Source organism: Salminus brasiliensis, chromosome 1, assembly GCF_030463535.1.
Source record: "Salminus brasiliensis chromosome 1, fSalBra1.hap2, whole genome shotgun sequence".
Classification (NCBI taxonomy): Eukaryota; Metazoa; Chordata; class Actinopteri; order Characiformes; family Bryconidae; genus Salminus; species Salminus brasiliensis.
Genome location: NC_132878.1, coordinates 80008428 through 80152606, shown reverse-complemented (window position 1 = coordinate 80152606; position 144179 = coordinate 80008428). Strand labels below are relative to the sequence as shown.

Here is a 144179-nt window from a genome sequence, read left to right as displayed (position 1 = left end):
CACCCTACTATATAAACTGTCACCCAAGGGGTACTATGTAATGGTGTACACATAGTGAAAAGCAGGCAGGTGGTTAACCCCAAGTAGATCTCTGCCCTTTCTGGATTTCTGAATGGCAGAATTTAACTAAATCGCACCAAAAAAAACACCCATAATTCAGACCAGCAAGCTTTGTCAAATGAGGTTAGTTCATTTTTACTGGTAGTAGCTAAAGGTTGAGTAGCTAATGTTGTTCTGTAGGAGTGTTGAGGTTTAGTAGTCCGCTTACTTTAATGCAAACCCTTTCACTGTGTAGTGAGTGTTACCCTGCGTTCACATTAGCAGGTGAAGTCGCTTATGTCGCCCCAAGTTTCTCTCTTGTGGGTGTGTTCAATGCTGCTTTCCACAAGGCTTTGCTTTCCACAAGAAAATGTAATAACATAAAATTAATATTATAAATTTAACACCACACTGTTGAGCAGGGGACCTCGAACCCGGTGTATATGATTGGTCTGAAGACTTTGGAGCCAATGGTTTAGAATGTTGCTTCATAATTCATTTGCATAAGGTTGAGAAAATCTCAGCTTGATTTGCCGTTTGTTGCTTTGTGGTGATGTTGCTTGCCACTTGTTGCTAAACCATGGCTATAAATGGCATATTCCCACAGTTAGGCTGCTTGGAGTAATCATCTAGACTTGTAACTCTTACTTGTAGTAGGAAAGTATAAAATAGCTCCATTGTGGAGAATCTTCAGTAAATAAACGACTTTACACATAAATTTGTTTATTATAATTATTTGTGAAATTTTAGGATGTGACAAGACTAACATTAACTGAAGAGAAAAACAATATAAATAGCATTGACCTTTATGGCCCCACTGTTTGGCCATTCTTCTTTAGGGTCAGATGCTGTATTTAGCACCAGATAACTGGACAGTGGTGTTACTTTTGTTGACAACTTTTTCTTGATATTGCCAACAACCACTCTAAACCTGACATATATCACTTGACATATACATTTACTTTGCTAATATAATAATAATAATGCTATATTAAATATCATACACTAGTCACCAGAAGGTGTTTTGTAATGATAAATCATGTACTGGATCTATATTTGTGTACAGTAAGGATTACTATCTGAAAATATACACAGCATAAAAAAGTTGGCAAAGTTCAATTACCTGTGTATTTTTCCTTTACCTACACCTAATTGTTTTTCATTTATTATTTTAAACTAAAAGGATGAAACGTTTCTATAGTTTAAGGCAGTAACATAACTTCCAGCAGTGCAGACTCATCAGCATAACTCATCTCAAGCATAACATCTTTATTGGACTCATCAGTCTGCATATGATAACAATAACATGCAACAGTAAAGGCCAGTGCATTTGCGGAACATTGCTGTGAGGATTTAACTGTAGTTAGTCATAAAGACATTACTTCTCCATAGCCCATTGCTGGGGTGGGGGTGGGGGGGCGGGTTGTACCTCTTTAACCGATGCTTGGTATTGGGCATTTTTGGACAGACCAACATGAATAAGACTCCCATAAGATGCTAGCTATGCCACTGGCTTTAGGCCAACTTGACTTGTTTTCATATTAATTTTTGTTTAGCTCTTCCTAGCCTAAGCATCTCCTAAAAGATACCGGGCAGCTTTAGACCTCATTATCTTTTGGTTGTGTGGTAACCATGCAATTCTTTCTCGAACTTCCTCTTTTTCCTTTTTAACACTATGCCATAGACAATTAACCTGCTGTGGAATATATGATGCGAAGAGACTGAAATGTTATAAATTACTGAAGGAAAAAGCTTGTTTACTTCACATCTGGTCATTGGTCTTTATCTGTCTTGCTGTTATTGTGGGGGGTGATATCCTAAATTTATTGTAAAATATGTTTCATTCTTGGTTGGGTTTATGATAGATAGACAGACAGACAGAGATGTATTAGAGATAGTTAGAGATGAGGTGGGGTGGTGATCACACAATATCCTGACCACACTAACTCTCTTGTTACTGAATCCTCACAGCAATACTCCTATAAGTCTAGTAGAAGGTCTTCTCTGGACGGTAGAGACCTTAGAGTTACCCCCATAAAAGCAGGATCAGCTCTTTCATTATACCCTTTGATTTCAGAAGATCAATGAATGAGCAGGTTCCAGGATAGCAGCCCTTTGCTAGAGTACGGTGTATTGCCTGCTGTTTATTTTTGCGTAATTTCTTAACACAGCCGCTCATAATTAAACCAATCATCACATCCTTCATGCCTCTGATTCAGCTCTGCATCTTTACATTCCAAGCACAGAGTAAAATCCCTGGCTGCCTGCCCTCCTCCCTGCAAGACACGTACACATCTACACTAAGAAGAGCAGGGGAAATCATGGCTCACCACTCACTCCCCGGCCACTCCCAGGCAAGACTGCCGCTAGCTGACACCTGAAGCTTCTTTTCACAGGCCCGCAAACCTCCTAAATACAAACCCTTCCCACATCCTTCCGCTGTGATCGGTTGTACGTATCCTGTATCCTGTTGGACGGCTTCTAACCTGGATCCAAGATGGGATATGGTTAGACATGGAGACATACAGGTTCTGTATGGCATCCTGCTGCACAGTTGCCCACGGATGTTGCAGCTGGGCCTGTAGACCCTGCAGGTTCACAGCATAAATGCTAGATTGGTGATAAATCTGGTGACCAGGCATGGCCAAGGAAGTGACAGACATTTCTGGGACATTGCTCCATATTACTCAAATTTCTTTTAACACCTTATGCAGATGTATCTATTTTTTAAACTGGAATTATTTGCTCATTAACCAGTGCAGGTGTATAATCACAGGGAGGGTATTTAAATGATGGCTAGCATGCATAACATCTATTAAAAAAAATATATTTAAAGTTTCCACTTCCACCGAAACACTGGCTTCAATTTCAGATACACTACTTAGAACAATCTTCAGCTAGAGTTATTGACACTAAAGCTGAGCATGTAGATTAATTGTATTGGAGATATTTATGTTTATTTATAACATTTGTAACATATGTTAGGTATACAAGCGCAGTACGGGGGGACGGTAGTAAAATAGACAGTAGGATTTGGCAGATATTTTAAACTTTTATTAAATATCTTTATATCAATTTCTGTACATATTGATGGTGAACAGTATATCATACCCCATTGTGCTGCATTTATAATATAGTGATTAAAAATTATAAATTACATATTGTTCCAGGTGTGTTTTCTTTTTTTTTTGGGATGGGTAAATGCATGTTTTCTTAGTTTAAATACTGACAATGTTACAATGGCTAAATGGCACCCCAGTGATCCCAACAGGCCAATGTGCAGAAGTCCAGAAAGTCCATGAGTTTATATTTTCTGCACCGTTCTCTTGCAATCGCTCATTTTTCTTGTGATCCACAGAAATACCGAAAAATCTACTTGTTAACTTGAGATCTCAAGAAAAATAAGTTGTTTAACACGAGACACTGGCACAAAAAAATATAATTAGCTCATAGCCTTTTTGGACGTCTGTATATAGCTAGCTATGTACACGACATGTCAGACTCTCCCACAATCCCTACATCAGAGCATCCCTACAGGAGAGCCGTGAAAGTACAGGGTTATGAATTGCTAGAGGGTCGCTGGAGTCGTTCAGAATGTGTAAATACAGTTAAATAAAAGGTGGGGAAATTTACATTTGTGTTTACAGAATTTCGCCAAAAATAAGCCCCTGTCCTCCTCCTCCTCCTGCCTCCTCCTCCTGCCTCCACCTACGTAACGTTTATGTAACCAAGGGAACCGGTTCTCGGACGTCGCCGTGTTCTCGCGAGACTCGGGCAGCAGCGCCCCCTCCTTGTGCTAATGCAGAGAGGAAAAGGGAGGGGAGAAGTGCTACAGCCCCAGCAGCCTTTTCAAACACAAATACACCGCACATTTTACACATTTCCCCAGCAGAAACCCGGACCCCGAGAGTTGGATATAATCTACGTTCGCTTTTTAACCGGCTTCCCGCTTCGAGTGCGCCCCGAGGAGGCGGCGGAGCGGCAGGATACATCCCAAACAGGAGAGAAGCGGCCTGTTTTGTTCCTGATATCCCGGAGCCGAGTCTCACGCTCGCTGGCGACCGGTGGGGTAGCTTCTCGCCCAGTTTCTCGAGCTTTTTTCACCACTTTCTTCTCTTTTCGCTCTCCGTGTCAAGCCGTGTGCTTGTGGTTCGCTAGTTATGTCGCTGACGTGAGCGACCGAGCGACCGAACGGAAGCTATTTTCGGCGCTTCGGGAGAAAGTCGTAGGGAAAGCGGGCCTGTTTTGTTTTTGCAACGGACGGCACCGCCATGAAAAGCAGAGGGGGACAATAACACACGCACGCAAGCGAGCGAGCAAGCAAGCAAGCAAGCACACCGCGCTACGGCTTTTTTCCGCCTGCTCTCCGTATCCGCCGGGCGCTAACGACGGTTAGCCCGTCGTGAAGGAGAAAAGGCGATGTGAAAAAAGCGGCGCACGACGACGGCTTGAGTTCACGACGACAACGAGGGGCTGAAAACTGGCCGCGTTTGAATTCAGGAGCTCAAAGCTGCTCATTCTGGCCATTGGAGGCCAGCTAGCGTTGCGACTCCTCGGCGAAGAGCGCCACCACTGTTATTGTTGTTGCATTTGAAATCGGAAAAAAGGCGAGAGAGAGAAGCTGATATATATCCCCCCTCCTCCTCCTCCTCCTCCTCCTCCTCCTCCTCATCCACCACCACCACCACCACCTCCTCAAGAAACAGGCCCTCTTCACAGCAGGGATTTTTTTGAGGACGATTTACGGATTTAACGCAAGCTCATGATGATTATTCGGGCTTGTTTCCTGTCACGGATGAGAGAGAAGGCCGTTAAAAATGGAGCGGTTGTACTGATCGCGATGTGTGCCGTGCTTCTGTGGAAAGACATCTCCAGCGTTCGTGTGTGCTGATTAGCTGCCTGTGCTAGCTAACTGGCCGACATCACGGCGCGCGTGTGCGGATATTGACGGTCAGCCGTGGATTACATGGACACACGTTGCGCTCAAATCGCTGGAGACTGAACGTGCGGGAAGCCTGGTTGCATGGTTGGACCAACCCGTGAACGTTATCACGGTGGACGGTGTTGTTAGGAAGGTCCAGCAGCTCCCTAGCCGAAGCATTAATCTCACTGGGCGACATTGTGGAGAGCGTTAGCCGGCGGGACCTGCTGCGTGATCCTCCCTCTATCTCTCTCTCTCTCTTTCTCTCTCTCTCTCTCTCTTTCTTTCTCTCTCCCTGCTTCTTTCTCTCTGTCTGTCTCTGTCTCTCTCTCTTTCTGTTTTTTTTTCTCTCCGTGCTGCATCTGTCGAGCCCTGAGACTTGCTGAGGATGAACCCGGTGAATGCGACCGCTCTCTACGTGTCCGCTTGCCGTTCGGTGCTGCAGTGCGATCCCCGGGACCCCCAGGCTTTGGCCGAGCTCTATAAGCTATTACCCTTCTTCAGGCAGTCTCTCGCCTGCCTAGTGTGCGGTAAGCATCCTTCGAGTTTGTGTGTGTGTGTGTGTGTGTGTGTGTGTGTGTGTGTGTGTGTGTGTAGTCCTTGTGTAGCTCCTCCTCGGCCCTGTCGAGCACGACACACCCCCGTTGAGTCCCAATGCACTGGTTGCTGACTGCAAATAAGAGCAGGCCTGTCGCCCTCTTCTGAAGCATGTCTGTTCATTTAGCCCCTCTTTCCTGATAATGTGGCCCATGGGTGTTGTCATGCATGCATATGAAGGGTTGGATTAATTCACCATATTGGAGAAATACTATGTGTTTGTGTTAAAGGGGGTTCATTGCAGTTTGTGAAATACCACAAAGCATGCAAATCTGATCAGTTGCTTTTTTGCATTGTTTATTTTTTCATAATTGTGTGTGCATGCATCTGTTGATCTTAATATGTATATGGATGCATGTGTGTTTACCAGGTGACAGTCAAATCCATTGGAACACCCCCCCCCCCTCCAATGGGTGTGCAGGCATGGATTTGCATGTTGTGACGAATTTGCCATGTGCATTGTGCTTAAACGTGCTTACAAACAAGAGTCGTGTGAAAAATAAGGTTTTTGTCCCCTTTCGTGGCACACTGAGTAGCAGCCTCCAGCTTACGCCGAGGTGGTTGATTAAGAGCGCCATCTACTGACGTGATTGTCTGTATTGCATGCTCAGATGTTTTCAAATCAACCATGACGTCTTTCTAATCTCACATAATTGGTCTTTTTGTTTCTTTTTATAGGGAATTTGCTCCAAGATCCGATCGCCCCGACCAACTCATCATGCCAGCACTATGTCTGCAAAGCGTGTAAAGGCAAAAAGATGATGATGAAGCCGTCTTGCAGCTGGTGTAAGGACTATGACCAGTTTGAGGAGAATAAGCAGCTATGTATTTTAGTCGATTGCTACAGGAAGCTCTGTGAGTACATTGCAGAGTCTCCCCTTGCCTCACACATTTCAAGTGCTGTTGAGGGATCCCCAGACATATTGGCCCTGTTGAATGAGGGCCTTTCGTTGGACAGTAGTAAGCAGCAGGAGGAGGACTCTCTGTCGCTAAACTTGACTCATCACTCTCCTCCTCCCTCGACATCGGAGACCTCTCCTGAGGAGGACCAGTCGCCCCATTCGTCAGAGGTGAAGGAGCAGCCCCTGAGTCCGTTAGGGGTGAATGGCCTTCAGGACTGTAATGGGTTAAGTAATGTGGACGAGTTAACATCCAGCTTGCCCTCACCTCATGCTAATGTCCCTGTGACAGTGGAAGTGGAGGGCGAGGTTGTGAAACAAGAGAACTTTACTGATGAAATTCCTGTATGTGAGGCTGTGGCAACAGCTGGTGAGGAGCTGTGTGCCAGCAGCATGGACATATGCGGTTTCGGGGAGGATATAAAGCACGATGGGGGCACTCTTCTGTTGAGTATGGAAGAAGTGCTCAGGACTCTAGAGCCAGACCACGTTCCTCAGGATGAGTGCCCCGCTATCCTACAGTCAAGCCTGGAGGCTTCAGGGAACATAAACGGACCTTTTGGCTGTTCCACCACCTCTGCTGACTCTTCTCGGCAGATTTCCTCCCTTCCTCTTGACTCTGCAGGGGTCTTAGCCCCCCAGCATCCAGCCTCACAACAGAACCCTCTGCCCTCCCCTGGAATATCCTGTTCTGCTGTTACTCCCAGAGTGCCGCGGTCTAGCCGTAAACGCTCCCGCTCTGAGAGCGACAGTGAAAAGATTCAACCTCTCCCCATATCTACCATTATCAGGGGGCCCGCTCTTGGTGCCTCCGTGCCTGTTCCTGTGAAGTGTGAACCTAAAGCTCCAGCACAGGCTGCACCCCACATGGCGGCTGTCCCCAATGGTGGGGGATTGTCAAAAGTGGGAAAGGCCTTGTTGGTGCCCAATAAAAGTGTCAAAAAGCCCCTTGACCAGCATGGACCCAAAAAGGCGTACACAAAGGCAAAACAGAGTGCTCCCAAATCGAAAGATAAGACGAAAGAACGGATTGCGACCAATCCCCTTGTTCCAGGGAGCCCGACAAAAGTGGTGTACAAGAAGCCGCAGGAGAAAAAGGGCTGCAAGTGCGGCAGGGCCACCCAAAACCCAAGTGTTCTTACGTGTCGGGGCCAGCGATGCCCGTGTTACTCCAACCGCAAAGCCTGTCTGGACTGCATATGCAGAGGCTGCCAGAACTCCTACATGGCCAATGGTGAGAAGAAGCTGGAGGCGTTCGCTGTGCCAGAGAAAGCCCTAGAGCAGACCAGGCTAACTCTGGGCATCAATGTCACCAGCATAGCAGTGAGGAATGCAGGTGGCAGCGGCGCTGGGGGTGTGCTGAATGTCACCTCCACGTCAGGCCCACCTGTAACCTCGTTTTTAGCTGCCGGACCTCACGAAGACAAGGGGTTTGATGAGACTTTGGACATGAGGTTTGACTGTTGAGCCCCGCACAATGCTCTTACCATCGCACCCCCTTATTCCATCCTGGCTCACTCTCGGCAAGGTGCCGCTGAGACCTGAGGGGAGCCAGTGGAGTCAACAAAATAAGGCAGCTACTGTGATTCTGTTCCAGTTCATGTTATCAATTGAATTAGTCATTGCTGAAGCTTGTGCCTATAAATCACTTGTAACATTCTTTTTTTCGTTGTCTTACACACTATTGTGAATTAGAAAAGAGTCATGTTACTGTAAGTTGAGAGAATTCCATTGGCAGGTTTTTTTTTTTTGATTGTTTTTCTACAAGTGATCTATACGGCATGATCTTTGGCAAGAAATGCTTGACCTCGTTGTTGTGGGTCATGTTATGTGCATATGTGGATGACTTTGAGTTTGTAGGCTAGAAGACGAGACCTGTTCGATGAAATGGTACCTGCTATGTCAGTAGAGACTGGTTGTATTTATAAACATTTTTTGTACACAGACTTATGGAATTCAATTTCAAAGTACATTTTATGATATATTTTTTAAGTTACATTAACAACATTTGCAGTATTTATTGGGCATCACTTAACATAGATTGTGGTCCATCTAGGGCTTCATCAGGATACCATTTCTACAGATGCAAGTCACTGAGATGCAGTATGTTCGGTTTCTGTCTAAATTATGTTGCAGTCCTGTTTGTGCTAGTTTATGCTCTCTAAAACTTTTTTTTTTCCCTTGGGGCATTTAAATACCTGTAATATAAATGTAACATATTTCCACATAAAAAGAAAAAAAATCAAATCTGACTCCTGTCTTTTATTTCTCTAACTGAGTGCATGAAGTAAGTTGATGAAGTCAGTACTGGGGTGTTTTTAAGAAATTGGACTTTGTAGTGGCTTGAACTGTTAGATGCAGTTATCCTGTAGTACCACCAGTGGGCAGAAGAGAGGTCTAGAAATTCGAAAAGTCTGAAATTATGCATTTGAATCACGTTTAAAGTGTCCTATTTTATCCATGGGTTGACTTAATTCTGCATAAAAGAGGTGTACATATATACCTCTCGCATCCATATTGTTATCTAGTCGTGAGTTACGTAGTAATGTGTATTTACTCCTTTGTACACATTACATCATCTGCCTTGCAGATATAGTTATTTGTGTCTCCGGTGTAGAGCTCTGATTTCAGGAAGGGCAGCATTATCTTAGTCTTGTTTGTGCTGTAGACCAACTTGGTTGGTCTAAAAACCTTGACTGTGGTTAGATAAGTGCTTGTTCCCTGTATTATACCTTCTTATTTGTGTAGGGGGTAATTCCATGGTTGTTCTCAACCTCCGGCTGTAGTTGTGCTTCCTTTGTTTCCCCACTGCCTTCTTTTTGCAGAGCCCATGCACATTCCCCTTTGGATCCGGAGTATTAGCAATCTCAGATTTTATTTTATATGAAATTCATTCTCTAAACATTTTGTTCAAATCTTAACTTTGAATGTTTACCAACTTTGATGCTGTTAGCTGGTCTGACTCTGTTTTTACAAAATATGGGCTCCTGCCAAAGTTAGGCATGTTGGGGCACTGAGGGATCAGATGCCAAATGAAATGAATTGAGAAAATACCAGTAAGTCAAAAATAGGGCTGCTTTTTCTTTGTTTGGCTGCTATTATGGTCTAATGTGACTGATCCTCAGTATCCCTCTGAGCGTGCCCAGAGCGTCTCACCATGCCTCTTGAGGATGAATGATCCTGATGATAGTTTAGCAGCAACACTCCAGCAAACCACCTTCAATTTGTATGTTAGTGAAAGTCTGCAAATATACATATATAGTTTGAGCTATGCGTCACCTGACCTGCCATATGCTAGCTATGTGTCTTCTGACCCAAATGTTCATTTTTTCCCAAATATGCATATTCAGCCTTCATTTGTAAATATGATATAGAAAATATTGCCAGTGACTCTTAGCAATATGGTCTTTATTCAGTGTGCTTTTTAGTGTTGCATTGGAAAATGTAAGCATTCCTGTAGTTTCAGTGAAATACTGGTAAATTTACACAGCTGTGATATCTAGGTACTAGGTGTTTTTAACGGTTGTAAAATGTACAATGTCACAGTAATCTCTAAAAACAGATTTGCCTTGATCTCATACAAAGAGCTACTTCCATGTTTCCTTTTGGCATGATCTGCCCATTCAGAAACATGGACAACACAGTGAAGTAGTAAAGATGTAGGTAACATTCATTTTTCAGTGAAAACATTCATAAAAAAATAGTCAGAGAAGACAACTGTAAGAATCCAGAGCCTACCGCTGAGATACTCCTCTGCAATGGTGATGCTTATTATTAATACATCCACTGTTTTATGAACAGGAAACATTTCAAATGCTATACAATAACACTTCCAACAACGACAGAGCAAATACAGAAACCTTGTGGTACGTCTCAGTTTGATTATGGCATGCCATGTCAGTATTCCATGTTACGACGTAAGGACGCTGCCTCCACTTCACTGCACAGCACAGGAATCCCGATCTCCTATTTACCTGCACAGTGCTCTTTTTTTTTTCTTCTCACAAGGTCATACATTCAAGTTCCGCTGTGACCCAGTCGACTTGCTTCCAAGTGTCCGGGCAAGCCCTTTAGAGTTCCTGCCTCCTGAGCAGATGTTATGAGCTACACCCTTGATTTTCTCAGGGCCTTCGATCCACTCTGATCCTCTCTGGCTTTTCCCCAGATCCACTGAGCCGAATGCACCCGCCTTTCGACGACCCAATCGGTCCGGGTAAAGAGCACTGGCTAGAGACAGTGTATCGCAACACACATATACAGCTGGTTTTCAGATGCTTGGCAGCTTTTCAAAGGGAGCTCGGAAAACATACCAAGCAAGCTGAGTCCTGTCGCTTGCCTGACAGAGGAGAACCGTTGCAGTCTGAACGTTAAATAAAACCTTCCTGTGCCATCGCTGGGCCTAGCTGACAAGGAAAGCGCCGAAAAAGCTTGACTTCTCGTCCATGTCAATAGTGCTCACGTTACTGACAGTGACAAATAGCCTGTCGCCGCCTGCTAGCTGGAACAAGCCCGCCTGATAAATGGAGTACAGTCCGTACTCCGCATCCCTGGACCAGCAGGTGGTCCGAGCGTTTTTCATCAACAGAATTGGCACTGGGTAGGAGATTACTTTTTTATAGACATACTGCAGCATGGGCTTTCCCCTGGCTGTCTCTGTTGTGGTGCCATCATCATCTTCTCCTCGCTCCCCCTCATCCTCCTCCATGAGTGTGTGTCTGAAGTAAGTCTGGGAGTAGATGTAGTAAAGGCCAGCCTGAGGCACCACCAGCTCCCCGTCGTTCAGTTCCACATTCTGGAGAAAGGCCAGGCCCTTCTCGGACTCCCACGACTGGATCTTCTGGCCGTAGACCTTCCTGTTGGAGGGACCTGTAGCAGCGAGGCCAGAGAGAAGGATTATGGGGTTGGGTTTGTCAGAAAAGCACCATTGTTTCAATGTTTGGCAGCACAGAGGAAAGGGGATGCATATTTCAAAGACCAGGCTCAAGTTACACACCAGCCTTTTTGTTTTAGTCCAAATGAGCAGCGCAGTTTAATGGAATACAATGCATTTGTTTCTTAAGCGGAGCGTAGAGGCTTTCATATTACACACAAGTCCGTCAACAGCTTCACAAAAGCTGAAGAAAAACCCTTAAGCATTGGAATTTTCAATCGTTCTGAGCGCACACATCCACACAGATGTTGTTTGTAGAGAAATAAGGGCTGGTTTAATTTCTGCTGGCTAAGATGTTGTTGGACTGTCTGCTTGCAATAAAGACATATATTGTTTGGACTCTGCCCTCAGACAGTCAATACAAAGGTCCATAAAAGCAGACTGCACAGTCCAGTGATTAGAAATACTGGTTGGATTAGAAATGGAAGATTACACATTCATATCTGGCACTGTCTCATTCGCTCTTTAAGTGTGTGAGGACATGTGTAGCCATGCTATTTGGACAGGAATAAGGAAACTGGGTCTAGCTAAAAATTTCACCATTCCAGATCAAGTAAGCATAGAGTCTCTTACAAGGTCCTATTACATGTTTAATAACATCAGAAAGTATTTATACAAGACACACCTCCACCATCCTTGTCTGCATCTGGAATGTAGCTGCCTGTAACATGAGCAGCAACCTTGGGCCGAGGGGGGGCGTCCTGGTCTTGGATCACCAAGGAAGGGAGGACTCGGGAGACTTCATCTGGAAAGAGTCCAGTGGTTTAGGTTCTTGTGAATTTTGGTTTGAAACTTGCTACACTTGTAACAGAAGGAAAAAATATTTTCTTTCAAACATACCTTTTACAGCCGAGGAGATTTCTTTCTGGTAGCGGTTAGACATTGACTGTGAGGAACAACAACATTTATTGGGATTTAATGGTTCAAGCAACTTTGGATTATGAACTTAAATGCAACACATGGGTAAACTTATTGCCGCACGTTCAACAACTAAATGTAGTATGATGAGTAAAAACGCTGCAGAACATGTTCTAAGCAGATGTCTTTAACCCCAGACCTTGTCTATGGAATCATGGGTGGGCAATCAAGTGGCAGCGACAGCTCAGTTAAATACTGATGCTTTCAAAATCCAGGACTGGAAACTGGATTCAAGGTGCGGAGTTAAATGATTCGATTTTGACCAGTTGATCTAATATACTAAGATCTAATATACTAATAAAATTACATTTTTTTGGTAATTTTATTCACAACAATATGTGGATTGTTTAGTTGAAAAGGCAGTAGTTATGCCTGAACAACCCTTCCTTTAATCAATGGTTTGATCTAAATGACAATAAAAAATAAAAATAAAAAAAATGGCAAGTTAAAAGTGAGGCTCAGAGAATATCTGGACATTAATGGGTTAAAGATGGCAAAGTAAAGGTTTTCAGTCTAATGTAACCAGATATCTCCCCTCAGAAGCTCAATTAAATATCAATGGCTACAAAATCCAGGACTGAAAAAAAAATAAGTTCAAATTTGGATATCATTTATTTATTCCATGTAATTTTTGTACTTTTATTCACAATCAAATGTGGATGGTTCAGCTGTTTTCTTGAACAATAATCAGGAGTCACGACTGAACTGAATCAAGTAATAATTTTTTAGCTCCTTTTTAAAAAATCTAATCTGAGCTAATCTCAGAGAACATCTGGACAACATGTCAAATATGGACATCAATGGGTTAAAGCTGGCAAAGTAAAGGTTTTCGGTCTACTGTAACCAGATACCTCGGAAGCTTCATTAAATATCAATGGCTACAAAATAAAATAGTAAAATTAGTTCAAATAATTTTTGTCCTTTAATTCACACTCGAGTGTGGACTGTTCAAATCAGACCCAGGCTAATCTCAGAGAACATCTGGACAAAGGGGCAGCATTCCAGACTGGGACATTAGTGGGTTAAGGCTGGCAAGCCTAGTAAATTCCTTTAGTAATTAAAAAAGAGGAAAGGTATCTCAGCCATAAATGGGTTCATTGTATCTGCATCCTGTCCCCCCCTCTGAAGCCGATACCTTTTCTATCAGAAAGTGGAGCTGCTGCGTGACCTGCCAGCAGGGGTCGTCTTTTCCCTCCGCAGCGCCAACGTCCAAACCCTTGATGGACCTGAGGTTGGCGCGCATCAAACAAGAGACGCTGCTTTTGGAAAACGTCTCCTTCATCTGCGGAAGAGAAACACTGCGTTTAGCAGCATGTACTTACTGTATATGCTCGCCACCTCCACTGTACTGCGATTAAACCACTTCACGCGCTCACAGTTCAGAGTTAAAAGGGTAGCTAGATGTGGTTTGCGTAGCCTGAGGCGATGCATGAAAATGAATATTGCATGCATGAATATGTATTTTTTTTTAGGTTTATTTCAGATCTATATTTTCAAGAAGGAACGGAAAGATATTCTCAGGCAGAAATGAAAGCTAGATCATGTGCTAAGACTCCTTTTCTGCCTAGCAGAGCCTGCTGAGCTGAGCTGAGCCGAGTAGTGCTTTCGTTTAGTCTCAGGAAAAAATAATAATAGCCCAGACTCAAACCTAATAAACCTGACCAGCCTCGGCCTAATAACGCTGTCTTTCCCTCACCCTGCTGTACAAGCTGCTGATCACATGCGCCTGCATTTGCTGCACTTCTTCTGCAGGGCTCCACTGGGCGACCTGTTGGAGTGGGTCCAGTCAAGCTTTCGAGTCCAAACGATGAGCTCTACACACAAAGCAGACGCTTTCCCCTCGAAACACACACACCCTAAACTGCTTTCCCTACACGAACACACTCCTCCAGGAGCTCCAGAGCTAAACCTAACGCGCTAAGCCTTCTTTCCCCGTGTCTTCAGACCAGCAACACTGAAAAAAGCTCCCCCAAAAAGTTGCAACACGAGGCCTTACCGTCGTCAGAACGTTGCTGAAGTATATGAAGGTGACAGCCACGGCGATGGTTTGCAGCAGGATGGCAGCCAGCAGCAGGAGTCCGATGTACTGCATTGTGTGGGAGCTTGTCATGCTGAATCGTTGCGTGCAGTGCAGCAGCCCGAGACAAAAGCTGGAGCTGAATTCTTTCCCCTCAGTACATATGAAACACACACACACACACACACACACACACACAGCATGGAGGCGGAGCAGGGCTAGCTATCAAGGAAACTGTAAGAGGAACATGCAGGCTGCTTTTTGTCCTGAACCTCAAACAGGCCTCTTTCGTTTTCTAGCTTGAACCATTTGAACCGTTCATTTGCCAGAAAGACAGCTAAAGTTTTGCCTGGGCTTGACAGCTGGTGTGTTGCTGATTCATCTGGACCATCATATCTGTGTACACATAGCTGGACTGGTGGATGAAGTCAGACCAGTCCCTCCATATGAGGAAAAAAAAAAAAAAAAACCCAATCCCCAAACCCCAAGCCCTGTTTTTGATTCCTGCCCACAAACTCTACGACCACGGCCTCTCGCTGTTTTACTTGAGAGTGGCCCTGTTGGACCCAAAAGCAGTGCAGTGTGCTGTGTATATACAACCCAGCACTAACATGCTAACATGTGGTTGCAATCTAGGCTCCAAAGAGGTTTCTGGGGAGTATTCGGCTCATATTGTTCCTCAGCGTGGCATTCTGTAGGGGATGGAGCATTCGCTCATGATTTATGGAGCTTTATTCTCCCTCGTCAGCCTCGGATGGCGGGTCCTAGCGGGCCCCACTAAAACTCAGACCACCCGACCTTCCAGACTTTTCCACTCTTGGGACAGAGTGCAAACGCACAAACGCAGGTGATCATTTCAAGGTGTTTTATGCACTGCGAACAATCGCATGTTACCTTGCTATTCGATTACGAATGGCTTGCGGCCTGTGAAACCCGCTCAGCCTCATGGGGGGAACGCTTTCTAGGCACCCTCCCCTCCTCCTGTGACACTCTATTCAAACCATATGGCTTTATAAGGGCATCACCATGATTTGATTTGACACAGTGGACGGGGCTGCTTCTGCGCTGTTCCGACGAGCCTCTATTATACTTAAATACATAATGACCAATAGTGTGCTGCTCTAGAGAGAATAGGACTGATTCCAGCCAAACATATTGTATTGAAGTCACTGGGGTCACATTGCTTGCTGAACAGGGCTGAGCTTTGGTTTTTGTGTGTCCTGCAGGGGTGGACGATACAGCAAAACTGTATTGCGATACTTAAAGACTTCTTCACGATCACAGGGTTTCTTTTTTGGAGGCTTGGTGAGCAGAAACCAGCCGCACCAAAAACTGAGAAAGCAGCTCTTATACTCCAGGAGAGAAATTATACTCTCTTGGCCTTGTGGCATCATCAGGATTTGTGATATCCCGACAACAGTTGTGGCATGTTTGTGATCGAATATGCAGGTAGTGTGTGGGACGTGCTCACAGTCATGGCTGTAACAAGCTATCTAAAGGTATTTGTCCTCCACATTTAACCCATCTGTGGTAGTGAACACACACACTAGTGAACTAGGGGCAGTGAGTACACACACACACACACCCAGAGCAGTGGGCAGCCAACTCCAGCACCCAGGGAGCAGAGAGGGTAAAGGGCCTTGCTCAAGGGCCCAACAGTGGCAGCTTGCCGAACCCGGGAATCGAACCCACAACCCTGTTATCAATAACCCGGCGCTCTAACCGCTGAGCCACCACTGCCCCTTACACCTATGTCCAGACTTGTCCAGTAAATGTACAGTAAATCATGTTAAATTAGTTTACATTAAAGCAGCTTTATGCAAGAAAAGGCATTTTTTGCTTCTACAGTCGGAAGTGTAATTTGTACTTTGAGCACCACTAAAGCACATTCTGATACTGAACCACTGAATCACTAAAAGAAGCATCACTGAAATTGGACTGAGTTGGTAGTGTACAATTACCAGATTTTACCCAAATATGACACCCCTGGTCCACCAGAGTCACATGGCGTAGTTAGCAGTGTGTCAAGCCCAGAGCCCAGAGGATTTTAAAGCTGCTGTTTTAAGGTCAAAATGCCACATAGTGTTTCTATGTAAGTACATAAAGGCCTATGAGAAACCATCAGTTGATTTAGCATTTTGGCTTTAATACTGATTGAAAATAAATGTTCAATCAAATAGCTAAAAAAAAAAACCTAGAAAAGTGTTACTAGAACAGCAAGTGCTTTCAAGAAATCTGACAAAGAGGTGTCTTTAGCCCTGTTTCATATCATATATATCCTTACTCTGATATCGTTCGTTCTCTACATCTGTACATGTGTAAAAACACAACTGTATAATGTTACGTTTCCTTGGAAGCACTCATTTCTTTTTTCAGTGCTACAACTGTGGAATGGTGTCAGCTGGCCGAGTAGCAGTTCAGGGACTTTATGTTAATAATGAAACTGTGGCAATAGGTTTCACTTATTTATAACATGCCACACTTTGGGGAGTATATTATCAAGTTGCTAAGCAACAGTAAAGATGCAATTTTTCCTAATAATTGTTTTCTCATTACCATATAGCTGAGTGCCAAAGTCTGATTTGCTGCAGTTAATTATGCAGAATTGTGTTTGTGTTTGTTTATTATGCAGATTATTATGTGCATGTAATAGCAGTTTTTGGAAGACTGGAGGCAACAGGAATGAACAAATGAAATGAAAAAAGTAGATCAAAATATTCATTCATACACTAAAAATAAAGGGGCTTCAACTGGTTCTTTAAGTGACACCATAGAAGAGTCATGCTGGTAACAGAGATGTGAGGAATGTTCACTTGATGTAAAGGTTCTACCAGTTTCTCCACACTCCCTCACACCTCAATTACAAACATGGTTCTCCACCTGAGCTCCTCCATGGCATCACTCAAAGAACCGACTGAAGCACTTTTTGTAAGAGGTGAAAAAGGAGACTAGAAATTAGCACTGGGTACAGTACACATGCTTGGCAGTGTGGTTTCTTCACTGTGTGGTCCTGTTTATAGCCCTGCTCTCAATACCCACCATCACCACGCAGTTTCGTTCATCACAATAACAACTTTATACCATATCGCCCACCTCTAGTCTAGTAATGGTAACTTCTACAGATGCCTGTCACCAGGCTCCTGATGTGAGGTTTGAGTGGGTTTCGTTGTGGAGGCAAATGCCCCCCTCAGCGCCCTGGATCTGTCCTGTAAGCGGTAGAGCTTTTTGCTCACTAAGCTCTTTTCCCGCTCTTGTTTTCTACCACATGTGTCATGGCCAGATTAAATCAGCAACCCCTAATAAACAGCAGATGAGGAGAAATGACCATAGCTCTCTTGGGACGGTGGCTCGGGGACTTCCCGTAAAACACAGGTAGTCAGCACAAAACTGACAGAAGTGAAAAGGGGATTTATAACGTGCTGCAGACTAAAGTTCAGCTAGAGGACCGCTGCAGCCCAGAAGATCAGTGACAGCACAATTAAGAACACACCCTGCCTGTGAAGGGTATGAGGTCACACGTCGATAGAGTCTTAATACAAAAGCAACCTGTTGAATGAGTTGTTTGTTTAGAGTTAATATAATACAAATTCTGAAACAACATAAAGTAGACATACACTATATGGACAAAAGTATTGAGACACCTGCTCATTCATGATTTCTATTAAAAAGTCTGTACGGTCCAGGAAAGGCTTCTAATAGATTTTGGAGCATTGCTGTGAGGATTTGCATTGCATTCAGCAACAAGAGTGTTGGTCTGGTCAGGATGTTTGATAATCACCATCCATCCCACCTTACCCCCAAAACTCCCAAACCCTAAACCTAAACATATTGGGTGGAGTACCATCATTTCAGTTCCATTGAGCTGTGGGGCTTTATACCCCTCTAGCCCACACCTGGCATTAGGCATGGTGCCAAAAAGTCCTTGTTTATCTGCTCCAGAAAGTCCTATTCTATTGGCACCACTGGTCAACAGGGACTTGACTAGCTGTGAGTGTGCATTTGCAACTTAAAGTGGAAGGGGTGTCCACAAACATTCGGAATTTTACTGATTTAGAATTTTCAAATGATTATGTTTGAGATTTGGTCTTGTAGAATAATGATGGTGATCAAGACCACTTTCCCTGTGGCTGACTAGGGTTCGATTCCCCAGCTGGACAAGTATGCCACTCCACACCAATAAGAGTTGTCAGGCAAGACTTTTTATACTACATTCTCCTACCTGAGCAGCACGATTTCAATGTAAGTCTCTCTGGATCTGAGAGAGCATTATCCTGCAGTTTGATGCTCACTGTTAATTCATGTATCCAGCTGAAAATGGTGTGGTATATTAAAGAGAACAAAGTGCACTGGATGTTGGAGCATCCAGTCCTCAAAGGCAGAATAATGGCCTTAAAAGTCAGACTCGTGCTTTTCAGAGAGCACTTCTTCAAACGGACTTATTCTCTTTGTCTTTGCAGCCTCCCACCATTCTGACCACCCTCCCCTCCTTCATTCTCTCGTTCTATCTCAATCAGCCAGCTGTGTTTAACTGCAGGCTCTCTAGGCCACACTGTTGACATGACCCGCTCCGAACGGCAGGCAACCTAAACAATGCTGCAAACAGGCCGGCGCAGATCTGGCACACAGGCGCTGCTCAGGGAGGAGGAGTAATACAAAGAAAAGAGGGGAGGGGAAAAAAGGAAAAGAAAAACAGCCAGGCGACCAATGGCCGGGCCGGAAACTCTGGATTTTCCAGCCGTAGTGCAGTGGCGCAGGGTTAAGTTTTGGCTCGGGTTGATTTTGCTGACGCCAGGAAAAACTCTAGTAGAGGGAATCACAAACTGATCGCTTAAGGTGGCCTCATGTAGAAGTCAGCAGATTGATTTTAAGAGTTTTTGAAAGGTCAAAAAGGAACCAGACAAATTGTGAAGAAAAGAACAGCCTATGAAATGAAATTAAAAAAATATATAGATTTTAAAGGATTGGACTTCTAAACATTATTGTCATTCCTTTTGATCTTTTGAGAAAAATCTAATGTTGTTACTATGCTACAGTTAACTTACAGATCAGCCAAAACATTAGCACCAGTGAGAAGTGAGAAACATTGATTCTCTTCATCTACAGTAATATCTGTCATGGGGTGGGAAGTATTAGGCAGCAAGTGCACAGACAGTTCTTAAAGGTGGTGTGTTAAAAGCAGGAAAAATGGGCAAGTATAAGAATCTGAGCCCTTGTGACAAGAATCAAACTGTGATGGCTAGACGATTGGGTCAAAACATCCCCAAAACATCAGGCAGGTCTTGTCGAGTGTTCCCCAGATTGATTTGATGCATGGAGGCCCCACCTCACAACTTGGAGGTCTTTAAGCATCTGCTACTAACATCTTGGCGCCAGATACTACAGAATACCTTCAGAGGTCCAGTGGAGTCCTTGCCTCGAATGGTCCGGTATGTTGTGGTGGCACAAGGGGGACTTACTCGGTATAAGGCAGGTGGGGTTAATATTATGGCTGATCGGTGTAGACCCAGCTGCAGACAACAGTGCAAACAGACATAAATATAGACAGTAAACTATGTAAACACTATAGAATACACTCTATTGTACAGTATACAATAACTATACAACCAATAATCACAGGACAATAGAGACTAGACGTTGGACAAAGGGTAAGGGGAAACAGTCAGTCAACAGCAGCAGTGATTGTTGTGCAGATATTATTATGAGTCCAATGATAGGTAATTATAGTCCTTATCAGTATAACCACAAAGCTCAAATACACTGCAGACATGTCAGATATACAGATTAATGTGACTGGGAATAACCTGTAAGTGAGTGAAGCTTAATGTTCACAAGCAAAGTTAAGTAAAATAATAAAATAATAAAAGAAAATAATATTCTCCTGTGAGGAAAACGTTAGGACACCACATTTATTACTACTTCCAATGCCTAAAATTAGAATCAGGTGCAGCGCATCAGCTGCAGATGATTAGAACATCATTAGAGGGGATTTGGAGGAGCCTATCTTCTTAAACCTCAGGGCTAAACAGGTTTTTTTTTTCCTGAGAAGACCTAGACCTAGACCAGGGCATCTGAAATAATGCGATTTGGACAAATGAATCCAAAGTTGAATGATTTGGAGACAGTAACAGAGGACATGTTTGGCATAAATCAGACCCATCAATTGAACACAAGAACCCCTATCAACTGTGAAGCATGGAAGTGGAAATGTCATAGTTTGGGGCTGTTTTTCTGCTGTAGGGCCTGGAAAGTTCTCCAACATAGAATCCTCTAGTAATTCCTTATTGCATCAGAGGGCACTGGAGGAAAATCTGAGACCATCTGTCTAAAAACTAAAGCTAAAACATCACATAGCTGAAAGAATTCTGCATAGAGGAGTGGGAAACACATTCTCCCAGATGATGTCAGAGACTGGTAGATCATTATAGAAAATCTTAAACTGAAGTTATTTCAGCTATTAGGGCATATGGCATCCTAACTTTGTCCTCACAAGAAAATAGTTTATCAGTTTTATGTGTTTGAATGAAGATCAAATGTCCAAATATATTTAAACATAATAAAAAAGACAACATTTTTTATAGGGCGTCCTAACTTTGTACATGACTGTATACAATCCTACGCAAAAGTCATTGACACATTTGACACATTTTCTTTAATTAAGCAGTAGAAAACATGACCTCTGTAGTCAACCAAAGATATAATGCAATCTTTTCTGAAAATCTCAATGCGCAGATACTCTTTCATTTTCACAGTCTTTTATTGCATCAAAAATAACAATAGGCATGTGAAAATGTTCAGGCACCCTAAGTGTTGCTAAGGCTCAGGTTTTCTCAGATTGTCCCAGACTTTGATTAGCAAGTCCGGCCTAAGGCATGTTACCAACTGTAATTAGAAACTGTCAGCTCAAATGTCCAAGCCAATATAAAGTGTTTTGAAATCTTGTAATAACACTCGGCAACCACTGGCAACTGTCTTACATTTTAAAAACAAAGGTATTCAATGCCAACTAGGCAGAGACATAAACATTTTGGGATGGCACTTACTGTCTTCCAACCTAAATATAACATAAAACTGTGGGTTAACCTTAAACAAGGTGTGCACAAACAAGGATATCTCAGATATCTCAGAACTCGAGGCCTTCTGAAGAGAGGAGTGGACAAAAGTATAACAACTGGAAGACTTTCAGCTACAAAACGTGTTTACAAGCAGTGATTTGTGCCAAAGGGGGTTTTATTCATATATTCAAATATATATATACTATCGTTACAATTTTACAGGCATTTACACTTCGATAATGAACATGTGTCATAAGTACAACCCCATGTCCTGACACAGTCAGCAAACTTGGTGTGTGCCTGTTTGTGTGTGTGAGAGTATGTGTGTGTGGCTGAAGATAGGGGAGTGTCTTTAACACAGGAGACAGCTTGAGCCTAGCACTAAAATCGCTGGGCTTAATGGCTTGTGTCATAGAGTAGATACTCCCTTCCAGCTTTCTGTTTTTTTAGTTTTGATTTCTGGGCAATCTCATGTCCTTTCATGCTCTTTTGCACAAATCTGACAAAAACATGATCAGGATGTCTGACTTATGATGATGTACTACAAAATGCATTATCTAACCTTTAGGCATTGACTAAAGTCCATCTATCAAGGAAGTGTGTGTGTATGTGTGTGTGTTTCATTGTTTTCATACATTTTCTGATCTGGAATGACAAGACCACAACTAGGAAATACAGAAATAACAGGAGACCTTTCCTTGTGGAGGTACAATGCTTTTAGACAAAAGCAGGTTTTTTTCATAAGTGGGAAAGTACAAGCATTTCTTTCTGCTTACTGAGATTAGTATTAGACTAAAACACTCATCAGCTTAAATGTAGCTACACACACACACACACACACACACACACACACACACACTATCTACAGTACCATGGAAAAGGGAAAGGCCACTCTTCCTGAATTTGACTTCCAATCAATACGGTCATTAAGCTTTTCATTTTTCAGCAATTTTTCAGTTGTACGAAAAAAGTAAAAGTAAAAGAGGAAGAATGAAAAGCTATAGTTCAAGAAAAGACCCAATAACAACTGTGCAAGACCTGGCACACCACCAAAACTGTCTCCACAGATAAACAGCACCTACAGCTTTAATATTTGAGAAAAAGAGGAGAAAATCAAACTCCACTCTCGCTTTAGATCTGAAAAACATCCACAAGTAGAGCTGATCAAGAAGCTGAATGTTGAATGTGAATATTACTGAATGTGTTTGGTTTGACTTGGATGGTGAGAAGGAAACAAAAAGCCATAACTGCTGAAACTGAACTTTGAAGGTGTGGAGGAACTTCCTTGCAGGTTTCAGCAGAGGAACTGAAGGTGACTCAAGAGTAAACACTGAAACTCCTAATATTAGATTTAGGTGTTGAGACTTCTGTGTGGTTTTCTGTTAATGAAGGATCTTCCTGGTGTAGATTAATGAATAACTTGTACTTAATGCCTGTTTTGATGGGAAATTAAATAAATGAAGGCTGGTCACTGACTTTTGCACAGTACTGTGTAATACCGGGTATTGTAGTTCCATGCAATACATATGTATGTCCTGGCAAACACAAATGTGTAATTCTCTGTGCGTGTGTGTGTGTAGACAAGGTGCTCTGGGATCTGTACTTCATACTTGGAAACACGTGTCCTGACAGATTTTACAGTAAGCAGAGTGCGAGTTAAGAGAATTGATCTTTTGTCAGTTCAACAGTCTAAGCATTCATGTTGTAACGCTGAACCCTTAAAGGCAAGTTGATGGAGCTGATGTTGATGACTAAGTTATCATATCTCTTGCTGGGGAACATGGTGAGCGTATGGTGAGTTATGGAGTCCTGACTTGCCTCATTGCACTTGGGGAATCAAGAATTTGGCTGCAGAGGAGGCCCCCAACTTTGGGAGGCCCTGCTTTATAGCAAGGGAAGGAAGAAAGTCTATTGGTATCAAATGCCAGAAGGCTGAGAGGGAGAGAAAAGTGGGGGAGAGATGAAGTGGGAGGAGTGGAGGAAGAAAATAAAGCAATAATGAGTATGATGGAGGGACATGTAAAAGAGAAAGAGAAAGACTAAGAGTGAAACTTTGACCTGGGTTAGATATGAAGGCAGTATGTTGAGAGCATTATTAGTCAGGGTGGAAAGCCGTACTGCGCCCCAGTACACTGCCAGTGAAAAGTTTGGGGTCACGGTTTTCTTCTAAAATTCTTCATAACCCTGTAAACTCTGAGAATGTGGTGGAAGGTCCAGAATATCATATCTACGTACATATAAATAGTTTCATAGCAGTTACTGGATGAGAGTCAGAACCAGTACCATGCAGTTTAAATTACAAATTACAAATTACATATTTAACCCCTTAGCAAGGCTTATTACACACTAAGGTGTATTATTCAGTAACTACAGGGACTTCTGTACATTTACATTTACGGCATTTAGCAGATGCTCTCATCCAGAGCGACTTACAAAGTGCTTTGCTATTTACCCAAGACAAACCTTAGCTGGTTAGAATAGACTAATAATTCAAATGATACCTCTAAGCTTTAGACATTACTAAACACAAGACAATAAGGTGACCATAGTACTCTAATCGTACTCTAAAAGTACTCTCTGAAGAGGTGGGTCTTCAGTCTGTGGTACAAACTGTACAAACTGTACAAACTGGTGGGACTATATCTGGTAATAGACGTTTGTAAAAACACTTATGGCCCATCATATGTGTTTTAAGGGGGTAACCAAAATATACAATCTACTGAATGATCAGGTTATATGTGAAAATGTACACTGGCAAAAGACTAATAGCTGAATAATAAACCCAGAGTTTAAGCTAGTTTCCTGTTCACAAACCTTAATTGGTGTGTGCTGCAACAAGATCTCATTAAATTCATATATATTCCTCTAAAGTGCATCCCAAGAAATTGGTGACTTTTGCACAAACTCCTGTCCGATATTTTGTACACAATTTACGACCCACAAGGAGCTTCCGTCCATTGGTGAAGCTGTTTTGCCAAATACACAACGCAGCACAGCGTGTCATGTACTCGAAGAAGCCATGAGAAAACAGCAGAGCCACAGGATGCTGCTTTTCTCTGGTAAGGCCCTTTGACAAAAGGATATGGACAGATAATGGACAGAAACTCCTGCAGAAACAGTAAGGATTTCACATTCTATTATGGTTATTTTGGCATGTTACTGGTTGTTTTTGGCATATTCTCTGTTCAAATCATTTGATTCCTACTTGTCTGGGTCTATCAATCGGGGTATATTCTGGCACATTTAGCTTCATGTTTATTGGAGTCTTCATTAAGATCAAGAAGATAATTGGGCCTCATTCACCAACATCTTTCTAAGATGTTTTTTTTTACATTTGTACTTAAGAAAAGTTCTAACAAAAAGTCTAAGTCAGATTCATGTTATGTTTTTAACCAAAGAACTGTTAACAGCTCTGCTGTTATAATAATGGACAGATGAACAAATCCCAAATAAGGAAACTGGTGAATGTCAGAATCTTTGTGAAAAATGTACATGTGGGTTTCAGGAAGACATATCTTCTTAAGAAATGCTTGATGAATAAGGCCCAATGTTTGTTGAAATCTTGACACACCAGTTTTCTACGGTTTAAATCTCATATTGAAACTTTCTCTGTGCTAAAGCTGGTTTAGACAGGATGGAAAACTGTTGAGCGTTCACATCACAAAAAGAGAAGAAGTGGGAGGAGCTTAGAATTCTTCACTTTATTCAGTTAGTATTGTCGAATACACCGATCAGCCATAAAATTAGTACCACTGACAAGTGAAGTAAAAACTTTATCTTCATCTTCAGTGGCATCTATCATGGCAGTATGTGAACAGTCAGTTCTTGATGGCAATGAGTTAAAAGCAAGACTAATGGGCAAACATAAGAACCTGAGACACTTTGACAAGAGCCAGATTGTGATGGCTAGACGACTGGGTCAGAACATCTTCAAAACATCAGGCAGGTCTTGTGGGGCTTTTCTGGTATGCAGTGGTTAGTACCAAAAGTGGTCCAGGAAAGGCCAACCAGTGAACCGGTAACAAGGGTCATTGTGAAGAGCACGGAGATCATGAATCCCAGAAAGGGCCTCAGTGCTTTATGGTCAAGCGTCTACCAGTCTGGGAACATTAACAAAACTAAAGAAGCAAACGTCAGACATCAAACAGTGCATTCAGCTACTTTAGGTTGAACCCATTGCTGACATAGATGTGCAAGTGCACACAGAATGCTATTGCCAAAAAAGTAGGGTTTTTTCTGACTCAAGTATCATGAACCTATTGGCACCATGCCTAATGCCATGTGTAGATGGTTATGAAGCTTTAACATTTATAATCAAGAATACTCTTGATTTCAGAAAAAAAGAATGAGCAGGTGTCCCAATACTTTTGTCCATATAGTGTATGTACTTTACTGTGTACTTTTTCAGGCTGGCTAATAAGTCAAATCTGCAGAGAACATTGCTACAGCCAGTTCAAAACATTGTATCTTCAAAAAAGTAACTGTACAGATTTGAAGCAGTTCTGGACTCTTTCCGTTGGTCTATTCATCAGGAAAGAAATTGTAATAAATGTGCCAAGTAATAAGCGATAAAATTGGAGAGTTTTTGTATTAGAAGCATTTTGAAAAGCTAGACGTCTCTAAACTTTTGACAGGCAGTACATGATATCACTCGTGACTAGGAGCAGGATATGAAAGGGGAGATTCCAGCATCCCTCCTCAGGCCTGGACAAGCGGCTCCACATTGTCACTACACGGGTGGAAGGATTTCCTTGGGGACACTGAGGGGTTTTTCCATACTAACGATGTGGTGCTGCGATGACCCAATGCGGTAATGAATCTGTCTTTATATAGCAGTCCAGGGTACTGTGACCATTAGATCTCCACGAGAGATGGCAGACTGTGAACTGTGAAGGAGGGAAAACTCCCCGCCTTCTCGCTGATCTGTGTAGATAAAAATGTGCAGCAGATACAGAGGAGCTGTGGGTTTTTTTTAGGTTTGGCTATCTTTCCCTATTTGGGCGGAAAGACTGCGAAAAGCCAAGTGGTCATCCTGGGGTGGGGAGTGATTGATGGACCCAAACTCCAAGTTAGCAGCTCTGCCTCACAAATCACGGCGGTCGGAGAGGAGGCTTAACCGTGAACAAGACAAGATTTGTTTTGCCTGGAACCATCTCATCTGCTGGACTCTTTCAAGCTTTCCTCACACTGCCGTCCAGGAGTCAGAAAGCTGCACTGAGTTTGTACAAGTGAACATGACAGTTGAGCTTTTTCAGAAGTTAATACAGAGTAATGTGGTCATTAACATTAGAAAAAAAGAGGGTTGCCTAAGTGCTGTTCCTCCTGCAGAACTTCACTGCAGATACGCTCAGATGCTTCTGAAGGTTTGATAGAGGTGCAGTGAAACTGTGAAGACTACTATTTAAGAGTAGGAGGACCAACCAACCAACACTATATGTTCAAATGTTTGTGGACACCCCTTCTAATAATTGCATTCAGCTACTTTAAGATGTGTCCATTGCTGACAGATGTACAAATGCACACACAACTTGTCTAGTCCCTATTAAGAAGTATTGCCAATAGAATAGGACTTTCTGGAGCAAATTAACATGAACCTATTGGCACCATGCTTAATGCCAGCGGTGGGCTAAAGGGGTATTGGTTTCTAAGTTCAGCCATGTCTCTCCGCTGCTGCGTTCTCTTCACTGGCTTCCTGTAGCTGCTGCCTGCATCAGATCAAAACCCTGACGTTGGCCTACAAAGCCAAAAATGGATCTGCCCCTACATACTTGATGCCAGTGGTCAAAAGCCGATCTACATCAAGAGCCCTTCGAGCTTCAAGTATGGCTCGGCTTGACCCGCCATCCCTTAAGATCCACGGAAAACAAGTATCCAGGCTTTTTTCTGTCCTGGCACTGAAGTGGTGGAACAAACCTCCCCTGGGTATCCGAACGGCTGCTGTCTTCAAACACAGACAGAAGACCCACCTCTTCCAAGAGTCACTGGGCGAGTGCTATGGTCTCCATACTGACTTTTGTATTTAGTAATATCTACGTTTAGCGGTATATGTTGGACTCCAGTCCATACAAACTAGCTAGGGGTATTTACTGAGTAAACAGTAAAGCACTTTTGTAAGTCACTCTGGACAAGAACGTCTGCTAAATGCCTTACATGTAATTGGCATAAACCCCCCAGCATTGAGCTGTGGAGTAGTAGAACTGTGTTCTTTGGAATGATGCTGTTCCATCCAAAATGTGAGTTGAGGAGTTTGGGGATGAGAGGTGGTGGTGATCATCCAACATTGACCTCACTAACACTCTTGTTGCTGAATGCAAAATCAAATTCTCACAGCAATGCTCCAAAATCTAGTAGAAAGGCTTCCCTGGACAGTAGAGACAGTTGTGCCAACAAAAGCAGGGTAAACAACAGAAGAAACAGTGAATAAGCAATGTCCCAATACTTTTGTCAAGTTCAGTTGATGAAACTATTTGATGAAAATTAGTTTGATGCTTGACACTACATAATATACTATTTGAAAATGATATGTTTGGACATGGGGAAAAGTTCTCTGTAGAAAAGTGTTACATGCTCTTACACCGGCCTTTCCACAGACAGCTGAGATAGCAGTCATTTTGTTACATGCTTTGTTACAGCCACACTAACAGACCCCCAGACAGAGACACAGAACACATTCATGGTTGAAATAACTAGAACATGTGCATTCTATATAAAAGGCCTTCAGATAGGGCACTCACTTTTTAGTTTGTATATTTCATTTTAGACACTGTGCACAAAAGTATTGGGACACCATTCCTTATTTCTTCTGAAATCAGGGGTATTAAAAATGTATCCTGGTTTTGCTGGAGTAACTCTCTACTGTTCACAAAACGCTTTCTACTAGATTTTGGATCATTGCTGTGAGGATTTGATTGCATTTGATTGCAGAACCAAGAGCATTAGTGAGGTCAGTATGTTGACTGATCACCACCCTACCTCATCCCAAAAGTACTGGATGGTGCACTATCATTTCAGAGAACACAGTTCCACTGCTCAATGGTCTGGGGTCTTTATACCCCTCTAGTCCAGGCCTGGCATTAAGCATATAATGCCTGTATAGTGATATACATTTAATTTAATTTGTGCATTTAGTCCCATCATTTCCAACCAATCAGAAGTACAGTGGCCTGTGATAGAGGAATAGTTTGGTGAAACATGTTTGTACTACATTTCATTTAGTATTTCATATTTGAAATTTGCATCTTTGCCTTTTATGATTGGAGATTCTAGGCTAACATTGCTAACAAACACAGGACTTAGAATGTCACCAGTCTCATCTCTGTAAATATGCAGTTATAAACATGTCTCAGTGAGCTGCAATGCTCCAAACACATCCAGATCTTCCTCAGCTTTGCACTTACAAGTGAATGTGGAACACATTTAAACTGATCTTCTACTTTAGTCAATACAATCAAAAATATATCAAATCAAACTTCTCCATGTAGCTGAATTTTGGGGCAACCCTTTTATGTAACCGTTCCAATTTCAGCTCAAGTAAATAAATAATGATGTACTAATGGCTTGGCTTGTTTTACATATGTGGGATATCTGTTTTGTCCATGTCAGCAAGTGGGACAAATATGTATTTGTGTAACTACTACAAATTTTAGTACACCATTACTGTTAGTTTAGTAAATTTAACAAATTGAAAAAAATAAGAAATAAAATGTGTCATGAACAAAAGGTTTATGTTGAATTTAGCAGACAGCTAACAGATGTTGATAAAATAACTGATTGTTTCCTATAGAGGATTTGTTCAATTTCCACCTGGAAAATCAACAAAACATGGCTTTAGAACAGTTTTAATGTTCTATATTATTTCACCTATATCCATATATATTTGCATACAACAGTAAAGGAATAATAACTGTTTTGCAGACTTTTTTTCTTCCTAGAAGAAAAGAGTAAATAAAGAGTACATGTTGGTAAAGAGGTCCATGCTGAAGAAGTCTGAACGTGTTATAAAGATATGTCTTATAATCTCTCTGTAGACTGATGGAATATTCTACAGTGTCACTTCGTAGACTTCTCACACTGCCTTGTTTCTTACTCACTGTCTAGTGGATCCTATGCATCTCTCACCACAGAGACGCATTGTTTGGGGTTAAATGGCTGATTTGTAACAGGCCATTGAACAATAACCTGAAGGCTATAGCATGTTTTTGAAGAGCGGCGTTTCAAGAGAAATTTAAGTCAGTAAGTCTAAAATGATCTATTTTTTCTCCAGGAAACTCCCTAATGAACTGAGCATGAGGCACTTGAAGAAAAGCTGCGATTCAGCAGCGTGCATGAGTCAGTGTCTGCAGTGTCTAGCTGCACTGTGTCATCTGAAGAGTGTCTTTTAAAGGGTTCGTATCATGGAAAAAGATTTTCTTCCTTTTTTTAAAAAATATAAACCACTGTGAAAATGTACTAACCACTCCTTATCCCATACATTCCCATACATTCACTTTCCCTACGTTTTATCATGTTGTTCTGATGAATGGACCAACAGAACTGCTTAAAATCTGCTTACATTCATTTATTTATATATTTGTGTGTGTGTATATATATATATATATATATATATATATATATATATATATATATATATATATATAAATACAGCATCTTGGCTCCACCCATTCAGAAGTAGTTGACGTTATAAGGGCTGCTTTTCGAATGACACGTTATGTAGTGCAGCCAGTCAGAGTAGAGCAGAGCATAACAGTCCTAAGAGATAAAAAGGCGCCATAGCAAAGAACCAATACGTATTTTTGGTTCATAATCCCACAATTAAACCTCAGGGAACATCTAAAATAGGTAATGGGCTCTTTAATGATCTGCACAAACAAAGCCCTGTGTTTTTTTGCACAGGGCAAGAGAAACTTGGCTCTGAGTGAGCGGCTGCCCCTTAAAGTCAGGAAGTAATGAACAATGTGAACCTTAGTCGAAAGATAACATTCTTTGCCGAGCTAGGTATGTGAACTTTCGCATTCATACTGGGTTCCTTCGGTTCTGTTTTCCTTTGAAATAATGAGAGGGCCTCTTTTTTTCATTCAGGTTTTAATAATTAACTTTAGGTTTCGCTGCTGACCATAATAACCTGGGCGGGAATTGCATCTCAGATACTCTCTTTGGCATGACCAGGCTGTCCTGAGGGAAACTTACAGACTGACTGTTTGGGCTAGGGCAAGGCTAAGTATCAGGTTCTGTACCTGCTGAGAGAAGAAGACAACTTCTCATCCCCTTCCTTCTGCATTTTAAAGAGGGGATCAGGTTTGGTCATGTGACCCATTCAACATTTTGACATAAGCACAAATGACTTTCGCACAGGAGAGCTGTTTCCCTGTCGGGACATGAGAAGCAACAGGTTATTCTGGTTAGCAAGAATATGCTGATCTGAGCCTGCAGGCTAATTCTGGAGTCTCTTAAAGATGCTGATAAGAAAGGCACTCTTCAAAAAGATTATCTGTAGGAGATTATCTGCATGCAGAGCAAAAGGAAAGGAAAGAGAAACAGGAAAACAACAATTCATCTTTATCCATTCTGTTTTATGTGGGAATTTGTCTGAGGAGATACAAGATGGAGATGAACACAATAGTGACATCTTCTGTTGGACTGCCCAAAAAACAGAGTTACATTCAACAGTCAAGAAACTGAATACTTGTGCAATCAGAGGTTACTGCAATGATGTGCCAAAGAAAACAAGAGCATATATAGCCAAGAGTCAAAAGAATGAGGGACTTAAAAGAAGAAATGCAGCACATCTAATAAGGAATGTAACAACAAAAAAGACCTTTCCATAGACCTCCTATTTGCCATTCTTCATATGAAATGGAAATATTTTATTCTACAGGTTACAAATCTTTTGCCAAAGGAATTGTGGCATGTGTATGTTCACACTACATGCAATAAAATACATCAGCATGTGAATTCAGTGCTTTTTGTGCTGCACAAGGCTTTCATTCTTGTTGGATACACTATGTTTTTTTCCATGTGAGTTTGCAAGATTATTTAGAGCTCTGTAAGCACTCATATTCTTCATTCAGAGTAACAACACAAGCAATAAGTGACTAAAATATCCATATATACACCTATTTGTTTCTATTCACATGTGTCCTTGTTTAGAGTTTCTGACACTAAGAAAATGTAAACTTTAACAGTACTATAACTAAGTCCTCCTGAAGTATGCAATTAAAGAAGACCATATTCTCCTTTTCAAATTCAATAAGGTCTTTGGTAGAAGGTTCTTTTGGTAGTTTCAATGCACAGATAAATCAGAAACATACCATATATATATATATATATATATATATATATATATATATATATATATATATATATATATATATATAAATATGGTATATATATATATGTAGCATTTATATATATTACAATTCTATTTGTGTATTGTGCTGATATTCGCAGTTATACTTAGCGTTTAAAATAAATGGCCATACTTTTTTTAGCTAATAATAATAATTTTTTGGTTTTATGTATTTGTTCTCACAATTAACCCAGATCAGGGGTACGCTGTTACATTTGAACTGTTCCTGCTTTGGGTTGAACTGTTTATAGAGAACGGCAGGTTCTGGAAAGAAAGTTTCTTGTTTACAGTTTACATACTTTTTCACATATTGCTCAAATAGTTTTAAAATTATTTAGAAAAACCTTAATATGTGTTCTCTATAATGCAGGTTCAGATTCTACACTGCATACATTTTTTATAATGAAAAGTCTGAATATTAATGCATCCTTAATAATATGTTGTTTAAAAGGATTTACTGTTGCTCCCCAAGGCATTGCAACATACTTTGTCCCCATTTAACTGTGATATATATTGTATGTTAAGAAAATGTTTTCAAGTATCATGTTAGTTTTGTCTCACCCACCCCTAGTCAGCAACATGCATAGTGTAACCGCCTTGAAGTATTTTGTAGAGAGTCAGCCTACAGAAACTGGCAGCGGTTAAAGTCAAACAGACCAAAAACCGCATTTGACTTTGCAAATAATGTAGTTATTTATCCACAACTCTGCACTTTGTCCAACTGCTCTAAGCAGATTTCCTGTAATAAACACTGTATTCTGTCTGTTTCACTGTTTCTGCCTGCTGATTCCCCCTCCGATAAAGCAACACTAGTGGAGGTTGAAGGTTGTCTTGAGACCGCCGGTCCCACAGGTGAAGGTGAAGGGAGATTGAGCAAGCATTCCACAGCGCTGAGTCCATAGCCCTCGGCCTTTCCCATGCGCCAGAGGGCCAGGCTGCCTTCCCACAGCTACTCCCCCTCTCATGTTTCCTCTGAACCTCCATACTGCTCTCTATTTAGGAAATTCCCTTTTGTCATCCTTTCTTGCTGCCAACAGCGATGCTTACGAAATGCTCCCCGTCAGACTGTGGGCCTTCTCGCAGTTTGTAAAAAGAGAATGTTTAAAGAAATAAATATTTGCTAGTCAAAGCACACAAAACATTCATTAAATATATGAAAAAGAAACAATAACCCATTAAACTCCAACGTGTTTACCAAGGTTTAAAGCAGTACAAAAAATATGAACACATTTTTTTCACATTTGTATCTAATCTCACTCCGCCACTTCTGTATTTTACGGTTCATATGGCCGTACATAATTATAAATTTGTTATAAATAGTTCTGTGAGGTTGAAATACATTTATGATGCTTATTCACAGCAGAAGGGGAACATGGTAGAACGAGAAACACAGTTTTTAATTAGCAATCGAAAATTTTAGCAATTCATTTTTAAGAGCCCTTCATCTGGTAAGCCTTCACTCCCTGGAGTGTAGTAATGGAACAGCCCTTAAAGCAACCCTATGTAGCATTTTACCCTAAAATAACAGCTTTAAATCTGATGTTAGATTGATGCTCCACTGGCTTATAACAGGGAGAATAGTGCTGCTGTTGTTGCTCCTCCTGGTTCAGCATGCTGCTAACTGCAGTATATAACTTTGGTGAAGCAACAGAAAAACACTCGAGAGAACTGTTTAACGCTGCGTAACCTGTGTCATATTTGTGTAAAACCCAGTAACATTGCTCTACTGTCTCAGTTCACATTTCTTTCACTTTAAGAGATGTTTCTGTATCTTTTAGTTTGTCCAGAAAAATGTAGAAACTGTCCAGAAAAACTTCCTGAGCCCAGGAGCAAGAAATGCCAATTTTTTAAAGTGTTGCTTTAAGACTGTGTCGGCGATTCTTCTGAGGGCATGTGGTGAGGCCAAGTGGATGAGGGCTTGTTTGAACTGGTATTTGAACAGGTGGTGGGAAAATTGGGAGTTTTCGGTTATTTTTACGAGCACAGAAATGATTGTCCAGGGTAACTGACTGTATGCTGCAGATGTGGCAAATAGAGATTAGATTTATATTACTATAACCATAAGGTCCATCAATGCACCAACCACGTTTGTACAGCTTTGTATATATATTTAACATTTTTATACATTTACATTTGAGAATCTCCTAATATAGACTACCGTTTGGAATCACCATCCACAAATGTGGAAATGTGGAAAATCATATCAAAGCAATTTGGTTGCAGAAATAAATATTCTGTTAGTCCTGTGCACCTTTACAGACATGTATTGCCAGTGTGAAACTAATTAGGCTCATGTTTTTCAGTAAAAAGTTACATTTTGTAAAATTAAATGCAGATCACATTTTCCCACCAGCATAACGAGGAACCCCATTGGCTAAAGTTTTCTGTACAGTGGTATTATAATCAAATAATGTCATCATAAATCATATCAAATACACAGGTGTAAACCACTTCAATGTACATTGCTCTTTTCATTCAAGTATACACTATATTGCCAAATGTATTCACTCACGCAGAGGTCGCCAACTTTCTGTAGTCAATTGCTACAGACCTCCAAACTTCATGCGGCCTTCAGATTAGCTCAAAAACAGTGTGTAGAGAGTTCATGGAATGGGTTTCCATGGCCGAGCAGCTGCATTCAAGCCTTACATTATCAAGCGCAATGCAAAGCGTTGGATGCGGTGGTGTAAAGCACGCCGCCACTGGACTCTAGAGCAGTGAACACGTGTTTTTTTGGAGTGACGAATCATGCTTCTCCGTCTGGCAATTCGATGGGCAAGTCTGGATTTGGCGGTTTCCAGGTGAACGGTACTTGTCTGAATTGACCGTGCCAAGTGTAAAGTTTGGTGGAAGGGGCATTATGGTGTGGGGTTGTTTTTCAGGAGTTGGGTTCGGCCCCTTAGTTCCAGTGGAAGGAACTCTTAATGCTTTAGCATACCGAGACATTTTGGTCGATTTCATGCTCTCAATTTTGCAGGAACAGTTTGTGGATGGCCCCTTCCTGTTCCAACATGACTGCGCACCAGTGCCCAAAGCAAGTTCCATAAAAACATGGATGAGCGAGTTTGGTGTAGAAGAACTTGACTGGCCTGCACAGAGTCCTGACCTCAACCTTGACAGAACACCTTTGGGATAAATTAGAGTGGAGACTGTGAGCCAGGCCTTCTCGTCCAACATCAGTCCAACATCAAAGCCTTCCCAGAAGAGTTGAAGCTGTTGTAGCTGCAAAGGGTGGCCCGATATCATATTAAACCCCTGTGGATTAAGAATGGGATGTCACTCAAGTTCATATGCGTGCGAAGGCAGGCGAGTGAATACTTTTGGTAATATAGTGTATCTTTTTCTAAAACTACAGTGTCCCCACACATTGCACAAATATATCTTCATATTTCTGGAGTCATAAATAGCTCTGGAATATAACTGGAATACACAACAAAGGAATGTAAGTATATTATACAATTATATTAGCCTATATTTATATATAACTATATATTTTTATATATAAGCTTTCTGTAAACAGTGGCATCGACCTGTATTTCCTCAAGGCTGCAGGAGGTTTCCTGCTTTTGGACACCTGATTAACTCATTACCACCCTGACAAGATGATTTAAATGTGTAAAAGCAGGAAGAACACTAAAGCTTGTAGTGCTGTGGCCCTGTAGCAATGCAGTCCGCCACATGTGCTCTGTGGTACAGCTTTGGTAGCACCGGTCCTGCCAGTGCATATTTGAGTATAAACAGTGTGCAGTAAAAATCGTAGGGCATTTGCACTCTTCTGGGAGCTCTGTTGCTCTCTTGCATTGACGTGTTGCATTGCACCTTGAGGTAAGAGTAGAGACTGTTGGATTGGTCATCATAAAGTAGATGTGTTAGAGCATTTAAAATGTTGGGTACTTCAAAAGAGGTTTGAGACTACGGTTTTACAGGAGCTCTAGAATTATAGAGGATCTACAGGAACCCATACGTTCTAGAGGAGATTACAGGATCTAAGGGATACTACATACTTTACAGGAGGCCAGAGGTTTTACCGAAGCCTACAGGTTCTACAAGAGCCAACAGGTTCCAAAGGTGTCCTAAGTTTCTAGAAGTGCCTACAGGTTCCATAGGAGCCTACAGGTTCTAGAAAAATACAGAGGATATAGAAGAGTCCACCAGTTCAAGAAAAGCCCATAGAATGTAGAGAATCCTACAGATTCTAAAAGAGCTTACAAGTTCTACATGATACTACAGACTCAATAGCAGCACACATGATCTACAGGATTCACATTCTACAGAGCCCATGGGTTCTCGAAGTGCATATGGGTTGCACAGAAGCCCAAAGGATCTGCAGGAAACTATGTTCTATAGGCACCCATAGGTTCTACAGGGGCCCACAGGTTCCAGAAGAGCACATATGTTCTTGAGGAGTCCACAGGTTCTGCACAAAGCTGCATATTCTACATGTCCTCACATCTTCTGGAAGAGTCCACAGGTTCTACAGAAACCTTCCACAGGTTCCAAGGCTCTGTGAAAAACTAGAGGTTCTACAGGAAATTAGCAGTTCAACTGAAGCCCACAGGTTTTTAGACAAGCCCAAAGGTTCTAGAGGAGATTTGAGATCCTACAGGTTCTGCTCTAACCAGTGAATGTAGTTTTTCATACTACGTGTCCCCACAGAGAAGCGGGCAGGCCAGAAGCCAAAGACCATGCAACCATGAAAACCTTCTGCGTAATGGTCACTGGTGACAGTCACACCAGCCTCCTCCAGGCGGCGGGCATACATGAGACCATCATCCCGCAACACGTCATGCTCACAAGTCATGATATAGGCAGGCGGGACCAGCTTTAGCACCTCCCTCTCAGCCAGCAAAGGAGCTGCCCGGACATCCAGCAGGCCTGGCAGCTGTTCTAGGAGCCCAGGGGTGCCAAGACGAGGAACCACAGGCTTATAGTGCTTACTGAAGGCAGGTGCTAAAAGAGCTGTCCAGTTCGTCTTTGCCTTAGCTGCGGCCACTGCCTCCTGGCTCTGGTCTACAGCTGTGTGGTTGTTAGCCAGCAGGGAAGGAACCAGGTCCATATCTCCATTCAAGTACTCTAACCAAAAGCGGGCCATGAGGGGGCGGTAGAGGATGGGCACGTTGCCATTCTGCTGGTAAGATGGTGTGTTGAAGTCCAGGGCCTGGAGCACGGGGTAGACAAGGGCCTGTACCTTGAACCTGCTAGGGACGCTGTTGTCTAGGGCCAACTGTGTCAATAAACAAACCACATCGGGGTCATTAGCATTCTTTCACACACACCATTTGGATATAAGTACAGTGTCTGACATTTGCTCCTTTAGTAGTGCTATGAATGAGCTATTAAGCTAGCAAGTAATTGAGCTAGCAAGTAGTGGAGGCATATACTCAAATAAGTAGCATTTAATAAAATAATAATAAAAGGTATTAATAAAAATGGACAAAGTATGTGTGTGTACACTAATCAGCCATAACATTAGGTAAAGTGAAAAACATGCTGATTAACTTAATCTACATCTGTTTGGGGTAGAAATATTAGGCAGCAAGTGAACAATCAGTTCTTGAAGGTGGTGTGTTAAAAGCAGGAAAAGCTGGATACCATAAGAATCTAAGACACTTTGATAAGGGCCAAACTCTGATGTCTAGACAATGGTTCAGAGCATCTCCAAAGCATCAGGCAGGTCTTGTGAGGTTTTCCTGGTATGCAGCGGTCAGTGCCTACCATCATGGATTATGGGCACCTACGGCTCACTAATACAGTCTATGTAGACCCCAATTCAAAACTTATAGGACTAAAAGGACCTGCTGCTAACGTCTTGGTGCTGGATACCACAGGACAACTTCAGAGGTCGTGTGAAGTCCATGCCTCGAATGGTTGGACCTGTTGTTGCTGCACAAGGGGGAGCCTACTCAATATTATGCAGCTGGCGGTCATGTTATGGCTGATTGGTTTATATATATACAGCATATGCACGTATGCACTCTTTCCCCTTCCCCGTGTCTCGAGGGTAAATAGCTGCAAGGTTTCTTTTCTGATCTGATCTCAGTACCTGTTGAGCCACAGCAGCAGCCAGGTTCCCTCCGGCGCTGTCACCTGACACGGCCACCCTCTCTGGGTCCACGGAGTACAGTGCCAGCACCTCCGCTCTCAGGATGTGCCTGCAGGCCCTCAGAGCATCATTATATGGCTCTGGGAAATGAACTTCAGGGGCAAGCCTGTAACTGGAAATGAAGGAGTCACCAGTTTTTAACGTAAGTGCATGAGATTGATCAGATGTCAAGAATATATATATTTGTCTATCAAATAGTATATTTGAGAAATAACAGGGAAGATACACTATGGAATGACATCAAGAATTACAACAAGACCAAAAAGTTAATAAAGTAATGCAAAAAGTAGCTATGAAATACAGGGTCCAAAATTCGGAAAACCCTAATTAAAATACCCATATATTTTTGATAAGATAATATAATCCTTTATTAGTCCCACAGTGGGAAAATTCTCAGTGTCACAGCAGAAAGGGATAGCAAGACACTCAGTTACAAAAAATATAGATAAATAATTTACACTATATACACAATATAAATAATAAGTAAAAAGCAATAACAATATTATTTACAGATTATTGCAAATGACTATTAATTGCACATGTGGGGGGGGGGGTGGTATTGCACATAGTATTTTTACATTGAGGGAACTCTGTTCCCTGAACATGTGTGTGTAGTTTAAGTGTGTGTGTATGTGGTCCACTGGGAGCAGTGTTTAGCATTGTTTCTTATCCCTTCTTCTCATTTTCTTCTCATTTTAATAAAAATTTCCATTATTTTAAGAGAGTAACTCAGTAGTAGAATATTTTACATTTTAACATGCATTTCAGTACGTGGTACAATTGTACGTTCAGTACAATACAATATGTGCCCTTTTCTGTCCACAGGCTTGTGTAGAAGCTCAACCTCAGATCCGGCATCAATGGAAAGAATAAGACCAAAACAATCTTAACCTTAACCTAGGATCTATCACAGAAGTTAATTTGGTAGATTTTGTAGATTTGTACTGTTGTCTTTACTGTTCATGCCACAAATTTCTTTATCAAAAAATAAATATATATCTATATATACTAGAAATGCATCAAATGGAATTTAAGTCACAGCTTTTAAAGTTTATCTTTAAAGTGACAAATCAATAGGATTAGGATTTGAAAGGGCTAATAAAATTAAAACATCCATATTCCATAATGTATTAATTTAGTATTTTTTTATTAATTATAATTTTTATTATTATTTAACCCCTTAAATACTGAAGTCAAGTTTTAGGAGTGAAAGCGAAAATCTGGACCCACTTGCAGATCCTGGCATTTTGGGAGGTTAAAGAAACCCCCCATTATGTTTATGCAATACTTACTCTACTGATATAATCACTGCATCCAGCTCTTCAGCCATCGTCCTGCACAGCAGGTCATAGGATCGCATTCCTTTTTTGTGGAGGGGTGAGAGGTCAGGAGAAGCATGATAAAACAAACAAACAAAAAATGAAGAGAATTTACAAAGACTGGTAACTGGAGGTGATAATTATGCAAGCAGATTTCTCATGTGTATGCAAGCCACATTCACACCAGCGTCTTTACATAACAGCTTCATTAGATGATTTCACTGCTTTTTGATTCAGTGTCTCAAAGAAGTGTTTCTTGGACATTTCCAAGCCTGGCCGCTTGAGGGAGCTCATGAACAGCTGAGCATGAGGAATGCTGCCGTAAGCAAAAGCTGTAAACACTTCTGAACTTTCCCTCAGTTCCACATCACTCAACACCCGTGCCAAGTAGATCAAAGTTATATAGAGGTGTAAAATATCATCAGTGTAGCTTAATGAACTGATCTGAAATATATATTAGATATCATTATAAATTCACTGAAGTGTGTGGTCACATTTTATCTAAAATAAATTGTGTGAGCTATTTTAGGAAATATGCCCCAAAAACCTTGATATTTTCAGATCTGTAAACAGTTCATCCAGTCTTATTTCTTAAACTGTTATTTATTCTGAGTCATACCAAAATAATCAGAGCAAATAAAATAAGCAAATGATTTTGCGATGCACCAAACTGTTTCCTAAAGCTTCATAACTGAATCGTTGTGAATCATCAGAGAGTCACATAGTCATCACATCAAGTTCTAAACAAAAACCAACATGTCTACTTACTTCCACTGCCCAGAGCCCACCCCCCTCCATGGAAGTAGACCACTCCTCGTTTCAGGCGCCTTGAACCGGGTGTAACTGACTCAAACACGCGGGCCTGAACTCCATCGAAGGACGTATCAGTGACCCGCACAGACTCGCTGGACTGGGGCCCCCTAACCTCGACAAGCGACACCATGTAGTTGAGGACGTGGATGTGGTGGCCCAGGCCGAGATCCTCGACAACATGACCCTACAAGAAAGGAGGCATTTCAGAGAGGTCATGCTGAGGTCATTCAAAGAAATGACCTAGCCTTCAAATTCCTGGAGCAACTTCTCACACTGAAAAAAGAGCTGCACTGAATTCAAATGTGAACTGACTTTTAACAGGAGGAAAAGTAATTTATCCACTTAATTTGAGATATTTTCATCATGTGAAAATGACGCACACGTCATGCATGGCTTTTTTGAAGCCCACTAGTGTAAGTTTGCTCTTTCTCTTTTACTATGAACCGAAACAGAGAAGCCTTGGCTTCAGTAAACATGGGTGATTGGGGACACACAGAAGTAAGGCCTGCTGCTCATTAGAAAGGGTGGATCCCTGTGCAACAGGTTGGAAGAGATTCTACACAAAGCACAGACATTACCATAATAGTGCTACATGGCTTAAGCTCACACACCCTGACGAATCAAAGAGGAATTCTGCCATTTTGAGGGTTTTTTCCCCAGTATTTTTGCATAATTCAGTCGTTAATATGTAAATAGAGACATTCAGAGTAGTTTGGTGTGAAATGCTCCATTCTAGAGAAACTTACTGAGCCTCAGCAGTGCCTGGTGATAGTTTACAGATACTTTACAGAAAAGGGTTACATAAAATGCATAAAGGATAGTTTTCAGAGGGTTTGGCCTAAAGCATTTATTTACAAGACACTCATAGAAGAGGTAAATGCTAAGCATTGGACAGTAATGTGGTTTCTTTTTTTTCTTTTTTTTTTTAGATTTCCCAATATTTTACCATTGTCAACATTAACAGTGCTGACTGGTGGTTTAGGAGAGTAGATAAAATGGGTATATTTGCATTGTAGATGTAGTGACCGCTGGGTCCTATCACCAGCAGAAACCAGTCATCTTTTCTATAACATACCATTTCACCCAGATACTGTGAATTACTTTGAATAAACCTTGTTGGTTAAATAATGAAATTTTAAAGAGATGATGGACTTTCCCTTTAAATGTAAAAAAAAAAAACAAACAAACAAAAAAAAAAAAACAAGAAAAAAAACACTAAAAAGTCAAGAGATCACAAATATACAAGCATACAAAATAAATTAACTTCATTAAAAAAATAGAAATATGGTGGTACTATGTAATACTGTTGTAATAAACACGTTATTGCAATATCGGATCTACCATACACTTAAAAAAACACTGATGCACTAAAAGATCAGCTTTTTTCAGAGCATTTAGTTTAACGTCAGAGTCAAACGTGCCGTGAAGCTGCAGATGGACAAAGTGTGTTATATCAGCACGACGTTACCAAACGTCCTGGTGTGACGTAACACGTTTTCTTCAGGTGCAGCACACGGCATGTCTGAATGGTGTAAATCCAGAACCGAGCTCTTCTCCTTTCGGCGTATAAAAGTGAAACAGTACACCAGGTACCCCCCGCCACCAACTCACCACATGCATCATAGCCCTGAACACCCCGTCCAGCAGCATGAGCTTCCAGGGCTCGGCCACGGAGCTGGGCAGGGGCAGGTAGATGTAGTAGGACGCCGCCGCTGACAGCAGGACCGTGGCGACCACCGCTGACCTCATCATCGCCACCTCAGACGCAGGCAGCCTGAAACCGCAGAGTCATTCAGCGAGATCCCCCTCATTCACATCCACACTTTACTACCGCCTCGGTCCTCAAATGACAGGGATTATGAAATTGCGGGACATTTTCAAAATAAAAGTCCCATTGGCTAACGGGGAGCCGTCGTCCTGCGCTAAAAGCCCTCATCCTCAGACTGTATAATGAGTTTTGATGATTTATTGTGTATCAGATGTATGCTTTCAAAGTACACTGAGTTCATGACTTATAAAAATCATTTATTTTCATGAATAGTGTGTGTTAAAAGTACCAGGAGTAGTCGGCTACACATCCTATACTTTCTGGCATAGTTTCTAAGGTCTGGAAATCTGCTTATGTAACCTCTGTACATAAAGGAAGTGGATCATGTGGCCTATACAGTTACATGCCTATCTCTATTAAATCTCTATTAAATATGAACTCTTAAATAATGTATGTTGTGGTCCTGAGTTAACAGTCAAAAGGTCTTTTTTCTCAGCATTACACTTATAGATATTTGCGTGTGTGTAAATAGTATTAGTGTTTGTGCTTAAAGTACCATGACTAATTCAATTTGATTGTAATGACCAGACCTGTTCAAATGATCTTCTAGCAAGTGATATTACCATTCTACTGAACTTTGAAACATTTCATTAGCTCTTTCTTGACCATTTTTGTGATTCTTTTAACCCCTTAAACAGCGGGCCAAATTATTATTATTACAGACCAATGAATATCCCCATCAGTTTGTACAGAAGTACCTGTAGTCACTAAGTAATACACATTAGTGTGTAATAAGCCTTTCTGCATTAAGGGGTTAATTTAGTATTTGATATGCATGTACCACGGAAGAATATCCAATCCGAAGACAGACAGTTGGGGGTTCTGGTCACTGGCTTGCTTTTAGGCAGCTTAGAAACCAGTGTTTATCTACAGTAAAAATACATATATATTTTAAATGAGGAAATGATGAATGATGTGTGTTTAATATTAGAGGGTGTGTGTATGGTAATGCTGAGGCCCTCTCTCTCTCTCTCTCTCTCTCTCTCTCTCTCTGTATAAGGCATGATGACTCTGGATGTTATTTAGTAATAAGGCCATTACTGTTTTACCTCTTTACCCGACTTTGTTGTTGTCTTTTAATTTGGCCCTTACAGAACACGCTGTTATTGTCATGATTAACACATTTCAGGTGCTGTCTGTTTTCAGTGAGTTAGAAAAATCTATTTTTCAATAACCTGGAATAACATGCAGAATTTAAAGTTGACCTCATTTTAAAATGTTCAACTTATTAATTTCACTTCTGTTTGTTCATGTTTTAGTTCATTTTTCAGTAGTTTTCTTTACTTTTGAAGTTTTATTATAAGACATGTTTTTTTATTAATCATCACATTCAACTAAGTTGATTATTACTGCCTAGTTTTATTATATTTCTTTATTTTATTTTATTTTATTTTTACTGTGCTGCACTATACTGTAAATTGATGATGGTTTTTTAAAATATTAAATATTGCCAAAGTTTGTGGCCCTATTGACACTTACAGGAGATATTTTGGCACCATATATAACATTGTATCCCAATAAATTCCAACTGAATTTATTTTACTGGTAAAAATTTGTTTTTGAGTGAATGTTGAACTATTCATTTAAGTCAATCACAGACACGCTGTCCATCGTGTCATGCTGCATATTGCCTTTTTGGTTTTCTTTAAGTGCTGAACTTTATTCACAGAACAGCCAGTGTCCACTGGTCATATTGAAGAGCAATGCATTGATTTGAAATGTTAAGCAATAAAAGGAGATAAGGTTATGGAGACTAAGGTTAAGCTCTCGTCAGTGGTTTGATCCAAACAGGACGTTCATTGTCGTAGAGAAGTTCGCTTTAAAGCCTTTTTTACAGCACTTTGGGGAATGGGGTGCAGCTGTGAAACACTGTGACAATAAGGGGTAAGGAGATAAATGTGTCCCTTTGAAATGAGGGGGCATGACAAGACTGACAAGATCTTGCATTTCTAGGTCCAGCTGTAACACAGATATCCTTTCAGACTCTTTCATAAAATACAGCAACTACACCAGAGTGCAGCAGTACTGTCAGACAAAAACCAGTATCTCCAAAATGGCAATTTAATAAGAGAAATAAAAAAAAATCTTAATTTCCAATGGAAGTCAATGTCAAATCTCAAGTGTTTTTGAGCATTTTTATTGGTCCATTGATCATAAAATTGGGACATAAAAAAAACAACAACTGGCAGATTCAAATGGGAGATACAAGGTTTTTTTGTGACAGTTAAGATAATGTGATTTATATCTTGTTTTGTACTGTGTGTGTGTGTGTGTGTGTGCGTGTGTGTGTGTGTGTGTGTTTGTGTATATGTGACAGGGAAATATCTTGCAGTGCACTAAATCTTGGGAGGTTCGCACTGGGGCCCATGGTGCAGAAAAGCATTAGGCCTTTAATGTGACCCTCACACCGATACTGACACAACTGTACTGCCACGAGTCACAGAAAGATCTCATTTCTTAACGACATACTTCATCAGTTAACTCCCGTCAACACTTCACACACTGACGTCTATTGAGCCCCACCCATTCATGACGCACCTCATCCATGCATACGTTGTTCAATGGATCCTTTAAAACCTGCAACACTATATAGGGAAACACCCTTGATAAGCCCATAGACTCTATGTGGACAAAAGTATTGGGACACTGGCTCATTCATTGTATCTTCCAAAATCGAGAGCATCAAAAACGATGTATCCTGCTTTTGTTGGAGTAACTGTCTCTACTGTCCAGAGAAGACAGCTTTCTACTAGGTTTGGAGCATTGCTGTGAGGATTTGATTGCATTCAATGATAAAAGCGCTAGTGAGGTCAGAGTGATCACCACCCCACTTCATCCCCACCTCCCCAACTCATCCCAAAAGTGTTGGATGGAGCACATTCCATCATTTCAGAGAACACAGTTCTTCCACTGCTCCACAGCTGAATGCTGGGGGGTTTATACCCCTCTAGACCACACCGGGCCTTAGGCATGGTGTCAATAGTTTCATGTCTATCTGCTCCAAAGAGTCCTATTCTACTGGCAATACTTCTCTACAGGGACTCGATAAAATGTGTGTGTTTTTACATATCTGTGTCCGCAATGTGTATAACTTAAAGTAGCTGAATGCATTCATTAGAAGGGGTGTCCACAAACATTTGGACATGACGTGTACCACTTTTCAGAATTCTATAGCTGAATATGGCGAAGACTGCGATTCAGACAATTTGTCAACATTCAGGCTAATGTTAGATGCTAGCAGGTGGAATGACATGCTTATGAGCATTAGCTTGTTTGACATAGGAGGGTGGGAAGCCCCTGGGAGGAGAGGGGGAAGCCCTTGGGAAGGAGGAAATCCCTTTGTTGTTCTTGCTCTGGGGTTTGTAAGAGCCTACATACGTCACCAGTATTTTGAAACCTTCCTGTGAGAGAAACCATCCTGTGACACTAAGTGATGGGCGCTACAGGAATGCAACAGTACAGCGGATGGTGTGGTTTCACAGCCTATCATTTTGCATAGTATTGTATTATTGCATTGTGACTAACATGTTAGCTCATGGCTAAAGTGTAAGATTAGTTTAAAGCACCTACAGATTACTTTGATAAACTGAACATCTATACAGATAATTCACACTTTCTGATGAAAGGAATGATGAATTTTAAGACATGTATATACCCCTAACCAGAGAGAAGATGAGTAATTGTAGAAAGGTTTACAAATGATGGATTTGCACCAAATGAGGGTTTACAAATGAATGTGGAAATAGCCACATTATTATTTTCCCAAACCAACATGTTGGTAATGTTAAATTTAAAATAAGATAAGGTTAATGACCTGCATGTACCTCTCTGCCTTAAACATATATATATATATATATATATATATATATATATATATATATATATATATATATATATATACAGTCATGCCCGAAAGTATTCATACCCCTGGCAAAGTTTGACTTAAATTTACTTTTATTTAACCAGAAGTTATATTTTTGCCTTGAAACGACACAGGCATCTCCCAGGAGATAACACGATGATGTACAAGAGGCATCATTGTGGGAAAAAATATTTCTCAGCTTTTATACACATTTGAACAAAAAGTGGCATGTCCAAAATTATTCATACCCTTTGAAAACTGTCACAGTATATGGGAAAATCCAAAGTTCTATACCATTCCAAATAGTCCAAGCTGTTTTAAAGCATCCTAATTACCCTGATTCATTGGGAACAGCTGTTTTAATCAACTCAACAGGAGAAAAACAGCAGCTCTCTGCAGTTGGTTTGTGGACAGTCATGGCTAAGACAAAGGAGCTCACTAAGGACCTGCGGCTGTGCATTGTGGCCGCTCACAAGTCAGGAAAGGGCTATAAAGCCATATCAAAATGTTTTCAAGTTCCAGTGGCTACAGTGCAAAGTATTATTAAAAAATACAAGAAGTTCCGCACTGTGGAAAATCTCAGAAGATGTGGTCGGAAGCCAAAAGTGACACCTGTGCTGGCCAGGAGAATAGTGAGAGAGGTGAAGAAAAATCCAAGGATCACCACCAAGGCCATCCTGGTGAATCTGGACTCTGCTGGTGGCGACATCTCAAGGCAGACAGTTCAACGGACACTGCACACTGCTGGGTTCCACGGACGCAGGCCAAGGAGGACACCACTTCTCCAGAAAAGGCACACAAAAGCCCGCTTGACCTTTGCAAATGCTCATCTGGACAAAGAAGAAGACTTCTGGTGTTCTGTTTTATGGTCAGATGAAACAAAAATTGAATTGTTTGGCCACAATGATGTGTGCACCATTTGGCGTAAAAAAGGAGAAGCCTTCAACCCTAAGAACACCATCCCCACTGTCAAACATGGTGGTGGGAACCTAATGTTTTGGGGGTGTTTTTCAGCCAATGGACCAGGGAACTTGATCGCAGTAAATGGCACCATGAAAAAAGAGCAATACATCAAGATTCTCAACAAAAACATCAGGCAGTCTGCAGAGAAACTTGGCCTTGGGAACCGGTGGACATTTCAGCACGACAACGACCCAAAACACACAGCCAAAGTGGTGAAGAAATGGTTAGCAGACAAAAACATTAATGTTTTGCAGTGGCCCAGCCAGAGTCCTGACTTGAATCCAATTGAGAATCTGTGGAGGGAGCTAAAGATCAGGGTGATGGCAAGGAGACCCTCGAACCTCAAAGAGTTGGAGCTCATCATTAAAAAGGAATGGGCAAAAATACCAGTGGAGACATGCAAAAAGCTGGTCAGCAATTACAGGAAGCGTTTGATTGCTGTAATAGCCAATGAAGGCTTTTCTATTAATTATTGAGAAGAGTATGAATAATTTTGGACATGCCACTTTTTGTTCAAATGTGTATAAAAGCTGAGAAATATTTTTTCCCACAATGATGCCTCTTGTACATCATCGTGTTATCTCCTGGGAGATGCCTGTGTCATTTCCAGGCAAAAATATAATTTCTGGTTAAATAAAAGTAAATTTAAGTCAAACTTTGCCAGGGGTATGAATACTTTCGGGCATGACTGTATATATATATATCATTTGTAAACCTTTCTACAATTACTCATCTTCTCTCTGGTTAGGGGTATATACATGTCTTAAAATTCATCATTCCTTTCATCAGAAAGTGTGAATTATCTGTATAGATGTTCAGTTTATCAAAGTAATCTGTAGGTGCTTTAAACTAATCTTACACTTTAGCCATGAGCTAACATGTTAGTTATATATATAATGCAATAAGCTACAATCCCACCACAAAACTAATGGACAAAAGCATTGGGACATTCTGCTTTTGTTGGAGAAACTGTCCAGAAAAGAATTGCTTGATTTTGTAGAATTGCTCTGTGGTTTTCAGAGATCTGGTGAGCTCAGGATGTTGGATGATCACCACCCCACCTCGTCCCCTACTCATCCCAAGCGCTTTAGATGGCGCACAATCATCCCAGAGAACACAGTTCCACTGCTCCACACCCGAATACATTCATTAAACGGGGTGTCCACAAACATTTGGACATATAGTGTATCTCATGTTGTCATTATAGGGTGACACTCACTAGGGGTCGCTATTGCCCTTCATTCAGAATTCCCTCCTAATAGGACAGAAGTGGATGATAAAGGTAATTAGAGCATGAATCAGAATAGAATGAGGATTTATGATCTCAGGAACATGGCATGACAGCATTAGGCATCAATTCAGGATTTTAATTAAAGCGTTTAGGTAGTTTTAAAGAATAGTTTTGGTATACAGAGAATTACAGCTTATTTATGAACCCGCACACAGACACATATGTATATACATACAACATACATGAGGTAAGATCATTAACATAAGATTAATGAATTATTGTGATATTAAATATTGTCGCTGTCCAAAGAATACCATGTATCTCATCTCATCTATCAAACCTTCTAAACTTTCAGTGAAAGTCAATGTAAAATGATTTTATTCCAAGTCTATTTGGAGCATTTCTATTGGTCCATTCATCCAAAATTATTTACACAGGCTTCGGGGCAGCTGCAGGGTTCAAAGGGTGATGAAAACTAAAAATTGGACAAAAATGGAAATACATGTTTTTCGTTGGACAGCAGCAATATACAAATCAGCAAAAAAGTGTTCGGTTTTCCAACCTTTCTTTGTCCTTTAGATTTAAACAGACTGTTTTTGATATTTTACATTTAAGACCAACATGTATTGTGTTTCATTCAGAAAGCAGTCCAGCGAATAGGAAATATTATATGATATTCATTATTCATTTCTTTCATATTAATTTCATGTAGTATATTTTTTGGCTCTACAGTAATGATAACAATAATAATAATAATAATACAAATTATAGTAATAATATTTGTATTTTAGAGGCTTTTACACTGCAATGGCTATTCATGATTATTTATAGTAAGAGTTCCCGAAGTCGTTCCTGTGGGCCCCAAGCACAGTTCATTTTTGTATTTTTTCCTGCTTTAACACAGTGGTTTTCAAATCAGTCTCCCAGGGACCCCAGATGGCCTAGAGTTTTTTGCTCCAACACTGTCTGGGGGTCCCAGTGGACCAATTTGACAACCACTGCTCTAACACACCTGACTCAGCACATGAGGGTCTTGTTTAGTAGTTAATGAGTTGAATCAGGTGAGTTGAATATGCGTAATGTTGGGTCTCTAGGCCTGGAATTCAAAACCTCTGATTTATTACCCTAATGCACAAAGTTATGTGTTACACAAGTTCTTTTTAAAGGCTCATATCCTGCATGTGCCCTGCCTTTATGTTTCCCTCCTGCAGTTGACTAATAGCATTTGTTTGAATATTTGTAACGAAACTAGCCATCATTCATTTGTTAGATATCCATTTCTCCACTTCTCTGACCTTTTTACTGTTTAAAGACAGATGTGGCAGATGTGAATGGCATCTTTTCGGAGTGGCTGTCCTGTATTCAAAAAGCAGTCCAGGTAGAAACTCTATTTATCACTTTAGTGTAAATGGGAAGAGCTAAACCACTGCAGGTTAAATAGGCGGGTAAATGTGTATGAATTTTTGTGACATCACAAAAACAATAGATTCAAAGCAGGTTGTTTTTACTGGCTGTTCTCCATATATGGATTGGGGACTGAATGATACAGCATGAAATGTTAGCATTGTTTACATATTACATCTCAAAATGCAAGAAAAAATGTTTTCCACAAGATGGGCCCTTTAACATGTGCCATATTATTTTTAGGGCTGTATGTTTGTAAACAAATAATTGAGGTAAAAGCTGGATTAGATGTTTTTTTTCTCTCGCTGTGAGGCTTTAGGGGATCCTCCTTAAACTGTGGCTGTGCACATCTGTGTAGACATGACGCCTAAATGCAGCTGCATGGAAAGTAGGGCAGACACCACAAATGTTTGTGTGTGTATGTGTGTGTGTGTGTGAGGGTTTCCACTCAAGGCCTGGAGTGTGAGAGACGTGAGCTGTCTTGTCTGCTTTCGTCTCCAGCTGAATGAATTTGAACCTTCCTTTAAATTGACGCTGCTTTTCCATGTCGGATTTGACGGATCCGGCCAGAGAGAGGGAATTAATACCTAATGGCGGAAAACGTGAGCAATTAGACCACAGTGTTTCTTCATGGCAGTCATTAATCAAGTCGAAGGCCCTCAGTCAGAAGGCAATTGTGTATTAGAAGTTACCCGTAACATGTTTACCTTCAAATCTCACTGCATAATCATTGTCTGGCCTTCCCAAATCGTCTGCATGGGGTGATGTTAGCCAACATCTGTCCCTGTAGTCCGCCTCATTGATTCTAAATGGAAACTCTAAGGCTTTCAGTGCCAAAAATGACATATTAGGAGTGTGTTCTGGTAGAAACACCATGAACACACTCCACACACACACACACACCATACTGGGTTCAACATCTGTTTGCAGAAATGAGTTTATCTTGTACAGCTGGTAATGGTAGATTCCATTTTGTATGTTTAATGTTCTCCCTTACTTCTAATACTTTTGTGGGTTTATGTCGCAAAAATTCAAGCCATTATTGAAGCCATTATTCACCAACATAGTGAGGAGCCCTCACAGCTGCCTACAATCATTGGGAATGACAAATACATGTGTCATTTTTAGTTTATAATTTTGAAGTTGTCAAATGCTAAACAAAAAAGTGTCCAGTCAGAATCCCCCAGTAGTATGTAGGCTGAGGTATAACGTAAATTGGTGTCATGTAGTAAAGCATAGTTTTGATGTGCTGTGCCCGGTACAGATTCCTCCTTTAAGGCCTTCTGGAAGTCCTCTTACTGGGAAGAGGAGTAGCAGCGCAGTCTAACCAGGATTCAGTCAGTTCAAAGAAATGGCAGCAGTGGCAGCTGGAGGTTCTGAAATGCTGCCACCCTTTTTCTGGTACTCTATCATACCAGTTCTTTGCCCATGATGACCGTTTCGCACTGTGCCACAACTGACTGGTGGGCTTTCTTATTTATACATGCTGCAAAAGTTCATTCCAATAATTCCATAATATTCTGATATGACTGTGACAGTAGGTAAAGGGTGCATCTGGAAAACCACTAACTTTGTGGGATGTTCTAGAGCTGCCATAGTAAAGGTCTCCCAACGGCATACCAGTAGTGCCCCACAGGCCACTGATGCTAGAGGGGAACAATCTGGTACAAGACTGGTACAGAGCAATCAGCGCGCCACTGTGGAGCAGTAAACCTCTATAATGAACACCTTCAATCATCTAACGCAGTCCAGACCATGAGTAACAGATCAATAGTGACAGCTCTAATCTCCATCCTCCTCTTCCTCATCACAGTAAGCCACTTTTCGGCCTATACACACAGGGGTTAGTGTTAAAAGTGATTTTCATGTACTTGGAGTTCATGCCAAGAGAAACAGCGTCATGCCATGATCTGTGTCACAGCACTACAGTAAAATTAAATTAAGGAAAGGACACAGCCCCAATCAAATCATGAACACCCTTCTGTATGCATTCCCTTACGCATTCATGATAGAAGGAATGGGAGGTGTGCGTCTGTGCATGTCTATGTGTTGCCAAATCATATGAAATTCAGCTGTTCAGTTCAGTAAATTTTATTCAGACATCTGGAAATACCTGAAGACATCAAAGGTTTTCATCATTTATAACTTTTTATATCTATTCTGATGGACCTACAGGTCTGGACTGCATTCTATAGAGCCTAGAGGAAATACTTACTTATGTTTACTTTTCAACACAATTACTTACTGGCCACTATATTAGAAACCCTTAGGTTGTAGCTGCATATTGCTTATGCACAGCTTGCGTTAGCCATCCTCTAGCCTTATATCCTGACCATGGAGACACTGCCGGCTGGATATTTCTGGTGGTCCACTTTTAACCTTGCAGTGACACTGACGTGTAAAAACCCCAGGAACACAGCTGGACAAGATACACTTGTAACAACATCGCACACATTGCCATGTCAGTGTCACTGCTGTGCCCAGAACAATCCAGTACCTAAACCATGTCCAGTAAACAGTGAAACACTGATCACTGTAACTACCATAGACTGGTTACAGTCTGCAGTGTATTACACCTATAGTGGACCAATAAACAGTAAGGACCTCATAACATGACTGTGAAAGTACAAGGTAGACCTTCTAAGAAACGTCTAAGAAACCGAATGCTACATGCAGTCTAATGTTCTTTGACTATAATTAGGCTTAAAAGCCCTTAAATCATTAGCAATATTAGCATAGTGAAAAATAAAGTGTGTGTATATATATATATATATATATATACATATATACATTTTTTTTTTAAGCCAATAGCACAACATGGTCTGTATGTACTGGAGTATGAACAGGAGCTCACGTTTTTTAAATCTTTAATAATTTTAATAATATTTTTGTAATATTTTTTAATTGATTTTAATTGATTTGGGGAATTTCACTGGTCCCTATACAGCCTAAACAGACTAAGACCCTAATCACAACTACATATAAGCAATCAGGCAGCATATTAATAACCATTTCATGTAATAACCCTCTGCAATGTAAGTTTTAGAGCCATTAAATCATTAAGATGTGTGGGTTTTATCACCACCACTATGAATGAATGAGTCAACTTCTCAAAATGACATCCTAAATATTTAAATATGCTGATTGGTATTTTTAATCTCAAGGTTTTAGCAATCATTTGAGCAGCTCCTGGATGTTTTACGGTAGCGCTGATGAGACCTTCTGCCAATAGAGGTGCAGCTCCGCGGTGATTTACGGTAAAGCCCCCCCCCCCCTTATGCACTGCCACATAATTGACATGGCGGAATCCCACATTCCGCTCCACTGTGGACGTAGCAGCTCCGGGATGGCGAGTTTTTAAAATTTCAGGCACGGAGGACTTAAAACGTGGATTAGCAGGATTGACAGAATACCAACGTGAGTAAAACTTGTCTTTTTGCGTTCAGTCGGGGGGGACGTGTTGGTTTTACCTGAGGTTTTAGGGATGTGAGGAACATCTGGCCAAGTTAGAAAAGCTGCAGAGGATCTGAGTGGCGAGCAGACGCCGGCTGTCTGAGCTGATGGAAAAAAGGAAGTGTCGAATTGAATGAGGGAAAAACGAAACTCAAACTCTTTGACGAACGTAAAAAGCTGTTTTTCCCTGTTTTTCTAATAAAAGACGTCTTTGTCAGCTCGTGTGTTTCGTTTCGTGCAGCTTTTCCAGCGCTGCGCTTCACTTCGCTTGGGTCGTTTTTTCGGTTTGGACCTTTTTTTAAAACGAGCCTAATTTAAACTGAGCTTCTAACGCTCGGCCCTGAGGTTTTGTAACCGTCCGTTTGGCTAGCAAAGCATTTATTCCTCCAAAACAGACGTTTTACAGGTTAAACACAGTCCTGACGTCTAGTTAACTTACAGAAAACACCCCCTTTAGCACCTCTTCTCACTTTTATCCGTTAGAGAAAGTTCTGGAATTGGAGACTGGAGGGCTGTGTTCGCTCGAGCCGTCGTGGGCATTTTAACACTTTCAGCATCAGGCGTTTACAGAGCAGACCTTCACTGCAGTTTATGGAGGTAGCTAGTTAGTTAGTGCTAGCTTGAGGAAAAGGGTCTGTTAGGGCTTTAAGGGGGGAAGTGACACGTCAAATCACAGCAGCTGGTCGGCAGATAGCGGTGAAGTCATGCCAGCAAACGAGAAGAAGCTCAAGGAAAGGTTGGCCAATTAGCCGAAGCGCTAAAACTTAAGCCAAGCGGATTGGGCTCAGCTAGCCCTAGCTTAGTGCTGATGCTTCGGGGCAGACGCGTCGGGATCTGTCGATCTACCAGGCTTTTACTGACGTGGACCACCAGTGTGTGACACCCCCCCCCCACCCCCCCCCCCCGTTGCACACGTATGCCCAAGGGTTATCGTGGACGAATGATAAAAGCGAGGTGGACAGTCCTCTACTGAGTGTTTTGTAACTTTTTTTTTTATGTAGCCAAAAATTTTAATAGCCGAGGAAATCTGATCCCAAACACGTGACGTCACACGGCATTCCAGAGCCAACTGAGCTGAGGTGTAGAAAGCAGCACTTTCCTCTGGGTTCGTGTCCGTGGCCCTGCTGTTCAACACCCCTGCTCTATTCACTACCAAGTGATACAGCCAGTGATAACATTATGGGATGTGATTTGAAGATTTGGGTGATTTGGGTGATAGGGGGTTGTACCCGTGCCTCCTGTCTCTAGTCCTAGCCCCTCTTTCTCATAAGCCTGAATATCAGTCAATAGTGTTGTTGTCTTGCTGTCTGATTCTGTGTTGTCACACATCTAGGAAAGGTCCGAGAAGCCATACACTGCCATCCGCACCTAGGTCACCCTCCTCCCTCTGAATGCTTCTCTATCCCAAACTCAGCCTCAGCCTCAGCTTCAGCCCCCGGGCTCCTGTCCCGACCGCTGAAAGAATGTGAAGCCTGTGGCATTCTTCTGCTGTGCCGTTCTTGGCCTCCGGTGTCCGAATCTTCATAATAACGCGTCAGCCTTGCTGGGGTGTACCTCGGCGTGCTATTTTTAACTGAAGATTTGACTTGTGGTTATCAATTTTTCAAAACCACAGTATTTAGCCCAGCAACTGTATACAGATAAGCAAAATGCTTTTTTGTGGGGATGTTCAGTTCCTGTCTAGGAGGGTTGGAGTTTGGTGATTTCCCTATGCAAACGTACCTACAAAATCTGGTAACTTGCTGTGGAGTTAGTTTTTCATAGGGAATTCTCCAAACGGTGCTGGACTAATGCCCTCCAGGACCGCAGAGCTGGACACCACTGCCTGATTACACAATGTTTGTGTTTGGTGGAGCTCATAGCACTTACCCCAGGACAAACCTTGAATCCAGTGTGCCATAATATCACCCGATGATAATCATATAGCCACCGCTGTGGAATTGGTCCTCCTTGTTGAGGGAGGGCTGTACTTTCTTTACCTAGCAAATCACAGCTACAAACTTGTATCCTTAAAAAAACATGGGGGAATTCAAACGTTCACTTAGTAGTTCCTTAGTAGTGAAATAGAGGTGGGCAATACGACAATATTTTATCTTATTATCTAAGCATATCGAGGATAGTGTTAGTGCTTAATAAACACTGATCAACTGCAGGTTGATTAGACTGCAGTGTAATTAGACTGGTTTAATGAGATGAAGTGCAGCAGATGTTAATGAAAATTGGAAGTTTTTGAATAGTCGATTTTAAAAGTCTTCTGCTGATGAATGTAGTCTCTGATTACATGTATTATGATAAATATTGTGTATCATGACAAATGTCTTTAAATATCGTGATATAATATTTTTTTCCTATATCGCCCAGCCCTATGTTGAAACATGGCTTAGCTTGAACGTATACAGTCCCCTTACTGCCAAGTGGTTTACTTTTACCTTTGGAAATCCATTTAGTGCACTTTACTCTTGATATCCAGGCCCTGACAGTTAATCGCAATGTATATTGTTTTGATTGCTTTAGATGGTTTTAAAAGCACATTAAAATAAATAAAAATGAAATAATAAGTAAATTATCAAGAAACATTAAGAATTAAGTTTTATTCTGATATATTTGAGAAGTACTGTTAAATTAAATAGTGAAGTTTTTTTTCCTATTCCTTGACACCCCCCCTCAAAAAAAAGAAAAAAAAAACCCTGCAACCAATTCATTACAAACAGTGTAATTAGACTGGTATTAATGTGCAGCAGATATTAATGAAAATCACTGTATTCAGTAAGGGAGAGTTTTTGAATAGTCGATTTTAAAAGTGTTATGCTGCTGATGTATTTAGTCTCTGATTACACGTATTGTAATGTGATAAATATTGTGTATCCTGATACATGTCTTTAAACATTGTGATATAATATGTTTTTACCATATCGTCCAGCCCTATGTTGAAACGTGGCTTAGCTTGAACGTATCCAAGACCTTTGAGCACACATTCCTTACCTGGTTCCTATCACTATCACAGTCTCTTTACAGTCAACTCTCTCTAAATTACTTTGTTTACTCCTTAGCAACTGAACCGTGTAGAAATTTTGAAATATCAGGTGGCTTTCACCTTTGAGAAAGTGATGGGAGCCATTGGGTCTGAACACATTCCACTCTACTCAGTTTCAAAGTTAAAACTTCCTGTCCCCTCACGTCCTTACGGAACTCCAGGAGTCTTAAAACAGAGACAGAGGCTACTCTGGGACCTTCACCCATGCTGGTGGTGGACAGGCTTTGCTGTGTTCCTGTAGGCTGAATGGCTGTGAGTTTCCCCAGTCCTGGGACGTTGTATGTTTTGCACCTGGGTTGCTGCGGTCCCCTCCCTTCTCCACTCCCCCCCTGAGGCTAAAGTTTTACCTCAGAGATTCCTCTTTGAAAAGCACTGATGTTATCCGCAAACAGCGACCATAGAAATCCAAAGCTGTTTTTTTGCTGATGGCAAGGGAAGGTCAGGTGTTGCCCCCTATCTGTCTCCATCAATTCCTGAGCGAGATTTTGAGCGTCTGTTGAGCTACCATTGTTGCCTTCGTTGATATTGCTGGACGAGTTGTGCCAAGTTACTGCAAATGCCAGCTGCCCCGAAGGCACACTTCTGTGGCTTTAGAAGACTTTATCTTATGAAAACCTGATGGTACATTTGGAGAGAATTTAGGGAGGGCTTATGGATTTTGACCTGACTGGAATGGGGGGCTTTATCTAAATTAATGTCATCCTTACCTTCCTCTGAAAAGAGAGGAGGGAAGGTGGGAGTTGAGCGTTTGAAAGGTTGCAGGTTGCTGTGTCAATGCTGCTGTGATTTTGATGAGCATGGTCATTAACGAGATTCAGACCTAATTAACAGGATTCGGTAAACATGTCCTCATTATGTGCCTGTAAAACGGTGCTGCTGGAGCATGAACTACCCGTAAGCTCTTCAGGCGGTCAGACAAAGCCCCCTCGGATCAGCTTTAGCGTTCTGAAAGTGACCTGAGGCAGCTCACTTCCCACCTCTTAATGAGCCTTTTTAGAGAACACTAGCGTTAAGGTCCACATATAGTTTACAGGTAAATATGATCATACCTGTATGTTAATCTAATGCAGGTGAAATGCTTCTACACCTTTCATTTTTACAGAAGCCTTTCAAAGTGCCTAAAGGGGGCTCCTAGGAATGTTAGTGTTTTTTTCCACTTGCATAATATACCATTAATAAGGGGTCTAATGAGTGGAAAAACCTTTGTATAAACACTGAAACTGGTACAGTGGAGTCAGATTAAGGTCGATGTTCCATTCAACGTGGAGCATAATAGCTAAGTAAACAAGTAAACGAGACCGGTGCTCCATCAATCAGACAAGCTGCGGTTGTGAACAAAAAAAAGTAATTTCATTGGTAAACAACGACTTTTTTTCTGCTAGGAAAATGAGGCCAGCTTTCTTGTACTTGGACGCAGTATTAGAGGTATTTTGAGCAATTTACACATCTCTGTGGCTGAAGTTGCTCAACAGATGTATTGGAAAAATTGAATAAAAATCTGTAATAAAACATTTATGAGGAGACTCTTCCATTAATACAGCATTTATAAAGTATATGTAGGACAATCAACAGTGGGATCATTTAACATGTCAGAATCGCTTGTGGTCTGAAGTTCTGGGACATGTAAACAAGCCTGAATGGACCCTATAATTTATCACTTGCACCTTCCTTCACAGTCAGAATGGCGACATATATGATAGGTAATGCTGGCAGCTCGTTGATGTGCTCGAGTCAGCTGTATTGTGCTTTTTCCAGCTGCTAAAGCCAGGTGTGGAGCGTTGCTCTGAGACATCCTGGTTCGCATGAGAGACGTGTTTTTTAGACAATTAAAACTGATTATATACTTTATGAACATCATATTTCCTGAAATTCCCACCATCTCAGAATGTAAAAGCTAATGTACAAGAGTTAAACAGAACAATATGTACATGTGCCACCTAATATATAGATGTGAAAGCACAGGACAGAAATAGGTTTTACTCAGTGTAAGGTTGAGGTGCCAAGTTGGTATCACGTCTTCTTCTTCAAAGAAGACATTATTCTATTTTTTTTTTAAATAAAAAAACATCCAGTTTGCATTTCATTGTGTATATTATTGTTTTTGCTATTTAATTTGAACCCTTTCACAGGAGTTGGACACACCATTTATTTCTGTATGCCAGTCCTGTGGAGTTGCATGTCTACCAAATCATAGAATTCTACCAATCGTCTTTAATTATTGGTACCTTTAGTGTAGTTTAAGTATATTTGCCTGATTGTGACGGGTTTGACTGACTTTTCAGAATGTTATTAGAAGCAGTGCTTTGTATTATATCATTTGTACTATTAAAGGCAGTCCCCTCGTTGACAAGTGGTTTGCTTTTAACTTTGGAAATCCATTTAGTGCACTTTCTTCATAATATCCAGGCCCTGAAAGTTAATCGCAATGTATATTGTTCTGATTGCTTTAGATGGTTTTGAGAGCACATATAATTATAATATAATAATAGGTTATAATAAAATAATCAGTAAGTTATGAAGATACATTAAGAATTAAGTTTTATTCTGATATATTTGATAAGTTTTTTTGTCCTCTTCCTTGACACCCCCCCTGAAAAAAAAAACAAAAAACACCACTGTAACCACCCCTGGGGAAGAACTTCCCTTGTGTACACACCCACCCACCCACCCAAAGCCAGTTTACTGGTGTGTAAAATGTAGCTGAGGCCCGAATGAGGATAAGGAATTTGACCTGTTGACCTTTTAAGGAGAGAGAGGGGAGGAGCTGGAAAGGGGGGTTGCACTGTGTGCTCCTTTGCATTGCTTGTAGACGTGTCGCATGGCAGAGGTGTTTTTGCCCTCTCTGTGGAGAGCTGTAACCTGTGTGGTTAATTAGGAGTGAGGATTGCTGTTCTGGGGGACTGAACATAATTAAGGGCTGTTTTTTTGGCAGTTTTAGTTTTACAAAAGGAGAGTATTTGTTTAAATATGATATGAAAATTGGTGTTTTGTTCTGCTTAAGCGGCAAGGGTCTGTTTGTGGACCCACACTTGAATACGATGCATAGTTTTATTGTAGTTAGCAAATCAATAGAAGAGTGGCAATAGGGATGAGTGATATGCCACTATGTTGCTCTGTTTTCCAATGGTAATTTAAGTTTGTAAATGTCAATAAAATTGAAACGTTAAATAGTTCATATTTGTTTCCAGTGCTAAGATCAATAATTAATTAATCATGCCCTATAATGGGATAATAATAGGGTGTCTGTTTTGAACTTTCTCAGAAATGAGAAGTGATGTCATTGGTGGGTTCCCTGTTTTTCAGGCAAGCCCCCCCCCCCACTCGACACACCCCCCATTACCCCAAACTCCACCTGCTGGGTCCCCTCATTCCTCTCCCCACTACGCCTGAATGTACAAGTGATTGATTTTCTGCGGGGTAATCCCGATACACTCCTGCGTGTTTTGATAGGAGAGAATGATTCAGTCACAGGAACAGCTTGACCTGGTTTAGATGCTCTCGAGCTCCTCTCCTTCAAGACAGTATCATGTTGCGGTTTTGGGGGGTGTTGGTTACGCAATGCCAAAGCTCCATTCTGGGAATCCTTGTTCCTCCTCCTCCTCTTCTTCTTCAGTATTGTCCTGTGTTTAAGCTCTCTCACAAACTCATACTGTGTCACTGCTGCTGGGCAAAAGTGTGAGCTTACAGCCCATCACAAAGTGGCTCAGGTTTTAAGTAGGGCTGGGTGTGGGTATTAGTATACATACGGCTATACAGACTCCTAGTAGTATCTGTTTACTTAAATGGGCATTCAGTGAGGTCTGTGTGGTTTAAAAGAGTGAAATGTGTGTTTTGCTTGGAATAATCCTTAACTGTATCTTATGAAGAGTTTTAAGTAAATTTTAATGGAACCACCGCCGTTTTACTTTGAAGCACATTTTAAAGCATAAGGCCCAGTCCACTCATATCCAGATAATTTTAACTAGTGCGTGTTATTGTTTTTTATTTATGAAGCCTGAAGAGCTCTATCTGGAAAACAGCTGTTTGTTCCATGTGCTCAGCAATTTTGGGGGGGTGATAACATGTTTATAACTCAATTTAGCTTTGCTTTTCATCAGTGATGCAGTCCAGAGATGTCAGAATGTACTGATCTCAGTCCTTTTTTCTTTGAGGGGGGGGGGTGCACTTGATTAGAGATAATAGGAATTGTCTCAATGACTAGATATGTGTCCTGGTGGTCATTAACCAAAGTCAGGACTGTGTTTCAGAGAGAGTTGTATAGGCATGACTACATAAACAACCCTGCAACAGCAAGCATCTTTTTCAGCTTTTATTTTCTGGCAGAATATCTGACTTGAAAATATATGACTATAAAAAACGATTAAGCAATTTAGCCGACTAAAATCGATTACCAAATTAATTGACTATTAATTTAGTAGTCATTTAGTTGTTTGGTGTTACTTTTTACATTAATAATTCCCCTTAATCACAACACAGCACACATTTAAAACACAAAATCAAGTGAATGTTAAACATGGTGTGTAAAATGTCCACCCTCATGTTCAGTTCAGCTGGGTGGGATATTGCTGGAGCATGTGTCAGCAGGGAGGGCCTGGACTGAGCCCTAGCTCAGCTGGGTCATTATTTAAGCCCTTACATTATAACATAGCTTTAGGATGAGCCCAGATGTTCTTCCCTGGACCAAAGAGGCCGAGAGCATGTGTGTCGAGTGATGTGATGAATGCAGGACAGTGTAAATTCTGCCTGCCCTCCTTAATACACATTCACATAGACAGTTTGTCAGTGATGATACCCTTTGTATATCGACAGTTCTGTACACATATCTCAAAAAGCTAAACTTCCTGTGAGGCAGTGTTAGTAAGGCATGTGCTGTTACAGCCCTTATGTGCAGTTTCCTTGTATGGCTTGTGGGGTGGTAGTCTACACTGTGATTCTAGGAAGGCTTTCTATGGCTCTTAGGCCACGTGTAACAGTGCGGCCCAACAGCTAGTCTGTCAGTGCAGTGTTAACAGTCTGCATGGATTCACTCTCAATGGATTCATTGAGTAATCAGAGACTCCAAAATGCTTTATTGTGTCATGGACAGGAACCATTTAACCTGGAAAAGAATTGTTAAAATGATTATTTGAGATGTCATGGCTCTGTATAAAACCATTGCGTTTACTAAAGAACCCTTGAAGAACCCTTTATTAAAAGATGTAGGCAAAATACAACATCAGCCGTCTGCTATCTTATTTAAATAAAGTTTTGGAAGTGTTGAAATGTTGAGGATTGTTTTCCAAATTACAGTACAGTATTGAACTCTAAGTGCTAACATTTGCACAACATTTCAGCAACATTCCAGTGACATGTCCTCAGCCTACCGTCTGTCCCAGATCAGCCCCAGCTCTTATCGGGCCCCAGACTCGCGGCGGGAGAGGTGACTGCTGGAATGAGAAGGAGGAGGAGATATTTTTCGAGGATATTTTTAAAGACGTGATTTCATCTTGTTGTAAATGTTGATTGGAGTCGCAGACGTGACTCATGAGGAAGGCTGGAGGCTGTTGGAAACGGTGAATGTTCAGAGGTGAGATGGAGTTACACCGAAAAAAAAAAACAATCCAGAAGTAGGACACGCCACACACACACACACACACACACATGTACTCTCTGTCTCGTATGAATGTCTGAGTGTGGAGTTTTTCCTGAGACACAGGAGGAGGTGTGCATTTGTGTATATCCAGTTGTTAGAAGAAGAGGTTTTTAGCCAAGGGGTGAAGGTAGAGGGAGAAGATAGAGGGAAGGCGGGAGGGAAGAGGAGGAGAAGAAGGAGGGATGATTTTTTTGGTTTCTCTGAGTTTCCTCTGTGTTATTACATATCATTAGCTGGATTATAGGGCCTGCGCCAGACCGACTCCCCATCTGGGGCTGTAAAAGTGCCAGACGTGAAAGCAGATTTGAAAGAAATCTGTCTTTTCAGAGAAGTTGGGCTGGGTGGCGGGCAGCTAGACGTTGCAACTGCTCTGTTGCAGCTTTTCGTCGTTCATAATAGCATTGCATAATGTTATCCAACAGATGTTAGGTGTCAGGTGCCACTGTGTACAATGGAAGATTCCTTCTGGGTGCATGTCACGAATGCAGAAGGACATTGTAGGCCTGCTTGTGGTTGATATGTTATGTAGTACTCTGTAACTCCTCCGTAAGTCACTTGCAAAGCAGAAAGTGATTCTACGTGTGAAGGCTCTTCTGCTGTGTTGTGTACGTGCCTCCACAAAACCCACATTCAAGCCACCACTATCTGAAGTAACTGGATGGAAAAAGTGCTTTGTGGACTGCGGGTGATTTATGCTCCCTGTAATCTGCAGTGAGTCCGTATCCCCGGGTCTGCTGTAGATGCCGTTGTCAAGGCAACGTTTGTTTCCACGGCGTTTGTTTTGGTCCTGCGCAACACAGGATGTGAAGCAGATGGACTGTGTTTTGTGGGGGATTGTGGATAGAGTCGGGGGGCGTAATTGGGGGAATACCCTTAAAATGGGAGTCCATGGCTGTGTAGCAAAGTACCCTTCTATAATGTGGTAATAACAACATGACCTTTGAAGGTAGGAGGTCTCCCCTCTATCCAGTGTTGAATAGACCCTTGAATCATTTCCCTTGGGGGGGGGGGGGGGGGGGGTAGAGCAAGCTCCGAACTCTACCCCCCAGGCCAACACCACTCTGCCTAAGGAATGGCGAGAATGAAGAAAACATAAAAGGCAGAGAGAGAGGGGGAGCGGGAGATGGAGAATGAGTGAGTGTTCGTTTCTGAACCCTGGGGGCTTGGTGCGTTAAATTGCTGTGTTAATGATTTTAGATGCTGGTAATTACAGGCTGTGCTATCACGCCTGTAGTAAAGGAATTGGGCATGCCTGGAAAGGGTGAGAAAAATCACTCATGACTTGATGAAACACTTAAAAATTTGAGACTCAATGGGTCTGTTGTGACTACATTTTACATGGTGCATGATGGCCTTGCAGCAGGAACACTTGTTGCAGTCGAGGTGTTTATTACCTGAGAAAAGTCCTGAGAGTTAAATATCACCTTCAACTACTCAACAAGGGCCTTTATGTGTGAAGTGTTTAGGACGAAGGTGTGTGATTGCTTTATGAGGGTGAACATGATGAGCCAACAAGTTCACCTGTGGCACCTGTGACTTTTCTATGACCATGTACCTCATGGCAGTGGGCGGTTTATGGCAGTGGAAGTTCTTGTTGTTTTCCCTTGGCCTCTTGACTTTGATAGGGATCCACTGGAACAGGTGGAGAGGAGGACGTTGTCTCTGCTAGGAAGAAGAGAAATACGACGCCCCGTTCTTGTTGAACTCGAATGCTTTCTTTTTGGAAATCATCAGTATGCATGCTTGGCCTCAGTGCGGGGCAGATGAGCCTCACGTGTGCTACTCTGCAGGCTCAGAAAGTTTCTACCTAAGGCGTTTTGAATTACAGGAAGAAGGAAGAAGACAAAGCATGGAGTAGAATCTGCCACAGTGGCAGAATGAAAGGTTTCAGCACTTCTGAAGCCTATAGCAGAAGATGCTTGGCTGTGGCAGCTGAAGGTTCTGCAGATTCTTTGAGAGATTTTGAACTCCAGGTACCATCATGACTATGGATGTGCACAATGTTTTGCTAACAAGATAAACTACTCTAGCTGACCCAGAAACGATGAAAAGATATTTTTCTGACAAACTAACATGTTGGCACTTGTTACTGTAGGGAAAATACCTTAGGGTAGAAGGCGAAGTCCTCACCAGCATCCCGTGTACCAATTAGCTCTTTTAGCTCATTAGCTCATCAAATAAGGAAGGCTCCATTACTCATCTGACATGAAAACCTACTGTATTCTCTTGCATTGTGTCCCAGACATAGGCTTGGATCCCCGACACAAATATAACGATGACTATCCAAGTATGGTTTGACCCATTTTAGCAATAAAGTTTACATTTGACCTCTAAGCTCCATCGTTCTTGAGGAATTTGATAAAACTCTGCCATAGCAATGCTTTGCTTCTGTTTTTAAGATTTTGTGATTTATAAAATCATAAGTTTTATATTTATATCTAGGACACACTGTGTCATTGATGCAAAGCACCTCTTTTTCCCTGTGGTCATTTCCATGACCTAAAACTTCACTTTAGTTAAGTCCATTTAAGTTACCCAAGTATCAGAATTAAAAATGACACTAGCAACTGCCCAAAATGACACTAGCAAAGAGTACTGAAAGAAGCAGTATAATCTGGAGTAGCACCTTCAGCAGTGATGACTATTCAAAGCTGAAGCCCCTCTTCCAGCAGATATGGTTTTGCTATAGCAGCCAAAGGTGCTGTTGGAGGAGTCAGTTAGAGTTCACTTAGATCGAGCTGAACTTTGTGCCAAAATTTCATGTTAGCAAAAAACATTGGGAAATTCGCATCCCTTTTTTTGATGTAGTTAGTGGGGAGTATATCTGCCTTCCTCTGGTCCTCTGGTCTGCTCGTTATAAGTCCATCAAGGCCAAGAGTTCTGGCACAGGTAATTTTAACAGTTTGTGGCAGCGAAAACTTGACCCATGTCTTTCTTCTTATCCTGGCTGCTTGGTCTACCAGCTGTTGCACCAAATTAGTCGGCCCATAACTGCATTTATATATACCGATGACTTAATTCCTATACAGATTACATCATCACATAAATGCTGGTGACATCAGTTGCAGTGACTCTGATCCTAATGGTAACGTTCTATAAGACATGTGGGTGGGCGGGTGTGAATGGACAATTGGGCAGAGCTCTGTGGCACCCTTTGATCTTTTTAATGAGCCGTTCGTGGCTGATTTGCGTGGTCGCTAACTGATGTTAAAAGAGCGGTCCAGTTCAGTGTGGTGTGAATGTGTTTTTAATGGCGAGTGTGTTTTTGCTGTCCACAGCGGCTGTGCAGGGGAAGGCTCCATGAATGTACGTCACCATGATGATGACGGACCAGATGCTGGAGCTTCCGCCACTGCTGAACGGCGAGGTTCCCATGATGCACCACATGATTAATGGAGATGCCTCGCAACAGGTGAGATTGCTGCCCAAGCTGCTCTTTTCCTGAGGGCTCCCTAGAGGCAAAGTTGAAGTTACTATAACTAATGATGTTTTTGTTTGGTGATCTTGTCAGGTGATCTTGGTCCAGGTGAATCCTGGAGAAACGTTCACCATTCGGAGAGAGGATGGAACTCTGCAGTGCATCCAAGGTCTGTTGTCAGTAAATACGCTTCTATTGGCTGTTTTATTATGCTGGAGAAGCTGGAATAGTCTGTGTTGGAGTAATGGAGTATTTTTGGAATGTAATGAGTCAGATGGTTGTTGCATTGTAGTTTTGCGCACATGTTGGGTCAGATGTGTCCTCCTTAATGAATATGCAGTTTTACAGAAATAGCCACCCAACAGTGTTTCTAGGTAAACTGTAAGGTTTCACCTTCATAAAGCGTCTAGAAAGACTGTCCACCACCCCATCTCCCTGTTAGTGCCCTAAGCAAATTGCATTATTCCTGTCAACAAATAAACCTTGACCGACTGACAGACAGAGGAATGCACCGTATGCCGTTAGCCTTATCCCTCTGTGGGCTCCTGCCACTATTTGCACACCAAAGTGGTGCTGCAACTATAACCTAATTCACTTTGCCCAGTGTGAATACTAAGACCCTGTGGCACAGGGTCATTTGGGTTTCAGAGGAAGGAATGGTGAGGGCAGGTTGAGTGGGAAAAATAGAGAGAATGGGCTGCTTACAGCATGAGAAACTCTGTGCTTAGCATGTTTCCAGAGTGGTGTTAATCATTAGCAGAAAGGTTGTTCAGGCGCTCATTTTCTGTTTAAATTCCGGTGTTCTAGCGTTCATTTTTAGCCAGGTGTCACAACTGCTATCGGATAAGCAGCGGCTCTCGCTGTTGTTGTTCTTTTAGTGCTAACTTGGCGTTTCTGGGGAAAGTTGTTGATAAACGCTTTCCCAGCCCTTGGCAGAGCAGTGCCATTATCTCTTATTTTAAACATTTGTCTTAGCCGTGTTGAGGCTGGCATGTCTGAGTATGTGTGTGTGTGCGTGGCTTGAATGCCTTCAGCAGGCAGGAATGTCCATTCCTTACCTAATCGCCTGTGCCTGTGGCTCTGGGTTTGATGCAATGAATCGTGGCGATTGTCATTTTCCTGTCATTACATCTCCACAGCTTGGCAGTTGTAACTCAGTCTCCTGCTGGGCATGAAGGCTTGAGTAAGAGAGCCTGGCAGAGCTGTTGGCACTGGCCCAAACAGGGTTAGGACACCCACGGGCGTCTACCAGCTGCCTTCTAACTCCCTGGGTGCTGCTGTACCACCTCTGGACCTTTGGCCTTGAGCTCATGATGGGTGGCCTGAGGACTGGCAGGCAGTGCTAAGAGGAGAGCCTGTTCCTCCTCAGCTTTTCAGAGTAATAATTATGCCCCGCAATTACTCCTGCCAGACTGGTCATGAAGTCAGCGCAAAAGGACCCAGTGTTGTCACATTTCCTGAGATACTGTTTAGTATATACTGTTAATTAGGTCTGCACCTACGGATCATGTCTATATTCGATAATTCTCATTGAAAATTCAAACACCTAGTCTAAATCTCTAGTCCTCTTCAGATGAGAGGTCACACAGACTTACCACAGTTACCACAGTAACGGACCCTAGTGATTACAAAAAAAAAAATCATGCAAACAAGATATTAGTATTCTAAAACATGCAAAGTGTTTCTATATGCAGGATAAACTGATATCTGACATATTTATTAAATTTATTTATATGTGTTCTAGAAACATGGCTGTTGAGCTGCTCTGGTTGATTGTGATATCATGCTTGTACAGAAAGGCTTCTGAATTTAGAAATGCAGGATCAGGTTTCAGAAATCAGACTGTATGAGCAACATCATGTTGCACTTTGACAAAACTAGACTAGTTAACATTATCTGGTGTAATTGGAGTAGCTAACATCTAGCTAATATTCCCAAGAGTAGTTAAGAGTAGCTAACATCTAGTTAACGTTGTCTGGAGTAAGTAGAGTAGCTAACATCTAGCTATTATCAGCCGTGCTATCTCTGCCTTCTAAGTCACATCATTGACCGTGTCTCCTTGGCATCTCAGTCATGTTCGGGAACCTGTATTGTGGAGTGGAGGAATGTAAATGAGTGAACCTACTTGGAAATATGATCGAAACAGTCACAGTCGTGATGATGAAACAACGAATACCTGAACACTGAGCACTTAAGTACCAATGCACTTCCTTACTGTATGGTATACTTGACTAGACTTTGATGCAGTATTTTTAAACGAATTAGAAACAAACTTCAGTATTCACCGGAAAGCAAATGAACACACACACACCCCAACACACAAAACCACAAGTGTGAAATTTGGCATAAAGGTTTAATCTGGCAACCAGATTTTTTCCCTTTATGTTGCGGAAAAAAACAACAGACGCTTATATGACTCCCAACACTCCATGCAACCTATTGCAGTCTTACGCATACTCAAAGCAAACAGGGTTTGATGTAGCATTCATAAAGGGTTCTTTTACTTGTCACGGTTCTGTGCAGAACCCCCACATTATAAGAGTGTATCATGTGAACATTAAAGCATTCTAACATGGCAAGTTATTGTGGCAGCTCTCACACGTAGTGCACACAGTGCTGCTTGGTTTTATTTGTGTATGTGTGTTTATCTAAATATGCTCATAATTACATAAAGATCCTCATAAAGTGCTGTACACAAAAGCAGCCTCACACACAGAGGTGGACGTAAGACATAGAGCTTTGCTTTCTGACTTTTCTTATCATTTTGATGTCAGTTATTTTCCCCCCAGAGGGTTAAATGACTTCACCAGACTGAGAAAACTGAGAGAAGCTTTCTTCCCCTCCATTCCTCACTCCTCGCTGTCCGTCTTTAGGCTGCGCAAATATATTTCCTGCTGATGTGGCAGAGGCCTTCTCCCATCCCTCGCTCTTCTGCTCTCTATGCCCCTGCTTTTCTCTCTCTCTCTCTCTCTCTCTCTCTTCTCTTCAGTGGCTCATTACTGCAAACCTTCAGTGCCTTATATCACCCACTGTAGTCCCTCAAACCACTGTAGTGAAAAGGAGCCCTTAAACCTGACTGTCAGACGGCGTGAGTAAGGCCGTCAGACGGTGAGGATCTGGGGAGCGACTGGAGGAATGTGGCCATGTGGAGCTGCACAGCTGTTAACAGATCGCGCCTGGCCGCCGCTCTCGCTCTCTCCAGGTTATCTGTGCGGAGAGCAGCCGTTTTTGGACTCCAAAGAACAGCCACAATAGCTTCACATCCAGGCCAGATGTGGCCACAGCCTTGAGGAGAGAAAGAAGAGTGTGCCTTCCTTTGATGTGTAGGCCGGACATACACACACACACACGCACAGCCCACTCGTGATAGATGGCACAAAGTTGGCCTGGGATGAAAAAGCTCCTAAAGCGATAGTTCAGTGAACAGTCAAATATACATAGTTTACCCCTTACTGCAAATGCAGTTGATCAGCTAAGCTTGTTTTTTTTCTTTCTTAGGTTTGTGCTGGAGCTTTGAGGCTAATGCAGTTGATGAGTAATGGAAACGTATGTCCACCAGTTAGCACTGTGCAATTTTCATGACCACACCAGTTTCTGGTTCTGTATGACAATCCTATATTTTATCTGCTAGCTATATTATCCTTACTATATTATTTTAGTACAAAACTAAAGAATCTGAATTTGGTATGATATGAAATTGATATGCTATTGATATGAAAAATCTTTTTTTTGCCAAACTATTGCTTTAATAACCAGCTGGGGACTCTTTTTGCAAAGCTGACCCTTGGCAGCTTGGACTGCAACAGAACACAAAACACTGCTTTTGCTAGTTATGTAATTATTATGTAATTATGGATGGGTCAACATCGGCAGATACTGTATTGAAAGATACTGTAATGTACCCCCAAATGGTGAAAGACCTAAAAAAAAGACCAGTGTTCACTAGGCCTCAAGTCTACCAGTGGTTGGTCCCAGAGGTAGTGGGGGTGGCACATTCATAATCCCCACTGGAACATTTCTAAGTCCCCTGGTCTACCAGTGGTCACTAGACCTCTGGTCTACCAGTGGTTCGTCAGGGGTGATCTCAGAATAAATGAGGTGATAACTGTGATGGATCACAGTCAGATCAATTGGCCAATCACAATTAGGGGAGGTCTCCAAATAAACGAGTCTCATAATATAATAAACAGGGCTATAGATCAATCGCTGTCGAGGAAGGAGTTTTGGAACAAACAAATTGGTGATTACAACCAATCACAGTCAGGTTGAGGTCTCAGAGTAAACGATGTGATGATCAGGACTAATCACGGTTAAGTAGAAGTGAATAGTGGGAGGATTGGGGACCAATCACAATTAGGGGGAGGTGTCGCAGAACAAACATATTGGTAATTATGACTAATCATAATCAGGGGGAGGTCTTGGAACAAACAATAATAGATTCTTAAAACTCTTGTTAAAACTCTGTTGTTCCAATTTTTCTAAGGTACTTGGTAGTTCGGACTAGTTTGACTTGCGAGTACAAACCCCTGGTGGAGAGGCGGTGTACGGCAATTTTGCAGTTGGAACAGCAGCGTGGTGCGTAATGCATTCTGGGATATTTGTCTGGGCCAAATCCACACAAGTCATGTCCTGATGCATCCTCAATAACTTGTGGCTGTGCTTGGCTGAAGACTGTAGATGCGAACGTTTGAGTTGAACAACCTTAGGCTGCGACCGATGATGAAGTCCACAGAAAAGAACACAAATTGAGAATCGTCCAGTATGGTGATTAGGATCACCAACCAAAGCCAGGGGTGGCCTCAGAACAAGTGATGTGGTAATTAGCACCAGTCATGGTCAGGGGGAGGTCTCAGAACAAACGATGTGATGATGAGGACCAATCACAATCAGGGGGACATCCAGAACGAGCAAAGTTTCTGATTAGGGCCCATCACAGTCAGGGGGAGGTCTCTGAAGAAATTGTGTGATGATCAGGACCAATCACGGTCAGAGGGAGGTCTCTGATCAAAACAGCATTGTTTTGCTTCAGTGTGTCATCTTTGCTTCTGGTGTATTGCCTTCTTAAGCCAGCAGGTCACATTCATTTGCTAGCAGAACAAAGCTGGCACTGCACCATCATTAGCACATTAGCTAATCTGACGGTTTTGAGCCACCCTGCTACTTAATGCACTACCACAAACTGTTGAAAAGGTGTTTTACTTGCCCTCATAAGTGAGCAAAAGTACACATGATGTAGGAACATTTGTTTTGTTATGGTATGTAATTTTACTGGTATAGCTCTTTAACGGAAAAGCGCAGATTGTATTAGGAGCAGAGATTTAGCCGCTCCTCTCAGCTGGAGCAGAGGTAGGATCCAGCCCAGCGTTCTTTCTTTTTTTGCTGCTGGAAGTCGACGCCTCCTCCAGCCCTGAGGGAGGAATGGCAATGAGCAGGAGCTACGGGACTGGATGGTGTTCGCTCTTTCAGCCAGGTTCACTGCAAATGCTCAAGGAGGCACGTTCAAACTCCGCTGCTTGCTCCAGCTCTTTGCTTTGCCCCACTGCTTCTCTCAGGCGTTGTTGATTTTCTTTTTTCTTTCTTTCCTCCCCTTTTTTTTGCTCTTTTGCTCTTTAATGGCGCTGTGTTTTTGGGATTTTTGCGTCCGCTCTGCTCCCTTTCCTGCTGCGGAGGAAAGCCCCTGCGCTGTGCAGATGATCATAGCAGAGCCCTGATTCCATTGCTGTGAGTCACCCAGCTGTGGAACAGTGCATTTTTGTGTGCATCACGGAGAGGCACAGACGGAGAGAGAGAGAGAGAGAGACAGACAGACAGACAGACAGAGAGAGAGAGAGAGAGAGAGAGAGAGAGAGAGGGCTGAGGAAAAGGGCAACGTTGTGTCTCACCCACGTCCTTCCACGCCGCTGTGTGTGTGTGTGTGTTTGTTTTGTCTCACTCTTTACTCAGTCTGTTGGCACACACAGGTTTTGTGCAGAGCGTTTGAGGGAAAGGTCTTTCTGTTAGAAAACGCTCAACGTTTCTCGCCTGCTGGCACCAAACATTCTAGAACATTACACAGTGGAACATTCCAGAACTTCTTTTTTCTCTCCTCCTCCTCCCTCCTCCTCCTCCTCCCTCGCTCCACCACTCTTCATCTCTCTCTCTCTCTCTGTCACTGTTCCCTTTTTCATTCCTTCTATTCTTTCACTCTTTCTCCCATTTCTCTTTCTCTCTCCCTCCTGTCTCTCCCCTCTCTCTCCCTCCTCCTACTCTCCATTTCCGTCTCTCTCTCTCTCTCTCTCTCTCTCTCTCTTTCTTTCTTATTTATTTCTTCTTCCTTTCTTCTCTCTCCTTTCACTCTTTCTCCTAATTCTCTCTCTTTCTCCCTCCTTTCTCTCTCTTTCTCTCCCCTCTCTTTCTCTGTTCCCTTATTTCGTTCCTTTCTCGTTTTCTGTTCCTTTCTCTCCTTTCGCTCTTTCTCTTTTCTCCTTTCTCTCACTCTTTTTTTATTCATTTTACTCTGTGTATCTTTTATCTTCTTTCTGTTTCCATTCTTCTTTTCTTTCTCTTGCTCTTTCTCTCAGTCTCACTCTCTGCGCTGTCTTTCATTTTTCAGTTCTGCACTTCCTTCTCTTGCTCACTTAACCTCTCTCTCTCTCACTCTCACTTTTCTACTTTTCCCTCGTCCTCCTCTCTCTCTCTTATTCTCACCCACTTTTTAACTTCTTTTGCTCGCTCTCACTTTTTTTTCTTGCTTTCTCTGGTCCTCTCTTTCTCTCTCTTCTTCTCACTCTCTCTTGCTGTACCGCAATGTCGGGCCGCTGTCGTGTGTTGTGTGCCCAGCTCTTGATGTGTCTTTATGGGGCTGTGGCTTTAAGCTCCAGGATAACGAGGCCAAAAAAAATGCATTGGAGTGGGCACCTCCGGTCCAGCCGCCCTGCTGCTGCTCCTCGCCCCGGTCCTCTCTGGCCAGGCTAGACTTTGCAGAAAATAACATGAGTGTGCAGTTCACTGAAACGAACTCTATAACCTCCCAAGCAGGAAAGCTCATCTATAGAGCGGCACTTGGGCACAAGATGCACGGCTCCAGTGGAAAAAAGACCCACATACAGCTCCTTCCACTGCAGTTAGGTGGCTGATGTGTTGGTTATCTGTTTAAAGAGCAGTCTCAGGCCACATTTGTGTGAAATCTCAAAGCAGCGCTGATCGGATTCTCAGAGAGTGCAGTAACGTGAGCAGATCTTGAGGCTTTTTGGGGAGTTTTTCCTGTAGACAATGGTGCCATTTATGAACATGACAGACTAGACTTCACGACTTCACCCAGACAGGGCTGATCCAGAACACACACACACACATTTTCGTTCTCTCTCTCTCTCTCTCTCTCTCTCTCTCGTGCTATGAACACTCCTTCAGATCATGTTAGAGCAAAGGAAACTTCATTCTGAGCATAGAGCATGTCAGAGCAAGTCTCTCAAAAATCTCTCTGTCTCTCTCTCTCTCTCTCTCTCTCTCTCTCCCTCCCTTTCTCCCCTCTCACCTTCTGCCCTCTATCTCTGCCTTGCCTTTTCACCATCTCTCCCCTTCTTTGTTTCTCTCTCTCTCTCTGTCTATCTCTCTTTCCTGTTTCTCTCCCATCTGCCTTGCCTTTTCCCCTTCTCTCTCTCTCTCTCTCGTTTACCCTTCTCTGTTTCTTTCCATCTGCCTTGCCTTTTATCCACATTTCTCCCATTCCTTATCTTTTTCTTTTCTCGTTCTCTCTCTCTCTCTCTCTCACACACACACACCTTCTGCCCTCTGTCTCTGCCTTGCCTTTTCCCCATCTCTCCCCTTCTTTGTTTCTCTGTCTCTGTCTCTCTCCTCTGGTAGACAAGCAGTGATTTTAGGTAATCCCCTTTCCCTGCCCCAGCTGTGGTGGAAGTGGGTCAGTCGAGGAGCGCAGCAGAGGGCAGGAGGGTCAGCCACCCTTCCACCACATTTTTCCACCCGCCGCCTCCAGGGAGTCTCTCTCCACAACAGTCCCTTCACTGCAGTCACAGGGCTGCAGTGTAGACCAGTCCTGCACAATATATGGCCTGTTACGTTACTCTGATATTGCTTTTTGCAGTACTGATATCACAGAAGATTGCACTATAAAAATGAGCTTCTATTAAATTATGGTGTTGTAAAACCTTATATCCCAGTTTTGCCATGTTCAGCATTATTCATAACAGTGTGGGATATTTTACTTTTAATGGAGGCTCAACAATATTGTGTAAAAAAACAACAACAAAAGTCAAATTTTGTTGTTCTGTGACATAAAAATACAGAAAATCTTACCAGATTTTCAGGTGGGAAAAATGATGAATGTGCAGAGTATTCATCCCTGGCATTCATCTGCATGAATGTTATCACATGCCTCCTCCATTGCCTGGAGTAGTGCGACAGACTCTGGGGTCTGCGTTAATACACTTTATACACTATACGCAGCAGAAAATAATGCCTCAATTGGATTTAGAATTCCTGGATTTAGAAATGGGGAATAGAAATGGTACAGCACAACAAAATGTGCGTTGTTGGCGAAGCAGTCTAACGCCTGTATAGGTCACTTAAGGTCTCTTTTATACTCTGACAAATGATTGAAGAGTTTTTTCAATAGAGTTTGCACAGGTGCAACATAAGTGAGACTATTTGTTTATTAGGGAATTTTAGGAATTTCTAAGGCCAGTGTTCCTAGGTGACCAAACCGTGCTAAATGATGCAGTTTGTATTTAGAGATTTGCAAAACTATGTTCGATGTTGAATAATATCTTAGTGAGAAGAAATGGAATCATGCTTAGAGTTTAGCAGTTTGGAGGCATATTGTTGATGTTGATGAGCTTCAGGTCTTTAGAATTGTGTGCAAAGGGAAAACAGTAATAATTGCACGCTATATCTGTTTGTTAACAGTGCAGACATGGTTTATCAGTATTCTGAGTCACTGAGACTCCTGGAAACTGTGCTACACTGATCACAGAGCAGATCAGATATCTCACAGTCTCTGGCCGTGATTGGAAGGGGCTCGCCTTGTTTTCGGTTCGGAACGGAAGCTCTGGGAGGGACGAGAATGGGAGGCTTTGGCTCTGTCTGCTCGGGACAGAGGAAGGGGAAACAATGCCCAGACAGCAGCGGCAGTGGCCTGGCACGATAAAACGCTTCAGTGCTTCCATTCCACACAGCCTCACTTGCCCCTGACGGTACAGTAACACGGCCAGCGGTCACCCACGCGAAGACCAGGCTGTGAAAGGAGAGTTGACTGGGTTGGGTGATGTGAAGGGTGAAGCTGTGGCGAGAAATGGCAGTGAGTCTTTTCGTCTTCCGGCTGAGATGTTTTCACAACTGTCTGAAAACTGGAGTGCAAGGAGTCCGTCTGACTAGTCTGCTGTGCATCCCAAAAGCTAACACCCAAAAACATGCTGGGAATTCACAGCCAGGTCTAGAATCAGTAGCAGGAGCAGCACAGGAACAGAAGACATGGGAAGGGATGTTGAAACGGATATAAGGCTAAAATTGAAATAGTGGAAGAAAAGTGGATAGATGAACAATAACAAAGTATTGTTTATTTATTTGAGATGTCTTTATTTGGAATTTGATTTCTAAAATCATACAGTGTATGCCCACCTTTAGTGATTACCAAATCTTAACTAGGGCTTTGCTAGGTCACCTGCTAGGTCAAGTAATGTTATTCCAGGTACCATCAATGTGACTATAATCAATAGTGTTATTCTGTCTTCATCATTATCAGGTAATGAAATTCTGGCTGTCATCAAGTAAAAGAATTTTGTCTATCATCAAGTAACGTAATTCCAGCTACTCTCAAGTAACGTAATTCCAGCTACTCTCAAGTATCACAATTCCAGCTACTACCAAGTATCACAATTCTGACTACTACAAAGTACTGTAATTCTGATTACTATCAAGTATTGTAAATATGGCTACTATCAAGTATCGTAATCGTAATCTCGGCTTCTATCAAGTAAAGTAATTCCAGCTGCTATCAAGTATCACAATTCCGGCTACTACCAAGTATTGTAATTCTGGTTACTAAAATGTATTGTAATTCTGCCTACTATCAAGTATCGTAATCTCAGCTTCTATCAAGTAACGTTAATTCTGGCTACTATCAAGTATCGTAATCTCTGCTTCTATCAAGTATCGTGATTCTGGCTGCTATCAAGTATTGTAATTCCAGCTACTATCAAGTAACGTTAATTATGGCTACTATCAAGTAACAAAGTTTTGGCCTCAAGTAATATTATTCTGGCTGCTATCAAGTAGCATTGTTCCACTTACCGTCACATAAAATCTTTCCCGCAACCATTAGGTAAAATTATTCTGGCTACCAAGTGCCAAGTAACTCAATTCTGATTATTTGAATGATTTATTATTCATTATTATTCGTCAAGTAGCGTTATTCCATCTACCATCAAGGTAATTCTCTCTACCGTTATGTAACGCAATTCTGGCTACCATCAAGAAATGTTATTCCGGCTACAACTACTACTCAAAATTTCATCTACCATTAAGTAAAGTTTTTTCGGCAAGCACAAAGTAACACAGTTCTGGTTACCATCAAGTAATGTAATTCTGGCTACTGCCAAAAAAAGTGAGATTCCGGCTACTGTCAACTGATGTAATTCATGGTCTGGAATGTTTCATCGCTTGACATGGCCAGGAAAGGGCCATTTAACTGGAACTCAGAAAAATGTGTAGTAGTAAGATTCCTGAGGCATCACTGTGCAAACACATGAGGATGTTTCGCCTAAGAGCAATTAATGAAAGAAAGAAAACTCTCAAATGGACTTAAAGGTCAATTAAAAAAGGGTTTTCTTGTTGGACAGATTAAAACCAGTGCATGCGAGTGTGAACATGTGGCTAGCCACATAGATATGTGTGACCAGCTTAATGTGCAGTAAATTGGAACTTTAAGCACAGATGTCTGTAGAGGTGGATGCTATGCTTTTGAAGCCAGAGTCACTAAGAAGAAACCTTTACCATGATGTTGGGACAGAGTGTTTGACAGCTTACCTGAAGACATGTCTTCAAGAATAAAAATAAATAACAGGCCCACTTCAGCCTCATGTTTTAGCATCAATGAGTCACTGGCAGGCTAGTCAATTCTTGCATATACACAGCACAGCTTTTTTCCAGACATCTCTGCTGCCCTTATTTCAGCTGGTCTGTTTAGCTCTGTGGGCAGAGCCTCTGAAACGGACACACAGGCAGTGTTAGCCAGGTAGGTGCATAACGCTTACATTTAACGTTCACATCCCATTTCCATTCCAGTTAGACCCTTTCCAAGATTCCCTGTATGGAACCATGACCTGAAGAAAGGCTGGATGGACCCATGGCCCAGAATGTTTCCTGGCACCGCCTTCTTCTTCTTCTTGTTTAGAAATGTGGACTCTGTTCCAGCATTAGCTCATCCAGCTGCCCCTGCTCTCCTATAAGCTGCAGTGCCCTCTGACCGCATGCCTTTGCTTTGAATATTTCACTATTTCTTAAACACGTATTGGATTATGTGACCTTTTGGAAAGCTAGCTATACAATTCATCACAGAGCTCAACTGCTTCTCTCTGTCAGTCTGTTTCTTTTATTTGGCAGCGAGATGCAGTCTTTGTATGCTGGAGCGTGTGCGCTTTTAACCTCCAACCCCAGGACTTCTTTTTTTTCAACGTATGCTCAATATATACATGACTTATTTTCCCTTTCTGCCTATTAAAACCTCCATATGTCATCCAGTTTGCGTTTAACAAGAAAAATTCGGCTGGCTCTCTGGGCTTCTAACCAGAGGACAGGCTTCTGTTTTGTGGTGACCGCTGCATTTCATTTTTGTCGGGCGTGAGAGATGCCGTGCGTTTTCGAAAATGTCAATAAAAGTGGGCAGTTTTAGAAAGGTTGGCACGGACAAGCTTCAGAGCGTGGGGCGGTCAGTTGCGTTGTGGTCACGCAGCGGTGCATTATGGCTCCAGCAGCCCAGAGAGCAGAGAACTGAAAATAGCTTAGTGGGCTGGTTGGAAAGGAGGCCTAGCAGCCATGTATACCGAAGCGAGCTGTTCTGTGTGTGTGTCTGTGTGTGTGTGTGTGTCTTTAAATTAACACGTGGATTAAAGTCACTTCTTCAAAGACCCACAAACTGCTCTGGCCTTTGCTTGTAGGCGCTAATAAACACCCCGACAGGCCTAAGTGGAAAATGACAGAATGGATGCTTAATTACCTAAAATTCTTTCTTCAGATGCGTTCAAAACCTGTAATTATGCCTTTATCTGCTCTTTTCTCTTTCTCCTTTTATTCCTTCAGTAGGTGCAGCAGATTTGCTTAGATAAGATAGTGTGTCCTCTTGTGTTTGAGTGGGGCTGTGTGTCTGAGTGTGTATGAAGCTCTTTATTGAAGTAGTGACTCTGGTGACCTTCCTTTAATAGCAGAAAAGTCCTTTTACTGCAAATATTTGGAGCTGTGATCTCTCAGCAGCTCATCACTTTCAGGAGCTGCTTACTTCTCTCTTTCTTCTGTCTGTGTGTGTGTGTGTGTGTGTGTGTGTGTGTGTGTGTGTATGTGGCTGTTCTATCAAGGCCAATTTATGCTTCCGCAGCAAATCTACCCCAATATCATACTCCTAAACCGCCTAACCTATGGAGTACTCAACGCCGTAGCCTGAAATGTAACTGTGTTGCAGGTGATGCAGACTGCAACAACTGTGGATCATGTTAGCATTGAATTTCTGCCCCTCGTCGCCATTTTTTAATTGAAAAAATTATTTAATTGAAAAAATTAATGCATAAACTGATGTGAGAGAAATGATAGCACATGACAAACAAAATCATCCAATCTATCTGCATTTTTTCATCCGTGTCTCAGTGGCCAGACACGCACAACCACCTTCTCCCTTGGTTCAGTGGCCATTCAGACTTACCTCTCCTCTGACGTCATCTCTCTCTTTTGCGGCAACAAATTGTGGTGCACAATAACGCGCTCAGTTTGAGTCGCCGTAGTTTGTAATATGCCAAATGAGTGCCATTCAGAAGTTCCTCAAATGTAAAGCGCCCAAGAAGCTGGTGAAAGATCATGAGAATGAATCAATGTTTCTATCAGCTGCTGCTTTACGCTGATTCCTGAAGATGGATTGACAACCAGAGTCTCCAGCACTGCTCTCGGCATATACGGTGAACCCAGGTTCACCCTTTACCTTTGTAAGCTGCCTTTAGAGCAGTTCTGACAGCTCTCTGTCAGCTGTAAGGAGCTGTAGTCCAGAGACGCTGGGTGGAGTGGCCAGGGAGTGCTGAACTCTGTCTTCCACTTCCCCACAGCCCACCGAAACCCCTGGATCAGGACAGTTCTGAGCTGCTATGTCAGCATGTTTTCTACTTTAGCAAGAAAACCAACTTTTCATTAATTTTCTTTCATGTGCTTTCTCAAAATTCACAAACATGGCTGGCTAAACTGCTTCTCTCTTTTTCTCTGTCTGTCTGTCTCTTTACTTATGTCTCTCTCACTCACTCTCTTGCTCTCTCCCTCAAACCAAGAAAAATAAACTGAATGGGTCTGACTGGGAAAAGCCTCATGTTGCCAAATGTTGATTGGAGTTATCATTAACATGTAAAGAAATAATTCAGTCTCTCCCTCACTGTCTCTCTCTATCTGCCTTTGTGTATGTCATGTCAAAAGCCTAGTTAAGTTTAATGAAAGTACGTGTGTGTGTGCACTTGTGCTGAAGCTGGTGGAAGCAGTGATGATAGTCGCTCTCTTGATCAGTGATGATGTTTATTAAACACGCCGCCTCTCCACAACTCACATTTTCCTCATCTGAGCGACAGAGACTGATAGTGTTTATAGGCCGGACAATGGGCCATGCAATCACAAACAGATGAAAGGGATACATACACTCTACAGGGGAAACTCTGATCTCCCAGTGCTCTCATACATAATTCTGTTGTCTGGCATAGCATCCCTGTATTTACCCAGGTTAATTTTGTAAGGCAGAGAGGCAGAGAGACACACACACACAGGGAGAGAAAGAGAGAGAGAGGGAGAGAGAGGCAGTGTTGGATGGTTGAGCATGTGTAAGCACCGGTGGCTCTTCCAACTCAGATAGGGTCTCAGTGTGGCTCTGCACTGCTGTCGTTTTTTTTTTTTCTGGGGGCAAAAGAAAACAAGATGAAGCTGCAGAAAACTGTACCCGGCTACTTCCTGTTGTTCACGTAGGGTTCCCTTCAGGGGGCGTTCCCCTTCCAGCCCTGCTCCACATGTCCCAAATACAGCTCTTTTACATTTAAACACACACGCACACACATACACACACACACACTGCTGCACACACGCATACACTTTCTCATGATCACTCACAAACCCCAAAACACATGTGTCCCAAAATGTAGAGATTGAGTTTTTAAAGTTTAATTCTTTTTTGCAAAAGCTCAGAGCCCTCCTCCACTCTGCACCACACTCTAGGGTCCACGTAATACATTCTTTCCAAAAACATCTCTCTCTCTCTCTCTCTCTCTCTCTCTCTCTCTCTCTCTCTTGCACTCTCTTTTTTTTGTCTGTCGTCTTGCTGTCTGGCCAAACTACTGCAGCTTTCCCAGTTGAATTAGTGGATCTTTCGAAGGAGCCTCTAGTTTGTGGAAAAAGCGTATTTCTGTGTGTGTGTGTGTGTAAGTCGATGGAGAAATCCTCTTGAAGCAAACTTGTGCCGAACTACGGCACGTTTTGGAGCACAATGGCCTTTTTATTTTTTGCATTTCTTGATGAGGCCAAGAGACAACTCTTTGGCCACAATCTGCAAAGGTATGTTTGTTGAAAAAATAGAAATCATGAGGGGGGGGTCTATAATGTTTTGTGGTTGTTTTGCCGCCAGTGGAATTGGCAGTCTTGTGAGTGGAGGAAAGAAGACAAATGTATCCCACAAAAAAAACCAAAAAATTCTGGATGCAAATGTGAAATCATCTTTTAAAAGACTGAAGCTGAAAAGAGTACGTGAAGAGACCCCAACTGATGCTTTCGAAATGGCCCTCATAGTCCCCAGTTCGGAACATAGAAGATTTGTTAATAGACTTAAATAGGCTGTAACAACCCAAGAATTTCTCTGAACTAGAGGCCTTCTGCAAAAAAAGTGGAAGAAAAGCCAACTTCAATAGCTAGGCTGTGGTTTCTACAAAAGGGGCTATCAGAAAGCTATATATGGCTAAAAATCTTCTACATCTCCTTCTTTGCAGGTGCAAAGCAATTATTCATTTAGACCTTCAGTCTATGTCGAATTGTGTCCTGTACATACACATTCATTCAGAACCTTTAGGTCAGTCTATGTCTGATAGTGTCAGTCTATGTCTGATAGTGTCAGTCTATGGCTGATTATGTTGTCAGACTATGCATTTATTCAGAACCTCAGTCAATCTGTGTTGGATCGTGACTTGTATATACGCATTCTTTTAGACCTTTAAAGGCAGTCTATGTCTGATTGTGTCTTGTATACACATTCATTTAGACCTTTAAAGGCAGTCTATGTCTGATTGTGTCTTGTATACACATTCTTTTAGACCTTTAAAGGCAGTCTATGTCTGATTGTGTCCTGTATACACATTCATTTAGACCTTTAAAGGCAGTCTATGTCTGATTGTGTCCTGTATACACATTCATTTAGACCTTTAAAGGCAGTCTATGTCTGATTGTGTCCTGTATACACATTCATTTAGACCTTTAAAGGCAGTCTATGTCTGATTGTGTCCTGTATACACATTCATTTAGACCTTTAAAGGCAGTCTATGTCTGATTGTGTCCTGTATACACATTCATTTAGACCTTTAAAGGCAGTCTATGTCTGATTGTGTCCTGTATACACATTCATTTAGACCTTTAAAGGCAGTCTATGTCTGATTGTGTCTTGTATACACATTCATTTAGATCTTTAAAGGCAGTCTATGTCTGATTGTGTCCTGTATACACATTCATTTAGATCTTTAAAGGCAGTCTATGTCTGATTGTGTCTTGTATACACATTTATTCAGAACCTTAAAGGCAGACTATGTGTGATTGTGTGCTATTGATTTAGATCCTTTAAATACATCTGTGTGTGACTTTATGTGCATTTATTTAGGTATATTCATTCCTTTTGATCCTTAAAGGCAGTCTATGTGTCTAATTGTGTGAGTCTCTACATTTATTTAGAACCTTAGAGTCAGTCTATGTCTGATTATGTCAGTCTATACATTCATTCAGATCCTGAGGCAGCTTATGTCTTCTCCCTCTGTGCATCTGTTGAAAAAACAACTGAAAGGCATCCTTTTGGCAACTGCCTGTTGCGAGTTTATCTGGCACAGCAGTGAAAAACACACACGCACAGACACACACACACACACAGGCACACACGGAGCCAGTGGTGGTGGTGTGTGAGCATGAGCTGCAGCCTCCTGCAGGGCTGAATGGTTTGTGTGAGGGATCCTCTGGCCCCTGAAGAGGGAAAAGGCTTCTCTCTCTCTGCAGCACAAAGAGGGGCTTGTTCTGAGGAGGCCCCTCTGCTCCTGCAGGCTCCAGGGAAGCCTGGTGGGGGAGCATCGCAGAACCTACCTTCACCTAAAGTTACGCTCTCTCTCTCTTTCTCTCTCTCTCTCTCTCTCTCTCTCTCTCTCTCTCTCTCTCTCTTTGATCGCTCTTTTTTTTTTTTGGCCTCTGTCTTAATTCAGTCCACTAAGCTAGGAATATACCTCTGAGAGATGCAAGAAGTCTGTAGATTCTGATCAGAGATGATTCATGACTTCTTCTAACATCATTGAAATCACAAGATGCGACATTTTGAGAGTTCAATCAGTCTTGGGTTTGAATTATGACTAGATTTAACTAGATAATTGTGCAAGGCATTTTTTGGGGGTGCAGATTTGGTGTGAGGTTTGGTCTGACCAGTGGGCCTGACCAGCCTACATTACAGCAATTTCTTCATACAAATAAGGGAACCAGAATGACCATATTCACATAAAATCACTTTAAATGTCAATAATAAAACAAAGAAACAGTTATATCATGTTTTTTCTGTTACATATTCAGTGTGGAAATGCAGTTTTATTGCCTAATGGCATTTTTTCCATCATCTGTCAGTTAAATTCTTAGTCTGATCCTCATGTTGTAATATATTAGCAAAATACCTCACTAATTAATGTGACTGGGATGATCATAAAGCATCCCACAACTTTTCCAAAATGATCTCTCAGAAAAAAGTCAAAGGACATGCCCCCCCCCAAACACCGCCTGCTCGAATTGCACCAGTTTTTTGCAAATATCCTCTCTTTCTTTTTTTGTTTGTATTTCTACATTTCACCATTTGAGTCTCTTGCTATCTCCCTCTCCGTCTCTCTTTGCTCATTCTCTCCCCCTTCCCCCTTTCCCCCTCCTGTTGAGTTGGTAGGAATGTTGCTGTTTGCCCAGTGTCTGGGAGGCGCGCTGTTGAGTGCCTCTCTCTCTCTTTCTTTCTCTCGCGCTCTCTCCCTCTCCCTCCCTCTCTCTCTCTGTGAATGGCCTCTCTTCATGCTGGAGAGCCTAATACACCCTGCTTTTTACCCCACCATATCTCTCTCCCTCTCTCTCTCTGGTGTGTGTGTGTATGTTTGGGGGGGAGGGCCCAGGGGCTTCTCTGACATACCTGTGCATGGGCCCTTTCCAAACACAGAGAACAATCTGAATGGATTTTGTTGTTTGGGGTTATTTTAAGCCGCCACTCGTGCACACTGCTGGCCCTATGAAGCCAAAACCACACATATCTCTGTGTACATATAGCCCTCCTCCACCTGGAAGAAGGCCGCGTTGAGGCTCCAAACATGCGAGCGCACAAACAGGGGCCTTATTGAGAGGCCAGGGCCGCGGCGGGTCCTCCGGGGGCCAACGGCCAGGGCGGTAGAGATGAAACTGTAAAGTCCATCAGTGCGACACTGTGATTTACAGGCGCGGAGTGATCCGGAGGCCGTCACGCTGCGCCTCCTCACGGCCCTACAGGGGAGGAGGGGGCCAAGAAATGTCTTAAACAGCTGGTGGGCTACCGAAGGCCCACAGAAGAGGAAGAAACCTTCACAGAAAAAATGCAGCCGAAGCTGCTGTGAGTTATTGATGTAGCCTTTTGCGGGAAGGGGCCAGGTGAATTGATTTTTACTGGCACATTTGAACGTAAATGATAGCCTACATTATACATAATATATCACCTAATTCAGAATTTATTCACTTACTATTTTTTGTCATTTTAGCTTTAGTAATGGGGTGTAAAAATCAATCAGTGCATCCTGATGCATTGTGTTGAAGTCAAGTCAAGTATTTTTACATCGCTACATACATTTTTATGTTGCTGTTATGCGGTAACATTGTATGTCCAAAATGGCAACTTTACAGAATAACAGCATTTCTATTGGTCCATTCATCATGAAATGTTGACACAATGTAAAGAACAAGTTCAAAGCCAGCTTCAAAAAGCTATGCCCATCCCCAATTGAAACATCCGTATGGAAGCCCCAAGGAAAAGATGGGGGAAAAAATGCAGCTGAGGCTTCTGTGAGTTACTGTGTGTTCCCTTTTGGGGGATGGCGTGGGCCGGGCTTACTTTCCGACAGCAAACGAAGGGCAAAAGGGGGGAATGCGGGGTGCGCTTGGGCCACATCCCGAGAGAGCCATGACAGAGCGGGCTGTGTGTGCTGTGTAAACGGCAGCGGTGGCCATCTCTTCCCCCCCTCCGCTCCCGTCAGACCCCGCGGCTCTGTTACGGCTCCAGGACGCAGAATGAAAAGCCATAAACAATGACTCAATCTGTTTGTTTAACCCAGCGTCACAGTATCCGATACAGCCCTGCTGAATGGGCTCAGCTGGATGGGAACAGATATACCTGAGAGGCAGATCAGCAGAGAGAGAGAGAGAAAGAGGGAGAGAGAGATGGAGGTCTCCAGATCTCTTTTAATGGCGTGGGGTTTTGCTGATGATGAATGGAGGCCTGTCTGTGGCAGGCCACTGCTGTGCTGCATCAGGTATTGCGGTTAGCTTAAGCTGTTCGGAGCCTAATTTTATCTCTTAAGCATATGACAGCTCGGTTAAACGATATGAAGGATGACTGCTTTTTCGCTCTCTCTCTCAGCACTGGGGATTTGCTTTACTTTTCTGCCCTTTGTGTTGCACCCTGAGGGGGGTGGGGCTTTATAGACGGTATCATGTTACTGTTTGGCCTATCCTTTCCTGCCTGTTTGATTGACATCTTCTTTTTTTTTCTTTTTTCCTCCCTTCTCTCAGGACCCGCAGAAGTTCCCATGATGTCACCGAACGGCTCCATCCCACCCATTCACGTGCCCCCAGGCTACATCTCCCAGGTAACGCAGGCGAAATTAACTAAAGCAATGAGTTCGGGTGGTCCAATGTGACTCGCACAATAGGATGTGATTTCAGCCTCGCAGGCAAATAGAAAAGTGGCCCTGACAGTATGTGTCCTCCTAATACACAACCCTTTCTCTTTCCCGCAAATACGCTCATGGTACTCAGGCTGTAAAGTGCTCCTGTCGTTTTGAAGGAGGCAACGTCAGGCTACAGTTAGGTAAAGGTCAGCTATGCTGGCATTTCAGCCAAAAGGTCAGAAAAGGTGAACAAAACGGAGTGCGAGATGTGGACATAATGAATTAAACCCCCTGTCCTTCCCACAGCAGGTTGCGTAAGGCATCAAAGCTCACTCATGTGACTATAATTAATATAGAATCCCAGCCTAAAGTAAAAAAAAATACCCTGGAGTGGTATTTTTCAAACAGAGCTGCCTGCACCAGGGATCTCAGCATGGTCCCCTTGGTCAGTGCCTAGCTTAGCTTATGTGACGTGGCTGAACTTTTTTTTGGCACTGATTCCAAAAGTCTTACCTTTTTAACCTATGATGATCCTTGTGTCAGCACCGTTCACATTGTTGTTCTAAGTCTCCTGTGAAACCAGCCTCAAGCACTGGCTCTCACCAACATCCACTGGAATCCACTTGGTCACAGTTCTGTTAGCGTGCCCTTGTTTTGTTTTCATTCTGGATTAGTGTTGAAAGTGGCACTGGATGGTTGTGGTTGTACTCAGAGATGGCTGGTATGCTGGAATTGGAGGCTCTCTCCATTGTTTGATGGCAGGCGCACTAATGGCCATCATCAAAGGCACTAAGCCCTGAAGTAAAGCTTTGTTTTTTTTTCCACATTATGCATTTCGGTCCCAACCACATTTATTTATTGTTTTGTGTGTGTTCAGGTTCTGGAGGACAACACTGGGGTTCGGCGAGTTGTGGTCACCCCTCACTCTGAATGTTACCCCCCCAGTTACTCCCCTGCTCTCTCTCCCACCCACCACCTGCCCCCACCGTACATGACACACCCCCACTTTATCCCAGCCTCGCACACGGCCTACTACCCACCCGCCAGCCCCGGAGACGTGCCCCCACACCAGTACTACCAGCACCGCCTGCCCCCTATCTACCCAGAGGGTAAGCCTGCTCAGCCCTCCTGCTCTTCATACCAGCATAACACATATATGCCTACAGTCAATCAGTGTGCATCTTCAGTTACAAGACTAATCTACAGGACAGGTAATGGAAGCTACCCAACCAATCACAGAAATATGTTGTGCAGCTAGAAACATTAGTAGTTGCTATTTTGAAGATTGAATTTTGTCTGTACTTTAGGGGATGATAATTTATAATTGTTTATTCATAACAGGCTGTTTGCAATGGTGTCAGAAATCACATTAGCACATCTGCACTACTGTTCAATAAAATAAATCTCATTTTGGGGGCAGATAAATGTGTAAAATGTGTGTCCAGAATGATCTGGCTGGTCTCCCTTTGCACACCATCAGGCCCGGGTTGTCTTCAGCCATGTAGCTCTGCTGCTGGGTTCTCTTCACTGGCTTCCTGTAGCTGCTTCCCGCATCAGATTCAAAACCCTGACACTAGCCTACAAAGCCAAGAATGGGCCGCCCCCTCGTACTTGATGGCAGTGGTCAAAAGCCGATCGGTACCAAGAGCCCTTCGAGCTTCAAGTACGGCTTGGCTTGACCCGCCATCATACTGGGAGAACACAAATATGGCTGGTTCATGTTAAGGCAGTAGCACTATTATTTTCTATATATAATATTATTTTTACATTTAAATAAAAAATGGTTATCTTTATATATCTATTATTTAATTTTATTTTTAACAATATTATTATTGTGTATTGTTTCTTGTTTTTCACTCCATGATCCTTACTCTGCTGCTTTAAAATGAGATCCATGGTTTTTGACTATTCTAATTGTAAAAATGTGCTAATATTGTACATAAAATTGTAAAAGTGCTAATCAGAAAACTTAGTGATAAAATCTACATTTTACACTACGTAATTTATTTATAATTTAATTTCCTGTTCTCAAAATGCTTGAAATGTTGAGGAAAGCATCTACACATACAGTTTGGTGAGGTAACAATAAATAAATCTATATAAATATAAAAGTTATCGAAAAAACAATAACAATAAAATGAATACAACATTTTTGAACAGTAGTGTATTTGTAATTACATAGTATTAGTGTAAATAGTTTAACAACTGCTCTTGGATGGATGTCATGTCAGAGTAGTTCTGCATGCAGCGTTTCCTGACAAAACCACATCTCTCCATTTTGCAGAGATTATTCCCCTGTACAACATGTCCACGTTCCTTGGCCGGGAAGAGTACTGCAAGCCTCAGCCCAAGAAGCCGAAGGAACGTCCAGCCGAACGGCAGAGCCTGTCCCGAGTAAGCACTCCCCCGTCGTCCAGCTACAAAAACGGCCCGGCCTGCAATTCCACTCCAAATGGCTATAGCAAGAACCACAGTGGCACTGTGGCCACAGGAGGAGGAGGAGGAGGAAGCCCCGGAAACAAACGAACCGAGAGGAGGGCCAGAGGAAGCCCCAAACACACAGAGAGCGACCAGCAAGGTGAGCAGGTCCTTCCTGCACAATAACACACTTTAGGCACAGTATTATTGTAACCTGTACGGCACAAAATTGTGGCTTTTAGGATGGGATTTTTATTTTTAATTCTATTTTTCTCAGCCAGTTGTTTCAAATGCTCATGGAAGAAACATGTTGAAATAGCTTTGATCCTTTTTACATGCTTCCATAATGGCAGTACAGTTATTGCCCACCTTAAAGGCATATTAGTGTTGTTAACCAGTGCCACTTGTAAATGCCTCAGCATTGGCACATGTCCTGATGATACTGTACCAAAAGAATCAGTTCTATCTTTGGTAAAAACTGGTTTCTGCAAGTCTCGTAAGTTGATGAATCCTCCACACTTGCTCACTTGGTGAATCATTTTCTGAAGAATTCTGAATTCTGAGTGTCACATCACTAAGAGTTCAGAGTGCTGTTGACTCAGCATCTGAATGCATTTTGCATCAATATGCTTGTGCTTGTTGGCTAATGTATCAGTTTTAGGGCCATCTGTGCAGGTTATGTCTTCATAGTCACACACCAGTCTGTCAAGATGCTCTCTTTACATCATGCCTTACTCGTGAGCCTGTGATATGGAGTCATGTTCAGACTGACAGCACTCACTCTTCACACATCATGCCTTAGTCGTGCGCCCTGCATGCCTAAAGCCTGCTGCTGTCGTCACTCCTCATGGCTGCTGGTGGAATGCAAACAGCCAAAACTGCAGCAGGGAGGTTTTTCTCCACACCGGTTGTGCAACCTTGACTTGCATGATGTTTGTTCTAGGAGCAGAATAATTCAAACCAAAACAGGACTCAGTACTCCATAGAGTACCAAAGAATAGACCCACCAGTTTCTACAGAATTCCATAATACTCCTTAGTGCGTAATAAGCCTTGCTGCGTTAAAAGGTTTTTGGGCACTTATTGGTGTTGTACTATTATGCCTTTTATTGTTTAATAGTAATCACATGTACCAGAAATTCCAATGTGCCAATTGAGTGCCCTTAATAGTATACAGTACTGTAAATGTCATAAGAATGCTACCTATAATAGTATAGTACCCATTAGTACCACAGGAACATATTGCTTATTGTAATGTAGTACCTATAATAGTGTAGTACCCCAAAAGTGCCACAATTATATAGTACTTATAATATTGTAGGACCCATAGGACCCAATAAGAATATAGTACTTTTGTTAGCGTAGGACCCATGAGTGCCAATAGAGTACTTATAATAATGTAAGATCCCAAAAGTACCAAAGAAGTATAGAACTTGTAGTAGCGCAGCAACCATGAATGACAGAGGAGTGTACTTCTAATAGTGTTGTATCCATAAGTTCAATAACTATATAGTACTTATAGTAGTGTAGTACCCATAAGTGCCATAAGGGTGCAGTACTTATAATAATGTAGTATCCATAAGTGGCTAAAGGATAAAGTACTTATAGTAGTGTAGTACATATAAGTGCCATAACAATGTAGTACTTAAAACAGTGTGGTACCCATAAGTGCTGTTGGAACAGTTCTCATAATATAGTACCTTTTAGGTGCCATAGGACTAGCACTTATAGAAGTGTAGTACCCCTAACAACTGTCACAACTGTCCTACACTTAACTATAAGAATAGTATCCATGATAGTATGGAGCCTCTGTTCTATAAATAGTGTTCTATAAATAGTGCCCATAATAGCATAGCACCCATGAGTCCCAGAAAAAAGTCTCCATTATAATGTGTTCATGAGTCTTGTAATAATTGTACCCATATTAGCAAAGTAAGAATATAAACTGTGATAGTATGTACTCATAAGTATCTAGAAGAATTTACTATGCCATAACAGTACCTGTAATAGTACAGCACCTACATGTCCTTAATAATATGGAACACATTAGTTATATACTCATCCTAGGACAGTACAATAGTACTTGTAATAGTATGACATCTGTACATGCCATGTACTTGAGAGTGCATAAGATTAATATCCATAATAGTTTCATATCAGAAATTGAAATAAAATCCATGGGGTCTAATACTACTTGAAGTGAAACTAGTATGTATATTATTACATTTAAAATAAACAAGGCCTCATATAAAATGTTGACTATATTTTTTATATATTTTTTGTTTGTGGTGGGTGTAGGACCTTTGGCAGTGTAATTTAGACTTAATGTTAAATACCACCCAGTGTGTGTGTGTGTGTGTGTGTGTGTGTGTGTGTTCATGTATTAGGAAGCTGTCTCCCTGCTTTCAGTTGTAGCGCATGTTACAATTGTAGTTACTAGTTTCAGACTGCGTTCATTGTCGATGCCTGCCCAGGAGGGAGCTAAGGGCTGTTTCGGCATGTCTTGTCTATTAGTAGGTCTGAAGTGAGAACAGCTGAGCTGCTGATTCAGGCCCACTCCACACCTGCTTACTTTATAGCCTCATTGCCGTGAATTCTTGGGAGCTGCACGTTTGAACCCTTTGCTTTAAAGTTTGTGTGTCAGCTTTTTGTCATTGGTCTGACGCACACGTTTACACATGTAGTACACACATACAGGATACACGATAGTCATGACCTCATAAAAAGAGCATCGCCTGCTGGATAATAGAGTCCTTCACAGGAGAACACAGTAAAGGTGTATAGTTTGTTAAATCAGTGTTTTTTCCAAAACTTTTTTTACCCTGGCACAAATAGAGTCAGCCGGCCAAGACATGTATTGTGTTCAAAATAGGCTTCTTTTTGCAGTGAAGCATATCCTTAATCACATACACTTTCTCCCAAACCATGTTGAGCTTGTTTCTGTGGTTCTTGCAGTGCATCGGGGGGATGCCACACCTCTGTAAGTGGTGAGGCAAAAATGATTGGTTCAAAAGTATCTGGTCTCTTATTGGCCAAGGATAACTACCGCAACTGAATAACAAAAAGCATTCAGCACCACAGATAGCAACTTCTCTGAAGAACATCAAATTGTAGTTTGGAAAGGTTTTAGAAAGTAATGGTGCGAGTTTAGATTGCATGATGTGGCAATCCTAAGTGCATTGCAGTAGAAACATACCCCCTACCGACCAAAATTTTAGATTTTAATTAGTTCAGCTCCCTGTTTTACTGTCTGTTTCTCATTATGTACTAGGCATCGCCACAGTATTTGGGAAAAGTGGTGGGTCAAATGCCTGCTGCCTGCTCCCCCCCATGATTCTGAAGGTCATGCATTTACTTTTATATTCACATCATTGACAAATGCTGTTATCCAAAGCGGCTTGCCATGCAGCAAATAGGTAAGAGTCTAAAGTACTATTGATACTGCCAGAACAAGAGCAGGACTGGTACATGGATAAAGAGACCCAAAATACAGAAGTAAGACATCACCTGAGTGCAGCATTGTACATTGTGTATAAGTGCATGATTTGCTGAATTTAAGTGCTCAAATCTCAAAGAATTGGGTCTTCAGACTTAGTGAGTGACTCTGCTGTTCAGAAAGCCAGTGGAAATGTGTTCTACCATCTGGGTTCCAAGATGAAGAGGAGTCTTGACGCTTGTCTTCTATGCATCTTAAATTATGGTGAATCAAGTATTTGAAGCTTGAAAGGCTTTAAGTATATGCACCAAGCTTTAACCATTGCCATCAGGTATGGAGGTGCACGTCTGCTTTTGAAATTGCTGGTGAGCTTCAGAGTTTTAAATCTGATGCAGATGGCTACAGGAAGCCTGCGAAGGGAACGCAGCAGTGAAGTGACATGACTGAACTCAGAACAGTTGAAGATGAGTTGTGGTGCCGATTTTCAGATCAGCTGCAAGGACCTGATGGTATGTATATAAAGACCAGCGAGGAGAGAGTTACAGTAATCAAGCTTCGAGATGACGAGAGACTGAACAAGCACCTGGGTGGTCTCCCTAGAAGTAAAGGGTTGAATCTTCCAGGTTTTTTAAAGGAGAAACCTGCATGACCAGGCCAGGCTTGAATCATGAGCTGAGAATGCTAAATGGTCACCCAGAATTACAATAAGGCTTTGTGCATCAGACAGAACGTCCTAGGAGTTCTCGAATGACATGGCACAAACTGTGGGGAGGACTATTCACTGGACCATGACATAGTATTAATACAAATGTTAGCTATGAACTGTAGTAGCAGCCATCGAGTCTGGTTTGAGATTAGTGAGACCAGAGACTTGAGCAACAATTATCTGGTTTTCTCACTGTAATCAAAATAATGTCTCACAGGTGGCTTATCTCTTTCTGGTCAGGCTGACCTGACCTCTTCTCAACTAAGTCATATAAGATAAGTTGAAGATCTCTGCATTTTTTATAACTCTCTTCTACAACTCTCTATCAGTGCAGAAGGAGATCTTATTCTTTTCTGTCCAAAAAACCCTACAGGAGATGGAGATCTCATGCCTTTGTGCTCAATACTACCTATATGTTGATATCCTCTTTTCTCCTAAGGGAGGTTTAGGAGAAGGAATTTAGCATTTTATATGAGGCCATATTAAGATCTGCTTTATTTCTCTTCTGACAAAAGAAGAGATAAGACATTTTTACTTTGCGTTTGTCTATTTTAACCCCTTATGTGTGTGTGTGTGGGGGGGGGGGGGGGGGGTAGTGCTCATTAGTTGTTTGCACAGTGCACAGACATTTTTAAGTAAAAAAAAATATCTAGGGAAGCAAACTTTCAATACTTAACATTTCTTGGCTGATTGTTTTGGGTTCTAGGAAAGATTGTGTGAATTGCATTTGCTACTTAGCTCAAGCCAGCAGTCTGAATTCTCAAACTTGAACTTGTACCCCTCAGTAGAACACACGCTCCCCTCACTTCCTCCTTTCCCTCTCTCACACCGTTCCTCTGAAAACCCCGACCTCTGGCTCTCATTTACCTCCTCCCTTCTTTTCTGTCTTATCTCACCGTCTTCACCTCCTCAACGCTTTGTTCTTTTTCTGCCCTCTGGTTCTCATGTCTGGCTGTCCGTGAGCGCCTGTGGTCTGGCCTAGGCCATAACGAGATGCAGACCACTTCCTGTCTGTGCAGGCCACGCTGGGCCAGCTTGTGTTGCAACATGCAGAAAGGCTATGAAAATACGGCAAATTAGAACAAGCAGGGAGGAGGGCCGATCTCATGGAGACGCACAGGTCAGTTTCTGATCTGTAACGTGTGTGTGTGTGTGGGTGTGTGTGTGTGTGTGTGGTGAAGCCTGACTCCCAGACTGTCTGTAGTTATAGCTCGCATCCACTGCAGCCTTGGAGACCACCATGAGCCATGCTGCATGGATCATGCAGTGCTGAATGAGTGACTGCGAGGCTAAGTGTAATTTGAAGGCTTAGGTTAGTGGCCCGCAAGGCATTTCTGGTACCCTGAAACATATGTTTGTCATGTTTGTGGAATCTGGCTGAAATCATATTTTCAGTTAGTATATTTATGGAAGACTCTTGAAATTCTGTTTGCAAAAGTTTATTTGTACAGACCTAAGTTTTGTTTAATAAGAAGAGTTATATATATTATTTTTTGAAATTCATTTATCCACGTATACTAATTGACAAGTCATTTGTCACTGTTGGGCAAAAAAACACGTCTTCTCCGATACATTCAATTCCAGTCACCATCTTTTTCGCCAGGCAGGCTTATTTCCTAAAGCGCAGGATTACCAGCTCCACCGCACCATATAACAGATGCCTGTGCTGGCCAGCATCGCTTAAGAGTGAAAAAATCTACCCACCTACAGAGAGAATGGCCAATTGTGCTCTCTCTGACTTTGGCTGCCGATGGCTTGAGATTTGAACTTGCACAAAGTGGTAGTGCTTTAGACATTCATCTAACATGCTACTATCCTAATGTAAAGAGCATCTACCAGCTTCCGATAATGTCAAAAAGTGAAAAACAGGAAAAATAGAGTTACGTGATTTTTCATGACAGTAATGACACGTTTTGTCATGAAGATCTGTAATGATGAGAGAAATGTCCTCCCATATTTCAAGAAAAAGAGCTTTGAGTAAAAAGAGCAAAGTTCAGACAAACTGAAGTAATGTTCTCTTTGAGCAAAGTTACCAATGGAAAAAAAAAGCATCTGTCACTTCATACATCTATTGCACTATATAAACCTACCCATAATGTACCCATGTTGAGATACTCAAAGGAGGGAAAGATGCTGTGTACTCACTGTGCGGCTGCTTCAGAGTTCTTCATAATCCACACCAGGATGTTTTTCTCTAAGGTCCTTGACCATGCAGGACTTGCTTCCGCAGAAATCTAAGCCAGACTCTGAGGTTGTAGTTTTTTTCCTTAGGTTGAAGGACTTACCTACTTTTATATTTTTTAGCTCAGGTGTGTCTTAATTTTCATTTTCAGTTTAATATCAAGTGGACTGGAGCAAATTTAGTTTCTTGGAAAACCAGACACGGTATCCACTTCTCATACTTTCATCATGAAAGCATTCTCGCTAATAAAGAATTATACCTATCAGTAGCACATTTTGGTGAAAGTGTGCTAATGGAACAGCGGCTGACTGACAGACAAATAAAAACGTTCTCTTCTTTTGCTCTTCTTCTTTTCCTACCTTATTGGCAAACTGCAAACCTCATTAGGTTCATTCATCAGCTTGCTTGGGTTGACAACCATATAATCAACAATATATATTTAAAATTGTATTTATATAGCACCTATTTATATAGCACCTAATTTTATTTATATAGCAACTGCAAACCTCATTAGGTACATTCGTCAGCTTGCTTGGGTTGACAACCACTATTAAAATGTAAATAACATATATATTTAAAATGTTATTTATATTGCACCTTTCACAACAAATGTCACAAAGCGCTTTACAGAGATTCAGGTGAATGAGCAAGCACAACAATGAAAGCGACAATGGTAGCGACAGTGGCAAGGACAAACTCCATCATACAAGAGGAAGAAACCATGGGAGAAACCAAGACTCAGTCCGAGGAACCCATCTTAGGTTGACCCGCACAGCACAAATAAACAAACAAATAACATTACTCTAAGAACTAGACAGATAGATAATGAAAGGCTATAGCCAATGTAAGAACAGATTATGAAGTGTGAGGTTGAGTAGGTGCTGGACATATGCTCAGTGTTAATGTTAAAGTCCATGCTGATTAAGTATGTGTATTTATAGCAATTTCAATAATTGGTATCAAAATGTTGACTAATTGTTTTAGCCATAGCAATGTTTATTGATTATTGGTCATTAATATATTTAGTAAACAATATATAACAAAAATATTTAGCTCATTCTACAATGCTCCAGTACATTTGTATGAATAAATAAGCAGAGTGTGGGCTTACAAACTTTAGCTGCTTAACCAGATGCCTGTTAAGTGAGCAGACTTCTGATTAAGCTTTAAGATTTGTAATTGTTTAGACTGCTTTTTCTGTAGAGTTCCTTACCCAGTTCTTACATGAAACAGAAGCTTGAGATCTTCTTCACTATAAAAAAAACGGCCAGCAAGAAGATCATAAATAACCCCACTCCCCACCCCCACCAGCATTTTGGAGGGGAAAAAGTTGGCCACATAAAGGTCATGATAAGGTCATGCTGCCATGACTTCATCACGGTGGTGACTCATAGTGAGACCCCCTTGGGCCCAGTAGAAGAGGAACCTATGAACTTGTTTCCCCACAAATCCCCCTTTCCCTCTCGGGTGTTGCCTGGCTACATGACAGCAGCTCCATCCATAAGCCTGTCTTACGTCCCTCAGATTTCTCTATTCCCTCACTACTTCTGGCCTCTGATGATTCACAGTTTGTACAACAGTCACAGAGATGCTCTCTATATATAGTCTGAGAGATTTCTGCCTACATCAACACATCACTGTCATGCTCCTAAAAGTGTGATTACATGATTACTGTCTGTTTTGGACAAATAGTGGACAAACAGTTCAGGGTACATCATGATTCATTCATTGATCTGAAGTGGTAGTTCAACTGCGCTGATTGTAATTTGTAATGTTTAAATTTCAAATCAGTCATAATTGATCATAGTGTTTATTATAAAACTGATATATTCAGTTGTAAAATATGACTTGCTGAGCACAGTTCCAAAATGCTTGAGACTACATAAGAATTAGGGACCATTATTAAAGGAGCAGCACTGGAAGCTTGGAAATTAGCGTTATTGCTGTGGTGGTTATGTGGCAAGCTCTAAACGTTTCTCACTGCTTTGTTATGATATTCTCCAAATTATATGACCAATAATGAAATTCAGGGGTTCAAAATACTCTAAACCCATTTTAAACCCTAGTTTAAAATGGTAACTTTTTTAATGAGTAAACCTCTTCCTGTTGCAGTCTGTTTCTTCTGTTTCACAGACACACACACCACATGGTGAGGTACAGCATCAGAAGCACTCTGAAAGTGTGTATAATCCAGCACTGATTCAGAACAATGTGTGGGAATTTAATACGGGATGCATAAATTGTCTTTATATCCGTGTTTGATGAAGGAAGCCAATGTCCAATGGCAACTTTTTACTTTACTTTTACTGTGTGCACTGCAGATTGCACTTTCACTGATGTATGAATTATACATTGAAAGCCCTTCCCTTCTCCAATATAATAATTCCTCCAAATAATTAGCATTATGAGTTTTTTTTTACTTACACAAACCACGCTAACGTTTCTCCCCTGCTCTTTACTCTGTGCAGATCCTGACTTGGACGCAAGAAGAGACCAAGATGTGCCATCAGGAATGGACAAACCACAGGTGGGCGGCTGCTATGATCTCAGCACTCTGAAAATGTACCAAATTCCTCTCCCCCGTATTTGAATGACACTAGCAAACACTGTTGGTTATAAGAGTCCTATAATTTCACAGATGGTTTGTTTTGATGGTGAAACTGAAAATTTTCACAGAGCTTTCACTGTGGCCAGGCATGATTGTAGTGGATTTTTTCCCTCACTAGGGGGCAGCAGTGCTGTGCCTATGTCTGTGGACAGTGTCCTCAGATTCGTGTACTTCATCTTTCTCTTTATCTTAAGGACACACTTCATCACCCACCCATTCATTTAAGAGACTAAGCAGTTTCATTAGCTCCTTAATGGATTAGAATGGCAGTTAATGATTCTGCCTAAAGCTGTGAGGAACAGGTTTGAAATGTCAAGAGCTTCTCACTAGTGTCTGGAGAGAGGAATTCTGTTTTGTGTTTATGCTAAGATTGCATGAGTATGTCTGTCAAAGGAATGGGTTTTATGAGAAGTACCTTTATATCTATGTACCTTAATGTTAAGTAGTGGGTGGTATAGTGAACTGAAATCTATGAGAAAACAGTAAGTCTGTTTTTACACAACTACAAATACGCATATTTAACAACTAAAAAATACTAGTATGCTAAGAACAAAGTAAACTTAACTGCTCCTGGATTGAGTAGAATCTACTTCTTCTAGAATCGTTCATCATCATGAAAGCATAAATTCACGCCTTTATGGCCTGCTGGTTGATCTCACTACATATATTGTGGGCACTATCTGTACTGGAATATTGAACAACTGTATGTATCATAAAAAGACATATTCAGATCAACATTGGAGAGCCTGTAAACAAACAGTGTGTAATAACTGTATTGAAACTGAATAGACAAAAAAATATTTTCTCAGTTTTCGTATACTTCAATAAATATGTCTCAAAACCTCTTCAAATTATTGAATACACATTATATTCCCTAGTAAAGGAAAACTGCCCAAAGTATTGTATCCAAAATAACACCTGTGCAGATATTTGCCCAATCCTCATCCAGTATTTAAGTGCTTTTGAAGTCAATGGAATATCAGGCTTTGGCAGCATATAAAGATAGCTCAAGCCACACTGATGAACAAAATAGCCAAGTGTGATCATGTGAATGCTAAACAAAAGTGGCCCAGGTATTATCCCCTGTGGAACACCATAGATAACAGTAGTTGACCATCACTACAACTCTCAAAACACTCACAGATGATAATCAAACCCATAACACAAGACTAAAGCCCACTTCAGCATTGCTGCAAGCCTATGAGGGTACATTGTTAATCATTTAAGGATCACATTAGTTATCTCTCTGTAAATACTGATATTCAAGAGAGTTTGAGGATGTCAGAACAGCCGTGACTGCTAATTAGGGTAAGTGTCCCAGTATATTTCAGAGTGCTATTTTGATTTGTTTGCTTTTGTCATGTTACCCTTGCCAATTAATTCAATTTTGACCTTTTTAGAAATGACTGGTCACCAAGACTGTTGCCATGACATTGAACAGCACAACTGACTTTTGTTTTTCCTTTCAGAAGAGTCATTTGCTCTGCCTTATTCATCCTCGTTTCTCATGATAATTGACTGGTCACGTTTTGCGGTGCAAAATCGTATACTTTAACCTCATCTGCAGTTCTTTCACTGTCTCTGTGTGCCTGCTGCATCAGACTCCTCCCAGCGGCTTCTAAACAATTCCTTTAGTTCCAGCATTAATCGCCTCAGCCTGAAGCTCTTATCTCTGTTATGAAAGAAACACTGCTCTGTGGTATGAGGAACAGTTTGTATGTCAGCCGTAAGCACAAGTGACTGACCGTTGGCTTTGTCTTAAGGAGAATACCACAACCTGTTTGTGCTAGCATTTGTTGCAGCTTCTGGTAACCTGGTGAGCAATGCACCTCATCCTTCAGGTCAGAAATGAAAGGTTAAAAAAGAAAGGCATTTAAACACCTGAACACTGCTTATGCAGAAGCTTATACACAATGCAGAATTACACTTCATTTTGACTTTTGAATTTTTACATTTCAAAATCATTTAAAAAATTGAACTAATGCACCTATTGGTATGTAAATATTAGATGCAACTGCTGGCATGTATCTTCAGTTTGATTCTTTTACAAATTAATGATTTTAACAGATATGTGTTGGATCTTTGACAAACACTGACCTCTGAGCTACAGTTTCCCATTAAGCTAAATGGGATTAACCAATGTGTAAAGCCTGTCCAATCTAGGTTCAGTAGCCAATAAAGATGGCATGGGTGGAGCATTGATGGGTCAGTTGACATCAGGGTGGGGAACTCTTGTCCTGGAGGGTAGACCTCCTGCACAGTTTTGTGATTGTCCTGCTCAAACACAGCTGATGTATCTATTTAGTTATTTGTCAGGTTTCAGTGCTGTAGTGTAGGGTGGATTGCTGCTGGAGAACACCACTCGGTTCTGTTCCCCTGACTTGCACAATTCCTGAGCATCTTCTTTCATATATTATGCAACTAAAAACAATCTGTGTGTTTTTTCATTCCTCAGGTGTCTAAGATTCAGGCCCGCTCTGCGCTGGTATCCTGGTCCCGAGCCACACAGGTGGGAGCGTCCGGACGGGGGCAGGCTGATGGAGCTCCGCACTCCTGTAGCTATGAGCTGCTCCTCGCTGATAAGAGCTGTGATGGGAAGTACAGGGTTGTCTACAGGTAATGGGTTTATCTCATGGACGCTTGCTTTACAGTTTATAGAATTGGTTAATTAAAGACATAATTGTGCAACCTTTGAATTGAATGAAATCGACACACTTGTAATATATCTGCATAAAAATTCCACTCTTATGTCTTGTCCTCATGTTCATGTCCTGTTCTCTGTTGTTCAGTGGAGAAGAGCTGCAGTATACTCTTACTGACCTGAGACCTGCTACAGACTATCATGTCAGGTAAGAGCTCTCAGAAACGCTTGCTTTTCTCAGAGACTGTTTTCTGTTATAATGAGTTTTTGAAGAGTGTTCAATACTCAGTAGTGTTTAAATGTGTATGTCTGGTTATATCTGTGATACACTTCTATTTCTGTGTGCTTTGATGACCTGTTGCACAAACAATGCCAAACCATATTCATGTAATAAAAAGTAGCCTTATGAAATCTGTTGAAGTCTGTTATAGCAGAGGCATTTGTGTTTATATGTGCTAGATTTTACTTTACTGCAGGAACTGAATTGGTTTAATATGTTTGAAGCTAAACATTTAATGCGTACTACCTTTTACTTTAAATGGTTCATGTTGTACATGTGTCTAGCCTTTTTCCTTTTTGATTGAAAGACTATAAGATTGATATATGTAAAAGTGGAAGCATATAAAAACTAAATAAAAGTGTCCCAAGGACTAACCCCTTTGGAACACCATAGGTGATAGTGGTTTGGGCTGCTTGTTGTCTCTTGCAACTCTCACAATGTAACCATTGATATATTGATATATGACCGATAGACGTAAGTACTGAATGGGTGATCATATGTAGTTGTGATAATTGGTGACATCTCAACCAACATGACTTTTTAAAAAGAAGCTGTTTTTCTGCTTAGTTTTAAAAACAAAAATTAATATTTTATTTATTAATAGCTTTTCATACATTCGATTCCATCTGCCAATCTAGTACTTACCATTCTGTGTATGTGTTGCAGAGTAAGCGCTGTGTGTAACTCTGTGAAGGGTCCCCATTCAGAGGTGAGGGCGTTCACTACCCACAGCGCACCTCCGGAGACCCCCCTACCCCCGCGACTCTCCCACCGCACCAAGAGCTCCTTGACTCTACAGTGGAAGGTAGTGCCAGTGTCAAGACAGCTGGAACACACAAGCAGTCGCAGCAAACACACTTTATTTGCATGCCTAATTTCACTCGAGTGTTAATTAGAACATGTCTCATTTCAGCCACCTGTTGATAATGGCTCAAAAATCACCAGCTACATTCTGGAGTGGGATGAGGTAAGCACCCGTCTGTGAGTTTACAGGATCATTCAAATATTACTCATTTATTCAGGTTAACTCAGGCCACACCCGGGGCCCTGACCTCTCCATTACTCACCGCCTCAGGAACAGGTCGTGTTTGAACAGGGAGTAGAATTAAAAAGTAAAAAGGTGTTATTGACCATGATCTTTCCACCTTTATATATTCCTACTCGTCATGCGCTTTAGAGACACTGAAGGGCTTCTTCTTTCTCCCTCTGCTCCACTGCTGCAGCCATTACCGCACTTAATTCTGCATTTACACAAGGGTGGCGTGTGCACCCCTGTGTGTACTTGCACACGGGGGAAAATATTACAGCACCATTTCTGCCTTGTTTGTACCTGTTAGTATTAACAGATGGCATATGGAGTCCATTAAAATGTGAATGCCAGGGTACAGTTTACAGTGGATTTCTTTTTCTTAGATCCTTTCTTCTGTTACTTTTCAACATAATAAGAATATGTATCCGCATGTTCCCTCAAAATAGAATAAAGTATCTGTCTGTCTATCTGTCCATCTGTCTGTCTGCCTGTCTGCCTGTGTCTAAAATCACTTGCAAAATTGTTGCTAGCATTAAAGGGGGCAGAGGGTTTGGGCTAAATAATAATTTCACATTTCTCTTTTCTAAACAGTTCTTATATATATTTAAGAATTTGTATTGAAAACATTTTGCCCTAGTGGTGCTGATGAGAGCTGATATCACCACAAGGGCATAAAGTGTGTGGATGTTATTCTTAGAATAGCACACTTACCACTTGCTCATATGTTGTTTTCCTCTGAAATAACAAAAATGAAATTAATATGTTAGTAGTTTGTAGTAAAGATATTTTAGCTTAGTCATCGACAACAGGCTTGTTAAGTGCTTGCTTCTGTCACAGGTGCTCTTTAATTAAGCCTTTAGTTATTTCAGAAAGAGGCTGAGAACACACAATTCTGCTGCCTTTTCACAATTTAAAAGACATAAAGCCATTGAGTCGTAGTATTTAAGCGCATTGTGCAGTTTGTTTCAGCACTGAATACTGTGTTTTTGGTCTCTATGCTTTTGCTTTTACTTTTTTTTGTCTTACTGTTACTTCTATCTGTGCTTGGTAATTGTTGCTACATTTGATACTGCATTGATACTTAATTTTTTTGTTAGAGTCCATGGCTCTCATTCATGTGCATGAGCTATTTAATGTTGTTAAGTTAGATTGACTGGTACTGAGGTCAAGTGTCAAGATACTATCAAATCTTAAACATTAATCAGAATTATTTTGAAGATCAGATCATCAGTAGGGGGGTTTGTACGCTGACCAAAGCATATCTGAGAGATACTGTAAACTGTAAATGTTGTAAACTTTAAACATACACTATTCCAAACATTAAAAAAAATAAAAAATGTTTGGATTAGCTCCATGTCCCCAAACTTTGGATGGAAGTATACATTCCCGTTCTTTCTGGGAAATGTTGAGTTGGACTGGAGTAGTTCCTAATAGGGCAGGGGCTCCCTCAGCATCCTCTCAGCCCTACTCATTCTGTTCTGGGGGCAGCTGGACATTCAATCATTACTCACTCATTTTGATGAACCAGGACACAATCGCGGCTCCTCTGGGGTTGCTGTGCAGCAGTAGAGATTGAAGCCTGGAGAGTGGCTCCAGTGGGGTGTGCATTTACAATGAAAGGTCAACAGACTTCTGCCTTTTATCCAAACCAAACTCAACCTCCTGTCATGAGAGCTGGTAAATGAGTACCCTAGAGTTGCTCCATTGCTTTTCTTTTGTCCAGTGTCCTGTTTTTGTCAGGGGGATGTCGGCGCCGTGCTTTTCAAAGCCAGCCGGGCACAACTTGTACTCCTTCCCAGTCTGTATTTCAGCTTGTGTCTTTTCGGCTTTGCAGGGAAAGAAGAACAGCGTCTTCCGAGAGTGTTATTTTGGACACCAGCGGCATTTCAAAGTCATGCGACTGTGCCCTGCGGTTGGGTACACGTTTCGAGTGGCAGCACTCAATGACATTGGACCCAGGTGTGTGTTTGTGCTTGTAATTGAGTGTGCCTTCATGTCTATGCCTTTAATGAGTTGCAGGTACATGTGCTCTTATGTGTGGGAATGTATGAGAACTCCTATATCTGGTTTTATGTTGTCTTAAGTCAAAACTTTTAAGTCATGAAGACTTGGTGGGAAATGCAATAACCAGGTGTCCCATTTGCACTCTCTTTAAAGTAATATAACCCCCCTCCCTTGTCTTAACAACACGCTAAACAAGGAAACTCCTACTGAGCTTCACATTATTAGTTGACAGCCATATGACAGGAAGGACAGCCTTTGAAGGGTCCATATCATGGAAATCTGAATTCTGAAATAACTGAAGTAACATTTATTCTCATACTTGTAACTTTACAGTGGAAGTCAGAAATAAATGTTCAATTCTAGTTAATGTATATTGATTTTAGTGCAAGTAATTGTGGAGCATATAAGTTGGTCTATTAATCAGCAGAAAGAAAGAAAATTAACATTTGGGAAAAATCGAGCTGTTTTTTATACAGCGCTGAAATGGAAACTAAGCTGCAAAAACAGTCTATTGTGGTTGTGATGTCACAACTCTGGCAAATGTATAATTTCCTAGTCTTTCAAAGTATCCGAAAGTGTACAAAATTAACGACTGAAGTTCAGTAGATCTATTTTTAAGGCAGATTTTGTGCATTTGTCATTTAGAGCAGAAATTATCAACATATGTCAGTCTTAAAGGCACAGTAGGACATGTTAAGTCGTATTGTGCCTGTCATGTTAAAATGAGTGTTTTTGGTACATAGAGTGACACTAATGTTAATGAAATTGGATGAGGAACGATAATGTCGATAATGCAGATGAAATATAGAACATAGGCCCTTTAACACGCTGTTATTCCATGTCTTACGCTTGAGACAGTGAGTCACATGCTCTCCACTGGGAATGGCTTGAATTTATTAGTGCTTACACAGTCTCCCCCTTCTATGTGGCCCCCACCCCCAAAACTCTCCCACAGTGGCTTTAGCCCAGAAGTGGTTTTCCACACCACGGGCAGCCTGCCCCAGATGCCCTTGGCGCCTCGCCTTCTCCGAGCCGGGACGTCCTGGGTGGCGCTGGAGTGGACCCGCCCCAGCGGCTGCAGCCCAGATGAGGCGGTCACGTACACCCTGGAGATGCAGGACGACAGCAAGGTGACAGTGGCATTCTCAGCCCTAATACTTTGTGATGTAGGTGAAGCTGTGGGCATCTTTTTGACATTGTATCAAGAATCCGCACTGAAACAGGCTTGATGTTTTCCAGTTTCAGCCAGAGGGAAATTCTCTGGATGCTTTGGACATTAGTTGTATGTTTGGCCTGAACGTAGGCCTGTTGTCAGTTAATTACCCATCATCCACAGCTGTCTGAGCAAATGGAATAACTGTGACTAATATCCGAGCTGGGACATTACCACACTGAAAATCAATACGCTCTCATGTGCCCATTCTTTTTTTTTTCCTCCTGTTACCCAGCTGTTTGCGTTGGATTAGGTTTACACTAAGGATAACTTCATAATCAATTTAATCAAATGCACCATTCAAAGATGTGGCATTGTTGTATTAATCCCTCGGCTTGTTTTTGACCTAATTTTCAGTAAAATATTTTGTAACTGTATAAGGTTGCTGTTGTATAAAAACCTTGTATCCCCAAAATGCTGATTTACAGGGGAAGGAAAAAAACATCTTTACTATCGTTTTATTCTCAATCATTTTGGAGGATTTCTATTGGTCCATTTATCATGACAGTTTGACACAATTTAAAAAACAAAAAATGAAAATGAAAAATATTTGAGAGCAGCTACATACAACTTATGTCACGTTAGCGATTGAAGCATGTGCTCACATAGAGACCCTTAGGGCTTTATTTAAATTTAAAATAGTTTTTAATCAGAAATATGAGAGAGATGAAAGTCAATTTTGTTATAATACCTGCTGATAATCAAGGAAATCCAAAGGTGAAATACCTATCCACCTTCTTGTTCAGCTTAAGGGCAGACCTCTACTGCATTCGCCTGCACTGGTAACTGGCTATAATGGGTGAAAAATTTATATTTTTTTGTCAAGATTCTGTAAATTGAGAATGTAACTTTAGTACATCAGTTGAACCGTTGAATTGTGGTAGGTAATCAGCAGTTAAGTCAGCAAGTCTAAGTGTACCACATCAATATCTTCACTGAAGACAGTGCAGTCTGACTGCTGACTACTGGATCTGTGTTTATTTTTATGTATTCTGACGTTAAATAGAGTTTTACAGGCAAAAGCACACTTACTGCTGAGAGGAATCGTTTCAAACTAAACTTTTTGAGTTGCAGCACTGATTTTACAAGTTTAAACAGTACCTCAATTCCTAAATAAAGATTATTATGAAGATTCTCATGTGGCCTTAGTGTTTGTTTGTAACATGGTATGTATGACTGTAGGGGCCGGAATTTAAGGCTGTATACAGTGGGGTGGAGCTGAGCAGCAGAGTGGAGGGGCTAAGCAGAAACACCAGCTACAGATTCAGAGTGAGTAAAGTATCCATCTTCTCTCCTGTAACTCAGATACACTGTACACAGCTCGTAAGCTGTGCTCCACTCCAGTGCTGTGTTTGTTTAAGCTTTTAGGATGAGTCATACATCTCTTTTTATTTTCACACGCAAAACATGTGAAAGCTTGTTTTCCCTTTCCATAAAGCAGACATTAATGTCTCTCTGGCTTCTGCTTGTTTGTCAGCTATTACCTACAGCTTTTTATTCAGGTAATTAAACTGTTGTATGTAATTAAAATTAGTCAGCGCATTATTAAGTCAACCCTGCAAAGGTAGAGGGGATTATAGGCACATAGCACATATAATCGAAAATAGAAACAAGGCAGTAAGCTCGGAAAAGGAGCACATACTTTAGTGAATTTTGTTCTGATTAGTTTATTATAAAAGCAAAACTGCTGAATCACCTTCTTCAGACTGATGCTTTACAGTACATCAGGGCACATTTCCAACCGTGGTATATTGTGGTGTTTGCGTTAATCAAGTTAATTAGCCAATTAAAACATAACTACTGTTTATTTGTGGAAGAGGAAGACTACTGATGCATGAGCATTATATCAATAGTAATCCCACAGGCACTTTTAGGCTTTTAGAAAAGGGGTTACAATTATTTCTGGGTACTTAAAAATACATGTTTACAGTTTTTAGTTAAAAATAAAAATAACATTTGAATTATTATATCATTTTCTTTGGCAGATACAAATGAATAATCTCATTGGTTAGGACTTCAGGAGCTCAACCAACAGAATTAGGGCATGACAGTGGAACTAACCACATGTTTTGATTTAAAATGGGCCGTACCAATTATCTGAGGAAAAATACCCTAGGCCTTCTGGAGGTCCTAGATATGTTAGTGACTCTGAATACAAGCAGTAATGAAGGTCTAGTTGTAACAGTCACAGTTCTCCACAGTATACTGGCACTGCCTATATAATAACAACACTAACACTAACTAGCTGTGAAAAAGAATGGCTTAGATGCTTATATAATATACATTGTTTTTAGCATGTGTTTCTGTCACGACAGTGACAGTAAGACAGTAAGACAATGTGCCAGTAAATTTGATTTGATGCTTTGAGGAAATGCTGGTGATAATATGGCTGTTAGCTCACCAAAATGCAATCCCATCAAGAACTTGTAATGTTAGTGATAGTCTTTTCCTGCCAGTCTTAATATCTACACCACCTCTTATCTGTCTCCCCCTACAGCTCACTACCTGCAGCGCAGAGTGGAGAAGCACCCCCAGCTCCATCCTGGTGTGTAGGACAAGTGCAGATAAACCTGGACCTCCAGCAGCCCCCAGAGTCACTGCAGTCACGTCCCATGGCTTCTGCGTGGCATGGGGTGAGCTTCACTCGGATATGCGAATGTCTGTTGCCTAATGATACAGACTTTACATATCTCTCCTCTGCCTTTTTTTGCAGATCCCCCACAAGATGATGGAGGCTGCGGGGACTTGACATACCTTTTGGAAATGTCTGAAGGGAATGCTGAAGGTATTACATTAGGTTCTGCTTCAAATAGCCAAGCCTCATAGAGCTTAAAATGGACTTTTATAACTTTCATATTTGTAGAAATTACCTGTTATGAAGGAGACACTCAGGGAAAATTGAACACAATCTTTCTAACCCCCTTTAAATGGATTATCCAAGATATGTCTGATGTTTGCTGTTTTTAGCTTTACACTGGAGGTATGTGGCTAATGGGTCCAGTTAGCATCACTTGAATGTATTGATGACAGTATTTACATTGATGCATTTGACAGATGTATACAATGCAGCACATGTAGTGTATATAGGGCTTCTAGCTAAAGCTTATTTGCAGGCCCTGTGTGTGGATAGATGTGTATGTTGCATAGTTATCATGGTTAGAAGTCTCATAGAATGCTAACTGATGAAGTATAATGATCCCTTATATGTTAGCTACGTTAGTCACAGATTTTTCATTGAGCTATTCCTTAATCTCCAGTCTGATTTAAACATTCAGTACTATTAAAATACATTGTATAAATGGCATAAACAAATGAATAGTAATGAAATGAAATAAATAATATATAAAAAAAGTAAAAATACAAGGGCGTGTGGCAGAGTAGACTAAAACACTGACATTATGGTCCAAGGTTTAGAAGTTCAAATCCTGGGTCATGCTGCTTGGCTATCAGCAGCCGTAGCCTGATTGTTGGCCAAGATGCCTCTGGGTGGGTAGATGGGGTCATAAATCCCCATGTATTAGTGCTGGGGACCCACCTCTTTCCTATGAGTGCATTGGCTGCCTAGTGATGCTGCATTGAAGGCAGTTCGAAAAGATGACTGACTTCACATTTATCGTAGGAGGCTTGTGCTTGGAGGAATGATGTGCATGTTAGGAGCATTGCAAGTAATAGGCAAAGTCCTAGTGAGTGGTTGGGTTTGATGAATTGTTATGATGTGCAAATCCTAATGGTCAGATTTTCCTTTAATGATCTCTTAACATTGTTGTACAGAGGTGAGCCAGTGGGACGTTGTTTATCGTGGGCCGTTGCAGGAGCACGTGTGTAAGGATCTGAATGCAGCGACTCGGTACTCACTTCGCCTCAGCACCATCGGCTCGGGCGGCCACAGCCAGGTAGAAACGAGCGAAAAACCACAATCCCTCACCGGTGCTGCCTTCATAATTAGCATTAGTGTTGTTAGACTTGCTTGCAAACATTGTTTTTGAATTTGACGTGTGTGTGTTGGCCTTGCAGTACATAGACAGCCTGCTCGTCTGCACTCTCAGCCTGCCCCCAGGCCCCTGCCGGCCAATCACGGTCCAGGGCAGCGTCAAACACAGGGAGGTGAACTTACAGTGGGGTGAGTACACACATAATGTTTGGACACACCTAATGAAGTGTGGGTCCATTGAACATGCGTGTTGTAGTGTTATAGGCTGAATATAAAGACATATGTATATATACTGGTTTTAGTTACATTATAAATAAAGTGAATTTAAAACAAGCTGATTGTCCCCATATGAAACATATGGGCTGGGGAGAGAACCTCAATTATGATTAATTGCTACTTCATACCCTGTTATTCGCAAAAGCAAGGATCCTCAGCAGCCATGATTTCAGCACATGTGGAACTCCTGTAAAAGCCTAATTAAGGCTCCTTGTAGAGCTGCTTGAGGAATTACACAACGAAATGTACAAAGCTGCACTAAGAAAAAGGAGGGACATGCTTTGTAGAATATGAACTATAAATGATTTGTTTAACTGTTTTTTTATCACTGCATAATTATATTTCATACATTTGATGAAGTCACTTTTATTCTGTAATTTGATAAATGTGAGAAAAAGCCCTTGAGTAGGTATGTCCAAACTTCTGGTGCACATGCACAAACGCCGCCCATGTGCACATGGCCTGTGAGTCACTTCTGTTTTTGTTTTTCTTTTCCATTTGCTCCTGTCTTCTTCCTGTTTCCATTCGTGTACACCTGGCCCAGCATTATCCAGATTCAACCATTAGCTTAAATGCACATCTTGCTGAAGTTGTTCATTTAAAAGCCATTCTTATTTGGTCAGCGCTTTTTGCATTTGTGCCCTAATAGCTGCAAGTCTTTATGTTAATAGACTATCTGGCCGGGATTTCCGTTCTGCGCGGTTTAGTTTTTAAAGCTATTAAATTGCTCCCAGTGTCCAGTGTTTAAAGGACCAAAAAGAAAAACAAGAACAGTGCTCTGTTCAAATCAGAGCTTGACATTAAATGCTGTCAACTTAGCTACAGTGTGAAGTGCTCAGGGTGTTGTGGAGGACATGGCACCTAAAGCTATGTTCACATTACCTGGCCAATGTGGCACAAATCCAGGGCTGTGTGGAAACCCAAATCTGATCTTTTTCAGACTACATCTGAGCCACCTTTAAATGGTGGTGTCAACGGATGCATTTCCATTTCATGGTCATGCAGCCTGACCAGATGGGAATTCCCCACTGCGCATGTACTATCCATCAGTGTTAAGTTGACTAACTTGTTGTTGCCAACACTACTTAAAATTATTGTACGTTGAAGGTGATTCTGATTAACAATGTAGTAGAGCGTTAATGCACAAACGAGGGAGTGACAAAAAGTGTTGCAATAAAATGTATAAAATATTATATTATTGCCTAAAGTTAGCAGACAGTTAACGGTAGTTGTTGGACTACTGTGTCGGAAGTAATCCATGTATCAGTTTGATTTGATGAAAAGGGTCATTCATCAGGAAAGTCAGAAAAGTCATTGCAGAGAACACAATTCTACTGCTCCACAGCTCAATGGGGCTCTATACTACTCTAGCCCACACCTGGCATTAGGCATGGTGCCAGTTGGTTTAATGTTTGTGTGTGTGCATAATTTCATGGGGTGCCCGTACACATTTGAACACATAGTGTATGTTTATTCTAAAACTGGAATATTTCCATGTTTATATATTTTATGTGTATATATTCTAGGCAGCAGCTTCAGGCTGTTGTTGGCTTTTTTCCATCATTCCTACACTTTGAGAGAAGGTAACGGCTTCATTGATTTGTTAATTTTGCTGGAGGAGAGGAGAGATTTGTTGTGGTTTAGGTTGATGCTGGTCAGTGTTTATTGATTATTTGAAATGTCATTTTCATGCTTTAGATGTGCTTTCTGATGCACTTTTAATACTGTCACGCAAAAACCTCAGATCTCCATCTTTAATTTTTTTAATTTTGACATAATTTAAATCTGACACTTGCTCTTTTTAATGTGTCAAAATGTCATAATGATCCAAAATTGCTTGAAATAAAAGTTTAGCTTCGCCCATTCCTACTAAAGTTATAAGAAGCCTGTTATGCTTTTTAAATGATGCCTAGTGCAGACCAGTAGAGATCTTTTTTTGTGTAGTGGGTTTACTGCTGTATGTTATGTCAGTTAGTTTACTTTACATTGGAGAAATGGTGAAAATGAATGTAATGCAAGTTGGGAAAGCTTTGCCTCAAATGCCACATGTTGCTGGTGGAGTATCCCTATAGGGGCTTTTCAGATTGGCAGGAAATGAACATCATCTAAGCTGTGTGTGTGTGTGTGTGTGTGTGTGTGCATGCGCATGCCTTCAAGCATCCTCCACCGATCTGAGGAGGACTGGTGAGAGAACTGAAGACAAAGACCTACCTTTTGTTCCCCTTTTTTGTAACAGTGAGGCTCATATAGCTTTTGCAAGATGAGACGCGCTCTCCACCTCACCATGTTCCAGCTCTATTAACAAATGTGTTTTTCACAGCATGTTCCTCCGCCTCCCCCCGCTATTGATTCACCTTGCATGTGTGCGACCTGAGCGGTTGCTGAGGGAACGGAAGCTAGACTGAAATGTGTACATGTGTTTACTGGGTTGTATGATGCTGTAAGAGTGCTATTTCAGATAAACGGAGTGTTTATGTGAGACATGCGCTGTTAGGCTGAATCGCAATCGCTACTACAATGAACCACCCCCCACTTTGTCTTTTACAATTCTCAGTTCTTACAACCACTATTCTGACTATGTTTCGAGACTCTGGTGCGTTTTGATGATCAGCATGATCTAAAATAGCCTACTTTGAGGGGTAGGGTAATTTGAAAGGCAAAGCAAGCAATCATGCTCTGTGATGTGTAGAGGCAGACCATTGTCAAAACAGTGCTTTTGTATTACACCTACTTATTCATTGTTTAGTTTGAAATCAAGTGTATTAAGAAGCGTTTCTTCTGCTTTTGTCTCCAGCCTAAAGTTATCTGACAGTTGACGGTAGTTGTTGGACTACTGTGTCAGAAGTATTCCACATATCTGTTTGATTTGATGAAAGAGAACATTCGTCGGGAAAGTCCACCTTTCATACACTATGTGGACAAATGTATTAGGAGACATTTGCTATTTACATTTAAGACATTTAGCATCTAAAATAGTCTAAAATAGCTAGGGTCATTTTACTGACAGGCAAAGCAAGCAGTCATGCACTGTCTAGAAAAGTTGTTTTACTAGATTACTAGAGCGTTAGTGAGGTCAGGATGTTGGATGCTCATCATCCCACCATATCCCAAAAGTACTGGATGGTGCATCATCATTCCAGAGAACCTCGGCAATGGGTGCAACGAAACATAGCTAGTAGATAGATGTAGTGAAGTAAGAAGTAATCAAGTAAAAAGTAATGTTAGAAGAATATCTCATCTTCACCTTTAAAGATCAACATCTGTAAACCTAAGCCCGTTTTTGTCCAGTCTTGCTCTGACAGAATTACTGTGCAGACCAGGCAACAGCTTGCTACTGGTCTTCTCCTAGCACTTAGCTTGATAAATAAATAGTTTGTTTCCCATCAGTCTGGCAAGAAACTGCAGCGTGGATAGCCTGTTAAAGTAACCCAGAACCTTCCGATAGTTCCCCTGCTAACATGGGTTGTGTAAATGTTTGTATCGCTACACTTCTTAATCCGTGTGTTGTTTGGTCCCTGTATTGTGTGGATCTTTACACCTGCAATGCTACCTGAGATCCAATTAGCATTCCTTTAACGTGCAGCTCCTTGGATATGCACAATGTGTATTTGAGATTTTGAAGACGTACACGTCACGGCTATGCAAGCTAAGCGTAGCCATCATTCCCTTATCTGTGTCACAAATGAGATATGCAGACGTGCGTCTGCGCAAAGGAATAAATCTGCCTATTTGCAGGTTCTCCTTCTCTTTGTCTTTCTCTCTCTCTCTCTCTCTCTTGTCCAGCACATGCCCCCCCTCAATCTTCTCCCTTTCTCCCCTTTTTCCTCCACCCTCTCCCTGTCTCTCTCTGTCTTTGTCCCTCCCTCTCCCTGTCTCTCTCTGTCAGTCAATTCAGTGCTGCTACATTGTTTACCAGAATCTCTCTCTCTCTCTCTCTCTCTCTCTCTATCTATCTATCTAGAAGGTCCTGTGTGTGATGGCGAGAATGAAAGTCTGGTCTACAGTGTGGAGATGAGTGGAGTAGAGGAAGAAGCCGAACCAATGCAGGTGTACAATGGAACCCACACAGAGTGCACTGTGGGTAGTCTGCTGCCAGGCGCCACCTACAGGTTCAGAGTGTGCGCTGCCAATGATGCTGGGGTAGGTCACTTACCCAATATGCTGGGGTACGGCACTGGAGGCCTGGTGCCAGTTTCTATCTGCGCCGCTCTGAAGTTTAATTTAAACACAGTAGTGTGCTTTTTCTGTACAGTAAGGTACTACGAATTGGAATTTATAGGAAGTATTTTATGTTATTTCTCTAAATATGGACTTCAAAATGGTTGTCTGTGGTGAGTGACTGTGCGCTACAGATGCTGCAGATATAGATTAGGCCGAAAAATTATGGAAAATTGATTTGAGGGAACCTAGATGCATTATTTCAGGTAAAGCTTTCTCATTAAATACAGTGATGTTTTCACACTGTGTTTTCACACAATGTTTTTTCAGACTGAAATGTAGTTGCTACAGTTGCAGAGCAGTAAAGAAGGCCATTTATCTGTCAGCAGGAGATGTCTGACAGATGTAGTGAAAAAATTGGAGGATAATACATGTTCACTGTTAAGTGCATTTTCCCCACAGATGTTCCCTTTAGTGAGTCAGTCTGTTTTTTTTTGTTCTCCTATCCCTGCTCTCCTCAGTATGGTCCATTCACAGAGTTTCTGGATGTGACCACTGCAGCAGGACCTCCAGGCCAGTGTGTGGTGCCTGTCATCAACCTGACCTCGCACACATGTGCAGTGGTCAGCTGGGAGGTGAGTTAGACTGCAGTCCGAAAGTGAAACACTGTAGGAGTTTCTTGATTGTTGTTTCAGAGTGTGAAACACCCACCGCCATGCAGGTCCAGTACTCTACAACCTACCCTTTCTTCCCTGCTTCTGCAGACTGCTAATGCTTTTCCAGCCGCAATCAGTTTCTTTGTTGTGATGGAAGACGAAATTGGGCTGAATTACGGGATAAATGCCACCTTAGCTCCAGGTCCTCTCCACACAGAACATTGTCCATTATATCCGTCCCAATATGCTGGATAATACTCCTCTCTAGTGAGCATAGAAGGTGTTTGAGTGGCAGTTTCCTCACAAAAAAGAAACTCATATGGTCCATTTCCTTCCTTTCTACAATCACAGGTGGAATCATATCTACTCCTTTATTCTTTTTCTTAAAGTGCACTGCTATCTCTCCAAACAATTCAGCTTGTTTTGTGTGTGTAGAAAGAAAAGTGATAAATGACCTGCCATTAAAATCTGAAGGATCATTATCAGGACCTGTCTAGGCTTATTTTATTGTGTATTGGCCCCTTGTGCCTTGTACGTAGGCCCACACTTCAATTCATCACTCTCATTACTGTCATGATTTACAATAACTTCATAAGCCCTAAAATTGAACCCTGTGGGACTCCACAAATTATGCTAACCTAAATGGCTACCAAATAATTTGGAATTTGACCAGGGGTTGACCTGTTGTGTTCTGCAGTGCCTGCTGGCAGTGTTCTGCTTAATTATCTTTAAAATCTTTATCCTTTATCACTAGATAAAAACCATCCATTCCTTTTGCAGGGAAAGATGTGGTTGCATTTATGTTTTTACATTTGTACCTGATGCTTTTGGCAAAGGTTAGTTGTCTGAAATGTGGGTGGCTTCTATTGCAGTGTTAAACATATACACCCAAGCAGGTATCTGCTTTTAGCCAGACCAGTTTGATAAAGGAATTGTGAAAAGAGCAAAGTGACAGCTTTACTGAAGTTGTTAACTGTTTGAAGTGTATAGTGTTTTGTATCATAGTATGGCATCAACCAATGCTCAATACTGGTGTGGCTGACAGCAGAGCAATCTCTTTAGTGAGCCAGCAACTAGAAGTTTGTGGGTTCAAATCCATAGACTGACTGGGTCGTGTCGGCTGTTCTCTTGGGTCGGCTGTTCTCTCCACTATCTTAGGCAGTGCTGTCCTGCTCCGACACTGTGCCACTGGGTGGACATAATTAGGTGGCAAAATGATCAGTTTTTCTTATAATAAATAATAAGGATAGAATGAAAAGAACATTTAATCTGAACAATATCAGATCCTTTTCATTTATCATCCATTGTGAATTATGGCTCATTCAGAGTTCTTACAGTGAGGACTTGCGTTCTGAACATCTTTCCCCCTCAGAATTCACACCTATCTCTTAGTGTTAAAGAGGTTGAAAATTAAATTTTAAAAAGTGACAGAGACAATCTTCTCAGTGTCTCGTTCCTTCTTAATTCCTCTCAGCGGCGGGTCCTAATTGCGTTGTGTCCGAATGTTAATAGGTCAGATTTCAGCTGAACGCATGTACCCAGAGTTTCCAGGAGGCTGAGCCAGGCTCTGATTTGTTGATTTGTTTCATCAGACGGATGAGAGCTCGGGGGCAGATATCTCCGGCTACCAGCTCGACTGGGGTCGGGACCAGGACTCTCTGGAAATGATTTATAATGGGACGGAAACCTTCTGCGAAATCTCCAACCTTGAGGCAGCAGCAAGCTACTGCTGTAGGCTACAGGTAACCATCAGCAGTGGCTTTTTAAATACACCATGTCTTTTTTGGAGAATAAGGCAGATGACCATTTTAATCAAAACACATCAGCAAAATAAATTTAGATGTAATTGTTTTTCAGATTTTTTGTGGTCTGCTGGAGTATGAATCACACGCACTTGAAAACACACCCATGATCAATGATCAGACCTCTTTTGCTCAAGTATCTCTTAGGGAAGGAAAATTATGATGTTATTTAATGAATGAAATTAAATGATGAGATTAATATTGATTGTGACTTTTGGACTGACAAAGCTCCAGTTCAGATGTGCATACAAATTTAAAACAGCCCTGTGACATTGGCTGTTTTCACACAACAGAGGGCATTTGTGAAATTGTATCTTTTTTATTTGGTTCATTGGGTTTCACACTGCACTTGCTGAAGTGGACCAAAATTTGGATGGGATACAAACACTGTGTTTTCTTTTTTATTGTTTTTTATTTTTTACATTCAGTAGAATATAAAAGTATTAACCCATATCATTAGCATATTTTTAAAACATGTAGAATTCTATCGATTTAGTATCATGAAAATAGACAATCTCTACATGTTTCACAGTCAGAGTAATACAAATAGTCCATTCTTAATATTTCATTTCTTCATGATCTGATCGGTTTAATTATGCATCAGTTTGGGTTTAACCCAATCAGATCAGATCTCCCAGCCCATCAAAAATAAGCTATTTTTCACCTTCCATGTGCCCATATGCCATTGTAAGCAGCAGCAGATGCCACAAGAATAGCATGAGTCACAAGTAATATTATAAAAAAACAGATTTTATTCTCAAAAACTGAAAAAAGAGTTTGGTAGTATCACGCCCAACCAACTTGGCTTTAAAACCAGCAATATCCCTGTTGTCCTTGGCTGGGAGACTAAGGAGAAACAACTGCGCTTATTGCTCAGCGCAGTGCTAGTCAGTGTGAGTGTCTGTTAGCTGACGTAACAGTATTGAGTGTTGGACAAGAATTGACAGTTCTCCCCATCGTATATGCTGAGCCATATATGTCCAACGGAAATCTTAAAGCTTTATAAGAACTCTGATTCCTCAAACCTTGTCCAACACTCAGCAGCCATGGGCTCCTCTAAGCAGCTGCCTAGCGCTCCGAAAATGAAATGAAATTCAATTAGATTAAAACAGTTGAAATTCATGTAGCATCTGTGATTATCTTGTTTTGCAGGCCACCAACCAGGCAGGGGCAGGCCCCTATAGTGATCTGGCCTGGTGTCGGACGCCAGCTGCAGCGCCGGACGCCGTGGTCGGTCTGTACCTGCAGGAGTCCATATCCTTGTCCGCTGACGAAGAACCCTTCTCCCCCTCCACCTGCCTGGCTGTTGCCTGGGACGAGCCAAACTTTAATGGCCAGGAGATCACCTGCTACACCATTGCCATGGGAGACACGCTCATCACAGCCGGAAACACTACCTGCCATGTGATCAGAAACCTGCATCCCGACAGCGAGTACAGGTGAGTGAGGGACTTCAGTAATGTGTCTCACACACGTCTGTGTCTGCAGCCGGTGGAGTCCATTAGCATTATCAGAGAGCTTCCTCTGTGTTTTTCCTGTTCTTTGTTAATGAAGACCTCTGTTTGTACCAGAGACACAAACAGACCAAATAGAGATAGACAGCGGTAGAGAGTGAGCGAGGGAGAGAGAAACTGATATGGACAGAGAGAACAAGATGGACAGAGAGGACAGGAGAGGGAAACAAACAAGATGGAAAGAATAAAAGAACAAAACAGACAAGCTGGGCTAAGAGAGAGAGAGAGAAATAGAAGAAAAAGAGGCTGAGACAGACAGACAAAAAAAAAATAGACAGAGAGAGGCTATATCTAAGTCCTGCAAGTAGAGATGACATTGATCTGAAATTTCAACTTATTTTACAGACACGACACAGTTGTTTATGTTTACAAATATCACAGTTGTTTATGATTAGTTTATTTAATGTTGTGATTAAATTGCTTCATGGAGCTTCGAGTGGCTCAGGTGTCTAATGCACTGCCACTGTGGTCCGGGGGTTGTGAGTTCAAATACGAGCCAGGCTGCTTTGCCATCAGCTGCCGGAGTTAGAGAGAGCACAGTTGGCCATGCTCTCTCCGGGTCGGTAAATGGTGCTGTTTTCCCTCATCATTGATGTTGACCGACACAGGTGTCTATTAGCTGGTGCAGTTGGAATTGGAGACCCAGTGCTTTCCTATGGCTATTATTATAAAGAAAGTGAGAACTGCTGAGCTTAGTAGCTATAAAGGCACATGCAAATTGAGTACAAATTTTAACTTTTGAGTCCAGAGGTCGATGAAAATAAAATATTCCTTTGTAAATGGACTGGGTGATGGTGTATGAGGAGGTGGTGGAATTAATTATGAGGAGGTGCGGAGCACGACTTCATTAACAGAGAGTGTGAGAGCGAGAAAGGTGCATCCGGAGTAAATGTCTACTGTAATTACCAGGGGTACGCAACAACCTGCTGTATCTTAGGAAACCGCGTGGGTGGAGGCTGCTGAAATTAAACGAAGTGCTTTATATTTAGCCAGTAAGCTAATAATAAAGCCTTCTGAAATACATCATCACATCTCTGTTTAGACCTGCTTCCATCGCAGTTGAATTTATTAAAGTGCACACTTTAAAAAGAGAAGGAAATAAAGTAAAAGGGTGCATTTGCCTAAAGGACTGTCCTGACTTCTTCAGGACTTTATTTGCAGTATTTGCATGTTTGATATACAGGTTGAGAGCTCTTCTGTATTGTGGTTGATAATTTTAGTAATGCATCCTGCACTACATTGTTCACCTGCCTCTTTGCATTTTAAAAGAGACTTCTTGACCACCAGTCCCATAAGAGCAGCTTCACAAGCTGTTTACCCTTTTCTAACAAACACACTGACCATCACATGGTGACATGCATCAACCGACAATCAGAAATGAAGTTCAAAAGCTGCCTCTGAGAGCATGTGATGTGGAGACCGAGTTTTAAAAGGAGAAAGCTAAATTTGTTGTTTTTTTTTTGACAAAAACAACAAGCAAGAGCCTCTAATGGAGTCTACAGGCATAATTGTAGGAGCACAGCGATGGCTCTGTTTACACATTGCCTGTCTAAAGTTCAGGCATATCTTACCTTATTTTGATATGTTTTCAGCAGTGATTAATTTTCACCTCTTCTATTCCATTTAAAAAAGGGAATGCAAGTGCCCACAATACAATAGAAAATACCCAAGAAAATGAGAAATAAAACACTTGTCTGGTTCTAGACAGGTGCTCAAAGCGATTCTAATACGTTTCTTGTGAGCTTTCAGACATTAAAAGGATACATTGCATAAAACTGTAAATAAAATTATGACATTTTTCAATGTGTCCAGAATGCTGAACAGAGCTGTAGAAGATTCAGCTTAGAATAACTAAAAGGCTGTATATCGAAAAAGAAGTTATGGGTCAGTCTGTGATAAGTGTTGCAAACTGTGTCTTGAGCAATTTCAAATGACATAACCTCTTCAGACCCGGACTTTTGCTTGGTGTGCATTTTTGATTTCTCCTGTTTGTGATTAGTAGGACCTAACAAGTATAAAAACTAAACTTAGTCGTAGTACAGGAAGACAATTTTATTTTAAAAAAATGTCCTTATATGAGGCCAAAGGGTAAAAGAAATGTTAAAAATTAAAGGATCATGATGCAGAAAAGTAGAAATGTAATGTCTCCATATGAGGAAGCAGGGTCTCAAGAGATTAAATAATGATTAGACAGTTGTTAAAAGCACATTTGAGCTGGTTTAAACCCCTCAAAGCATTGAGTGATGGTGAGGGCTTACAGCTCGTCAGTTGTTTCAGTTTTGCAGCTTGGCCAAAGACAAACGTAAGTTCTATTTCTAAACAGATTATTATAGACCGAACACACAAGAACCAACAATGAAAACATGCCCATTTATCAATGATGAAGGCTATGGCTATGAAGGCTAAGGCTATGAAAGGCTACATCTTGCCAAACATTTGACAGGCAGAAGACGTAACCTATCTGAAATTAATCCCTTGAGATTGAATAAAGACTAGGACGTAAGGACAGCCATATAAATATCATTTTAATGTTTATTATGGGCTACATTAAGCGGTGTGGCTGAGGCTGTATAAGAGAGACTGCTCATATTTTTATTCTAAACACTTTACATTACTCCTTGGTGACTTCAGTATTTGTAGAGAAAAGCTGCAGCAGGTAGATAACAACCAACATAGATAACATTTTTGGACTCAAATGTAACTCTGGAAATTGCTATCTATTGTTGTGCTGAGTGTCTGGAAGCATCCAGAAGGGATGTCATCTTTAGTCGAGACTGGAGAGAGTTTGCGCCTGTGCATCTCACAGCACATCATAGTCCATATTTCATCCACACTCCTCTTTTTTCCAGCCGTGGATTTGGTACACGGTCACTATGTGGGTTTTTCCTCTTCCTATGTTTGTGTGTGTGTATGTGTGTGAGTAACCATTGTGAAGCGGTGGTCTTCACTATAGAACCTCCTCTGGGACACTCAATTAAATCAGGAGTGGGAGAGATAATGACTAAAATGAACAGAATGACCATAGTGGTCACTCTTGTGGGACTCTCTGTACTATGCTAATCTCCTGACCAGAATCAGCTTCGAGCTTCAGCTTTTTAGTCGGCATTATTTATGTTTGTGTGTTTACAGAAAGAGCGTGGTGAATAAAAACATACATAAAACAATGTCACATTAGAGGCTCTTTTTGTATTTATGAAAGCAAAAGCAGACCTGAAAAGGCCATAAGTAAGGATGCACTGTCATAGAATCTTGTAGTCATCAGCAGATAATTGCTTAGACAAAAAAAAAAATATCGGCAACAGACAATTTTTTTTATTGCTGAGCAACAGAACAAGTGGAGCAAACATAACCATTTGCCCCCCCCCCCCCTTCTCTTTTTTTTATTCAAAAGCAAAATGGACTTGCATTGCAGATAACTATGTGAGTGCATAATGAACAAAATTCTGTGTCATTTTATCATTGCCCCATAAACACACACAGGTCACTAATAGAAGCTCATACTTGTTTAATGCGCTGCCAGCAGAATGTCAATATTTTACTTAAAGATAATGACCATATTTTCTCTAAAATATTTTTGTTACAATGTATAAATGATTGTTTTGTGATTTTCAGTTATTTTATTGAAATAAAAGCTTATTTTCTTGTAAGTTTGACCTCCTAGATCGAATGTTATGTAATTCTAACGTATTTTGATTTATTTAATCAAAATAATGACGTTTCCCCTTGTTTTTGATCTATTCTGTCAAAACATTCACTTAATTTCTTGTGATTTTAGGCCATTTTATTAAAACAATGACTTAATATCTACTTATTATATTATTGTTTCGACATGTATCAATTTACTATAATGTGATTTTGTTCATTTATGATATTATGATATTTAAACGACCACCTTCTGTGGACACAATTACTCTCTCCCTTTAAGGCACTCAATATTTCAAAACTGATTTGATGATGAATTTGTTGTGTTGTTGAAGAGCAGAATGTTTAAGTGAATGTGTGTGTGTTTAGTGTGCAGGTGAGGGCGGAGAACAGCGTAGGCGCTGGTCCATTTGGGCCAAGTCTGCAGGTGAGGACCAAGCCACTGCCCCCCTCCCCGCCAAGGCTGGAGTGTGCTGCCACAGGGCCGCAGAGTCTGAAACTGCGCTGGGGGGACAGCAACAGCAGGGGGCCGAGCACCGATGATACAACCTACATCCTGCAGATGGAGGACAGGAACCAGAGGTGAATGCAGTGCTGAGCTAAAAAAAAAAAAAGCATCTCCAGTACATCAACATGGTCCTAAAAAAATCTCAGAACTACATTTTTCAGAACTATTTTTAAAAAGCCAGAAGGCCTTTACATAGTGTGAATGTTTCACAACAAATTATCTTACAGATATTTTGCCAAGCAAAGTTACAGAAACCCCATAAGACCGTACCCATCACGTCCATGTGCGTGTGTCTGTCCTCCTGTGTCCTTATCAGTGCATGTTTGTCAGTGTCCCTGTGTCTATGTCTGTGCTTCTGTATCCATGTCAGTGTGCCTGTGTGTCCTTGTCCCTGTGCATCTGTCCTTGCCCTGTGTCCATGTCCCTGCGTGTTTCCGTGCCCCTGTGTCTATGCCTTTGCTCACATGTCTGTGTTTCTGAGCGTTTTTGCTTGCCCTTGTGTTCATGTTCCTGCTTGTTTCCGTGGCCAGGTGTCCATGCCACTGCATGTGTCCTTGCCCTGTATCCATGTCACTGCACGTGTGTCAAAGCACTTTGTAAGTCGCTCTGGATAAGAGCGTCTGCTAAATGCCATAAATGTAAATGTAAATGTAAATGTGTCCATTTCCATATCCCTGTGTGCTTGTGTGTGTGAGTGAGTCTGCCTTGTGTGTGTGTACACATGTCTATATGTCTTTATTCTGCTCGGCGCCATCTGGTAGGCAGAGTTTTCTATATGCTACAGGAGGATGAGTTGTGTGTTAATGAGTCTGGCTGCTCTCTCAGTGTTGTATGAATTAGGGGGAGTAAAGGCAGGGTTATCATGACCCCCCTCTCTAATAGCCACTCTTACTGCTTCAGCACTGCCCCACTGATTGGTGATATGAGGCTAATTGAAGCCCCACACTTTCCCCCGCTCAGTGCTCTGAGCCAGCAGAGACCCACGCAGTGCAGGGGAAGCAGTTGAATCTGATAAATCTCATCTAAGTGGAGACTAATAAGGAACTGCTGTGTTGGAGCTTTTTTGTCTGCCGATGTCTGCTTCTGTCAGCTTTTACCTTTACTCAGTGGTCTGGTACACGAACCCAAAAAGTTCACGGACAAATAGTTCCATCTCTGAGTCTGATGTGCCTGATTGTACTTTGTAGAGAAATGTTTTTTTAATGAGCTTTATGTAATGCTTCATCTCTCTTTAGTTGAAAATGAAAGAAAATCAGCAATTACCCTTGTTGAGGTCCCTTGGTGTATTGTCTCTGTCAAACTTGTTTATCTAAAAGGGTAGCTAAAATAATTCTTTGTTAGAATTAGGCTGTAAACATTTGAGAGGAGAATTATTCTTAACTGAGTTAAGGTAATTTAGGCCATTTCTGTTCCATTTCATTTAGCATTGATGTTCACATACTACAAAAGGTAATGTTTTGCTCGGAAATATGTTCCTTTCTCTGGTGAAGTAATCAGTCTGCATCTTCAACAGGTTCGTGCCCATCTACCGTGGACCGAGCCACACCTTTAAGGTTCAGCGTCTGAGCGAATCAAGCCGCTACACTTTCAGGATCCAGGCTGTGAGCGAGGCAGGCGAGGGCCCTTTCTCTGACACCTACTCCTTCACCACTACCAAATCTGTGCCTCCAACACTCAAAGGTAACCAACCTTCCCATGCAAACTTAGTCGCATGAACCTGAAAGTCTGCCAATTATTTTAAAGTGTTAAAACCCAGACAGCAGATGATTCTTCCCCCAATGCAGACCAGTTAAAGCACTTAAGCAGCTTATTTATGACGAACACTTACCTTAGTATCTTCTCAATTTGGATGAACAGTAGTTTTAATCTAATAAATTAGTTAAACTCTAAACCCAAATTTAATCCTAAACCTAACCATAACCTCATAACTGCTGCTAGTTTAACAGTTTAATAGTTTGTTAACAATTTAGGCACCTGTTACCTATTTAAAATAAAGGCTGAACTTGAATTATACTGAAATATAAATGAATAAATAAATAAGGAGTTGAATAAAGATTTTAAATGAATCGAATTATCAAGAAAAATAACTGGTCGAAGTCCACTCTTTAGTCCACTTTTCAATGTAGTGTCCACTGTCACAAGCATCATTGTGTTCAAAAAGAACAGTTCAGGGAATTCATCTGTCAAAGGGTGGATATTTTAGGCAACAAGAGTCTTTTCTTGAAGGTGATGTGTTAAAAGCAGGACAAATGCATAAGGCATGAGCATAAGTACCTGAGCCACTTTGACAGGAGCCCTAAGGACGTTATTAGCAAATCAAAGTTATTATACTATAACGTCACACTTTGGTCATTGTTAAAGTCTCTCAGCTTCCTGCGCTTGCCCGTTTTTTCTGCTTTTAACACATCATCTTCACGAACTGACTGTTCACTTGCTGCCTAATAGATTACCACCTTTGACAGATGCCACTGTAAATGAAGACCATAAATGTTTTTTACTTTACCTGTCAGTGGTGTTATGGCTGACCGATGTATGTTGGTCTCTAAATTAGAAGTGAGCAATATGAAATGTTTTGTTATTGTGATGACCGTCATGCTTTTCGGAAAATACGGTCGATTTATTTTGCCATGTCACCCTCCCCTACTATCTCTGTGTCTCTTCAGCTCCTAGAGTGGCTCAGCTGGAGGGCAATTCATGTGAGGTGACCTGGGAAAGCGTCCCGCCCATGAGGGGTGACCGTGTCAGCTACGTGCTGCAGGTCCTAGGTGGAAAGGAGTCAGAATACAGACAGGTACGTCATCCTTTCTAATCAACATCAGGGCAGGTTGACTGTCCATTTCCTCTTTAGTGTCAGGGATAGTTTTATAGTGTTGTATCTGCCTCGTCAATAATTAGAGGTGCAGTTGCTCACTTCTCTTATAAGAGATAAAAAGTTGAGTGTCAGCACAAATAAAGTGGTCGACTTGTTTTGCATGCTGGTGTTCTGTTTTGTTTTTCTGTTTAAAGGTGAAGACTTTCTTTATCATATGAGAGCACCTCAGAGAAGCTATTGATCAAATTGAGTTTGTTTAGAAAGAAAATTGGACAGAAAAGCAATTTACATACCTTGTTTTTTCAAAGCAATTCATAGCATGAATCAATATTGAATTAAATTATGCCTTACTGTATTGAAAGTGGCAAAGTGACAGCTTTGAAGGCCATAATATGATTGAAGTTTTTGCTTCTCAGGGAGCCTCAGAGAGGCATTTTAAATGTGTGTGTTTGTGTTCCCTGTTGTTTCATTTTAAGCCTGAATAGACTCCAAAACCTATTGACAGCACACACAAATGGAAGCAATGTCGTCTCACCTCCATTTTGTGGTAGAACAACATTTGCTTTGTGTTCAGGTCTTTCTTGTTTGCAGTTATTGCCGGTGACCTGTCAGTGGAGGGCTTCACATGTTTTAAAGCTTTCTGGACCAGTGCAGTGTAATTGCAGCTTATGCACTTGTCTGTCACTGTTCACTCGACGGCTGTAATAGCAACAGCAATCAAATGCTCAACAAGTCACAGACAGGTTTTTGGAGTCTAGCTGTTTAGCTGCTTGTAATGTTTTGACTCATGAGCTCTTTCACACCCAGAACCTGGGACATTACTATTATATTTTTATGTCAATGTCAATGTATAGCTTTGTTGTTATTCACAAATCTAGCTATTTTACCACACAAGCTTATACTTCCTTGAAAAGTCTTGTTAAAACACTATGTGATGTCCTCAGCAACAACAGCCAACAGACCCAGTATTTCTAAATCATGTTTTTTGCCTCTCTGTATACTGAAAAACAGTGCTTGTGCACATATACAGGGTGGATGTTTGCCACTTCCCTCTAGAACACTAATATGGCCAGCTTGTTAAAAAACATTAAATAAAAAAGGCTCTGGACACAAGGTTAATTATAACATATTCCAATTTGCCAACATTACTCTAGATGTATTTACTGGATATATCTCAAGTTTAGTTTATACACAAACCCTGTCAGGTATTGTACTGGGTCTCATGCACATATAGATTGCAGTAAAATTCCAGGGCAAAAGTGCATGTGTGAGATGTCCAGACCCCCTCCCTTTTTATCATCAATCAGTGTGATACTGGCCAACATGGACATCTGTTAATAGATCATTTATTAGTCCCACAGTGGGGAAATTCTATAGCCAGTATAATATACACAACAGAATTGGCAGTGTTCAAAGCAGATTTAGCTATGGTGAGTCCATACATAGCGAGATATTGTGTGCTGTTTTGTACTGTTTGGTACTCTGTCCATACATTAAAGGATCATTCAGGTGTTTCTGCTATACTTTGTGCTGATCTCTAATTGCTGCATTTGCAGTCAACCCGTGTTCCACAGTTATATAGTTTTACATGTGAAATGGTTGAAAACCATATGATCATAAAAATTATTTTTTTTACAAATGTGAAAATTAGTTCCGATGTGCTATCACTTATTTTTTCACATGGTCGCACACTTTTTTACTCATGGTCATCGTTTTTACATGTGAAATGCAGAAACTATGTATAACAGCAGTTTGGTTCTTCGGGTTACTTTGAATTATATCTATGAAAACACAACTCCCCTCCACTGGTGACTTATTACCACGGATTCTTACCTCTGCAAAACTAGTCCCATATCTGAATAAACAGCTTTGCAAGTCTGCAACTTAAGAATTCACAGTTTTATACAAATATTAAAGTTTTGTTTGATCATGTTTTGAGTCAACAGGGTTTTTTTCTTCTTGAAGAACAGAAAAATGCTTTGAAATGACTGATTATGGTCAGTGACTGAATGATATAGATGAGGCAGACAGAGATTAGGAGTTTCCCTTTAAGATGGGGCATGTTTCAGCTTCTTTTAACATGTGAAACTGTTTATTTCTTTAGTTTAATGTGCAAAGCACATTGTATTGTGGCATTTTGAGTTTTTTGGTTGTGTTTTTGGAAGTGCTTCATGTGAGAGTGGTATAGATGGGCAACCAGTGGAAGGGGTGGAGACTGTTTGGATTAAACTGTTTTCCTCATGTAAAAAGCACCTAAATGGTCTGATAGTGCCTTTGTTTAGAGTGTCCATTAACAGACAGCAATGGTAAATGTAAATCATTTTCTTTATATGTGAGCTGAAGTGAGATGAAATGGTAATATTGAATAATGACTGTTTTCCATTAGGTAACGTTGTTGTATGTAGAGAAATGAATAGATAGCATTTAATTAATTTCACTGCAGCTGAAGCTGTTGGAATAGCCAGTAGAATATACACTACTGTAGGTGGGCTTATGCCTGTTTTAGCATTTTAGCTGTCTTCATTTTGGTTTATTTGGTTGGCACCAGTAAGACTCAAGCCTCTGCTGTAGTTTTTTCCAGGTTGAAGTAATTCTGTATTTTTGTGCACATATGGTGTCTACACAAGAGTAATCACCAACATGCTTTCATCACAAACATCATTCACACATTCTCTGACTCTTTTTAAACATTGTACTAACACTGTGTTTATTAGGATTTGCTGATGTTTGATTAGCTACAGACACTGTGTTTACTACTTCTTAATTACAAAAGAATCGACAAAATGTCACTTACCAAGGGTGCCCAAACTTTTGCATAATCCTGTAAAATGCAGGTAAAAGAACAAGCAATCAAAATGTGAATAAGCTCCAACCAATTACACTGATGCTTTGATAAAAATGCACAAATCCATTAGGATTATGAGCTTAACTGCAAGACTCGTACAGCAGAGAGAGATCTTGGAGGATGAAATGCATGTAGCCTCAGAGGTTTCTATTACGTCCGCCACCAGAGCATTCCATTTACCCTCAAATGAACCGACCTTGCTTGGCTTTTGTGTTTCCTGTCAGGATGTACTGCAGGGGTAGCAGTGCATCATCCAGCTTGTTCATATTCTTGTCTTTTGTCATATATCCAGGTCAGGAATGAACAGAATAGAAGATGATTATGCCTTGTTAATGTAAATCAAAGAATCTTGTATTCTAGAAAATGAGGTCCAAGATCAGCTAAACAGAATATCTGATAATCTTACGCATTTTATCTGACTTGATTAAGCAAGACCGGAGAGCAGTCTGGAACTGGCCTTTTGTTTTGTTGAAGGTTTTGGAAGTTTGTTTTTCTGAGCAACCACCCAAGCTCTTTTGCAGAGCAGTTCAGATTACTACTGTAGTTGGGCTGTAGGTGGGCTTATGCCAGTTCTTAGTATGGTTTTTAATGAGGAGAGTATTTCAGCAGTCTTTACTCTATTTTATTTGGTTGGTACCAGTAAGACATTAGCCTCTGCTGTTGTCATGCCCAACTCTTTAGCAGGGCAATTCAGATTGCACAGAAGAGTAATGATGAACCCAGTGGCAGCACTATGATTGGGCCCAGTGGGCCTATACCCACCCACTTTTGGCATTGGGCATCCAAAATGACTGTTCAAATTTTACATATTTTAAGTAACGGTCTCTATTTGATACTAATAGTATTATTACCACCATTAGCCATCACTACTATCAGTTTTCTTACTGTTCTTTATTATGATTATATTAATTCAATAATATTATGATTATATCAGCACAAGCAAAATAACAGTGCTCCAAAATGTAAAAACCTTCCCTGGACAGTAGAGACAGTTAAAAAAAACAAAGCAGTTCAACAAAAGCAGGATAAACTCTTTTTTTAATACCCTTGATTTTGGACAGAATAAATAAGCAAGTGTCCCAATACTTTTGTCCATATAGTGTATGTAAGTATCATGACAGGACCGTTTCTTTTGGTCATATCACCTGCCAATAGTGACACAAAGTCAAATAAACAAGGTTGGCTAGCTTCATGTGACTAAGAGGAATAACATGCTAGCTTTCACCCTGCCAGCACTGGTGATATCATGTGATGGAAAGGGTCCGAAACCCAGCGCTGACAGAGAGTTAACTGGATAAACGGGGTCTATATTGGATAATCTTAGCTAATGGTTTCCTTCCCCTCTCTGATTTACTCCTCAGGTGTACAAGGGAGAAGACACCGCCTTCCAGCTGTTTGGCCTGCAGTGGAACACGGACTACCGCCTGAGGGTATTCGTGTGCCGACGGTGCTCAGACACCTCGCAGGAGCTGTGTGGGCCCTTCAGCCCCTCCACACACTTCTCCCCGCGCCGCACCAACACGGCCGTGGCCCTGGAGCCGGGCTGCGTAAGCACGTCCGCGCCCAAAGCGCTCACGGACGAACAGTTCGCCAGCCTTATCGTCCTCGGCGTGGCCACCATCTCCATCATCATTGCTTACCTGCTCCAGCTCCTCATATGAAGCTGGTGAACAGGAGCACACCCGCGCGCACACACACTGCACAACACACAGTTGCGCTGCAACTCGAGGGACGTCAAAGCAGCGTTTTGTTTTTTTTCTTCTATTTTCTATATCAGTCAGACAGGCTTCCCCTGCCCCCCCCCCCTTACCTGTTACCGTTTAAATTCATCTGCTTTTTCTAGTCTGTCTCTTTTTATATGTTTAAACTTTGGTGTCTTTGTTGCACAGATTTTTTAAAACTACAGCTACAGTGAAAGTATTTTTTATATGTTTTTAGGTCCTATGTATTTTTTTTTTTTTACTTAAGAACTTTTTACAAGGCCCCCGAACAGGTTTCATATAAGCGTAAAAGTTTTTATGTATTTTTTTGTATTTTTACAAAGTGTTTATTATGTAATACAGCTTTAACACATCAGCTTTGCAGAGATGTGTAATTTTCTATTTTTCTGTTCAAGACCCGGCTGCTGCTGCCGGCGATTTTACGTAGCAGTTAGCTTGAGGTTTTCAACACTAAAGCTGCTGTAGTAGATAATACTACACTAGTAATACAGCGAGTAGCCTTTCCTAACTATAGAGCTATTGATATTCAATATAAAGAGAGAAAATAGAAGTGTATTAAATACAGGTACAAAAGAGAGGTTCGTCTCATGTTAAATTTGTAGGCCATTGTATTTATTGTACCCGCAAGTTTATTTTCGTAACGACTAATCTCATAGTTACCTAAACTCAGTGGCCCGTGCCTTTACCGTCAACATTTGTCCTCATTCACACATCTGTACTTTGGGCAAAAGTTTTTGGACAGCCGCCTATCCAATGTTTCCTTCAAAATCGAGAGAATTACTTTGCTGTAGTAATAGCTTCTGAAACGGGGAAGGCCTTTCAGTAGATCGTGCTCTATCATCATTGCTGTGCGTACTTGATTGCATTCAGCCGTGAGAGCATTAGTGGATAATGGCTGATGTTGGATGATCAGTTCTGGATTACAGATGTTGCTCTAACTCATAACTCCCAAAGATATGTATTTGAAACGCCATGTTCCACTGCCCCCTCTGCTCCACATCCCAGTACTGAGGGCTACCTGAGTGCAGCTGAATTTAGTCATTAGTCCACAAACTTTTGGACATAGTGTTTTTGGACATAGTGTTCCTCTAGCGCTCTCTCTTCTTTTTGACGTTCTCATTTTCTCTCTCTCTTTCTCTCTCGCCCCAATCCATTTCAAATGAAAAAGGGAACGTGCCCTTAAGGTCCCGGAAAGACAAAACGCAAGCTTCCGTATGGCCAAAGAGCTTCCTAGCAACATCCTTCGCCTGCTGGCAAGTCACAGTAAAGTGAAGTCTGGAATGTATGTACCTCAGGGACTGGGGGGACCAGATTAACTGTTCAGAATGCCGGTATCGTGTGCCTATGCTTTCTTTTCTTTTTTTTTTTTACATTTTTTTTTGCTATCATTTCAGACTTTCTACTCCCACAGATCACCCACCATTTCATTTACCCTCTAACCTCTCTCAAGCTGAGACTACATTATGCAGTACATGAAAAAAAAAAACGTTTACTAGCTCAATCTTATCTTTAACCAAAGTTAGTGAGCAAAGCAAGGTATAACAGTTTTTAGGTTTATTTATACTATATATTGCATACAGTACTTTATAATGCAAATCACAGTGCAATCTTTCATTTATTTATTTCTTTAAGAATCAAACGAACTGTCATATTCAATATTTTCTCATGTAGCATGTCTTTTATTTTTTTCCGTTATGATGAAATGTTTCCAAATATAGAGCAGTAATCTTTTAATATTAACCTGTTTTGTTTTATTGCGCGTATGCCGTTTGTACCTACATGTATGTCCGCCTTCAAGAAACACTATACGATCTGTACCTGTACTACGATCCAGTAGCTTATATCTCTCTTCTCCGATCAGTAAGTTAACAATCGTATGGAAATTACATGTATTTCTTGTTTTGCTCGTTTTTTGTTTTGTCTTATTTTTTACATTGACGCAGCCCTCGAGCCTTTCTACGAGGACATCCAACATACATTCCAGTGTCCTTTTTGAAGAGAGACGTGCCGTAACTTGATACTAGACGTAAAACTTGAAGTGGAAACGCTTGAACACTTTAATTTCTAAACTTTCTCCTAAACAACCCCAACTTTTTTTTTTGTTTGTTTGTTTTTAAATAAATGTGCTAAAAGTCATCAGGTTGTCACTTTAAGGATCACGACTCAAAGCCTTACCTGTCATCGGGGCATCCTGAAACAGCCGCCCTGCAGATAGCGCAATTGCTTGTGTTGAGATATGATGAGAATCATTCCACACTGCCATTTCCAAACATAATCATGTCACATTTATTGTTGTAAATTATAATCATAGGCATTATATAAAAAAAAAACAACAACGACAACAACAACAACCTACCATATCGGTTTAATGTATAGATTTGAAGTACTACCCTTTGTATTTAAGATGATTATGTATCTGTAGCATATATGTAATATATTTATACACAATAAATGTTTAAAATTTTCTGATATGACTAACAGTGTTGGTGATTGACTTACGGTCTTGCTGGTCATGCTCTGTATTTTCATTGTAACAGAGGTATAGTTCCAGTCTTCCAGTCATGTGCAAAAGTTTCTCTGGTTAAATGATGTTTTGTTTGTTTTCTAAGTGAAAATAAATACGCTTTAAATGAGGTTTTCTACAGTGAGCACATGTCTAGTTTTAATTTTAATTACACAATTACTGTATATTTGCTAAATTTTATATTATATATATAAATTAAACATAAAATGTGGCATGTCCAAACTTTTTTTAATGTTAAATTCAGAAAATTAATAGACGTTGTGCTCTAAAATGTAAAAATAATATAGTAAAAGGTTTACTATAGAAAATTAGAAAAACTAGAAAATCAACAAAACATCATTTGAACTGGGGTGTCCAAACACTTGTGAATAACTGTATAGTAACAAAATTTAAAATTAAGTCATATATGAAAAGCATAACTTAAAAATATATATATATTGTTTTACTCTAAAATGCAGGCTTCCCTCTTTTTTTTACATTGTTTGATGAAGTCACTAATAGCAATGCTTTAAAATGATATAGTAAAATCTTAAAATGAGGTACAGTTAAAGTTAAAGCTAACGGGTGTTCTCATACAAAGTTTCCATTTCAGACAAATGAAGCGGTTTGTTATAAACAGCGAACACATCGGCTCATTAAGTACTTAACATCTACAGAAAGCTTGTGTTGCTGCTGATGTTCATTCGCTTGCATATGAAGTCTAGCAACAAAGGCTTTTAATGAACACAACTGAAGTGCATCATACACTTACGACAGATGACTAGCGTTAAAGCCACCAATGCGGTTCTGTAATGAATACTTAAAACCAAATGCTGAATGTAAACACACCCATAGCTTCAATGCTGACAAATTACCTACGACTTCATGTGAAAGCTACACATTTGACATACTGTCGCTGTCAGGACAAAACCAAATCTCCATTTTTTTCCTTTTTTTCTCGCCCATTACAATGTGGTCGAACTTGATTGGACCAACAGAAATGCTCTAAAAATCATAATTCACCTTTTCAATATATTTTTCCTGTAAATTTCATATTAAGAGATGCACACTTTTGTCCTGACAGCGATCATAAACACTTTTATAAGATTAAGACTAAGCATAAGATCAGCCAGAACAATTGTATTCTCCCCTGGCTCAGGGTACAATGTACTGTGCTTGCATCTACAGTGCGAACTTTGTCTTCCAGTATTTCAAACTGTTTAAGGCATTTTTGTGTAGGATGCATATTTTTTACCTTTAACTACAAGAATTTCATGACAAAACAATTCACCACGTAAAAACACTTGCATCAGTGCTGCTCGGATACAAGCAAATCAATCCTTTTGACATCTCAAGGTCAAAGTGTGTATTGAGGAGACAATTTTACAGGGGAAAGGAGTTTTCCACAGTTCTGCATAATTACATAATTGAGTTTTAAATAAAGTAATTTAAAGTGGTTTGGTGTGAAATACTCCATTGTAAAGAAACTTACTATTGCAGAGTCAGAATCGTTCACTGTGGTGGTGGAGAATGAAACCAGAAGTCTGAATGTGTTTACTGTCTCCTAAAGTTTCTTCACAGAACTATATCAGATGATATCAAAAGGTAACTAATATTTTAATACCTTAATAATTGTCTGTTTTACAGCAGTTTTACATCAGATTTTGGCCTAAAATGTATTTCCTAAATCCATTACAGGCTGAGAGGTACACAGAAGACACTGCAATGCAAAGTATTACCTTGAAAAAGTAAAGGGATGATTTCCCCGATATGAATTATTACTGGCCTTTACTGCATTTTCAATAGGCCTTCTCCACTAAGAGGAAACTTTACTCCAGGTAAAGTTAATTTTTGATGTATACGCACACTCAGAAGCTGGGGCGCTCAAAGGACGTTACACTGTATCCCACCACCCCACTGCCCCCCAAAAATGATTGCCACATTTAAGGGCCCCTGTCAGTCTCAGGCCCTTAAAATCATTCTACCTTCCCCCCGCCCCATATGGTGCCCCTGCTTGGAAGACATGCAGGTTGACTGGTGGTTTTGGTTGTGTTTGTGTTGTAGACATTATGACCCCTGGTTTTGCATTACCACCACTGTGAAGAAATCTGAACTCAGCTAAAGTAGTTCCACACTGTTGTAGACAGAGAGGAGTGTTCTCCCAAAGTACCAAATAGTTCTGATGTTCTCAGTGTGGAACAATTCAGTCCATTTTAAACGACTTTACTACATTACAATGTTCATTAATGGTGCCTAGAGAACACCAGAGGACAAGAGGACGGTTTTAGCAGTAAAAGCAAAAGCTTTTTTTTTTGTATTTTGAAATTATTACAGTATTTTTATACTTTTGTCCACCTGGTTGTAGTGGTGTGTAATGACTTAAGGCCTCAGTAAACTTTGTGCAGGGGCACTGTCTACATGACTTAATCATGGAGGAAAAAAACTACCACAGACATTCTCACAAGGTCTTCATTTGCCATGTGCACAAAAACACCATATGACAAAGTATGTGATTAGTCACTGCCAAAGAGACAGTAATTTACAGTGTAAAGTCCTCGTCCAATCAACATGACTGGTAAATGTTGCACTCATCCGCGACAGCCAAAACAAAACTGCAGAGAGTGTGTAAGCTTGTAAGCTCATTAAGGTCGCTTCCACAAGCTTCAGTTTGCTGAAAGTATACGGAGGCCTTTGGACAAACCATGCTAATTGAAGGTTGGGGCATTAGCTTCCATTATATATTAGCTACATTAGCTATGTGATTTCTGAGCGCAGGTATTACATTGTAGTCTGCATGTATGACAACTAGAACCAACTATCTGGAACTAATCATCCAACAAGAACCAAATGACCTCAAATAATCATCCAAAACCAGCACAAAACTGGTGGGAGTTGGAGATCGGTGGTGCCTCTCTGTAAGTCGTGTACAGCCGTGACTAGTGTTGAAATTAGTTCACTTTAGTCCAAATTAGTTCAGAATGGTGCCCCACTGTGTAACGTCCCCTGAAAGCCTTGCGCAATGGGCATTTCATTATTGGGCAGCGTGTTGGTCAGTTAAGGACACTGGCTGTTCTTGCTTGTCCTGCTATCCTTTCTATGTTCCCCACTCCTTCCTCTGTCATGTGCTTCCGCTGGAGTCATACCACACTGCAAAGCTTTCAGCGTTAACGGCAGTTGAGGCCGAGCGCTCGGGCGCGCGCCTCACTCCGAACAGTCTGCAGGCTGCCACCCTGTACTTCTTTGACATTATGTTGTAAAGGATTGGGTTTATTGCAGCGCTGAAATAAAAAAGCACGAAGGAGATCAGGTTGCAGTATTCGCTGATCTGGGTGATGAGAGGGGAATTTATTTCGGATGACTTGGAAAACAGATAGCGGCCCACGTGGAACGGCAGCCAGCAGAGCACAAATGCAAGCACCACCACAGCTGTGAAGGAAATGAGAACGAGAAGAGCATTAGGTGAGACAACACAGTCATTTTAAGTCAAGTCTTTTACTGAAGAAGGGTGAGGCTTATTCTATGTATGCACCGATTGACATAAGACGTCTGTGGGCGTTCAGTTTGCCCCATAAAAAGACGTTTTGTGATAGCAAACCGATGTTTACTTCACCTTGAGTTCACATCTCTCTGTCTGTCTCAAGATAACTGACCTCATATGACAAGTGTTGCTGGGTTTTTTTTTGGCTGTATTTTCTTAAGGTGGTCAGATGTCAGGTAAGTTTGCAGCAGTGTTAGCTTGCATGTAGCAAAGGTTAATGATTCAGGATCTGAGGATCTGAAATGCAGAGGATCCAGTACATTTCTGAAGACACAGGGGAAAAAACGATTCATACCATTCAGACGATTCAGACAGGTTCACATGATTCAGACGAGGGGTGAAGGGGTTGCAAATGATGATTTTTTTTAACTTAATACATACACATAAAGTTGCCATTTTGGGGATACATGCTTTTTGTGTGACAGCGATGATATACATCCACACAGTCATGTCTTTAAATACTATGGGTTTACACATCATCACATTAATTTAACAAAAACATGGCCAAAATGCAGAAGCAGTGAAAAATTAAGTACACGCAAGTGTCACACAATGCCAAGGAGGATATATATCAACAATGAACTTAGACAACTAGCAATTGTCGCAGTCCATCGATCTGGGAAGGGTTATAAGGCCATCTCCAAACTATTTGATGTCAGTTGCCAGTCTTCCCAGGAGTGGACATTCCAGCAAATTAATCCCAAAGTCAGACTGTGCAATGCTCAGGGAGCAAAGACCCAGAAGCTACATCTCAGTCTCTACAGGCCAATTTCATAACAGTACGATTAGAAAAAGACTGAGCAAGGATGGCTTGTCACAAACCACAAGACTTCTGGAACACTGTCATTTGGACAGACGAGACCAAAGTGGAGACCAAACTTAGGCATCATGCAGTCATTGTGTTGACCATGAACTCCTCTTTAAGCCAAAGTATTCAAAGAGTCAAATGTGAGGCCATGTATCAGCTAAAGCTTGACCAAAATTGGGTCATGCAACAGGACAATGCACATCAGCAAATCTACATCAGAACGGCTGAAAAAAAAGAATCAAGGTCCAAGAGCCCTGTCCAGACCCCAATCCAATTGAAATTCCGTGTCTGGACCTTCAGAGATCTGTGCATAAATGAATGACGTAAGAAGGTTGATGTAATGAAGTGCATAAAAGAAGGATGTAAGAGACTGATAAAGTCATACAGAAAAACATACTTCAAGTAATTGCTGCTAAAGATGGTTCTGCAAGCTAATAAATCATGGGGTATACTTAGTTTTTTCACACATGGCTTTTCCATTTTGGTGATCAGTTAATCAAGGGCACCTGGCTGCTACTTACCCACTTAATTCCTAAATACTGCTTAATTCCATAGGAATTGACCGACAAGCAGTAAGGGTGTACTTAATTTTTCACTGCTTCTGCATATTGGCCATGTTTTAATTAAATTAATAATGGTACAGTGGAATTTGTCATGTGTTGTTGTTTATCTGAGATTGTTTTCCCTCAATTTTCAGACCTGCTAAGTCCTTATATGTAAAACTTTATAATTCAAGGAACCTTGTATTCCCAAAACAGCAACTTTACAGGAGGAGGAAAAAACCTTGGAATTAAATGTAAGAAAGTTTTAAATTACATCAAAAAGTGAAAAACGATTAAAAAATAAACTCGCTGTGAAGCAGTGGAACTGTGTTCTCTGGAATGATGGTGCTCCATTTTATACTTTGGGATGTGTTAAAGAATTGAGGATCATCCAACATCCTGACCTCACTAACGCTCTCGTTGCTAAATGCAATCAAATCCTCACAGCAATGCTCCAGAATCTGGTATAAACCTTACCTTGAAGCAGTTGTAATTCAAAGTGTTTTGCAGTTGCATCAAGGACCCAAAATAAGAATAAGAAGAACAAGAACATAAAACAAATCATATGCATAAATCAGAGATAATGATAAACAAATGAGAAATAGCAATAATATGAAATACAGAAATTAATCAACAATATCACTGTAAACAGTTAAAACTGCTTAAAAAAATACTGAAATAAAATGAGAGAATTACAAAATAAAAGCACTCCTGACACATGCATTGATATGGGAGGTGTGGGCTGATTTTGTACAGATATGCATTCAAAAACCTGATGATGCTGATACATAAACATGAATGACAGGTCATCACTGGGGCTGCATGCGCCTGACATTAATATTACAAACAATAAAACATTTCCAAATAAATAGCACAAGCACTGGTTTGAAATATCAATGAAATCAGAACATCAGATACATCAAATACATCTAACATTCAGACAATTATCTGTCAATTCTGATATGACTGATACTTCCTAATTAATATATTTATTATACTTGCTTCTGGTTAATGAAGGATTTATTTGAATATATTTCTAGTTGTGTTTTATTATTATAACTGTATTATTGATTAGTGTTGATTATTATTGACTTGCACTAATCAAACCTTCTTTTAAACCAATATACCATATTAGAGGTGGGTGAGGGGACCCTAACGAATCCCCTAAATGTCCAGAAACAACACACACACACACACACACACACACACAGCTCTCACCTAACATTTTAACTGTCTGTTTATTACTCTTGTCCCGGCTGGAAACGGGCCCCACCGGGTTCTCCTTCCTCTTCCACAGGGTTCTGCCTATCAGGCTGTAGAGGACGGTCAGGCACAGCACGGGCAGGAAGAAGAAGACGCTCGAGACCCACACCATGAGGGTCAGCAGGCCGGACTGGATGGCCCGCTCGGTGGCTTTGCACTCGTTGGTCTCCCACGGCTCCGTGCCGTTCTCGTGCTCGACGCCCACCAGCGCGAAGATGGGTCCGGCGCTGCACAGCGCCACGGTCCACAGCAGCGCGATCACGCCCTTCACCCTGCCGCGGGTCACCAGCACTTTGGCGCGGAGCGGGAAGCAGATAGCGAAGTACCTCTCCACGCTGAGCGCCGTGATGCTGAGGATGGCCGAGTAGGTGCAGCACTCGCTCACGAACTGGAACAGCTTGCACAGCTCGTCGCCCAGGTTCCACGGCCGGTAGCGCCACACGCGGTACAGGTCCAGCGGCATGCACAGGAAGATCAGCAGGTCGGACAGAGCCATGCTGCACAGGTACAGGTTGGTGGTGGTGCGCATGTCCTTGTACTTGGTGACCACCAGGATGGTCAAAAGGTTGCCCGCGATGCCGACGAGGAACAGGAGGGAGCACGTGGCCGTTATGCCCGTTAGCACGGGCACGGGAAACAAATGGACCGGGTAGTCCGCGTCGTCGCTGTCCGCGGTGTCCCCGACGCACGAGCCAAAGATCGGACACGCGGACGCGTTCGTCCTGTTGGTCATAGTGACGGTAGTTTCTTCTACGAGGACGCTCCGCTGCCGCTGTTCAAGTCGTTTCACATCTTTTTAGGAAGAAACCTTAAAGTAGCATCTCTGCGTAAAAGCGCACGGGCAAATGAGCGCTCCTTCCTCGCTGTGGTCACATTGCGCGCCTTACTGCCATTCACATCCTACACATAGACCTCGCACAAGAGATCTAACCTGCGGGACGAGCCCAAAACTCGAGGCTGTCCATCACTTCATTCACACAGAGGTGTGTGTGAGTAAGCTGGTTACTGCGTAGTGACGAGCGCTCAGCCCCAACACATGCGCACACGGGGTGTAGGCAACAGGCTGTACTGCACACCATTCAGTGTTTGGTCATGCTCTGATTCAGGTGTAGACTAATGCTGATGTTTTCACATCTGCACTCTTAAAAAAATAAAGGTGCTCCAAATGGTTCTTTGATAGATGGCATAGAAGGACCACTTTTGCTTCCATGCAGAACTATGCGTGTAATTGTGATTTAAGTGTGAAGAACCTTTAAATGGATCCGAAAGTGGTTCCATGGATCCAGACGTTATCCAGTAGTTATGCAAAGGATCAACAAAATATAAAAACATAATATTTCTGAGCAACACAAAGGCGACAGTGGCAAGGTAAAACCCTCAGGGCTGGAGAAACCCAGACTCACAAGGGGAGGACCCATCCTCCATAAAACCATTCAGAAATGATTGATAAGAATTCACAATGGATAAAAATACCACCTCATACGGCTGTTGTTATGCTTAGCTGTACTGTGTGTTATGACATAGTACACCTAACTAATATAAATCATATGTTAGGTGTATTAATAAAGCTGCATCAGGTGCGCATTCACTGGCCAGATTTTTTGAATGGATGGAATTGTCCCTTAAATGTTAAAACAGGCAGATTAGGTGGACGGAACGATGAGAGGAAAGGAGAAATGCTTGCTATGATGTTAGTACGAAAAACTCATTATGAGGCTCAGAGTGGCTCAGTGCCAATGCGCAACCACTATGGTCCAGGGGTCGCAAAATCGAAACCTGAGCCATTCCGCTTTCCCATCAGTGGCCAGAGTCTGGTTCTCTCTCTTCTAATCACTCTTATGTGATATTGGCCAGCACAGGCAATAGACCCTGTGCTTTCTCCAAGCGTGTCTCCTGCCCAGCAATGCCGCATCTGTGGCAGTTCGAAAAGTGGCAGGTGGCTGGCTTCACATGTTCACAAGAGACATTATCCTCCTAGTGTCAGGAGTATTGCTAGTGCTAGGGGAAGCTCTGAACGGGTGGGTTAATTGGGAAAAATGGGAAAACATTAACATTATGAAGTTTAGCAGAGGTCACCATTCTGGTCACCATACCTCACAACTTAATGTTGGTACTGTACATCAGTATCGCATAGGCATGTAATGTTTTGAAGAGTTGGGTTTTGATTACCTAACATCACAACTCAACATCGGCTATCGTCACTGTTCCCCATCAAATTGACATTGGCATTAGATGCTATCCTGACATTGAATTTGGTCATCTGACATCACAACCACCATTTAACATTTACATTTACATTTACGGCATTTAGCAGACGCTCTTATCCAGAGCGACTTACAAGGTAACTCATATTACAGAGGTGGGTCAGTGTAGCGTTAGGAGTCTTACCCAAGGACTCTTATTGGTGTAGCACAGCATAGTTACCCAGACCGGGAATCGAACCCCAGTCTCCCACATGGTGTGGTAGCTCAGTGGCGGGTAGTGGTGTTATCTGTTGCGCCACACCAACCACCATTTTTAACCAAATTACAACTGGTGGGCAGCTGGGATTGTTCACGACTCTCTAAATGGGCCAAATGAAAGAAGAGCTTCAGATGTATGGTCTATACCAAACACGACTACACACCTCTGGTGCCCCATGTGGAACTGAGAGATGGTATGAGGGTCACAAACAGATCAATCCCCAATCAATTCCCCAAACCTGGTCCTGGACTACCTGTGACAGAGGTGTGATTACTTGGGGTTGTCATGGCCCCTATTTGACTACATATATAAAAACCGACACTCTTTATGCACCTATATATTGTAGAGCCATGACTCTACAAAACATCATACCTGACCAGTTAGCTTCCTTCAGCTTCCTTTGTCCCTCTGCATTTTTCACATGGCTCCTTGCCCAGTTTGCATTGTGATATATTTATTATTTTATCATTATAACTTCAGTCCTTATTTGTCCAATAGCACATCACACAGCTAAATATGATACATACGTACTGCCATCCAAACAGATCTGAACAGAGACAGATTTAGGTTAACATTCTATGCTGTTGGGTTGAGTAGCCCGCACTGAGGGAAACAGCTTGTATGAGAAAAATAAACATTGTCACAAAGGAAATGATATTGTCGTTGTTAGATTTTATTTTCACTGAAAGTAATTTTCATCATGAAGGGAAGCCTATTCATGTTTTGACACTGGGGCTCACTGACCTGTGCCTTTATGTCTTTAATTGCATTCTCTGCTGTTGCACAGCTTATTCAACTGAAAAATGTGTCTTTCAAATGAGCACTGCTAAAGAGAAAACTCCATTTCTCAATGGGCTATTTACAATGCATTACAGCCAGACTCGCAGTTTCACCTATAAAATAATCATTCTAAAGCTCCACTGACCTGTAATATAGAGAATACTGGCTCTGTCATTGCCAATCCAGACTTGGCACTCGGCTACTACACAACAGTCATGTCAAAATATAAGAACTAGGATAACAAGCCAATGTCCTGGAGGCCGGTTTTCTCCCTTTCATTGGTAGACAGTAGAAATGGCTGTGTTAAACGGACGCACTTTACTTAAGATGAATATCTGAAAGTAGGCTATGTTGCTCAAAGTACTCAAAATGACCTTGCCATCACTGGACAATTGCCCTCATGAAATGCCAAGCAAATGAAACACACTAAATACATTTACATTTACATTTACGGCATTTAGCAGACGCTCTTATCCAGAGCGACTTACAAAGTGCTTTGCTATTTACCCAAGAAAGAAACCTTAGCTAGTTAGAATAGGCTAATAATTTAAAAGAAACCTCTAAGCTTTAGACATTGCTAAACACAATACAATAAGGCGACCATAGAACTATTCGTCCAAGTACTCTCTGAAGAGGTGGGTCTTCAGTCTGCGTTTGAAGACAGCGAGCGACTCGGCCGTTCGGACACCCAGGGGCAGCTCGTTCCACCACTTTGGTGCCAGGACAGAAAAAAGCCTGGACGCTTGTCTTCTGCGGATTTTGAGGGATGGAGGGTCAAGCCGAGCCATACTTGAAGCTCGAAGGGCTCTTGGTGCGGATCGGCTTTTGACCATTGCCATCAGATATGGAGGGGCTGGTTCGTTCTTGGCTTTGTAGGCCAGCGTCAGGGTTTTAAATCTGACGCGGGCAGCTACAGGAAGCCAGTGGAGAGAATGCAGCAGTGGAGTGACATGGCTAAATTTTGGGACATTGAGGGGACATAAATTTTGGGACATTGAGGGGACATAAATATGCACATTGCACCTATAGGAGTTGCCCCCCTGTACAGCTCACAGAAGAAAGTTTTGCCCCTTCATCCAAAAGAGAATGTGTGACACTGACGTTGGACGAGAGAGACTGGCTCGCAATCTCGGTTCTAGTTCATCCCAAAGGTGTTCAGTGGGGTTGAGGTCAGGTCACAGGTCACACAGGCCAGTCAAGCTCTTCCACACCAAACTCACCCAATCATGCCTTTATGGACCTTGCTTTGCGCACTGGGGCACAGTCAGTCAGGCTGGAGCAGAAACAGGGTTTCCCTAAACTGTTCCCACAAACGTGGTATCATACAATTGTCCGAATGTCTTGGTATGCTGAAGCATTACGATGATTAATACTAATACTAATTTCAATAATACCATTCACAGTTGATGGTAGAATATCTAGGAGGAAAAAAAAAGCACCAACCAACTTGCTGCAATTGTGGCTCCTATTACAGTACCATGCTGGAGTTCAGTGAGCTTTTTAGAACCACCCATTCTTTCACTAATGTTTGTAAAGGCAGACTGCATGGCCAGGTGCTTGATTTTATACACCTGTGGCAATGGGATTAAGGGGTATATCCCACTACTTTTGTCCATTTAGTGTCACGTGGATCAAATAAGAAATGATTTTTCTCCTTTCAGATTTTCTTTGTGGCTACAGAGAGACTACAGTGTTTACAGTGTATTAAAAAGTCAGTTCATCTTCTGCCATCTGGTGGACTACTCATAACTAGCTCTCTGTGTTTTAGTATGAAAAGGGCTAACTCTATTGTTCACCCAAAAGGTATACAAATACCTTCTTTTAAAGCTAATGTTCTGAAATGCAACCTCCTGTCCTCGAGTCTATTGTGCTCAAGTATTAAGACAACAATCTAATACAGTGAGTCCAAGAAGTATTTGATCCCTTGCTGATTTTCTTCGTTGGCCCACTAATAAAGACATGATCATTCTATACTTTTAATGGTAGATGTATTCTTACATGGAGAGACAGAATATTAAAAAGAAAATCCAGAAAATAAATCTAAGGAATATATATTAATTGATTTGTATTTCATGGAGTGAAATAAGTATTTGATCCCTTAGTATTCATTAGCAGTTCTGGCTTTTACAGACCAGTTAGACACTCCCAATCAACTTGTTACCTGACCTGAAGCCACCTGTTCTCACTAATCACTTGTGTGAAAAACACCTGTCCACAGAATCAGACAGATCACACAGATTTCAAGTCTCCAACATGGGTAAAACCAAAGAGCTGTCACAGGACCTCAGAGTCAGAATTGTTGACCTTCACAAAGCTGGAATGGGCTACAAAAAGATTAGTAAGGTGTTGGATGTGAAAGTAACAACTATTGGTGCAATTATCAGAAAGTTTAAAGAGTATAACATGACAATCAACAGACCTCGGCCCGGTGCTCCAAAGAAGATTTCGCCTCGTGGGGTGGCAATGATGCTGAGAACAGTCAGAAATCGTCCTGCAACCACTCGGCAGGAGTTAGCAAATGACCTGAAGGCAGCTGGGACCACAGTTTGCAAGGAAACAATTGGCAACACTTTGCGCAACAATGGATTCACATCCTGCAGTGCCCGAAAGGTACCCCTGCTGAAGAGAGCACATGTGGAGGCGCGCCTCAAGTATGCCAATGATCATTTGAAAGATGAACCAAGTTATTGGGAGAAGGTTTTGTGGTCAGACGAGACCAAAATTGAACTTTTTGGCCTCAACTCCACCCGCCATGTGTGGAGGAAGAAAAATGCTGCCTATGACCCCAAGAACACTGTGCCCACCGTCAAGCATGGAGGTGGAAGCATAATGTTTTGGGGGTGTTTCTCTGCCAAGGGTACAGGGCTACTTCACCGCATCACTGGGAAGATGGATGGAGCCATGTACCGCACAATCCTGAGGGACAACCTCCTCCCCTCTGCCAGGGATCTGAAAATGGGCCGTGGTTGGGTCTTCCAACATGATAACGACCCTAAACATACAGCAAAGGCAACAAAGGATTGGCTCAAGAAAAATCACATTAAGGTCATGGAGTGGCCCAGCCAGTCGCCAGACCTCAATCCGATCGAAAATCTATGGAGGGAGCTGAAGGTCAGAGTTGCCAAGCGACAGCCCACCAACCTTCATGATTTAGAGAGGATCTGCAAAGAAGAGTGGGCCAAAATTCCCCCTGGTGTGTGTGCTAAACTTGTGGTTAACTACAACAAACGTCTCACCGCTGTGCTTGCAAACAAAGGCTTTGCCACTAAGTATTGAGTGTGTTTGGCAAGAGGGATCAAATACTTATTTTCCTCATTGAAATACAAATTAATTAAAATATATTCTTTAAAATTATATTCTGGATTTTTGTCTTGATATTCTGTCTCTCCATGTTAGAATATATCTACCATTAAAAGTGCAGAAGGATAGTGTCTTTATTAGTGGGCAAACAAAGAAAATCAGCAAGGGATCAAATACTTCTTGGACTCACTGTATGTCTATCATTATCTAAGAAGAAAATTATGGACATTGGTTTTTAAGCAAACTATTGCTTTTAGACACGTCCCAGTCTGTGGGTCAGTGGTTCAGTGGTCCATTAAAATTGGCATAGTGCTGTGTCCCATAACTGGGCTTAATCTGTGTCTGGTAGGCCGTCCCATGAGGTACACTGAACTGGTTAAAGTGGTCAGTAATACAGCTGTAATGTAAGGAATGTTGCTGTCCAGGGTACTAAGAGAGATGGACCACTCTAGTCGGTGAAGTCAAGAAAATGTCTGGGTTGAGGCCTGTAATGTTTATGTTTGCAGTCGGTGAGGCCTGACTGCTAGAAAATCATTTATGACCATGTAATTGACATTGACCTCTGTACAACCTAGCTGTACAAGCTCTTACATTCACATGTAAAAGTGCACAGTACCACCATGACTGCACAATACATTCAATTCCATAGATTCTTTTACATTTCAAGTCAAGTCAAGTTAACAGATATGCTTTAAAATGAGTGGTTGGGAGGGGTTCATCATGCCAGTATCCTCCTCTTCTCCACCTTGTGTGCTGTGTCCAATTTAGCCCCAATCACTGAACTGGCCTTTCTAATGAGCTTGTATAGTCTGTTAGCTGTAATACTGCTGCCCCAGCACAGATAGAACGTTCTCACAAGCACGCAGAAGCACACCAACTCAATGTTCACACCCTAGATACTTCTGCCTAATTCCTTGGTTGAGATGTAGGCCGAGGTATTTAGGCTGTTTTGGTGTGAAATGCTGCTTTGTAGAGAAAATGACAGAAGTAGATTTGTATTACAGTGGCTCAAATATGGCCATTTTATTTACTGTCTAAAACTGAGTAGTGATCCTACATACACTGATCAACCATAACATTAAGACCATCTGCTTTATATTGAGTAGATCCACCTTGTGGCACAACAACAGATATGACCAATCTGTTATTTGACTCGAACACCACACCTCTGAAAGTTTCTGTGGAATTTGGCTCCAAGGTGGCAGCAGATCCTTTCAATCCTGTAGACTGTGAGTTGCGGCCCACATGGATCGCACCCTCGGGCACCCATAACCCTGTCGCTGGTTAACTGGTTGTCCTTCCTTGGGGCACTTTTGGTAGGTATTGAACACTGTATAGATGCTCAGATCCAGTCGTCTAGCCACAGTTGTGATCACAATTTCGGTGGGAAGGCTTCTTTATGTCAGTATCCGTGTGTATGTTTTTCATGCCATGATCCCAGCTATAGAGGCACTCTTCTTGTTATCCAGTACTCCCTTTAGGTCACCAGTCAGATATTCAGTTAGAATATATGTAGAATTCATGTTTTCTAGTAGTAATAATTCTAGCATTATCAAAATAGTATATTCTATAATCTATAATCTGTCTATAAAAACAGCTCAATTTAGGACCATTTAGCAGCTACCTACTGAAAGTGGCTGAGAAATGCTGGAATCATGAGCAACATGACTTTACAATATATGACCACAAGATGGCACTAATTCACTTTTCTGCTATTTTGATCTGTTCTACAATCCGTGACCTTTTACAACTATGTTTGTTATTCTAACATTGCACTAGATGTTTAACAGGGCCTCAGGAGAAAGCTAAATGCCCCATGGCGATAGGCAGCCACCTAACTCAGGAGTTCACGTTCACATTTTTGATCATGTGGCTGATAGTATGCTTTGTACCTTGTCAGAATGAATGCCATGCTCCAATGACAACAATGTCTTCCACCCATCAAGAGTTCCCCGGTGACGTGTGCAAATGTCACTGTGGAAAAACGCACGAAGGAAGGAAAAAGGTAGCCAATTCCTTTCCCTCCCTTCCTGCAATTATTTCACATGTCAGAAAAAAATATATGACCTGTATTTATAACAGCCTGGAATTCATCATTAATTTACAGGACTGCTCTCTGTCCAGACACAGCCTTATGGAAATCAGTTTTCAGCTGTACCAGGAAACTGCTAACCTACAAGTGTAGATGCTAACTATGTAAACCCCACTGCACTACACTTTTAAAACTACAGCTGCCAAATAGTTTTTTTAGGTTTAGGTAAATAGGTTTTTTTTGGATGTACAAAGCCTTTCAATGGGTGGCGCTTTAAAGGAGTACTCCAGCATTTTCCAGCCTATTCTTATATATATCTTCTTGATCTAATGCTCACAGTCTGTTACAACAGACCATAATTTGGACACATTTCCTTGTTTATTAAAACAACAGAACCTCTGTGTTGCTGCACCTGCCCTTTGACTTCTGTTATAAATGTGTTTCAAGTCAATA

General features: G+C 41.4%; 5 protein-coding genes across 7 annotated transcripts; 2 read left to right on the top strand and 3 right to left on the bottom strand.

Moving 5' to 3' along the window:
• Positions 1–3847: 3847 nt before the first annotated feature.
• On the top strand, positions 3848–8677 carry msl2b (MSL complex subunit 2b). Its single transcript, XM_072690578.1, has 2 exons — positions 3848–5490; positions 6236–8677. Exons 1-2 carry the CDS (start codon positions 5349–5351, stop codon positions 7921–7923), a joined length of 1830 nt encoding a protein of 609 aa, XP_072546679.1. The 5' UTR covers positions 3848–5348; the 3' UTR covers positions 7924–8677.
• A 1170-nt stretch (positions 8678–9847) lies between these two features.
• On the bottom strand, positions 9848–14487 carry tnfsf10 (TNF superfamily member 10). Its single transcript, XM_072690572.1, has 5 exons — positions 14301–14487; positions 13440–13586; positions 12227–12272; positions 12012–12131; positions 9848–11322 (listed from the first exon to the last, which is right to left on the bottom strand). The coding sequence occupies exons 1-5, from the start codon at positions 14412–14414 to the stop codon at positions 10856–10858; spliced, it is 894 nt and encodes a 297-aa protein (XP_072546673.1). The 5' UTR covers positions 14415–14487; the 3' UTR covers positions 9848–10855.
• Positions 14488–32893: 18406 nt separating this feature from the next.
• On the bottom strand, positions 32894–41792 carry LOC140564878 (neutral cholesterol ester hydrolase 1-like). The gene is made up of 5 exons (XM_072690561.1): positions 41565–41792; positions 39909–40137; positions 39114–39183; positions 37762–37933; positions 32894–36942 (listed from the first exon to the last, which is right to left on the bottom strand). The coding sequence occupies exons 1-5, from the start codon at positions 41703–41705 to the stop codon at positions 36319–36321; spliced, it is 1236 nt and encodes a 411-aa protein (XP_072546662.1). The 5' UTR covers positions 41706–41792; the 3' UTR covers positions 32894–36318.
• A 10757-nt stretch (positions 41793–52549) lies between these two features.
• fndc3bb (fibronectin type III domain containing 3Bb) lies at positions 52550–128961 on the top strand. Of its 3 annotated transcripts, none has more exons than XM_072690542.1 (26): positions 52550–52658; positions 64639–64772; positions 64872–64947; positions 84018–84094; positions 84993–85224; positions 86400–86693; positions 95325–95383; positions 97920–98080; positions 98254–98313; positions 99052–99190; positions 99299–99352; positions 101250–101374; positions 102375–102549; positions 103815–103901; positions 105130–105265; positions 105346–105417; positions 106404–106525; positions 106647–106752; positions 110804–110979; positions 111519–111632; positions 113246–113395; positions 114608–114894; positions 118981–119193; positions 120633–120799; positions 121783–121910; positions 126138–128961. In XM_072690542.1, the coding sequence occupies exons 2-26, from the start codon at positions 64665–64667 to the stop codon at positions 126435–126437; spliced, it is 3618 nt and encodes a 1205-aa protein (XP_072546643.1). In that variant the 5' UTR covers positions 52550–52658; positions 64639–64664; the 3' UTR covers positions 126438–128961. The 3 variants fall into 3 exon arrangements, with proteins under 3 accessions (XP_072546643.1, XP_072546635.1, XP_072546651.1); XM_072690534.1 differs by having other exon boundaries at positions 110801–110979; XM_072690550.1 differs by lacking the exons at positions 52550–52658; positions 64639–64772; positions 64872–64947 and adding an exon at positions 82824–82845 and having other exon boundaries at positions 110801–110979.
• Positions 128962–131843: 2882 nt separating this feature from the next.
• On the bottom strand, positions 131844–135884 carry ghsrb (growth hormone secretagogue receptor b). Its single transcript, XM_072658355.1, has 2 exons — positions 135107–135884; positions 131844–132426 (listed from the first exon to the last, which is right to left on the bottom strand). The coding sequence occupies exons 1-2, from the start codon at positions 135882–135884 to the stop codon at positions 132119–132121; spliced, it is 1086 nt and encodes a 361-aa protein (XP_072514456.1). The 3' UTR covers positions 131844–132118.
• Positions 135885–144179: the final 8295 nt, after the last annotated feature.

Excerpts from the sequence above, each read along its gene's own strand:
- ghsrb (XM_072658355.1), bottom strand. The coding sequence starts at position 135,884 with ATGACCAACAGGACGAACGCGTCCGCGTGTCCGATCTTTGGCTCGTGC. Across the intron at positions 132,427-135,106 it reads ACAGACAGTTAAAATGTTAG|CTGTGGTGGTGCTTGCATTT; the intron begins GTGAGAGCTGTG and ends TTTCCTTCACAG.
- fndc3bb (XM_072690534.1), top strand. The coding sequence starts at position 64,665 with ATGTACGTCACCATGATGATGACGGACCAGATGCTGGAGCTTCCGCCA. Across the intron at positions 98,081-98,253 it reads AAGTACAGGGTTGTCTACAG|TGGAGAAGAGCTGCAGTATA; the intron begins GTAATGGGTTTA and ends TCTGTTGTTCAG. Across the intron at positions 121,911-126,137 it reads AGGAGTCAGAATACAGACAG|GTGTACAAGGGAGAAGACAC; the intron begins GTACGTCATCCT and ends TTTACTCCTCAG.
- tnfsf10 (XM_072690572.1), bottom strand. The coding sequence starts at position 14,414 with ATGACAAGCTCCCACACAATGCAGTACATCGGACTCCTGCTGCTGGCT. Across the intron at positions 13,587-14,300 it reads TCAGCAACGTTCTGACGACG|ATGAAGGAGACGTTTTCCAA; the intron begins GTAAGGCCTCGT and ends TCTCTTCCGCAG. Across the intron at positions 12,132-12,226 it reads AATCTCCTCGGCTGTAAAAG|ATGAAGTCTCCCGAGTCCTC; the intron begins GTATGTTTGAAA and ends GACTCTTTCCAG.
- LOC140564878 (XM_072690561.1), bottom strand. The coding sequence starts at position 41,705 with ATGATGAGGTCAGCGGTGGTCGCCACGGTCCTGCTGTCAGCGGCGGCG. Across the intron at positions 40,138-41,564 it reads TCAGGGCTATGATGCATGTG|GGTCATGTTGTCGAGGATCT; the intron begins GTGAGTTGGTGG and ends CCTTTCTTGTAG. Across the intron at positions 39,184-39,908 it reads GTGGGCTCTGGGCAGTGGAA|GAATGCGATCCTATGACCTG; the intron begins GTAAGTAGACAT and ends TCCACAAAAAAG.
- msl2b (XM_072690578.1), top strand. The coding sequence starts at position 5,349 with ATGAACCCGGTGAATGCGACCGCTCTCTACGTGTCCGCTTGCCGTTCG. Across the intron at positions 5,491-6,235 it reads TCTCGCCTGCCTAGTGTGCG|GGAATTTGCTCCAAGATCCG; the intron begins GTAAGCATCCTT and ends TTCTTTTTATAG.